Raw genomic sequence first — 144,179 nt, forward strand, 5'->3', positions numbered from 1 at the left:
GGGAGAGGGAGTTGGGTGGAGAGAGAGAGAGAGAGGACTATAGTTTGACCTATAGGTGCAGGCCCAGTCCCTCCAGACAAAAGGCCTGAATTGATGGGTCAGTGTTGTTATTGCTGGTTTGACACTGACTAGGCCTAACTCTATAATGCAGGCCCGATATGATTGGAATTAATTTATGAAAAGAATTGAATCATCACACACACATTGCTATTCATTATGTGGAAAGCATTGTATACACACAAACATACACTCTCTCCCATCCAAAACTTCAGTCTGGGACTGTGGTTGCAGACGTTAATCAGAACCCATCTCATAACTGACATTTTCAATTACATCACAAACAAACTAATTGATGGCCCATAGATTTCCCGACCAATAGCTCCACTAAAAAGAGTAGTCTGTCTCGGTGGAACGCCTGCCAGGGAGAAGACTAGATCAGACACGTCAAGGTCGGGATTTGGTTAATGAGGAACGCCTGGCTGCATAATTGAATGGGCTGAGGGCTATTGACTGCTGGAGCAAGTGGGCTTAAAGAGCAGCCCATCATTTTGAAAAATCCTCCCCCGGTACATCATCACATGGCGCTGCCACCGCTGTGCTTTCTGGGTAATTTATACATAGGCGTCTTACCCTTCACTTTCCAATGCAGCGCGCTAATCTAAAGCGTCAAAGGAGAGGATTTTATCTGTGTGCGCGTGCGTGTGTGTGTGTGTGTGTGTGTGTGTGTGTGTGTGTGTGTGTTTGTGTGTGTGCGAGCCTTTCAAACCTGCAGCCATGTGTGAAAATGATTTCTCTGGGTGAGATAATGACCCCACTCCTCCATATGCATTGAAGTCAAACATTTCCCCCAAACCTGCTTTTACACAGCGGTCACGGCTTCACGCTATATAGACGTTTCTTCAAGAAAATGCTTTTCTTCATGTCTGAATGTATCCAGGAATACCGTTTCTCTGTCTGTTTTATCTGTTTGCCTGGAGCAGCTCGACAGACCTGAAACAAGACTAACATGTCTGTGTTCATTTCACACATTACGCTGTCTTATCTAAGGCATGGAAACACATCATTCTGTTTCTCCAGTTGTTTTCATATAGCTGCACAGAGCGAGAGAGTGGATGAGATGGTCTACCAAGGGTTGTGCTCCTTAGATTCCTCGGCTGATGTCACTGTCTCATTTCAGCATCAAGGTGGGGGGGGGGGGGGGGGGGGGGGGGGGGCAAGTTAAGCGCGTGGAAATGGAACGTAATTCCCTTTTTTTCTGCACTTTTCTCTCTACCCGTATTCTGACCTTGAATTTAAGCACGTTTGGGGGCGGAGATTAAATAAATTAAAGTGTGGCGGAGGTGAGTCTACAGATACGCCCGATTCTGACCTTGACTTAATTCCCTCATAATTCCAGCACTTTTACTCGCTAGGACACTATGAATAAGGTCTAGCGAACCTGCCTGTTCCAAGTGGGGAAAAGCATCTACTTCATTTATTTCGATAGAGATAACACCATTCTCCATGCACTGTAATTTACAACTTGATAAGAACTATTGATAAGAGCTGGGTAAATGAGTAATCTATTTGGATAAGGGAATTGTACATATAAATGACAATTGTTTTAGATTTATTTTACATTATAATCGCTGGAGACAAATATGAAACCAGTCATATGGCCGCAAACTGAAGCATATCAACATATCAACTTTCCCACAAAGTTCATGAAATGCTGTGCCATTATGCAGCATTTAAATTGTACGGCCTTTTACCTTGCAGGGATGGGCACTCTCGAATGTCTTAATTATAGGCCACCCCGACTTTCTCTATTTCCTATTTCTATCATGTTAAATATTAGTCACTATCAGTATCGACCGTCAGTAGCCCTAGTAACCACACATATTAGTTCCCTTCACTTGGTATAGCCTACATTATCATTCCATTTAAATACATTGTTTTGCTTACCTTCATTTTCTTCCTCTGTAAACCCCGTCACGGCCGTGTGGTTGTTGCTGAGGATCATTAGTACCAGTTGATAATATATACTTTTTAATTACAGGTAGACTAATTCAATCGTTATGGAGCTGAGCGCAGACCAAGCTTTAACAGTTTGAACCCGATGCATGGCCTCATCACACAGTTCCATGGTTAGTGGAGGCAATAGATGAGAGTATAGCCTACTATTGTACACTGTTTTCCCTGTTATAAACCAGTGACAATTTTAGGATTTAAATCTTGGTGGGGCAAACTCCCCCAACATTTTTTTTGATGCATGCCAGAAAATTTACTACACAACACTCAACAATACATTAATTAGACTATAATGGTGACAAACAGTGCCCACAAACTGTTAGGCCTACCTAAAGCTGTCCTAACAGCAGTCCCACCTGTTACACCTGGCTATCAGCGGAGCCTTGTCTGGCAGCAAAACAGTTCATTCAGCCTCATTTACTGCCTTTTAAAAAAACATAGCTGATATGGCTGACTTATTTAAACAAATGTGGTTTCTACTGACAATTGAGATGTACAAACTATGGCATAAAGGGATGATGAGCGGATAAGAGGCATTTCGATTAAGACATTAATGAGCGAGCTAGGACGGACGTAGTAAATATAACTATTTGTTCAGCACTTTTGAAATGTACAGCGACAGAACTCAGAACATGGGCGGTTCTTACAGTATTCTCCCTGTACAAGTCAGAACCATAGGATAAATAAAGGGGGCGTATAAGCAGACAATGAAAGCTCTTAGAATATTCAATGATTACATTTCTCTAAAACAGGCTATAGGCTACATGTGCACCACTAAGTCAGAACAGTAGGCTAAATTATGAGGGGAAAAGGGACCAAATTATTATGGTGAGGCACATGGGCTACTAACAGCTTACTACACAACATACGCTTAGTATTACTTTCTTATCTACAGTATACAAATCTCCCTGGCATATTACATCATTTATCCAGCAGCATACAAGACATTTTTGGACTCATCCTGTTATGCTGTGCTCAATTTAACAGGAAGGTGGTGCAGGGGGCCTTCGTGGGCAAATTTTGTCATCAAAGTCTGTCATTCTCTGGATTTATGGTGCTTTCAAGACAACTGGGAACACGGAAAAAAAGAAGGTTGAATCGTGACGTTAGTGATCTTCAGGTCGGAGCTCTAGAAAGAGGCCCGAGTTCCCAATTTGGAATTCTGAGTTGGATGATAATTCAAAGTGTATTTTCCCAGTTGGAGCTTGTTTTTTTTCCAGAGTTCACAGTTGTCTTGAACTCACTGAAGTCTAAGATTTCCCAGTTCTGAGTTTCCAGTTGTTTTGAAAGTGACAGAAGTCATGCTGGATTGACAGCATGGCCAATATTGAATGTTTAGCTCTTTAAGTTTGGAAATGAGACCCTTAAACCCAGACTTGAACCACACATCCACTCCACTAAATAGCAGGCTAGTGATTGCTTTGCAATGCTTGCAGTTAGTCACCGATTCCTTCTAAACCACTCATTGTTGAATTTGCGATTTATGTTCAATGGCCACATTTCACCTTCAGAGGTGAATTTATCAAACCTATAGCTGTAAAAAAAAAGTGTTTGTTGTTAGGAGCTCTCCTCAAACAATAGCATGGCATTTTTTCACAGTAATAGCTACTGTAAATTGGACAGTGCAGTTATATTAACAAGAATGTAAGCTTTCAGCCGATATAAGACACTTATATGTACCGACAGTTGTTGTTTCTCTAAAATCTGTGATCGTGACACAAGGCGCTGCATGATTTACAACTGTCCCATTGACAGGACGCCTATCCCAAAGAAGATTTATTAATGCCAAAAAACCTTGCAAAACAGGCAAAAAATGTATTTATAATACATTCATTTTTTTTAGCTAAACAGGTGGGGCTCTTCTAACATTACCGTGGGTTGAAGAACTGAATACAGTAATTATCAGAATGAATCAAACTACCGTTTTCTTTATTTCTTGAGTAAAGGCTCTCCAAAACAGTTTTTAATTATTCATAAATACTTTCCTAACCCTCAATAATCTACAAGATCAAAGTATTTTAAAATCTACCAATTGGTGCTGAAATAGAGAGGAATATGCAAATATTTAGATGGCTTTCTTTTGATCCCTAATTTTCTCGACCATTTTGTTGATATATTCTAGTGTCTGTTGACAAAATTCGAAGTAAATGGTACACCGTATTTAATGGGATGTCTTGAGATAAATGTACAGGGTGGAGGTAGCCTAGCATTTAAGATAAACGAAAAGTCTCTGGTTAAAATAAACTAAAAGTCTCTGGTTCGAATCCCCGAGCCGACTAAGCGAACAATTGGTCAATGTGCCCTTGAGCAAGGCACTTAACCCTAATTTCTCCTGTCAGTTGCTCTGGATCAGAACATCTGCTAAATGACTAACATGAAGATGTACTGTAAACCCTATTGAATAAAATGTATTCAGAGCAGCAGGTAGCTACACCTGCAGAGCATATTATGCGACTGAATAAGGTACGTCTGAATACCAAATACTGAGAAGTGCTTATGAAAGTCTGAATTGGCCCCCAATTGATCAGGAGCAAAGACTATTTTTTTAGCTGCATCATCATCATCATAAGTTCCTCAAAAGGTTTTACAGCTGCACCATCGAGAGCATCCTGACGGGTTGCATCACTGCCTGGTATGGCAACTGCTCGGCCTACGACCGCAAGACACTACAGAGAGTAATGCGCACGGCCCAGTACATCACCGGGGCCAAGCTTTCTGCCATCCAGGACCTCTATACCAGGCGGTGTCAGAGGAAGGCCCTAAAAATAGTCAAAGACTCCAGCCACCCTAGTCAGAGACTGTTCTCTCTGCTACAGCATGGCAAGCGGTACCGGAGCGCCAATTCTAGGTCCAAGAGGCTTCTAAACAGCTTCTACCCCCAAGCCATAAGAATCCTGAACAGCTAATCAAATGGCTACCCAGACTATTTGCACCCCCCCCCCCTCCCCCCACGCTGCTGCTACTCTCTGTTATTATCTATGCATAGCCACTTTAATAACCCTACCTGCATGTACATAATATTACCTCAATGACTCTCTTCCGGTACACCCTGTATCTAGCCCCACTATTGTTATTTACTGCTGCTCCTTAATTTGTTTTTCTTATCTCTTACTTTTTGGGGGGTATTTTCTTAAAACTGCATTGTTGGTTAAGGGCTTCATAATAATGATAGCAATGACATGCTATCTGCACCTGGTGTTGAGAGTAGGATCATACTATTTGCTGTGAATAGAATATGTTTCAGTGTTTGTAATGTAATGTGGCGGTGAGTTTCTTGGGCAGCCATTAAAATGTATATAGGTCGAGAAAGATTTATGTCATCTTGGAGATGAAGGCTGTGTCAGGTGACCACGCATCATTAGGTGCAAGGTGAGACACTTGCTTGACAACTCCAAAATGGCCTCAATATGTCCTACTACTCTTGTTTCTCTTGCTCTACGCACCACGAGAGATTGTATCTCAACACGATCAACAATCTAGAAATATCCTTCCCAGCAAATGATGGAAACATTAGGACGGCACAGGACAGTACAGGATACCTGTCTAGAAACATAAGTACCACACAACTGAAAGGAAACAACAGGATAGCTATGTGCTAATTTACTGGTCGGTTTAGCAATTAGCTTTAGTGATATTGGTAGCACATAACATGAAGCCTCTTTCACAAGGCCTACATTGCATTATTCTTACTGGACTCTATGATCACTCGGCTACACATGCCTCTCTCTAATGTCAATATGCCTTGTCTATTGCTGTTTTGGTTAGTCAATTTTGTCTTTTTTCACTGTAGAGCCTCCAGCCCTGCTGAATATGCCTTAGCTTGCCCTTATGTTCCTCCCCCCACACATGCTGTGACCGCACCTGGCTTAAATGGTGCCTCTAGAGACAAACCTCTCTCATCGTAACTCAATGCCTAGGCTTACCTCCACTGTACTCACATCCTACCATACCCTTGTCTGTACATTATACCTTGAATCTATTCTTCCGCGCCCAGTAACCTGCTCCTTTTACTCCCTGTTCCAAACGCACTAGACAACCAGTTATTTTAGCCTTTAGCCGTACTCTTATCCTACTCCTCCTTTGTTCCTCTGGTGATGTAGAGGTTAACCCAGGCCCTGCAGCCCCCAGCATCACACCCATTCTCCAGGTGCTCTCATTTGTTGACTTCTGTAACCGTAAAAGCATTGGTTTCATGCATGTTAACATTAGAAGCCTCCTCCCTAAGTTTGTTTTATTCACTGCTTTAGCGCACTCCGCCAACCCAGATGTCCTAGCTGTGTCTGAATCCTGGCTTAGGAAGGCCACCAAATATCTTGAAATTTCCATCCCTAACTATAACATTTTCCGACAAGATAGAACTGCCAAAGGGGGCGGAGTTGCAATCTACTGCAGAGTTCTGTCATACTATCCAGGTCTGTGCCCAAACAATTTGAGCTTCTACTTTTAAAAATCCACCTTTCCCATGTGAATTGATTGCCCCCCATGTATTGATCGCTCCCCATCTTCAGAGTTCATACTGTTAGGTGACCTAAACTGGGACATGCTTAACACCCCGGCCATCCTACAATCTAAACAAGATGCCCTCAATCTCACACAAATCATCAAGGAACCTACCAGGTACAACCCTAAATCCGTAACCATGGGCACCCTCTTAGATATCATCCTGACCAACATGCCCTCTAAATACACCTCTGCTGTCTTCGACCAGGATCTCATTGCCTGTGTGCATACTGGGTCCACGGTCAAACGACCACCCCTCATCACTGTCAAACACTCCCTAAAACACTTCAGCGAGAGGCCTTTCTAATCGACCTGGCCCGGGTATCCTGGAAGGATATTGACCTCATCCCGTCAGTAGAGGATGCCTGGTTGCTCTTCAAAAGTGCTTTCCTCTCCATCTTAAATAAGCATGCCCCATTCAAAAAATGTAGAACTAAGAACAGACATAGCCCTTGGTTCACCCCAGACTTGACTGCCCTTGACCAGCACAAAAACATCCTGTGGCATTCTGCATTAGCATCGAATAGCCCCTGCAATATGCAACTTTTCACGGAAGTCAGGAAGCAATATACTCAGTCAGCAAACAGAAATTTGCTTCCTGTAGCACTAATTCCAAAAGGTTTTGGGACACTGTAAAGACCATGGAGAATAAGAGCACCTCCTCCCAGCTGCCCACTGCACTGAGGATAGGAAACACTGTCACCACCGATAAATCTACGATATTCGATCATTTCAATAAGCATTTTTCCATGGCTGGCCATGCTTTCCACCTGGTTACCCCTACCCTGTCCAACATCTCAGCACCCCCTGCAGCAACTTGCCCACCCCCCCGCAAATCCTTCACCCAAATCCAGATAGCTGATGTTCTGACTTCAAAATCTGGATCCCTACAAATCAGCTGGGCTAGACAATCTGGACCCTCTCTTTATGAAATTATCCGCCGAAATTGTTACAACCCCTATTACTAGCCTATTCAACCTCTCTTTCGTATCGTCTGAGATCCCCAAAGATTGAAAAGCTGCCGCGGTCATCCCCCTCTTCAAAGGGGGAGACACTCTAGACCCAAACTGTTATCGATCTATATCCATCCTGCCCTGCCTTTCTAAAATCTTCGAAAACCAAGTTAATAAACAGATCACCGACCATTTTGAATCCCACCATACCTTCTCCACTATCCAATCTGGTTTCCGAGCTGGTCATGGGTGCACCTCAGCCACGCTCAAGGTCCTAAACGATATCAGAACCGCCATCGATAAAAGACAGTACTGTGCAGCCGTCTTCATCACCCTGGCAAAGGCTTTCGAATCTGTCAATCACAGCATTCTTATCGGCAGACTCAATAGCCTTGGCTTCTCAAATGACTGCCTCGCCTGATTCACCAACTACTTCGCAGATAGAGTTCAGTGTGTCTAATCGGAGGGCCTGTTCTCCGGACCTCTGGCAGTCTCTATGGGGGTGTCACAGGGTTCAATTCTCGGGCTGACTCTTATCTTTGTATATATCAATGATGTCGCTCTTGCTGCTGGTGATTCTCTGATCCACCTCTACGCAGACAACACCATTCTGTATGCATCTGGCCCTTCTTTGGACACTGTGCTAACAAACCTCCAAACGAGCTTCAATGCCATACAGCTCTCCTTCAGTGGCCTCCAACTGCTTTTAAATGTTAGTAAATTAAGTGAATGCTCTTCAACCGATTGGTGCCCGCACCCTCCTGCCCGTCTAGCATCACTACTCTGGACGGTTCTGACCTAAAATATGTGGACAACTACAAATACCTAGGTGTCTGGTTAGACTGTAAACTCTCTTTCCAGACTCACATTAAGCATCTCCAATCCAAAATTAAATCTAGAATCGGCTTCCTATTTCACAACAAAGCCTCCTTCACTCATGCCGCCAAACATGCCCTCATAAAACTGACTTCCTACCAATCCTTGACTTCGGCGATGTCATTTACTAAATTGCCCCCAACACTCTACTCAGCAAATTGGATGTAGTCTATCACAGTGCCATCTGTTTTATCACCAAAGCCCCATATACTACCCACCACTGCGACCTGTATGCTCTCATTGGCTGGCCCTCACTACATATCCGTCGCCAAACCCACTGGCTCCAGGTCATCTATAAGTCTTTGCTAGGTAAAGCCCCGCCTTATCTCAGCTTACTGGTCACCATAGCAACAACCATCCGTAGCACGCGCTCCAGCAGGGATATGGCACTGGTCATCCCCTAAGCCAACACTTCCTTTGGCTGCCTTTCCTTCCAGTTCTCTGCTGCCAATGACTGGAACGAATTGCAAAAATCTCTGAAGCTGGAGTCTTATATCTCCCTCTCTAAATTTAAGCATCAGCTGTCTGAGCAGCTTACCGATCACTGTACCTGTACACAGCCAATCTGTAAATAGCACACCCAACTACCTCATCCCCATATTGTTACTTATCCTCTTGCTCTTTTGCACCCCAGTATCTCTACTTGCACATCATCATCTGCATATCTATCACTCCAGTATTAATGCTAAATTGTAATTATTTTCACCTCTAGGGCCTATTTATTGCCTACCTCCCTACATTTGCACATACTGTACATAGATTTTTCTATTTTTCTTTTCTTTTGTGTTATTGACTTTACGTTTGTTTATGTGTAACTCTGTGTTGTTGTTTTTGTCGCACTGCTTTGCTTTATCTTGGCCAGATCGCAGTTGTAAATGAGAACTTGTTCTCAACTGGCCTACCTGGTTAAATAAAGGTGAAATAAAAAAATAAGTATCATGAATCATAACTGTTGCTATCAGTGTATTGAGACTACACTGTAAAGACAACCTTTTGTTTAGTGTCATGGTAGTTCATGTCATATCTCATGTCGTTGTGATGTAGGCCTCATGACCAATATCTGCAATAATGCACCAACCCTTAGTCCCTTAGCAATAACTTTCAGATTACTGCCTCACAAAACCTCACAACACTTGCCATATTGATGTAGACACATAGAAAGTCTCTGAGCTGGTGTTGAAAGCTAGCTCTACCTTTCCTCACCTCTTCATCTCCTCAGCTAGCTAATCTAGGGGGCTAAGGCTCTCGCTCCACTCCGCCTGGCCCTTAATGCCCAGGGGGGAGAGAGAGAGGTGGCCCACCCCTGCTCCGACTGCTGCCCTCCCCACTTCTCAGACACAGCAAAGCAACTCCAAGTGGCCTGTAGCCCCCTAATCCTCCTATGTAATTACAGCTAGCTCCTTCAGACAGTGGGCAATCTCCTGTTGGGTGAGGGAAGGGAGGGATGGAGGGAGGAAGGGAGAGGGGAGGAATTAGATTAGAAGGCCTATCAGTTTTATGAAGTGTTTCCTTATCTGGGCTAAAGACGGCTAAACAGTGCGGGCGGGAGCGCGGAAAGGTGCATGCATGCACATGTACACACACAAGCATACACTACTACTACTACTACTACTGATAGTATTGGTAGTACTACTACTACTGGTACTACTATTGGTACTACTACTACTATTGGTACTACTACTACTAATCATACTACTACTACTGGTAATACTACTATTGGTACTACTACTACTAATCATACTACTACTATTGGTACTACTACAACTACGACCACTACTACTATTGGTACTACTACTACTATTGGTACTACTACTAATCATACTACTACTACTATTGGTACTACTACTACTATTGGTACTACTACTAATCATACTACTACTACTATTGATACTACTACTCCTACGATCACTACTACAACTACTACTACTACTACTACACACACACAACTACACAGACACCATAACTCAGACATAACTGCCACTTAGAAGAAAAAAAACTGATGAGAATAAAGATGAAAATCAATTAAATGACAGGAATGAAGCGCTTGGCCGCTAGTGGAAGGCAGAATGCTTTCAATGACTCTGATTGACCGATAACGGCTGTAAATCAGAACCTTTTCATCTCCCACCATTTATTCTTCCATTTATCTGCTTCACTCGTGGGGCGTCCCATTGGTCCCAATCACCCACCCATCCCTGAAGACTCCAGTGGGAATAGAAAAGGGCTTAAGTAAACAGAGGGAACAAATGAGGTCTGTGACGGCTCGACAGTCACTGCCTCCCTCCGCCTAATCAGCCAGGACCCACGGCTGCCCGTCTGAATGCCTGGCCTTTGTCACCGCCTGAATAGGGGCTAAATATCCCTTGAAATCAGAGCTCGGCGGCTCACTGAATGTATACACCGAAGCTAAGGGGCCTTTCACATGCAAATGGCGGTTGGTTTGGATTTTTTTCTCCCTCTATGGCCGCTGTCGAACAATGGCTCCACACCAAGGGTCAGCGGATGAAAAAAGGTGAAATGAGGCATTATTTGGGCTTCTCATCTCTTGGTCCTTTATTTGGCCTTAATTGTCAACAGGTTTTTAGTCCTCAAACCTTCCTGCTTGTTTCTTCTGCCTCTGTGTGTTTTTGAAGGGATGAGAACCAGATGGTGTCCCTTGAACTGGTGTGTAGCGCCACAGAGAGGGGCTTAGCCAGGGAGTAATGCTCCGTCGGTTGTTTGTTTCTGTTGACGAGGCCTGTGCTCCTCCGCTGCCGTCTCATTAGGCCTAAAGCACCAATTAATTTCCCTTTGTTCTAGTTAAATGGCTGACTCCTGAAACACAGCCTGGCTGACAGGGTGCCTGATGGTATACTCCCTGCCTCTGTAACCACAAGCCCCGTCCCCCCACCCCCCCCCCCCCACCCCCAACCCCCGCTCACTCCAGCGACATGGATTAAAGTGCCAATCGAGCAGCCCTTGAACAAAGAGCGAGAAAGTAAGGTAGGGAAAAATAGAGCGAAAGAGGGAGGGCTAGTGGGAAAGCGAAAAACAGAAAGAGAGGGAGGTAAAGTGGGAGAGTTCTTCAGAGAGAGAAAGAGAGAGAAAGAGAGCTCCCTGACAAAAGCCTCTATTAATTTGGAGCCGGCCCCTTTTCAGCAGGCATGGAAAGCAGCTCATTAACTACTCGCAAACTTGGAGGCCTCAAGGCCAGCAGGCCCCAGCGTCAAGGGCCCTTCAACCAGCAAAGGTTGCAATCACCCAGAGCAACAGACACAGGCAGACTGAAAGCACACCACTTCACCCCCTGATAATCATAATAAAAACAATGGAAGAAGAAATCAAATTGACAAATAAGACAGGGGAAAATAAGACTAGAAAAAAAACTCTATAAAAGACCAGGAACCGAAGACAGCAATTTTCTATTGAAGTGTGCTCAAAGAACGAAAAAACTAAAGAAGCCATTTTGCTCTGGCAGCACTCCATTATATGGGAGCAAACTGCCATTACAAGCAGGTTTGTATGGGAAGCTCATAATATCCTGAGATTGGTAGTTTGCTCGGGGAAAAGGAGGCTATACAATTTGCTGCAGCCTTGAAGAATCCTTGACTACCTCTTGACGATTTACAAGGGAATTGTCAGAACATTGGCTTTTGTCTGGCTGAGACACGGGGGCAATTACCTGGGCCTGCCGCAATGCTTCCCTTTGCTTTAGTCTCAGTGCTGAGAGGTTGAGAGCACAATGTCGAAGGTTATTCCATTCCTAGGCTCTATCAAGGCGGAATCTTTATTTTTGTTTCGTCAAAGCAATAGAGACTAGACCATGGTCTGACAGCTAGTTTCTTTCTCCCCAAGGCTCAGGCTGTCGGTAAAATGACAATTATGTCTTGTAATGTCGTTTTTATGAAAGAGATCCATTTGAGAGAACAGTTCTCTTTCACTGTCATCGGGGGCAGGTTTTTGTCGTCTTGACCTGAGGAAAGAAAGAAAATGTGATCGACTGACAGGCTTTTAAAGGACTTAGCTAGCTCTTTAGAAAAAGTCGTACAATTAGACAAAGTCTTGACTTGAGTTCAGCACTTTACAAGGCTTATCGCATGCACAACTCTCCGTAATAATAGCTCCATTGTAAATGAAAATACTTCTCAATCTCAGTGTATTATAGTAGATTATTGTCAACATATCCTTGAGGTATTGATACAGAAAGTATGTCTACTGTTGTCCATTGAGAAGAGGCATTTCATTCCTCTCTTCAATAGACTTCCTTTGCCAGTTGTAGAGCTGCACTATACACACGTTTACTGAGAGGGACAAACTCTTCAATAGCTGCTACTGAAAAGATACACATCATCATATATAGCTGCAAATAACGAAATAAGATAACACTTTATTAATAGGAATCTGACAGAATGTTTGTCTTGATGATGGTGGAAGATAACATGGATACCAGTAAGAACACAGCAAGATGATAAGGGTTTTCATCATGAAACAAACTGACAGCCATGACACTTCAAATCTCTTGGGGCCGGTTGCACCAGTTGGTCGTAAGTGGGTTGTAACTCTGTGCTGTGCGCGGGACCTGAAAAGAATACCTGTTGCATCACCAGGGAGTTATCCCTTCTATGAGCTACAACTGGGCCTAGATTCTAGCCAAGTAGGGAGCAGGCATACGGTGTTACATTTGCATGATATGCAGAGAAAATAACAGCAATCTATATTTTCAAAAGGATGCGACTCGTGTTCATATTTCACAACCTCCGTGGGCTTTTCGAGTTGCCTATGCGCGAGTCAATAGCTAAATAAAACACGTGATTTATGCTACATTATAGCATGCTAAATGTGTCTGATCGGATATTAGCATCTACATGAGAGCACTCTAAATGTGTCTGATCAGATATTAGCAGTTACATTATAGAATGCTAAATGTGTCTGATCAGATAATAGCAGCTACATGATAGCACGCTAAATGTGTCTGATCGGATAATATTAGCTACATGATAGCATGCTAAATGTGTCTGATCGGATATTAGCATCTACATGAGAGCACTCTAAATGTGTCTGATCGGATATTAGCATCTACATGAGAGCACTCTAAATGTGTCTGATCGGATATTAGCATCTACATGAGAGCACTCTAAATGTGTCTGATCGGATATTAGCAGCTACACTTCTAGCACGCTAAGCATCACATCTCATGACCACGCATTGCTTATGCCGGACTTTGCTATGACTAGTCTTATTTTTGGTTGGTGCCACAGGTATAAATTCTGACCCCAAAGTCGGACGTAGCTACACCCAACCTAGAATTTAAGACCAACTTTTTTACGCCCAACTGTTGCAACCGGCTCCTGGGTTGTTATGTTGTCTACAGGTTGTAACGATGTTCATTGTTTGTTACAGTATTGTTGCCAGCTCAAAGCACGGTTAGAGGGGGTGCTTGTGATGAAGACCCCGCTCTGTATCTTTCAATTGTTCAAGGACACAGCTCGGATAACACTTGGGAGAAAAGCACACCGACACATGCTCACACACACACACACACACACACACACACACACACACACACACACACACACACACACACACACACACACACACACACACACACACACACATTAGCCATCATCAGCACCTTCCCAGTCTACCCAGATTCTCCACCATCAGCACCTTCCCAGTCTACCCAGATTCTCCACCATCAGCACCTTCCCAGTCTACCCAGATTCTCCACCATCAGCACCTTCCCAGTCTACCCAGATTCTCCACCATCAGCATCTTCCCAGTCTACCCAGATTCTCCACCATCAGCACCTTCCCAGTCTACCCAGATTCTCCACCATCAGCACCTTCCCAGTCTACCCAGATTCTCCACCATCAGCACCTTCCCAGTCTACCCAGATTCTCCACCATCAGCACCTTCCCAGTCTAACCAGATTCTCCACAATCAGCACCTTCCCAGTCTAACCAGATTCTCCACCATCAGCATCTTCCCAGTCTACCCAGATTCTCCACCATCAGCACCTTCCCAGTCTACCCAGATTCTCCACCATCAGCACCTTCCCAGTCTAACCAGATTCTCCACCATCAGCATCTTCCCAGTCTAACCAGATTCTCCACCATCAGCACCTTCCCAGTCTAACCAGATTCTCCACAATCAGCACTTGTGTGCACACAGTAGTTTAATTGAGTGTGTAAATAGTGTTCTCTAATTCTCTCTAACGATCTAGGCAGTCCAAAGCAAGCGAACACAGAGGAGTATCTCCAGGGGACAGACTTGATCCATTGACAACGATCCAGAACCTTTACTATTGATTTGTAATGAGCCACTGGTTTTCACTCTACTCGCTCTACTTCAGTTTAAATGTGCTGAGTTTGAGTATGTGTGTGTGTGTGTGTGTACGCTTGTGTGTGTGTGCCTGCCGTTCTCTTATATCCAAATACTTAATTGCTGCACCAGGGGCAGGAAGTCATTAAAACATTTCGGGTTTGTTGCCATGGCTGACGGCTGACGCTTATGCCTAATTGGATGAGAGCTGAGTGGCACATTTGAATGTGTTTGCTCTCATTTGCATATTTAGCTAGGGAAATGGACTGGGAGAAAACCACAAGTTGTGGCAAGATGACAATCAACACATCCTTGTAGCCAATCAGACCCACAGTGCTTCCCTATACACGCATATATTTCCACATTATTCCGTGTCTAACTCATCACATAGTAAAATAAGTAGCAACTGAGAGCTCTATTTCCATACTATAGAAATTTATGGCAATGGCTGATATTGAAAAGGAACCTATTCAACGACAGAAATGGAAAACACAACAGAAAACTAATCTACCTATAGTAGAAGTTATAGTCTGTAAACCTAGTGTCTAAAGTTATAGTCTGTACAGCTAGGGTCTAGAGTTATAGTCTGTACAGCTAGGGTCTAGAGTTATAGTCTGTACAGCTAGGGTCTAGAGTTATAGTCTGTACAGCTAGGGTCTAGAGTTATAGTCTGTACAGCTAGGGTCTAGAGTTATAGTCTGTACAGCTAGGGTCTAGAGTTATAGTCTCTACAGCTAGGGTCTAGAGTTATAGTCTGTACAGCTGGGGCACAGAGTTTTTCCTGGTCAGGTCACATGACAGCTAACTCACTCCCTTCACTTATGGGTGACCTCTTATGAGCTGACTCCAGAGCAGTCTCACCCAGACTCAGGTCTCATTAGCATAGGGGGATTTTCCATTATTCGATTCTGATCCTAGATCAGCCTTCGCTGCCTCCCGAGCCACCCAGCATTAGAGTTAATCCAGCCTTATTTGTCCCTGCTTCAGAGTCACAATGTTGTCTTATTAGCCTTCCTATAGTGGATCTGTACACCAGCTGGGCTTGTGTACTGGGAGCAAATGGCTCATATGGATGAGCCACAGCTTGTATCCACAACAGCCTCCCGATCACACAATGACAATGGAGCATATTAGCTTTTAGCTGCTAGCTGGATCCTGTGGGGCATGTATTGAAGTTAGTCAATAGAAGAGGATTATTCCCTCTTGGTTGGAGGAGATGTAGAACACGGCCATGTATTACTGTGGCTGGATATTGGCTTTGAATAATAGATTGGATGTGAAGAAGGTTGATGTCCTGGATGGAAACCCAGTGACTAGGTCAGAAACTGAAGGCTGTGGGCGATGGTTAGGGGAATAGTGGCACTAAAGGTACGTCAACTGGTTCTATATGTACTGTATGGACATCTGAGTGTAACTGGTGACTGAAACATGCCACAGACACGAGTTCATGACGGGCGTATACACACCTTCCCTCTCGCCCACTTCCCTGGCGACAACAGATGAACAGTGAGGTAGTGAGAGGAAAGAAGTTATCCCAGTAGCACTGATGGTCCCCCTCCTCTCTTCTCTCTCCCTCTCTCTCTCTCTCTCTCTCTCTCCCTCTTCTGCCTCTCTCTCTCTCCCTCCCTCCCTCCCTCTTCTGCATCTCTCTCTCTCTCTCCTTCCCTCTTCTGCCTCTCTCTCTCTCCCTCTTCTGCATCTCTCTCTCTCTCTCTCTCCTTCCCTCTTCTGCCTCTCTCTCTCTCCCTCTTCTGCCTCTCTCTCTTCTGCCTCTCTCTCTCTCCCTCTTCTGCCCCTCTCTCTCTTCTGCCTCTCTCTCTCTTCTGCCTCTCTCTCTCTTCTGCCTCTCTCTCTCTTCTGCCTCTCTCTTTCTTCTGCCTCTCTCTCAAGCAGTTATCCCAATAGGTTAGCATTGATGGCTCCCCTCCTCTCTCCCTCTCAAGCAGTTATCCCAGTAGGTTAGCATTGATGTCTCTCTCTCTCTCTCTCTCTCCTAACAGAGGACTCTTTGTGTTTGGGTGGGGGTGGGGGACAGTGGTGGGCATAGCGCTGTCAGGCCACATACAGATGTCTCAGGACACAGGCTGTACTTTGGACATGTGTCCGGAGACATTACCCCTGATGGGCCCTCTACCCTTCCATCCCTCTACCCCCTCATCTATCCCTCCATCCCCTCGCCTATCCCTCCAACCCCTCATTTATCCCTCCACCCCTTTCTCCACGCATCACTCCACCCCCTCGTTCATCCCTCCCTCCACTCATCCCTCCACCCCCTCGTCCATCCCTCCATCTCTCTACCCCTCCCTTTACCCCCTCCTCCATCCATCCACCCCTCCCTCCACTCCTCCCTTCCTCCATCCCCTGCCTGGCGCTGTCTCCTCTCTTCACAGGGGTAATGATGTGTGAGACAGGTCGGGGGACCAGGGGGAGCGAGGCCAGATACTAGGCTTGGAACACACTGCTTTGTGTGAGACTCAATGCAAGGGAGATAGTGCCAGGAATAGACTGTGTGGGGGTTGTTAGTATAGGCTGTGGGGGGGTTGTTAGTGTAGACTGTGGGGGGGTTGTTAGTGTAGGCTGTGGGGGGGGGGGGGGTGTAGTGTGGGCTGTGTGGGGGTTGTTAGTATAGGCTGTGGGGGGGTTGTTAGTGTAGACTGTGGGGGGGTTGTTAGTATAGTCTGTGTGGGGGTTGTTAGTGTAGGCTGAGGGGGTGGTTGTTAGTGTAGGCTGTGGGGGTGGTTGTTAGTGTAGGCTGTGGGGGTGGTTGTTAGTGTAGACTGTGGGGGGGTTGTTACTGTAGGCTGTGGGGGGGTTGTTAGTGTAGACTGTGGGGGGGTTGTTAGTGTAGGCTGTGGGGGGGTTGTTAGTGTAAACTGTGGGGGGGTTGTTAGTGTAGTCTGTGGGGGGGTTGTTAGTGTAGGCTGTGGGGGGGGTTGTTAGTGTAAGCTGTGGGGGGGGGTTGTTAGTGTAGGTTGTGGGGGGGGTGTTAGTGTGGGCTGTGGGGGGTTGTTAGTGTGGGCTGTGGGGGGTTGTTAGTGTGGGCTGTGGGGGGAGGGTTGTTAGTGTAGGCTGGGGGGGTTGTTAGTGTAGGCTGTGGGGGGGAGTTGTTAGTGTAGGCTGTGGGGGGGAGTTGTTAGTGTAGGCTGTGGGGAGGGCTTGTTAGTGTGGGCTGTGGGGGGGTTGTTAGTGTAGGCTGTGGGGGGGTTGTTAGTGTAGGCTGTGGGGGGGTTGTTAGTGTAGGCTGTGGGGGGGGTTGTTAGTGTAGGCTGTGGGGGGTGTTGTTAGTGAAGTCTGTGGGGGGGGTTAGTAGTGTGGGCTGTGGGGGGGAGTTGTTAGTGTAGGCTGTGGGGGGGTTGTTAGTGTAGGCTGTGGGGGGAGGGTTGTTAGTGTAGGCTGGGGGGGGGAGTTAGTGTAGGCTGTGGGGAGGGCTTGTTAGTGTGGGCTGTGGGGGGGTTGTTAGTGTAGGCTGTGGGGGGGTTGTTAGTGTAGGCTGTGGGGGGCTTGTTAGTGTAGACTGTGGGGGGGTTGTTAGTGTAGGCTGTGGGGGGGGGTTGTTAGTGTAGGCTGTGGGGGGTGTTGTTAGAGAAGTCTGTGGGGGGGTTAGTAGTGTAGACTGTGGGTGGGGTTGTTAGTGTAGGCTGTGGGGGGGGTTGTTAGTGTGGGCTGTGGGGGGGAGTTGTTAGTGTAGGCTGTGGGGGGGCTGTTAGTGTAGGCTGTGGGGGGGTTGTTAGTGTAGGCTGTGGGGGGGTTGTTAGTGTAGGCTGTGGGGGGGGGGTGTTAGTGTGGGCTTTGGGGGGGAGTTGTTAGTGTAGTCTGTGGGGGGGGTTGTTAATGTAGGCTGTGGGGGGGGTTTGTTAGTGTAGGCTGTGGGGGGGTTGTTAGTGTGGGCTGTGGGGGAGTTGTTAGTGTAGGCTGTAGGGGGGTTGTTAGTGTAGGCTGTGGGGGGGTTGTTAGTGTAGGCTGTGGGGGGGTTGTTAGTGTAGGCTGTGGGGGGGTTGTTAGTGTAGGCTGTGGGGGGGTTGTTAGTGTAGGCTGTAGGGGGGTTGTTAGTGTAGGCTGTGGGGGGGTTGTTAGTGTAGCCTGTGGGGGGGTTGTTAGTGTAGGCTGTGGGGGAGGGTTGTTAGTGTAGTCTGTGGGGGGAGGGTTGTTAGTGTAGGCTGGGGGGGTTGTTAGTGTAGGCTGTGGGGGGGAGTTGTTAGTGTAGGCTGTGGGGAGGGCTTGTTAGTGTGGGCTGTGGGGGGGGTTGTTAGTGTAGGCTGTGGGGGGGGTTGTTAGTGTAGGCTGTGGGGGGCTTGTTAGTGTAGACTGTGGGGGGGTTGTTAGTGTAGGCTGTGGGGGGGGTTGTTAGTGTAGGCTGTGGGGGGTGTTGTTAGAGAAGTCTGTGGGGGGGTTAGTAGTGTAGACTGTGGGTGGGGTTGTTAGTGTAGGCTGTGGGGGGGGGTTGTTAGTGTGGGCTGTGGGGGGGAGTTGTTAGTGTAGGCTGTGGGGGGGCTGTTAGTGTAGGCCGTGGGGGGGTTGTTAGTGTAGGCCGTGGGGGGTTGTTAGTGTCGGCCGTGGGGGGGTTGTTAATGTAGGCCGTGGGGGGGAGTTGTTAGTGTAGGCCGTGGGGAGTTGTTAGTGTAGTCTGTGGGGGGGTTGTTAATGTAGGCTGTGGGGGGGGTTTGTTAGTGTAGGCTGTGGGGGAGTTGTTAGAGAAGTCTGTGGGGGAGTTGTTAGTGTAGGCTGTAGGGGGGTTGTTAGTGTAGGCTGTGGGGGGGTTGTTAGTGTAGGCTGTGGGGGGGGTTGTTAGTGTAGGCTGTGGGGGGGTTGTTAGTGTAGGCTGTGGGGGGGTTGTTAGTGTAGTCTGTGTGGGGGGGTTGTTAGTGTAGGCTGTGTGGGGGTTGTTAGTGTAGGCTGTGTGGGGGTTGTTAGTGTAGGCTGTGTGGGGGTTGTTAGTGTAGGCTGTGGGGGGGTTGTTAGTGTAGGCTGTGGGGGGGTTGTTAGTGTAGGCTGTGTGGGGGTTGTTAGTGTAGAATGTGGGGGGGTTGTTAGTGTAGGCTGTGGGGTGTGATTGTTAGTGTAGGTTGTGGTGGGGTTGTTAGTGTGGGCTGTGGGGGGGGGGGGTTGTTAGTGTAGGCTGTGGAGGGGTTGTTAGTTAGGCTGTGGGGGGTGTTAGTGTGGGCTGGGGGGGTTGTTAGTATAGGCTGTGGGGGGGTTGTTATGTAGGCTGTGGGGGGGTTGTTAGGAGCTGTGGGGGGGTTGTAGTGTGCTGTGGGGGGTTGTTAGTGTAGGCTGTGGGGGGGTTGTTAGTGTGGGCTGTGGGGGGGTTGTTAGTGTAGGCTGTGGGGGGGCTGTTAGTGTAGGCTGTGGGGGGGTTGTTAGTGTAGGCTGTGGGGGGTTGTTAGTGTAGGCTGTGGGGGGGGGTGTGTTAGTGTGGGCTGTGGGGGGGAGTTGTTAGTGTAGGCTGTGGGGGGTGTTGTTAGAGAAGTCTGTGGGGGGGTTAGTAGTGTAGACTGTGGGTGGGGTTGTTAGTGTAGGCTGTGGGGGGGGTTGTTAGTGTGGGCTGTGGGGGGGAGTTGTTAGTGTAGGCTGTGGGGGGGCTGTTAGTGTAGGCTGTGGGGGGGTTGTTAGTGTAGGCTGTGGGGGGTTGTTAGTGTAGGCTGTGGGGGGGTTGTTAGTGTAGGCTGTGGGGGGGAGTTGTTAGTGTAGGCTGTGGGGGGTGTTGTTAGAGAAGTCTGTGGGGGGGTTAGTAGTGTAGACTGTGGGTGGGGTTGTTAGTGTAGGCTGTGGGGGGGGTTGTTAGTGTGGGCTGTGGGGGGGAGTTGTTAGTGTAGGCTGTGGGGGGGCTGTTAGTGTAGGCCGTGGGGGGGTTGTTAGTGTAGGCCGTGGGGGTTGTTAGTGTCGGCCGTGGGGGGGTTGTTAATGTAGGCTGTGGGGGGGAGTTGTTAGTGTAGGCTGTAGGGGGGGCTGTTAGTGTAGGCCGTGGGGGGGTTGTTAGTGTAGGCCGTGGGGAGTTGTTAGTGTAGTCTGTGGGGGGGTTGTTAATGTAGGCTGTGGGGGGGGTTTGTTAGTGTAGGCTGTGGGGGAGTTGTTAGAGAAGTCTGTGGGGGGTTGTTAGTGTAGGCTGTGTGGGGGTTGTTAGTGTAGGCTGTGTGGGGGTTGTTAGTGTAGGCTGTGTGGGGGTTGTTAGTGTAGGCTGTGGGGGGGTTGTTAGTGTAGGCTGTGGGGGGGTTGTTAGTGTAGGCTGTGTGGGGGTTGTTAGTGTAGGCTGTGTGGGGGTTGTTAGTGTAGGCTGTGGGGTGTGATTGTTAGTGTAGGTTGTGGTGGGGTTGTTAGTGTGGGCTGTGGGGGGGGGGAGTTGTTAGTGTAGGCTGTGGGGGGGTTGTTAGTATAGGCTGTGGGGAGGTTGTTAGTGTGGGCTGTGGGGGGTTGTTAGTATAGGCTGTGGGGGTGTTGTTAGTGTAGGCTGTGGGGGGGTTGTTAGTGTAGGCTGTGGGGGGGTTGTTAGTGTAGGCTGTGGGGGGGTTGTTAGTGTAGCCTGTGTGGGGGTTGTTAGTGTAGGCTGTGGGGGGGTTGTTAGTGTAGGCTGTGGGGGGATTGTTAGTGTAGGTTGTGGTGGGGTTGTTAGTGTAGGCTGTGGGGGGGGGAGTTGTTAGTGTAGGCTGTGGGGGGGTTGTTAGTATAGGCTGTGGGGAGGTTGTTAGTGTGGGCTGTGGGGGGTTGTTAGTATAGGCTGTGGGGGGGTTGTTAGTGTAGGCTGTGGGGGGTGTTGTTAGAGAAGTCTGTGGGGGGGTTAGTAGTGTAGACTGTGGTTGGGGTTGTTAGTGTAGGCTGTGGGGGGGGGGTGTTAGTGTGGGCTTTGGGGGGGAGTTGTTAGTGTAGTCTGTGGGGGGGGTTGTTAATGTAGGCTGTGGGGGGGGTTTGTTAGTGTAGGCTGTGGGGGGGTTGTTAGTGTGGGCTGTGGGGGAGTTGTTAGTGTAGGCTGTAGGGGGGTTGTTAGTGTAGGCTGTGGGGGGGTTGTTAGTGTAGGCTGTGGGGGGGTTGTTAGTGTAGGCTGTGGGGGGGTTGTTAGTGTAGGCTGTAGGGGGGTTGTTAGTGTAGGCTGTGGGGGGGTTGTTAGTGTAGCCTGTGGGGGGAGGGTTGTTAGTGTAGGCTGTGGGGGGAGGGTTGTTAGTGTAGTCTGTGGGGGGAGGGTTGTTAGTGTAGGCTGGGGGGGTTGTTAGTGTAGGCTGTGGGGGGGAGTTGTTAGTGTAGGCTGTGGGGAGGGCTTGTTAGTGTGGGCTGTGGGGGGGTTGTTAGTGTAGGCTGTGGGGGGGGTTGTTAGTGTAGGCTGTGGGGGGCTTGTTAGTGTAGACTGTGGGGGGGTTGTTAGTGTAGGCTGTGGGGGGGGGGTTGTTAGTGTAGGCTGTGGGGGGTGTTGTTAGAGAAGTCTGTGGGGGGGTTAGTAGTGTAGACTGTGGGTGGGGTTGTTAGTGTAGGCTGTGGGGGGGGTTGTTAGTGTGGGCTGTGGGGGGGAGTTGTTAGTGTAGGCTGTGGGGGGGCTGTTAGTGTAGGCCGTGGGGGGGTTGTTAGTGTAGGCCGTGGGGGTTGTTAGTGTCGGCCGTGGGGGGGTTGTTAATGTAGGCCGTGGGGGGGAATTGTTAGTGTAGGCTGTGGGGGGGCTGTTAGTGTAGGCCGTGGGGGGGTTGTTAGTGTAGGCCGTGGGGAGTTGTTAGTGTAGTCTGTGGGGGGGTTGTTAATGTAGGCTGTGGGGGGGGTTTGTTAGTGTAGGCTGTGGGGGAGTTGTTAGAGAAGTCTGTGGGGGAGTTGTTAGTGTAGGCTGTAGGGGGGTTGTTAGTGTAGGCTGTGGGGGGGTTGTTAGTGTAGGCTGTGGGGGGGGTTGTTAGTGTAGGCTGTGGGGGGGGTTGTTAGTGTAGGCTGTGGGGGGGTTGTTAGTGTAGGCTGTGGGGGGGTTGTTAGTGTAGCTGTGGGGGGGTTGTTAGTGTAGGCTGTGTGGGGGTTGTTAGTGTAGGCTGTGTGGGGGTTGTTAGTGTAGGCTGTGTGGGGGTTGTTAGTGTAGGCTGTGGGGGGGTTGTTAGTGTAGGCTGTGGGGGGGTTGTTAGTGTAGGCTGTGGGGGGTTGTTAGTGTAGGCTGTGGGGGGTTGTTAGTGTAGGCTGTGGGGGGATTGTTAGTGTAGGTTGTGGTGGGGTTGTTAGTGTAGGCTGTGGGGGGGGGAGTTGTTAGTGTAGGCTGTGGGGGGGTTGTTAGTATAGGCTGTGGGGAGGTTGTTAGTGTGGGCTGTGGGGGGTTGTTAGTATAGGCTGTGGGGGGGTTGTTAGTGTAGGCTGTGGGGGGGTTGTTAGTATAGGCTGTGTGGGGGTTGTTAGTGTAGGCTGTGGGGGGGTTGTTAGTGTAGTCTGTGGGGGGGTTGTTAGTGTAGGCTGTGGGGGGATTGTTAGTGTAGGTTGTGGTGGGGTTGTTAGTGTAGGCTGTGGGGGGGGAGTTGTTAGTGTAGGCTGTGGGGGGGGTGTTAGTATAGGCTGTGGGGAGGTTGTTAGTGTGGGCTGTGGGGGGTTGTTAGTATAGGCTGTGGGGGGGTTGTTAGTGTAGGCTATGGGGGGGTTGTTAGTATAGGCTGTGGGGAGGTTGTTAGTGTGGGCTGTGGGGAGGTTGTTAGTGTGGGCTGTGGGGGGTTGTTAGTATAGGCTGTGGGGGGGTTGTTAGTGTAGGCTGTGGGGGGGGTTGTTAGTGTAGGCTGTGGGGGGGGGTTGTTAGTGTAGGCTGTGGGGGGGTTGTTAGTGTAGGCTGTGGGGGGGGTTGTTAGTGTAGGCTGTGGGGGGGGTTGTTAGTGTAGGCTGTGGGGGGGTTGTTAGTGTAGGCTGTGGGGGGGTTGTTAGTGTAGTCTGTGTGGGGGGTTGTTAGTGTAGGCTGTGTGGGTTTTTTTAGTGTAGGCTGTGTGGGGGTTGTTAGTGTAGGCTGTGGGGGGGTTGTTAGTGTAGGCTGTGGGTGGGGTTGTTAGTGTAGGCTGTGGGGGGGGTTGTTAGTGTGGGCTGTGGAGGGGAGTTGTTAGTGTAGGCTGTGGGGGGAGGGTTGTTAGTGTAGGCTGTGGGGGGAGGGCTTGTTAGTGTGGGCTGTGGGGGGGGGTTGTTAGTGTAGGCTGTGGGGGGGGTTGTTAGTGTAGGCTGTGGGGGGCTTGTTAGTGTAGACTGTGGGGGGGTTGTTAGTGTAGGCTGTGGGGGGGGTTGTTAGTGTAGGCTGTGGGGGTGTTGTTAGAGAAGTCTGTGGGGGGGTTAGTAGTGTAGACTGTGGGTGGGGTTGTTAGTGTAGGCTGTGGGGGGGGTTGTTAGTGTGGGCTGTGGGGGGGAGTTGTTAGTGTAGGCTGTGGGGGGGCTGTTAGTGTAGGCTGTGGGGGGGTTGTTAGTGTAGGCTGTGGGGGGGTTGTTAATGTAGGCTGTGGGGGGGGGTTGTTAGTGTAGGCCGTGGGGGGTTGTTAGTGTCGGCTGTGGGGGGGAGTTGTTAGTGTAGGCTGTGGGGGGGCTGTTAGTGTAGGCTGTGGGGGGGTTGTTAGTGTAGGCTGTGGGGGGGTTGTTAGTGTAGGCTGTGGGGGGGTTGTTAGTGTAGGCTGTGGGGGGGTTGTTAGTGTAGGCTGTGGGGGAGTTGTTAGTGTAGTCTGTGGGGGGGTTGTTAGTGTAGGCTGTGGGGGGGTTGTTAGTGTAGGCTGTGGGGGGGTTGTTAGAGAAGTCTGTGCGGGAGTTGTTAGTGTAGGCTGTAGGGGGTTGTTAGTGTAGGCTGTGGGGGGGGGGGTTGTTAGTGTAGGCTGTGGGGGGGGTTGTTAGTGTAGGCTGTGGGGGGGGTTGTTAGTGTAGGCTGTGGGGGGGGTTGTTAGTGTAGGCTGTGGGGGGGGTTGTTAGTGTAGGCTGTGGGGGGGTTGTTAGTGTAGGCTGTGGGGGGGTTGTTAGTGTAGTCTGTGTGGGGGGTTGTTAGTGTAGGCTGTGTGGGGGTTGTTAGTGTAGGGTGTGGGGGTTGTTAGTGTAGGGTGTGGGGGTTGTTAGTGTAGGCTGTGGGGGGGGGAGTTGTTAGTGTAGGCTGTGGGGGGGTGTTAGTATAGGCTGTGGGGAGGTTGTTAGTGTGGGCTGTGGGGGGTTGTTAGTATAGGCTGTGGGGGGGTTGTTAGTGTAGGCTATGGGGGGGTTGTTAGTATAGGCTGTGGGGAGGTTGTTAGTGTTGGCTGTGGGGAGGTTGTTAGTGTGGGCTGTGGGGGGTTGTTAGTATAGGCTGTGGGGGGGTTGTTAGTGTAGGCTGTGGGGGGGGTTGTTAGTGTAGGCTGTGGGGGGGGGTTGTTAGTGTAGGCTGTGGGGGGGTTGTTAGTGTAGGCTGTGGGGGGGTTGTTAGTGTAGTCTGTGTGGGGGGTTGTTAGTGTAGGCTGTGTGGGGTTTGTTAGTGTAGGCTGTGTGGGGGTTGTTAGTGTAGGCTGTGGGGGGGTTGTTAGTGTAGGCTGTGGGGGGGTTGTTAGTGTAGGCTGTGGGTGGGGTTGTTAGTGTAGGCTGTGGGGGGGGTTGTTAGTGTGGGCTGTGGAGGGGAGTTGTTAGTGTAGGCTGTGGGGGGAGGGTTGTTAGTGTAGGCTGTGGGGGGAGGGCTTGTTAGTGTGGGCTGTGGGGGGGGGTTGTTAGTGTAGGCTGTGGGGGGGGTTGTTAGTGTAGGCTGTGGGGGGCTTGTTAGTGTAGACTGTGGGGGGGTTGTTAGTGTAGGCTGTGGGGGGGGTTGTTAGTGTAGGCTGTGGGGGTGTTGTTAGAGAAGTCTGTGGGGGGGTTAGTAGTGTAGACTGTGGGTGGGGTTGTTAGTGTAGGCTGTGGGGGGGGTTGTTAGTGTGGGCTGTGGGGGGGAGTTGTTAGTGTAGGCTGTGGGGGGGCTGTTAGTGTTGGCTGTGGGGGGGTTGTTAGTGTAGGCTGTGGGGGGGTTGTTAATGTAGGCTGTGGGGGGGGGTTGTTAGTGTAGGCCGTGGGGGGTTGTTAGTGTCGGCTGTGGGGGGGAGTTGTTAGTGTAGGCTGTGGGGGGGCTGTTAGTGTAGGCTGTGGGGGGGCTGTTAGTGTAGGCTGTGGGGGGGTTGTTAGTGTAGGCTGTGGGGGGGTTGTTAGTGTAGGCTGTGGGGGAGTTGTTAGTGTAGGCTGTGGGGGAGTTGTTAGTGTAGTCTGTGGGGGGGTTGTTAGTGTAGGCTGTGGGGGGGGTGTTAGAGAAGTCTGTGCGGGAGTTGTTAGTGTAGGCTGTAGGGGGTTGTTAGTGTAGGCTGTGGGGGGGTTGTTAGTGTAGGCTGTGGGGGGGGGGTTGTTAGTGTAGGCTGTGGGGGGGGTTGTTAGTGTAGGCTGTGGGGGGGGTTGTTAGTGTAGGCTGTGGGGGGGTTGTTAGTGTAGGCTGTGGGGGGGTTGTTAGTGTAGGCCGTGGGGGGGTTGTTAGTGTAGTCTGTGTGGGGGGTTGTTAGTGTGGGCTGTGGGGGGTTGTTAGTATAGGCTGTGTGGGGGTTGTTAGTGTGGGCTGTGGGGGGGGTTGTTAGTGTAGGCTGTGGGGGGGGTTGTTAGTGTAGGCTGTGGGGGGGGTTGTTAGTGTGGGCTGTGGCGGGGTTGTTAGTATAGGCTGTGGGGGGGTTGTTAGTGTGGGCTGTGGGGGGGGGGGTTGTTAGTGTGGGCTGTGGAGGGGTTGTTAGTGTGGGCTGTGGGGGGGTTGTTAGTGTAGGCTGTGGGGGGGTTGTTAGTATAGGCTGTGGGGAGGTTGTTAGTGTGGGCTGTGGGGGGTTGTTAGTATAGGCTGTGTGGGGGTTGTTAGTGTGGGCTGTGGGGGGGGTTGTTAGTGTAGGGTGTGGGGGGGGTTGTTAGTGTAGGCCGTGGGGGGGTTGTTAGTATAGGCTGTGGGGAGGTTGTTAGTGTGGGCTGTGGGGGGTTGTTAGTATAGGCTGTGTGGGGGTTGTTAGTGTGGGCTGTGGGGGGGGTTGTTAGTGTAGGCTGTGGGGGGGGTTGTTAGTGTAGGCTGTGGGGGGGGTTGTTAGTGTGGGCTGTGGCGGGGTTGTTAGTATAGGCTGTGGGGGGGTTGTTAGTGTGGGCTGTGGGGGGGTGGGGTTGTTAGTGTGGGCTGTGGAGGGGTTGTTAGTGTGGGCTGTGGAGGGGTTGTTAGTGTAGGCTGTGGGGGGTTTGTTAATATAGGCTTTGTGTGGAGAACTGCCCAGATGATCTCATTCTCGGGGTAGGTACACTGTGTGATTTCAGGGTGCAGTCAAACGGAGAGCAAGTTTGCACAGATCCACATTGATGGGACTAATTATAAACATAATTGTGTTTGTGTGTGTGTCCCTGCATGCATGAAAGAGAGAGCGAGATTGAGTGTGTGTGTGTGTGTGTGTGTGTGTGTGTGTGTGTGTGTGTGTGTGTGTGTGTGTGTGTGTGTGTGTGTGTGTGTGTGTTCCAAGCCTCCAGTCATGCAGAAACTATGCTGCCTGGGTTTCTGTCACTGTGACTAATGGTGAACATGCATGTGAATAATGCAGTGTGTGTATGTGTGTGTGTGTGTGTGTGTATGGCTGCACCTGTATCAATGTGTGTGCGCATGAGCGTTTGCTTACTGGTGCAAATATGCCAATGTCTTGATGTGAGCTGTCAGGTCCTATAGCCTAGAATAGATCACTGTAGAGCAAACAGCAACAGCACAACATAACACAGTATCCCTGGACACACTCACAAACGCTATCAGGCCAGCTGATTCTTCAGATATCACTGCAACACGGTCTCATTAGAATGTCAAAATGGTGACGTCAAACCATTGTAGTTTTACATCACCTATGCTGACACATTATGTTAATGTCCATTTCATGATCCGATTCTAAACTCCGCTGTTATAAATTAGTAGGGGGAGTGTGTTCTGATGTAGATATACTGTATGTAACCAAGTGGTAAAGAGCGGTGGGTAACCAAAAGTTTGCTGGTTCGAATCCCTGAGCCGTCTAGGTAAAAAAAGAAATCTTTCAATGTGCCATTGAGCAAGGTACTTAACCCTAATTGCTCTGGACAACAGCGTCTGCTAAAATATATCTAAGATGACATTGTTCACGAGAGAGATGACATTACTTGTTGTCCATTTCATTATCTAGAACGTACCAGTCCAAAACACTGAAGTAGACTATATCAAAACACTAGAGTCGACTAACTCTGAAGTTAATTGTCAGCCAGTGGCATCAAGGCTTCTAAATTCTTGTTTTTTCTACAGTTTCCTGGTTGCCTCTTTGCATACGCTATTGAGGTGTCCAAAATGTAGTCACGCCGATTTGCCTGTCACATTAACAGTGGCACAGTGGCACCTCGCTTTTACCACCATGACCCTAGAAACAAATGAGCTGTTTTCACACAGAGAGATCCTTCCTCTTCGCTCCACCAGCCTCCGTTTCACCTCTCCTCCCCACTCTCTCAACCCCTCCATCCCTCCCTCTTTGTCTCTCTCTCCCCAGGGTAGTTGTTATTCAACCTCTCAAGATTTGAATGATGATGTGATATAAATATCAGTTATTTACGATCAGTTCCTTTAATGTGACATGGAGTGAACAAAGCATTAGGGCTCATCATCTTTATGTAAGAGTATAATCTATATCAATATCACTGTGATAAGAACATACAGAAAAACAGCTAGTTACTCTTCAGAACATGAGCACGCCAAAAAACCAACCTACAGTTTCACAGCTACATGAACTTCTCTACTCTAGTCTTAGTCAATGTTATGTTAGCATCCTGAGTATGACAACTCAATCAACAACGTGTCTCTGTACTTCAACACTGGAATCACTAGCATCCATATAGCACCGTAAGACCAGAGAAAAAAGACAAAAGAACAATAGAGTTATTTGAGATGTGAGAGGTATGTACTTGTTAGTATCAGTCTAAAGACGTGGGAGGTAGGATGGTGGTTCTAGGTTGATGTCTCGTCTGTTTACTCTTAGTAATCAGTGGCTGTGTAAGACGTGGGAGGTAGGATGGTGGTTCTAGGTGGATGTCTCGCCGGTTAGTCTTAGTAATCAGTGGCTGTGTAAGACGTGGGAGGTAGGATGGTGGTTCTAGGTGGATGTCTCGTCTGTTTACTCTTAGTAATCAGTACCTGTGTAAGACGTGGGAGGTAGGATGGTGGTTCTAGGTGGATGTATCGTCTTTTTACTCTTAGTAATCAGTGGCTGTGTAAGACGTGGGCGGTAGCAAACACAAGAGCTGGTGGTGGAAGGAGAGAAGTTGGGAATTGGCTTTACACTCCAAGACACACACACACACACACACACACACACACACCACGCCATCTGCTCCTGAGCAAAGAGCACCCATCGCGGGGGCAAGTTGAGCTCACAGGGGGAGTGTTCTGTTTACTGTGATGATGAGTGTGTGTGTTAAGAGAGGGGTTTCCAGCGGTGACATATCAACGATCACAAACAAAGGCCACGCAAACACACTAAAGAGCCCATCTCCCCTGTCAACACACACACACAACCCCTCGATGCTGTTCTGATTCCTTGGAGATATTATCAGAGAAAGAGACATGGGGGGAGGGAGGGAGGGGACAGGAGGAGACCATGGTGCTGTCTATCAAGCCACAGAGGCTTAATGTGATGTCATCAAGAGGAGTTTCAAAACAGCAGTGTGCCCCATCTGTTCCCTTCCCCCTTCTCTCTCACACACACACACACACACACACACACACACACACACACACACACAGTTTTTTTACTTTCATATAGAAATGTGACAGTTTATGCACCATATGTATTGTATGACATGTATATATAACATACAGTAAGAGATGCTTTATTAACCAAATCAGGCCCAAGGGGGTGTGGTACATGGCCAATATACCACGGCTAAGGGTGTTCTTACGCACGATGCAATGCGGAGTGTCTGGATACTGTCCTTAGCCGTGCTATATTGGCCATTTACCACAAACTCCCAAGGTGCCTTATTGCTATTAGAAACTGGTTACCAACGTAATTAGAATAGTAAAAACAAATTTTTATTTTAATTTTTTTTGTCTTAATTCTTGTTTGATTCACAATAAAAAAATATTTTGCATCTTCAAAGTGGTAGGCATGTTGTGTAAATCAAATGATACGAACCCCCCAAAAATCCATTTGAATTCCAGGTTGTAAGGCAACAAAGTAGGAAAAATGCCAAGGGGGTGAATACTTTCGCAAGCCACTGTACGTATGCTTGTACGCATATACACACACACATTTGACAATCTATTCGTTGAATCATTATCCAATCTACAGTGAAACCCTGTGACACTCAGAACCTTGCCAAACGCGCTACCATTACCCGCTGGTCCTAATTACCAATAAGGGCTTCCTCATTGCAGCTCAATTTGATGGAGTAGGAAAGAGAAAAGTTCATAATCATGTTAAATTAGCGCTCCTTCACATTCAATCTCAGCCCTTTTAATGTCCTTAATGACTTATTTGTACCAATTATTCGCTTTGCTGAACTCATTAAACCCCTATTCACCTCCTGAGTTAACTGATTGCTTCGACAAGTAGGCCTGCATCGAGTACCTCCTCCTATCCAGCTGCAGCGAGAACGTACAGTTACGTCAACTTTGGAGTGAGAGGATTGTTTTTTTGGTTTCTTAAATGGAAGGATGAGAGACTGGAGATGTGAGATGTTTATGGTAAGATAACGATAACGTCAAAAATCCTGTTTGTTATTAACATTCTTCTGGATGTAGGCAGTCAGACGTGGTCTCTTCTCAGACGTGGTCTCTTCTCAGACGTGGTCTCTCCTGGTCAGAGAGTAAATGAACGTCAGATCATTATAAGCAGTCAGTATCTGACAGATACGGCTCCTTAGTCACTGACTGATAATTATCTGACCTTCATTTTTCATGGGAATAAAATCGGTAGAATACTGGTAGTCCTGCATTTTAAATCTTCATGAAGAAAACATTTAGCAATAATATTAGATGAATGCTATATAATATGCTTCATTAGGTTTTGTCAATGAGGCACTCAGGCTAATTAAATCCATTTCAAATCCTGATTCATTTTTTTCTTCTGAAGGACATCATTATTTACTTGTTGTTGACACTGCAGCTGTCCACCATTAGCTTGCTGTGCTCAATGCTTCCTTGGCTAATTGCCTGGTTTCTATGAGTGGCAGAACAGTCCTACATATAAGCACACACACACTCACATCCAGACCACACACACACTCACATCCAGACCACACACACACACGCATCCAGACACACACGGACACACCGAGGTCATTGAGAGGGCTGTTGTGTGTGAGTGTGTGTGTGTCTGGATGTGTGTGTGTGTGTGTGTGTGCCTGTGTATGTGTGTCTGTATGAGCGTTCTTCTTCCATCTGTGGCTGCTAACAAGCTGTGCCCACAGACACACACACACACACACACACACACACACACACACACACACACACATACATACATACATACATACATACATACATACATACATACATACATACATACATACATACATACATACATACATACATACATACATACATACATACATACATACATACACTCTCTCTCGCTCTGTTGGAAAGAGACGGTGATTTCTGCCACAGGCTGTCTCCACACTGACTGTCCCAGGAAGTGAGTCATCATCTAGCTGTTCCTCTATGTGTCATTACTTGTCTTGGTGCACCGAAGCATAGATAATGTTACAACACACACTGCTTCTGCAATGAAAGCCTTCTCACAGGCACTGTAACCACTAAACCTCTGGTGACTACAACATCCCCTTTTGTAAATCTAGCTACTTACCGTAAACGATTTGTGACACTGTTGTGATGTACAGTTCAAATAAAGTGTTACAGATCAGTTGACAAATGTGGGGTCTTAAAAAAACTGTTCTAAATCTAATCAGGGACGTTTTTGACCTCCAGAGGAACGTGATAAGACTTGGTTGGATCAGGTTAATGGATGTGGACAATAAGACTTGGTTGGATCAGGTTAATGGATGTGGACAATAAGACTTGGTTGGATCAGGTTAATGGATGTGGACAATAAGCCTTGGTTGGATCAGGTTAATGGATGTGGACAATAAGCCTTGGTTGGATCAGGTTAATGGATGTGGATAATAAGACTTGGTTGGATCAGGTTAATGGATGTGGATAATAAGCCTTGGTTGGATCAGGTTAATAGATGTGGATAATAAGCCTTGGTTTGATCAGGTTAATGGATGTGGACAATAAGACTTGGTTGGATCAGGTTAATGGATGTGGATAATAAGCCTTGGTTGGATCAGGTTAATGGATGTGGATAATAAGCCTTGGTTGGATCAGGTTAATGGATGTGGATAATAAGCCTTGGTTGGATCAGGTTAATAGATGTGGATAATAAGCCTTGGTTGGATCAGGTTAATAGATGTGGACAATAAGCCTTGGTTGGATCAGATTAATGGATGTGGATAATAAGCCTTGGTTGGATCAGGTTAATGGATGTGGATAATAAGCCTTGGTTGGATCAGGTTAATGGATGTGGATAATAAGCCTTGGTTGGATCAGGTTAATAGATGTGGATAATAAGCCTTGGTTGGATCAGGTTAATGGATGTGGATAATAAGCCTTGGTTGGATCAGGTTAATAGATGTGGATAATAAGCCTTGGTTGGATCAGGTTAATGGATGTGGATAATAAGCCTTGGTTGGATCAGGTTAATAGATGTGGATAATAAGCCTTGGTTGGATCAGGTTAACGGATGTGGATAATAAGCCTTGGTTGGATCAGGTTAACGGATGTGGATAATAAGCCTTGGTTGGATCAGGTTAATGGATGTGGATAATAAGCCTTGGTTGGATCAGGATAATGGATGTGGATAATAAGCCTTGGTTGGATCAGGTTAATGGATGTGGATAATAAGCCGGCCTCAGTGATCCTGATACACTGGTGATGATATCTCAGATCAGATAAACCAACCCATGTCAGTTCTCCTCCCATTAAAAAAATCACTCAGATATGGGTTGGTGTGTTCAGACACACACAGTCTAACTCTCTCACACACACACACAGTCTAACTCTCTCTCACACACACACACACAAACACACACCTCTGCTCTGACTAAGGAAAGCAGTGTTTGCAGTCCTGTGAACTTCTATGACACCAGTATGCGATGACTATGCAGTTGAATCACTTAGTGGAATCCCAACAGAACCAGTCCTATGTTGTGAAATGACTTACATCGTCCCCCCCAACACACACACACACACACACACACACACACACACACACACACACACACACACACACACACACACACACACACACCCCCCCCCCCCCCCTCAGCATTCCATGGATAAGAAGTAAGGGTGCCACACTATTGGGTGAAGCTCACCACAGAAAAAGTCCAGACCCTCAAAGAACCTTCTATCCCTCCTACCTCCCTCTCTCTTCAATGCCCACTCCCATCAACCCTCAACGCCCCACAGCACCCTGTATTCCCCCACTCCCATCAACGCCCCACAGCACCCTGTATTCCCCCACTCCCATCAACGCCCCACAGCACCCTGTATTCCCCCACTCCCATCAACGCCCCACAGCACCCTGTATTCCCCCACTCCCATCAACGCCCCACAGCACCCTGTATTCCCCAACTCCCATCAACGCCCCACAGCACCCTGTATTCCCCCACTCCCATCAACGCCCCACAGCACCCTGTATTCCCCAACTCCCATCAACGCCCCACAGCACCCTGTATTCCCCCACTCCCATCAACACCCCACAGCACCCTGTATTCCCCCACTCCCATCAACGCCCCACAGCACCCTGTATTCCCCCACTCCCATCAACGCCCCACAGCACCCTGTATTCCCCAACTCCCATCAACGCCCCACAGCACCCTGTATTACCCCACTCCCATCAACTCCCCACAGCACCCTGTATTCCCCCACTCCCATCAACGCCCCACAGCACCCTGTATTCCCCCACTCCCATCAACGCCCCACAGCACCCTGTATTCCCCCACTCCCATCAACGCCCCACAGCACCCTGTATTCCCCCACTCCCATCAACGCCCCACAGCACCCTGTATTCCCCCACTCCCATCAACGCCCCACAGCACCCTGTATTCCCCCACTCCCATCAACGCCCCACAGCACCCTGTATTCCCCCACTCCCATCAACGCCCCACAACACCCTGTATTCCCCCACTCCCATCAACGCCCAACAGCACCCTGTATTCCCCCACTCCAAGTAACGCCCCACAGCACCCTGTATTCCCCCACTCCCATCAACGCCCCACAGCACCCTGTATTCCCCCACTCCCATCAACGCCCCACAACACCCTGTATTCCCCCACTCCCATCAACGCCCCACAGCACCCTGTATTCCCCCACTCCCATCAACGCCCCACAGCACCCTGTATTCCCCACTCCAAATCTGTTACGCAGGGTCGCATTGGCAGTCAGGTGGTATTAGTGTTAGCTGGCAGGCTATGCTGTGAACCCCCCTCCCTCATCTCCTTCTCCATGCTTTGTGATGACAGTGTTTGATCAGGGTAACAATGTCTTCACTGTGGAGGAGAGAGAGACTGGTCTGGACCGGCTGGGCATAGAAGAAGGCAGGGAAACTAATCCATAACACTGCATTCCTACTGCCCCAATCGCCTTACACAAGGACCACCCAGGACACACTATGTTCTCTCTCTCTCTTTCTCTATTTTCACTGCCCCTCTCCGTCTGTCTGTCTGTGTGTGTCTGTGTGTCGGGTGTGTGTGTGTGTGTGTGTGTGTGTGTGTGTGTGTGTGAGTGAGCTCATTGGTCATCAGAGAGAGAGCGGTGAGAGAGGGAATGTGAGAGCATGAGAGAGAGAAAAGATGGCGAGGGAACAAGAGACTGACTCACCATTTCATCACCCTTCCTCTCCACTCTTCTCTCCCAGCCTCCCTCTCTAATTTGGGACCCAGCTCTGAAGTGGCCACTTGTGTCCGTGTGTCCGATGGCCCTGTGATGAAAGCACTCTAGTCAAGGGTCAGAGCTAGAGGAAGCTACCAAAACCTCCCCGGCCACTCTCACACAGATGACCTCGCAGAACCCACCGTGGCCGTGCCACTCTCACACAGATGACCTCTCAGAACCCACCGTGGCCGTGCTGAAGGAGAACAGATGACCTCTCAGAACCCACCGTGGCCGTGCTGAAGGAGAACAGATGACCTCTCAGAACCCACCGTGGCCGTGCTGAAGGAGAACAGATGACCTCTCAGAACCCACCGTGGCCGTGCTGAAGGAGAACAGATGACCTCTCAGAACCCACCGTGGCCGTGCTGAAGGAGAACAGATGACCTCTCAGAACCCACCGTGGCCGTGCTGAAGGAGAACAGATGACCTCTCAGAACCCACCGTGGCCGTGCTGAAGGAGAACAGATGACCTCTCAGAACCCACCGTGGCCATGCTGAAGGAGAACAGATGACCTCTCAGAACCCACCGTGGCCGTGCTGAAGGAGAACAGATGACCTCTCAGAACCCACCGTGGCCGTGCTGAAGGAGAACAGCCCTCCGCTGTCTTCCTTTAATCTGCAGCTATTCTCCCAGACTACTGTATTAATAAAGTGAGGAAGACAGGGCCTTTCTCTCTCTCACACACACACACACACAAACGCAGGCACGTACATGCATGAAAGCACACACACACACTTACAAAGAAAAAAATGTACGCAAGCATACACACACTGAACTCAGCAACTCAGCCTGGGTACTCAAGAGCTGCCTACTTCAGCGGTACAAAGGGGAAAGAGAGAGAGAGAGAGAGTTTGAGAGGGATAGTATTGCTGAGGAGAGAGTGGGAGTGTGTGTGTGTTTCAAGTACAGTGAAATGCCTTTCTTGCAAATTCAGAACCCAACAACCGATGAATGTATAAAAAATGAATAAGAAGAATAAGAAATATAATATTAAGTAAGCGTACTGTTTACAGGAAAGATTTAAAAAGTCAGTTCCAATATCGTATTTACATGTGTAGGGATACTGGAGATGGAGGTAGATATGTACAGGGGTAAGGTGTATATATATATATATATATACATATACACTGCTCCAAAAAATAAAGGGAACACTTAAACAACACAATGTAACTCCAAGTCAATCACACTTCTGTGAAATCAAACTGTCCACTTAGGAAGCAACACTGATTGACAATAAATTTCACATGCTGTTGTGCAAATGGAATAGACAACAGGTGGAAATTATAGGCAATTAGCAAGACACCCCCAATAAAGGAGTGGTTCTACAGGTGGAGACCACAGACCACTTCTCAGTTCCTATGCTTCCTGGCTGATGTTTTGGTCACTTTTGAATGCTGGCGGTGCTTTCACTCTAGTGGTAGCATGAGACGGAGTCTACAACCCACACAAGTGGCTCAGGTAGTGCAGCTCATCCAGGATGGCACATCAATGTGAGCTGTGGCAAGAAGGTTTGCTGTGTCTGTCAGCGTAGTCTCCAGAGCATGGAGGCGCTACCAGGAGACAGGCCAGTACATCAGGAGACGTGGAGGAGGCCGTAGGAGGGCAACAACCCAGCAGCAGGACCGCTACCTCCGCCTTTGTGCAAGGAAGAGCAGGAGGAGCACTGCCAGAGCCCTGCAAAATGACCTCCAGCAGGCCACAAATGTGCATGTGTCTGCTCAAACGGTCAGAAACAGACTCCATGAGGGTGGTATGAGGGCCCGACATCCACAGGTGGGGGTTGTGCTTACAGCCCAAAACCATGCAGGACGTTTGGCATTTGACAGAGAACACCAAGATTGGCAAATTCGCCACTGGCACCCTGTGCTCTTCACAGATGAAAGCAGGTTCACACTGAGCACGTGACAGACGTGACAGAGTCTGGAGACGCCGTGGACAACGTTCTGCTGCCTGCAACATCCTCCAGCATGACCGGTTTGGCGGTGGGTCAGTCATGGTGTGGGGTGGCATTTCTTTGGGGGGCCGCACAGCCCTCCATGTGCTCGCCAGAGGTAACCTGACTGCCATTAGGTACCGAGATGAGATCCTCAGACCCCTTGTTAGACCATATGCTGGTGCGGTTGGCCCTGGCTTCCTCCTAATGCAAGACAATGCTAGACCTCATGTGGCTGGAGTGTGTCAGCAGTTCCTGCAAGAGGAAGGCATTGATGCTATGGACTGGCCCGCCCGTTCCCCAGACCTGAATCCAATTGAGCACATCTGGGACATCATGTCTCGCTCCATCCACTAACGCCACATTGCACCACAGACTGTCCAGGAGTTGGCGGATGCTTTAGTCCAGGTCTGGGAGGAGATCCCTCAGGAGACCATCCGCCACCTCATCAGGAGCATGCCCAGGCGTTGTAGGGAGGTCATACAGGCACGTGGAGGCCACACACAATACTGAGCCTCATTTTGACTTGTTTTAAGGACATTACATCAAAGTTGGATCAGCCTGTTGTGTGGTTTTCCACTTTAATTTTGAGTGTGACTCAAAATCCAGACCTCCATGGGTTGATAAATTGGATTTCCATTGATTATTTTTGTGTGATTTTGTTGTCAGCATATTCAACTATGTAAAGAAAAAACTATTTAATAAGATTATTTCTTTAATTCAGATCTAGGATGTGTTGTTTAAGTGTTCCCTTTATTTTTTTGAGCAGTGTATATAAGAGATAGAGAGAGAGCGTGTGTGTGTGTGCATGAGAGAGAGAGAGAGAGCGAGAGTGTGCAGGAGAGAGAAAAAGAGAGAGTGATGTTGCTGAAAGCATGGCACTCTCCCTTTCATTAACTCTCAGCCAGTGGTAATGTATAGTGAGGAGACAGTAGAATCATCTCTCAGCCAGTGGTAATGTATAGTGAGGAGACAGTAGAATCATCTCTCAGCCAGTGGTAATGTATAGTGAGGAGACAGTAGAATCATATCTCAGCCAGTGGTAATGTATAGTGAGGAGACAGTAGAATCATCTCTCAGCCAGTGGTAATGTATAGTGAGGAGACAGTAGAATCATCTCTCAGCCAGTGGTAATGTATAGTGAGGAGACAGTAGAATCATCTCTCAGCCAGTGGTAATGTATAGTGAGGAGACAGTAGAATCATCTCTCAGCCAGTGGTAATGTATAGTGAGGAGACAGTAGAATTATCTCCTCTCAGCCAGTGGTAACGTATAGTGAGGAGACAGTAGAATCCTCTCCTCTCAGCCAGTGGTAATGTATAGTGAGGAGACAGTAGAATCATCTCCTCTCAGCCAGTGGTAATGTATAGTGAGGAGACAGTAGAATCATCTCTCAGCCAGTGGTAATGTATAGTGAGGAGACAGTAGAATTATCTCCTCTCAGCCAGTGGTAATGTATAGTGAGGAGACAGTAGAATCATCTCTCAGCCAGTGGTAATGTATAGTGAGGAGACAGTAGAATTATCTCCTCTCAGCCAGTGGTAACGTATAGTGAGGAGACAGTAGAATCATATCTCAGCCAGTGGTAATGTATAGTGAGGAGACAGTAGAATTATCTCCTCTCAGCCAGTGGTAACGTATAGTGAGGAGACAGTAGAATCATATCTCAGCCAGTGGTAATGTATAGTGAGGAGACAGTAGAATCATCTCTCAGCCAGTGGTAATGTATAGTGAGGAGACAGTAGAGTCAGGAAGCTCTCAGCTCATAGGGAGAAGAAACCTGCATGCGCTCCTCTCTAGAAACAGAAGACAGAGGAGATGGAAGAGAAGAAACCTGCATGCGCTCCTCTCTAGAAACAGAAGACAGAGGAGATGGAAGAGAAGACACCTGCATGCGCTCCTCTCTAGAAACAGAAGACAGAGGAGATGGAAGAGAAGAAACCTGCATGCGCTCCTCTCTAGAAACAGAAGACAGAGGAGATGGAAGAGAAGAAACCTGCATGCGCTCCTCTCTAGAAACAGAAGACAGAGGAGATGGAAGAGAAGAAACCTGCATGCGCTCCTCTCTAGAAACAGAAGACAGAGGAGATGGAAGAGAAGAAACCTGCATGCGCTCCTCTCTAGAAACAGAAGACAGAGGAGATGGAAGAGAAGAAACCTGCATGCGCTCCTCTCTAGAAACAGAAGACAGAGGAGATGGAAGAGAAGAAACCTGCATGCGCTCCTCTCTAGAAACAGAAGACAGAGGAGATGGAAGAGAAGACACCTGCATGCGCTCCTCTCTAGAAACAGAAGACAGAGGAGATGGAAGAGAAGAAACAGAACCCTGATCTCTCTCTCCTCCCTTCCCCATCTATCCTCCAACACATAAGCACCGAGAGGCTCTTCAAACAGCAACGTCTGACGTCAGTCTCATCTACAGAACCCAAGGAAGATGAAAGCATTTAGGCTTTTTAAAACGCTACAAATAAACTGAGTTTCAGTTGAAAGGTCTGTCTATTCACCTGGGATCAGACAGTATGAAGAAAAACCAACCCAATGTTAATGGTCACCTCAGAAAATGACAAGTATCATTTCCTGTTTGAAGGTGAAATGGGAATCAGACGTTCTGCAGTGAGTTTGCAGCTCTCCCCGGGATATTCTAACAATGGGAACCAGTTGCTGAAGACAAGAGTGTCACTTTACCCCCAAAATTACTAATTCCTAAAATTTTCAGGATATCAAGGATTTTAAGTAACTGCGAGTTCCAGTACAAAACTCAAGTTAAGCAATAGCATTAAGTGCAATACAATGGGATATTCTAGGACCACTGCGAACACGCTCCAACTGCAGCTCAGACAGAGGCGTAGCGGCAACACATGAAGCAATGGGAAAAGCCCAATCATTCCTAAAGAGGTGAGACTGGCTCATTTGCTTCAGTTTCCTTCTACGGCTCCCCAGTGAGTCATCAGAGCTCAATGCAGCCTGGAACTCTTATCTCCACACATACTGCTCACTTAATGCTGCATTCAGTGGAGACAAAGAGCAGCAGCACGAGTTTTAGAGTGTCACCAATGACGCAAAGTAAAGGTCCTGTTGTGCCTACTATGACCCGGTCACTGTCCCACCTATGACCCGGTCACTGTCCCACCTATGACCCGGTCACTGTCCCACCTATGACCCGGTCACTGTCCCACCTATGACCCGGTCACTGTCCCACTTATGACCCGGTCACTGTCCCACCTATGACCCGGTCACTGTCCCACCTATGACCCGGTCACTGTCCCACCTATGACCCGGTCACTGTCCCACCTATGACCCGGTCACTGTCCCACCTATGACCCGGTCACTGTCTATACTATGACCCGGTCACTGTCCCACCTATGACCCGGTCACTGTCCCACCTATGACCCGGTCACTGTCCATACTATGACCCGGTCACTGTCCCACCAATGACCCGGTCACTGTCCCACCTATGATGGAGGAGGACATGTAGGCACACAGTACACACACCATATACCATTAATGCCTGGGTTCATATTTACACACACACACACACATGGCTTGGAATAGAATCGCTCTTTGTCCCGCTATAGTCACCATCACACACACCAGTATAACAACCTGACAGCTAGAACCCCCGTACACACACACTCCAGTATAACAACCTGACAGCTAGAACCCCCGTACACACACACTCCAGTATAACAACCTGACAGCTAGAACCCCCGTACACACACACTCCAGTATAACAACCTGACAGCCAGAACCCCCGTACACACACACTCCAGCATCACAACCTGACAGCTAGCACCCCCGTACACACACACTCCAGTATAACAACCTGACAGCTAGAACCCCCGTACACACACACTCCAGTATAACAACCTGACAGCCAGAACCCCCGTACACACACACTCCAGCATAACAACCTGACAGCTAGAACCCCCGTACACACACACTCCAGCATAACAACCTGACAGCTAGAACCCCCGTACACACACACTCCAGTATAACAACCTGACAGCTAGAACCCCCGTACACACACACTCCAGTATAACAACCTGACAGCTAGAACCCCCGTACACACACACTCCAGTATAACAACCTGACAGCCAGAACCCCCGTACACACACACTCCAGTATCACAACCTGACAGCAGCACCCCCGTACACACACACTCCAGTATCACGGCCTGACAGCTAGAACCCCCGCACACACACACTCCAGTATAACAACCTGACAGGCAGAACCCCCGTACACACACACACCAGTATCACAACCTGACAGCCAGAACCCCCATACACACACACTCACACACACACACACACACACACACACACCACACACACACACACACACACACACCGGTATCACAACCTGACAGCCAGAACCCCCGTACACACACACTCCAGTCTAACAACCTGACAGCTAGAACCCCCGTACACACACACTCCAGTATCACAACCTGACAGGCTAGAACCCCCGTACACACACACTCCAGTCTAACAACCTGACAGCTAGAACCCCCGTACACACACACTCCAGTATCACAACCTGACAGCCAGAACCCCCGCCCCCCCCCCCCCACACACACACACACACCAGTATCACAACCTGACAGCCAGAACCCCCATACACACACACACACCCACACACCAGTATCACAACCTGACAGGCTAGAACCCCCGTACTCACACACACACACACACACACACACACACACACGCACTCCAGTATCACAACCTGACAGCCAGAACCCCCGCTCAAGTGCAAATTAGTACTGTGGCCACTTGTGGTGGAAGCAGAGAAAGAGGGGAACCATTGACACTCTAGAGCGAGGAAGGAGAGAAAGAGAGGAAGAGGGAGAGAAAGACAAGAGGAAGTGAAAGAGAGATCAGTGAGATGGCAGATTGATCAGCTGGTTTCCTATTCAGGACAGGACAGAAGAGAGAGAGAGAGGGGCTTTAGGACCCAATAACTACATGTTGTTTCCTATCCAGGACAGAGACAGAGAGAGAGACAGAGAGACAGAGAGACAGAGAGAGAGGCTTTAGGACCCAATAACTACATGTTGTTTCCTATCCAGGACAGAGACAGAGAGAGAGACAGAGAGACAGAGAGAGAGAGGCTTTAGGACCCAATAACTACATGTTGTTTCCTATCCAGGACAGAGACAGAGAGAGAGACAGAGAGACAGAGAGACAGAGAGAGAGAGAGAGGTGCTTTAGGACCCAATAACTACATGTTGTTTCCTATCCAGGACAGAGACAGAGAGACAGAGAGAGAGAGAGAGAGAGAGAGAGAGAGAGGTGCTTTAGGACCCAATAACTACATGTTGTTTCCTATCCAGGACAGAGACAAAGAGAGAGACAGAGAGACAGAGAGAGAGAGGCTTTAGGACCCAATAACTACATGTTGTTTCCTATCCAGGACAGAGACAGAGAGACAGAGAGAGAGAGAGAGAGAGAGAGAGAGAGAGGCTTTAGGACCCAATAACTACATGTTGTTTCCTATCCAGGACAGAGAGAGAGAGAGAGGCTTTAGGACCCAATAACTACATGTTGTTTCCTATCCAGGACAGAGAGAGAGAGAGAGGCTTTAGGACCCAATAACTACATGTTGTTTCCTATCCAGGACAGAGAGAGAGAGGGGCTTTAGGACCCAATAACTACATGTTGTTTCCTATCCAGGACAGGAGAGAGAGAGAGAGAGGCTTAGGACCCAATAACTACATGTTGTTTCCTATCCAGGACAGAGAGAGAGAGGGGCTTTAGGACCCAATAACTACATGTTGTTTCCTATCCAGGACAGGAGAGAGAGAGAGAGAGAGGCTTTAGGACCCAATAACTACATGTTGTTTCCTATCCAGGACAGGAGAGAGAGAGAGAGAGGCTTTAGGACCCAATAACTACATGTTGTTTCCTATCCAGGACAGGAGAGAGAGAGAGAGAGAGGCTTTAGGACCCAATAACTACATGTTTCCTATCCAGGACGAGAGAGAGAGAGAGAGAGAGAGAGAGAGAGGCTTTAGGACCCAATAACTACATGATTTAAGAACATAACGTATCCATACGCCACTGCAGCTGATCAGGTGTGGATAGTCCTGTAATTTCGTCTTCGCTCTCTTTCAAGAAATTCACAGGAAACCATAAACAACTGGAGGGTCTCAACTAAGACAATGAAGTGAAAACGTTGGCTTGCCACACTGCCATCTTGAGTAGACTACAGTTTCATCCTCACCGCCGTTTGCACAGACACCATAATCCAGTAGTAAGTCTGTGGCAGCTACTATGACTGTGACTGTGTGTGTGTGTGTCGTGCCTGTGGTTTCAGCAAGGCGCTGAGGCAGCAGTGTGTGACACTAAGTCACACGGGTGGTTTGGCAACACACCCAGATCCTCAGCAATGTGTCTCCTCTCCCAGCATTAGTCTTTTGAACAGCCTGTGACCACAACGCCACGCCTGGACAGCAGCCTACTGATTCCTCCACTGCTATTCAACAGCCTCACACACACCTCATATACAGCCTCCAGTTAACTAGAAGGAATCACCAGGTATATGTCTGAGGTTAGGAATTCATTATGAAACAGTTCAAGTGTTTAAGTACCACATCAAGTGTGGGGTATAAGTGGCAGACTCCAGTGGTTTAGACACTCCACTCAAATGTATCTACTTTCAAACCTTTTAAGAGGAAGTTAATGTCAGGGCAGACAGAGACACCCACGGCTCTCGTAGAAGTACTCAAACGCTCTTCGATACAACGACTGTGCGCTTCCTCAACAATACTTTGCATTGAAATGAACTAGGAAGTCTTTCTACAAAAAAAAACACAGTTTATTGAATTATCATCAGCTGTACATTGTGTTCAGTGCTGACACAGTTTTGCTACATACTTTGGTTGTGAATTTCACCCCACACATTTCACCCCTCGTTATGACTGAAGGAAAGGCAGGTATTGGGGCGCAGTGGAGAATTTGAGTGTTCACCCCAATATCTGAACGGTGAAAGAAGAAATTCCACTTAGACACAGAGCATCTTACCCTCAGCACCATTTGGGGACAAAACAGATCAGTGTCTAGGGGCAACTTCATCCTACTCGGTACTGAACATTATGTAGATGCTGGTCACAATGCTAACTTCTGTTTTACATTATGAAAGATCCTAATAGCCAACCCTAGCACTTAACAGGCACTGTATATCATTAGAGTGGAATCCAATAGTTTGGTTGACTTCCATCCAAGTCCGGGTTAGTCCAAGATGATGTACTGATAAATGAGGATAGAGGATCAAATCAATGGATTCCATAGAAGCAGGTTCTCCTTAACCCCCAGTCTAGATGACCCTGTGGGTTGTTCTACATCGGCAAGATTCAGGTCCAGACTCAATGTTCAGATTGTGTCAGGCTAGCCAAAGCATGGTTTGTCACCCCGTATTAGTAATAATCCAGTAGATTTGAAGTCCATCGTTAGAATAAACATCAACCAGACCACCCAAAAAATAATCCAAGACATAAAAGAGACGGGTCAAAAAGAGCACAGAGAAAGTAGTACAGTTAGTTTCTTTAATATCGTTTTAATTTACATTGTTCTCCTCCTCTCACTGATCCCCCAGTCTCCTCTGATAGGCCGGTCCAAGCGGGGGTCCTGTGGTATTCCACGGATTTCCGTGGCTCTGCCTGAGCCGGCAGGCTCCACTTCTCAGACATTTTCGTAGCTCCAAAAAAAGGGCACCGTCCCAAAACTCACATTTGAATCTCCACAAAGTGTTCTGGTTGACCATTTAGTTTTTGGAGAGACATTTCCATTTGATTTAGAAAAAGGTCAGCCTGGAGAACACGCTTCAACACCCCCAAAACCAAAAATAAATCCTTAAAAAAAAAGAAAAAAGAATGCTTATTCTACTTTCTGTTCTCCCTTGAATATCAAGCAGAAGGGAGAGGCCGAAAGCAAAAACGTCACAAGTACACCAGGACATGAAAATAGATATATATATTTATAATATATATATATATATAAAATGTCTTTATTACTCCATTATGTACAATTTTCACAAGACGTCCAGGGAGCAACTGTTTTAAAGACAAAGCGCCGCTTCATCCAGTCACATTACAGAAACATTCATCACGTTAAAAAATAAACCTCCAAAAAAAACAAGCCCAGGAACAGATTAAAAAACAGCAAGACAATTTACATCTTCAGTGCCCATAGGGTTACAGTCTGCACCGATAGCCAATCATAGCCAGGTCAACTGCCAATCGCAGTTCATAGTGCCTTCTGAGCACCAATCCGGGAGTGGTATCGGCCGACATTGTCTGTAGTCCAATCCCTGGTGGTCTTTGAGGTTAGGGGGTGTGATGAGTGACGTAAGAGGAGGAGGAGGGGCTAGCAGCTCCCCTCGTCAGGACAGTAGGACGGGTCAAACTGGTGTTTCTAGTAGATCACCTCGTACACTGTGGCCTTCTTGTCTCCGGAGCCCGTCACAATGTACTTGTCGTCTGCAGAGATGTCGCAGCTCAGGACGGAAGAGGACTCCTTTGACTGTTGAAGGGTAAAAAAAACATGTTAGCGATCCTATTCAGAGCATGACATTTGTTTGCCTGAACTAACCTTGTCCAAAGTGACCAGCTGGTTTGGTTGGTCTGAAAGACAATTCTCTGAACAATACTGTTTCCTTCTGATTTACAGATTACAGTTGACAGTGGTAGCTGGGGTTTCCATGCTGTTGGTCATGTCACAGGACTGTGAGCATCTATGTATGTGTCAGAGTGTGTATATTGATGTGTGTTATTGATTGGCGTACCTGGAATATGCTGGCACCGTACGGAGTCCTCCAAGCATTCAAGAGGTTGTCCTTCCCCGTGCTCACAAACCATTTACCTTTAAACACAGGACATGATACATGAGCTCAGGGTCCAGGTTGTCCTTACCAAGCAGGACAGGGCTGCACAAGACTCTCCAAGCACCAAAATGCAAGTCCACGTGGTTTAAGATTTAGTAGCTAACCCAAAACAACTGATGTGGGGCAGTTGGTATTACTTGTTGGTACAGTAGAAGTACCAACTAAACAATGTGCTTCAATTCCTTGAGAAAAAAAGGTTTCTACACATGAACTACATAAATCCAGATTATAAATGACTTGTTGCAGCCTGGACATGTTTCTTACCACAGTAGGCGAACTTAAGCGAGAGGACACAGCTCTCATGCAGGTGGAGCTGGTACTTGTCAGGCTTGGTGTGATGGAGAACCTCCACATTGCTGCTCTCCATGCCCACTGCCAGCCACTCCCCTGTGGGGCAGTAGCCTAGAGAGAAGATCTGGGAGGAGACGGGGGGTGAACCAGGGCAAGAGATAGAGATAGAGATAGAGATAGAGAGAGAGAGAGAGAGAGTGTGTTAGGGATGCAACGGTACACAGTATGTTGTTGAACTGTTCGGTACGCCCCCTACGGTTCAATACGCACACGTGAACCGCGGAATTACGATACGCCTGTCATTTTCCTAGAATTTCCTAAACGTGCTTATTGCGCTGCAGACTACACGCACGTTGTACATGCAGATCCACAGAACCAGACACGCAGCTTGTGGCCGTAAAGGGGCTCCTGATGGCTGACAAACTTTACTCAACAGCAATGTCTCAAAATGTGGCAACTGCAGTGACAGCAACCCCCTCCCCCTTAAACAACCAATGGACGATTTGCAATGACATCTCAGTAGGAAACCTCCCTAAAGGGGCCCCATGAAGAGAGGGGAAACTAAAAACAAACATTCTCTCAGCTCCAACGTGACAAGAGCGCTAGTGAGACAGACAGAAGCACATTTGAAGAGGCACTGCCGTCTTTCAAATCCGCTATGTGGGAACATTCTGGATTCAGCGTTCAATATGATGACGAGGGTAAGAAGACCGTAAACAAGCATTGCTTTGCCACTGTCGGCTACTGGAGTGGAAACACTTCTAACATGTGTCATTTACGTGGCCGTCACTCAGCCATATCCCTTGCAGGTGGAGCAAGGAGTCCACTCGTTAGCCTTCAAACAACAATGTGACAAATTCAGAAAAACTAAGAAATAAGGAAAGCAGTGGGAGTATTCATAGCCAAAGATTTGCAGCCCTATTCGGTGGTTACTGACTCTGGATTTCGTCACCTGATTAAAACAATTGAACAGCGTTACAATGTCCCCTCCCACACACATTTCAGCAGCAAAGTAATTCCCAAACTCTATGAAGCATCACAGAGAGACATTGAAAAGGAATTGACAGAGACACCCTATCTAGCTCTCTCCACTGGTAGCTGGACCTCCAGAGCAACTCAAAGCTACCTCACTGTGACGGTTCACTATGTACTGGTCTGGGAGATGAAGAGCAATGTGTTGCAAAGTACGGCCCCTGTATGAGAGTCATACAAGCACACACTTAGCCCTAGAATTAATGAATGCTGTGACTGAGTAGAAGCTAGAGAGACCTAATATCACAATCCCAGCCACTACAGATAACGCACAAAACATAGTGAACGCCATCCGTGAAGCTGATGGGTTTGGGCCCCACATTGGGTGTTTTGCACACATCCTGAACCTCACAGCCAAGAGGGCAGTCTCTCTCAAGGCAGTGTCCCACCTCCTGGGGAAGGTCAGAAAAGTGGGGACTTTCTTTGCTCTCACAAAAGCACCACCGCCCACCAAGTTGACAGTTAAGCAAGAGATGCTGAATATACCAAAACACATATCAATCCATGATGTCACAACCCGTTGGAATACCATATAGAACATGCTGGAACGTTCCGTGGAACAGCAACCGGCCATCTGCTCTGCTGTATTGGACAAGGCTGTGAGGAAGTCGGTCAAAGACAGAGCCATGCTGACGGACAGTGAACTGAAGCTGGCAGAAGAACTCATTGAGCTACTCAACCCCCTGAAAACAATGACAACTCTCATGAGCAGTGAAACAAGTCCCACCTCATCAATGATTCTCCCTCTAAAAACAATGATTCTGAAATCCATGGCACCAGGTCCTGAGGACAGTCCAACCATCAGGGAGGCCAAGGCAGCCATCACTCAGGACTTGGAGAGAAGATTCACAGATCTACCTTTACAGAGTTACAGCCCTTGAGCCAAGGTTTAAATCCCTGCCAGCCTGCTGCAACAGCATAAACATCAGGGATTTCATCCATTTTTAAATACTTTTTCATTATATTGTTTTTATCATGTGTGTTAAAATGTGATGAGATATGTTTTTTTGATGAAATGTGTCACTTACACTTAATAAGTTTGCCATTTTTCTTGTAGTTTCAAGCAGTGCAAGCAGGGCCATCCACAGGGAACAAAATCCATCCTCCATTATCCCCTCCTCAAAAGACTCCCGTGTCAGAGTTATTTGGGGAGCTTTCCAGAGGAGCAGACCGAGCTCTTTTCCAAAATGACTGAGGAGGTGGTCCCCTCATACAAGACAGCAGATTGCCTTCATGTGGCTGCTGATCCTTTTGTGTGGTGGAAAACAAACCAGTCAAAGTTCCCCATGTTGCAAAACATGCACAGGGCCTCAGTGCCCAGGAACCTCTGTTGTAAGTCAGAGTTTTCTCCACCGCAGGGGACATGATCAGTGCAAGCCGTTCTCGTCTTGCTTCAGAGAATGTTGACATGCTTATCTTTTTACAGAAGAACCTCAACATAAAGGAATAGATATCTCATATAGGATACCAACTTGATGTTGCATTTTGTTATTTTTTTCATGTAATATTGCCTATAAAAGTATGTACCCCGTTTATTGAAAATAAACCTTCAGCTTGTCAAAGCTAAGAAGCACTTTTCATTTTATTCTCCCCTTGATGTCATACAGTAGAGACATGTTGCCATTTTTCTGAATGGAGAGTTTCATTTGTCTATAGGCAAAATAAAAGAGTTCATTGTTTAAAGGGTGATGTGTTTATTTTTTTTCTTAAATATAAAGATACCGAAACCGTACCGAACCGTGGGCCCACTGTACCGTTGCATCCTCTGTGTGTGTGTGTGTTCAAACATATATGTGCGTACCTGGGAGGTGAAGTCATGCTGCTGGAGCTGGCGTCCCTCCCTCAGGTCCCATGAGCGGACAGTGTTGTCCAGACCTCCGGTCCATAGCTTGGTCCCATCATGGGAGATGTCAATACAGCTGGCTCCGTCCGTGTGGCCCTGGAACTGCCTACAACACCCAACAAACACCGTGGACTTAGTCAAGTGATTCCACTCACATTTTGGACATTTCAATGTAAACCCACTCCAATCATTACTGCTAAAATCATATGGGTAGTAGAACATCCCTCCCAGCCTCCAAGCAGTCATCTACTCTATGAGGATGGATCAGTCACCTGACCAGGGTCTGGTTGTGCAGGTCCCAGACCGCGATGTTCCCATCACTGCAGCAGGAGAAGCAGACTTTGGCGTCGGGGGAGATGGCCAGTGCGTAGCAGGCGGGGGCGGAGGAGGTGAGCTCCGCCTTGATACGTGGCGTCGGAGAGGCCAGGTCCCAGATGGTCAGCGTGCTGGCCTCACCACCCACAATCAGGGTGCGGCCATCAGGGAGGAGCTTACAGGAGCGGATGTAGTTGTCCCTGTTCTGGAGACAGAGGGAGCCAGTTAAGATTTGGGCTTCAGACAGTTATCGTGATAATAGGAGGTATCGTGAGAGACACAAATGTATTGCTAAATATTGCTATACTGTTGGAGCTAGGAACACAACCATTTCACTACACCCGCATTAACATCTGCTAAATATTGTATGAGACCAATAAAATGTGATTTGATTTAAAAGCAGGTGTGGCGACAAAGGCAAGTATGGCGACTCCAACCCCATTGGATGAATTGAACGGATGTGGGTGGAGCAGTATCTTCATAGGGATGCTGGTTGTGGCCCCAGCGAGAGCCGTGGCCCCAGCGAGAGCCGTGGCCCCAGCGAGAGCCGTGGCCCCAGCGAGAGCCGTGGCCCAGCGAGAGCCGTGGCCCCAGCGAGGCCGTGGCCCCAGCGAGGGCCGTGGCCCCAGCGAGGGCAGTGTGCCGGTTTCTTCTTTTTTCTCATCTTATTCAGCTGTTAAAATGCACCTGCAACAAAGACAGCTCAGATGTGAGTGCCTTTTGAAGCAGGTATGACGATAAAAGCATCACAGAGTGTGTTTGAGTGTGGCTTCCCTCAGCTGTGGTGTGTGGAGCGAGACTCATTTTCAGCTTTAACAAGGGCAGAAGAGTGTTAGCTGGACTGGGTCCATGAGGCGGGTGATGTGAATGACAGATCAATAGAGGGCCGGGGCTCTCAGATGAATTAAACAGCTTGCTGATGACTATATAAGACCTGGTCACAAAGCCAGCACTCTCCCTCTTCCCTCTGCTCCTTCCCCCTCTCTCTAGAATCATGTAGTAACCAAAAAAGAAAAACCATTGAATGAGTAGGTGTCCCCAAACATTAGACTGGTATTGTATATCCAGATTTTCTAAAACAAAAATGGCTCCTTACCAGGCAGTCCAGTTGGGACACGGGGCTCTTGCTGCCCGGCTGGCTGATGTCCCAGATCTTGACGCAGCCCTTGCCGCCGGTGTAGACGTGGCGCGTGGGGTTGCTGATGGTGACGGCGCACACCACCTCGCCGTGGCTCAGCGTGTTGATCTGGCGGGCGTGGCGTGGGATGCCCGGGCCTATGAGAGCGTCCGGGGGAAAGGGCACCGGCTGCATCTGGCCGTCGGCGCTCACATGAAAGGAGTAGGCACTGCCGTGGGGAGAAAGGGCAGTTGTTTTGAGTCAAAATGAAACCTGGAACCAAAAGGTTGGACTTGACCTGTGATGTTCAGGCTCTCGTGATGAACAGTTCAAACAAAGAGTGGGTTTGGAGACTTACGGTTTTCCTCCAGAGATGGACGTGAGGCTGGCTTGCAGGCCTGGTCTCATGTGGGAGTGAGGGTCAAACCCCGCCTGGGGAAACAGCACAGACAGACAGTTAGCATGTTAACACCATAGCCTAACAAACAGTGGAAAGCCTATCCATGCAGCCAACTAGGCTAAGCTAAATGTTCAAACAGGAAACTTAGCATCACTGCTTCTGTAGCGTCAAATAAGGTAGCATCAAATAAGGCAGAGGTACTCAAGTATTATTTGAGAAGGTCCGATCACACAAATGTCCTATGTGGCAAACCCCCACCTCGCAACCCAACGCTACCCAAAACTATTCACACCATTCTTGCTGGCAGAGAGATAGTTTTGCAGTTTTAAGTAAAAATTTTCGCAATTCTATACATGTTGCATTGGGCAGAGATTTTTGTTGCTGTTTTAAAGCTAATTTCCTGCAATTGTAGGTGTTTTTCCAGGTCTTGTGTGCGTTTAGAAACTAGGTGGTTTGAGCCCTGGACGCTGACAGCCGTGGTATATCAGACCGTATACAACGGTTATGACAAAACATTTATTTTTACCGCTCCAATTACGTTGGTAACCAGTTTCTAATAGCAATAAGGCACCTCGGGGGTTTGTGATATATGGCCAATATACCACGGCTAAGGGCTGTATCCAGGCACTCCGCGTTGCGTCGTTCATAAGAACAGCCCTTAGCCGTGGTATATTGGCCACATACCACACCCTCTTGGGTCTTATTGCTTAATTATACGATACTAGGGGTCGAAGCCTGACCTAGTTCAGTAGTACTAGTAGAGACCCGCGGTCTGTATTGAACCAGTTATGAGTATGGGGGACATAAGGGGTATTCTTACTATCATTTCATTCAGTGCTGTGGATTCTACATTCCTTTAAAGGCAGAGCCTTTGCCCAGGTTTGTGGTAACGGTGTAAAGGGGAGCTTTACACAAAATCCCACTTGCTAATGCTATTGAGAGCCTGGGAGATTTCCACACACAGAGAAGTGTTTTGACAGAGTTGTTATTTTCCCCTCCCTTGTAGCACCAGACATCAAAGAAGTGGAGTTAGCTAACTCCAATGTTGCTATTACCTAACACTTTACACAGAGAGCAGAGAAAAAATGATACGCATTTCTAAAGAAATATTGAAAAAGTGAATTATTGAAATAGGAAGTTCATTGTAAATTGGCTGCTAGTCATATTAAGTCTTTTAGCTGACAGCCGTGTTGGCTAACTCAACGGTAGCGCTGCTGAGACATGTAATATATAGTGAGAAGTGAGTCTGATGTACATTTGCATGTGTGTGTGTGTTTGAGTGAACACCTTTTCTTTCCTCTTCCTGTGTTGTATTAGTAACTGTAGCCCGTGTAACCGTGTTGTATTAGTAACTGTAGCCCGTGTAACCGTGTTGTATTAGTAACTGTAGCCCGTGTAACCGTGTTGTATTAGTAACTGTAGCCCGTGTAACCGTGTTGTATTAGTAACTGTAGCCCGTGTAACCGTGTTGTATTAGTAACTGTAGCCCGTGTAACCGTGTTGTATTAGTAACTGTAGCCCGTGTAACCGTGTTGTATTAGTAACTGTAGCCCGTGTAACCGTGTTGTATTAGTAACTGTAGCCCGTGTAACCGTGTTGTATTAGTAACTGTAGCCCGTGTAACCGTGTTGTATTAGTAACTGTAGCCCGTGTAACCGTGTTGTATTAGTAACTGTAGCCCGTGTAACCGTGTTGTATTAGTAACTGTAGCCCGTGTAACCGTGTTGTATTAGTAACTGTAGCCCGTGTAACCGTGTTGTATTAGTAACTGTAGCCCGTGTAACTGTGTTGTATTAGTAACTGTAGCCCGTGTAACCGTGTTGTATTAGTAACTGTAGCCCGTGTAACCGTGTTGTATTAGTAACTGTAGCCCGTGTAACCGTGTTGTATTAGTAACTGTAGCCCGTGTAACCGTGTTGTATTAGTAACTGTAGCCCGTGTAACCGTGTTGTATTAGTAACTGTAGCCCGTGTAACCGTGTTGTATTAGTAACTGTAGCCCGTGTAACCGTGTTGTATTAGTAACTGTAGCCCGTGTAACCGTGTTGTATTAGTAACTGTAGCCCGTGTAACCGTGTTGTATTAGTAACTGTAGCCCGTGTAACCGTGTTGTATTAGTAACTGTAGCCCGTGTAACCGTGTTGTATTAGTAACTGTAGCCCGTGTAACTGTGTTGTATTAGTAACTGTAGCCTGTATATAGGGCTGAGGGGCTGAATGTGAGTATGTGGCTTCATGAGGTGGAGTTTTAGGGGAGCGTACCATGGGCGAGCGTCCGTACGCAGCAGCAGCCACACTCATCTGGGGGGAGATGTGGAGGCCGGCGTAGACCCCGGGGCTGGTCAGGGAGCCGTTCATCTCATGGTGGCCCATCATGGCGAAGGGCGTGGCGTAGGAGCCAGCTATGGACAAAGGGGTACGCAGGGCTGGAGCTGCTAGAGAGAGGGAGGAGAGAGAGACGGTAAGGACAACTGATTCTGTCATAGGCAAATGGGCAGACCTACAAGGAAGTTATTTTCGTGTTAATCCATTTGTGGTTAGAGGGCGAGTGTGTTTGTATACATGTGGGTATGAGTGTGTATGTGTGTGAGGACTTACCCAGTGCCTCCATGCCCGAGGGCTTGCCCATGATGGGCCGTAGACCAGGGGTGGTGCTGGTGCCTGGTGTGGGGGCATCGTTACGAGGTGTGGGGGTGTTAGACTTTAGGCCCGGCGTGGATGACTTATCATTCTGACAGAGAGAGACTAGATGTGATTAATGTTGCTTTATTCCAGCGTGTTCCATTGTTATTCTAAATGATGCCAATCACAAAGCAATAGAACCCGCCCAACCAGATCACTGGCAACCCGCCCAACCAGATCACTGGCAACCCGCCCAACCAGATCACTGGCAACCCGCCCAACCAGATCACTGGCAACCCGCCCAACCAGATCACTGGCAACCCGCCCAACCAGATCACTGGCAACCCGCCCAACCAGATCACTGGCAACCCGCCCAACCAGATCACTGGCAACCCGCCCAACCAGATCACTGGCAACCCGCCCAACCAGATCACTGGCAACCCGCCCAACCAGATCACTGGCAACCCGCCCAACCAGATCACTGGCAACCCGCCCAACCAGATCACTGGCAACCCGCCCAACTAGATCACTGGCAACCCGCCCAACTAGATCACTGGCAACCCTCTCATGTATGAGAGAGACGGGGAGAGAGAGGGACAAATAGAACATGTATGAGAGAGACGGAGAGAGAGAGGGACAAATAGAACATGTATGAGAGAGACAGGGAGAGAGAGGGACAAATAGAACATGTATGAGAGAGACGGGGAGAGAGAGGGACAAATAGAACATGTATGAGAGAGACAGGGAGAGAGAGGGACAAATAGAACATGTATGAGAGAGACGGAGAGAGAGAGGGACAAATAGAACATGTATGAGAGAGACGGAGAGAGAGAGGGACAAATAGAACATGTATGAGAGAGACAGGGAGAGAGAGGGACAAATAGAACATGTATGAGAGAGACAGGGAGAGAGAGGGACAAATAGAACATGTATGAGAGAGACGGGGAGAGAGAGGGACAAATAGAACATGTATGAGAGAGACGGGGAGAGAGAGGGACAAATAGAACATGTATGAGAGAGACGGGGAGAGAGAGGGACAAATAGAACATGTATGAGAGAGACGGAGAGAGAGAGGGACAAATAGAACATGTATGAGAGAGACGGGGAGAGAGAGGGACAAATAGAACATGTATGAGAGAGACGTAGAGAGAGAGGGACAAATAGAACATGTATGAGAGAGACGGGGAGAGAGAGGGACAAATAGAACATGTATGAGAGAGACGTAGAGAGAGAGGGACAAATAGAACATGTATGAGAGAGACGGGGAGAGAGAGGGACAAATAGAACATGTATGAGAGAGACGGGGAGAGAGAGGGACAAATAGAACATGTATGAGAGAGACGGGGAGAGAGAGGGACAAATAGAACATGTATGAGAGAGACGTAGAGAGAGAGGGACAAATAGAACATGTATGAGAGAGACGGAGAGAGAGAGACAAATAGAACATGTATGAGAGAGACGGGGAGAGAGAGGGACAAATAGAACATGTATGAGAGAGACGGGGAGAGAGAGGGACAAATAGAACATGTATGAGAGAGACGGGGAGAGAGAGGGACAAATAGAACATGTATGAGAGAGACGGGGAGAGAGAGGGACAAATAGAACATGTATGAGAGAGACGTAGAGAGAGAGGGACAAATAGAACATGTATGAGAGAGACGGGGAGAGAGAGGGACAAATAGAACATGTATGAGAGAGACGGGGAGAGAGAGGGACAAATAGAACATGTATGAGAGAGACGGGGAGAGAGAGGGACAAATAGAACATGTATGAGAGAGACGGGGAGAGAGAGGGACAAATAGAACATGTATGAGAGAGACGGGGAGAGAGAGGGACAAATAGAACATGTATGAGAGAGACGGGGAGAGAGAGGGACAAATAGAACATGTATGAGAGAGACGGAGAGAGAGAGGGACAAATAGAACATGTATGAGAGAGACAGGGAGAGAGAGGGACAAATAGAACATGTATGAGAGAGACGGGGAGAGAGAGGGACAAATAGAACATGTATGAGAGAGACGGGGAGAGAGAGGGACAAATAGAACATGTATGAGAGAGACCGGGAGAGAGAGGGACAAATAGAACATGTATGAGAGAGACCGGGAGAGAGAGGGACAAATAGAACATGTATGAGAGAGACCGGGAGAGAGAGGGACAAATAGAACATGTATGAGAGAGACGGGGAGAGAGAGGGACAAATAGAACATGTATGAGAGAGACGGGGAGAGAGAGGGACAAATAGAACATGTATGAGAGAGACGGGGAGAGAGAGGGACAAATAGAACATGTATGAGAGAGACGGGGAGAGAGAGGGACAAATAGAACATGTATGAGAGAGACGGGGAGAGAGAGGGACAAATAGAACATGTATGAGAGAGACGGGGAGAGAGAGGGACAAATAGAACATGTATGAGAGAGACCGGGAGAGAGAGGGACAAATAGAACATGTATGAGAGAGACGGGGAGAGAGAGGGACAAATAGAACATGTATGAGAGAGACGGGGAGAGAGAGGGACAAATAGAAACCAAAGACCAAATCCCAAAATAACAACCACTTTCCCCCAAAATCAAGTGACAATTTGAGTGGTGAGCTGAATATAATCCAATCTACTAGTGCCAGTTCATTAGAACCCTGTGGAGCCACATAAAACTCTATTAGAGACTGGCCTGTCAGAGCCTTAACACCCAAGATGGTGGTCCTTCTTTAGCCCTCATTTCCCTTTAATCTGCACCCCTCCACCCCACCCCCGGACAGAAACATGAGTCCTGACTAGTTAAGCACATTACCACAGCCAAGGAGATAGGACTGGTGAGGGAGGGAGATCTCTGTAGTTTGCTCCCTGACTAGACCAGTAATTAAGCACATTGACAAGGGGCCTGGTATGGGAAGGAGGGATGGGAGAGAGAGAGATGGAGGGTGGGACAGAGCAATCTCCCTGTCATTGCCCCGGTTTATTTACGATCCGGGGCTGGGAAAGCAATGAACATTTATTCTGCCTGCCATAAAGGATATTGAAAGGAGCAGAGCACTGCGTGTCTCCTGTGTGCCTCATCTCCAACCCCCAACCCTCCTTCAGCAGTTTAATAGCTACACTTCCTCCCATGGATGAGCCCCTCACACTCACCCCTTGTCTATTGTTTCCCCCTACCCCCTCCTTTCCCGTTTCTCACACACACACACTCACGTGGGCGTGGTCCTTGGCTTTGGAGGAGGGCGTGCTGCCGGAGGAGGCCACGGAGGCGGGGCTGTTGGGGGCGTCCTTCTTTAGGGCCCGTGATTTGTCCAGACCGTTTTCTGGAGGAGAATGGGCAGGGCTCGCCCTGGGAGTGGCTGGGTCCTAGAGAGAGAGATCAAGAGAAAAATGATGAGGGAGAGGAAGAGAGCGAGAGAATGAGTAAATGGAGGAGTGGAAACACGCTGGAACATGTACATGAAGGTCAAACAAACCCAGGCCACATGTGCACACACACACACACACACTTTGTTTGTCCTCTGTCTCCGTCACCCTAGGGGTTCCATCCAGGTTTCTTCGTATAAGCATGTCTCCGTACAAATAAAGCTTTTATTTGGTACACATACACATAAGTGGATGTTATACACAACCACACAGTTCTGTTTCCTTCTTTATTTTAGGGGCCGTTTCCCTGGTGACCTTAGTGAGGGTGTGACAGCTGTTAAGGTCTCTGTCAGCTCTGGTTCCTCAACAAAGACACCAGTGTTCAGTCACTAGCTACCAGAGAGACGGGGTGGAATGTGGCTCTGCAACTCAACCACACTAACATACCAACACACTCATACATGTGTCCACTCAAACACAAACATGCAAGCGACCAGCTGCTCTTACCTCATTGGACACATCCACGACGAGGTCGTCACTTTTGTCTCCATCGCTATCCTGTTGAGAGACAGTGTTAGACAGTGACCACACTTATATCAGTGTGTGAGAGCAGTACTTCTCCTGTTTAAAGGTGCTGACTGTATTATTTTTGTGTGTGTGTGTGTGTGTGCGTGCATGCGTGCGTGCGTGCGTGCGCTCCCACTCACGTATCTGCTCATAGTGTCCTTCTCCTCCACCTTGCGTTTCTTGGAGTCCATGCTGTAATCAGAGGAACTACGGTGTTTGTCGCTGGCTGCACGCAGGCTGTCCGACGGAGACACTGAGTTATTCTGGAACAACACGCAGACAGACGAGGAACCATGTCAGTCACAGGAGTCGTCCCACGTAACAAAACGTCTAGGAGAAATGTGCTCTGCTAGTTTAGGTCTTGAAGTGTGTCTTTGTGCTGTAGAGACAGACATCTTAGAGGGGAGAGCTGCCAGGCCACCGATGGGGCTTTACCAAAGTCCTTCAAACACACACCCCTTGACAGAGCTAAACCTCCCTCAGACTAGAGGATATTAGCTCAACACGCACCATAATGCATTAGTGAGGGACAGGGAGTGAGCCTGACTGAGTGAGCCCAGCAGACAAACTGCACAGACTCATCTTCTCCCAGGCCTTCCATTAACTGAGGCTGCTTACACACAACGCAAACAATGCAGAACTTGTTTTCCTGTCCTCCTCCTGCTATCCCTCCAAAACACACACACACACACACACCAGAAAGGAAAACACCAGGTGAACAGTGGTTCTTTCTCCAGAGCTGCTGGGCTGAACGGATGACTGCTGGAGAGTGGGCTGGTGTGGTGAGTTCTGACCTCACACAGGTCGGCACCTTGCCAGGACCACTCAGTGGTTATACAGTACATAAACAAGTAGCGAGGGAGGGACAGGAAACTGCCTAAACCACAGGGATTGAATGACAGGAGAGGCTCAATGAGTGAGTGAGTGAGTGAGTGAGTGAGTGAGTGAGTGAGTGAGTGAGTGAGTGAGTGAGTGAGTGAGTGAGTGAGTGAGTGAGTGAGTGAGTGAGTGAGTGAGTGAGTGAGTGAGTGAGTGAGAGCACAGAAGGAACATTGACAAAGAGCAAACGGAAACGGCGAGAAAAAGTAGAGCAGGAAAGTTGTCGAAAAAGAGGGAGTGAAAGAAATAGAAGGCGGCAGCTGGCATCCAATGAGAGGCCAGTAGTGAGGCAGCTGGCATCCAATGAGAGGCCAGTAGTGAGGCCCCCAGCCTCGCGCATCCAATGAGAGGCCAGTAGTGAGGCAGCTGGCATCCAATGAGAGGCCAGTAGTGAGGCAGCTGGCATCCAATGAGAGGCCAGTAGTGAGGCAGCTGGCATCCAATGAGAGGCCAGTAGTGAGGCACTGAGTTGAGCTCCCCACTTGTGGCCATGCTGGGCGGGGGGGGGGGGGGGGGGGCTGGCACTGCCAGGGTGGCACTGGGTACTCTGGGCCCTCCATGCCAAGCCCACACACTCATCCAGCCTTTCATTACCCACAGAGACAGAGAGACTAAAGAGAGGACAAGAGCTGCCCATTTTAACCCCTCACCCATGTCCACTGAGAAAGAAGAAAGGAACGACAGCGAGAGTAAAGAAATAAAAGGAGAGAGAAAAGACGGGGCCTTGTGGTTGACAGACAGAACGAGAGAGAGGAGGAGGATGTGGTTGGGCAGCGTTGGGGTGCCCCCTTCAGAAGGGCTTTCTAGGCAACATGCCCTCGTCTTGGCTGCTGCACAAAGTAATCTGACTCCTCGTGACTCTAAGCCAAACCCTCCATTCTCCCCCTCCCTTTCCCCCCATCCCGGCTCTAAATATGTACATGAATGTTGCCATTGTGGCTCCAAAATGCGCAGCTTCTCTTTTGGAGAGGATAAAAGGAGAGAGACAAATAGAGGTGGATTGGCCTGAGGGGTTGAAAGAGGAGGGGTGGTGGGGTGGGTAACTAGCTAGCTACCTCCCAGGCCCCCCCTCTCTCTGAGGTTGTGTGCGTTTTTGGTTTTATTATCCTTGTGGATATCAGCAGTCCTTAAGGTGTCAGCATGCTTCAGTTCGGCTGGTGGAGAGCTGAAGTCCTTAAGGTGTCAGCATGCTTCAGTTCGGCTGGTGGAGAGCTGAAGTCCTTAAGGTGTCAGCATGCTTCAGTTCGGCTGGTGGAGAGCTGAAGTCCTTAAGGTGTCAGCATGCTTCAGTTCGGCTGGTGGAGAGCTGAAGTCCTTAAGGTGTCAGCATGCTTCAGTTCGGCTGGTGGAGAGCTGAAGTCCTTAAGCTGTCAGCATGCTTCAGTTCGGCTGGTGGAGAGCTGAAGTCCTTAAGGTGTCAGCATGCTTCAGTTCGGCTGGTGGAGAGCTGAAGTCCTTAAGGTGTCAGCATGCTTCAGTTCGGCTGGTGGAGAGCTGAAGTCCTTAAGGTGTCAGCATGCTTCAGTTCGGCTGGTGGAGAGCTGAAGTCCTTAAGGTGTCAGCATGCTTCAGTTCGGCTGGTGGAGAGCTGAAGTCCTTAAGGTGTCAGCATGCTTCAGTTCGGCTGGTGGAGAGCTGAAGTCCTTAAGGTGTCAGCATGCTTCAGTTCGGCTGGTGGAGAGCTGAAGTCCTTAAGGTGTCAGCATGCTTCAGTTCGGCTGGTGGAGAGCTGAAGTCCTTAAGCTGTCAGCATGCTTCAGTTCGGCTGGTGGAGAGCTGAAGTCCTTAAGGTGTCAGCATGCTTCAGTTCGGCTGGTGGAGACCTGAAGTCCTTAAGGTGTCAGCATGCTTCAGTTCGGCTGGTGGAGAGCTGAAGTCGACTAGGTGAACCGGACAAGTGTGTTCGCATACTCCCTTAAAGACATTCCCTTAAAAAAAAAAACGGCAATAGTGCAGTTTGTCCATTTTGAGATGCCGTAGCCAGTATACACTTCCTCAAAAGTCAGAATTAAAAAAGTAATTACATTACATTTTGACTTTTCTGCCAAGGAGATCTTAGTCACGCAATTTTACATGAACTATGTTTGGTGCATTATTTCTCAATGAAGAAATGTGCTATTGAGTCGTCTCTCATTGAACAACAACAAAGACTATTGAAGAATCCCTACCGTTGACCAATCACGGGCGAAGACGTCGGCTCCCAACTTTCCTTCGGCTCCCAACTGGCCTCGAGAAAAAAAATGTGCCCGAAAAGCCCCAACATTTTGTCATAGTATATGTATAAACTTATGTATAAACTCTTCTGGACTGTTCCGTCTGGGAAGCATGCGGACACCTTTACAAGGATAGTAAAAACAAGAACAATTCTGATAATTGGGGACATTTCGCCGGCCCCCACAAGGGAAAAGGCTATTTTAGGCTTATGGGTTAAGTTTAAGGTTAGAATTAGGTTTAGAGTAAATATCATTTTGAATGGAAATACATTGCTTGGTCCCAACAAGGATAGTAAAACAAATGTGTGTGTGTCTGTCTAATACACAGTGGCCTTTTAAGGCATGACTAACAGACTGGATAACCTCAGACGCCCCCTATCAGGTGACCTGAGACAACAGGACAGGAAGGGAGGAAGCGACAGAGGGAGATGAGGGAGGGGAGTAGAGTTAGCATTAGCACTGCTAATCGCAGGGGCCCAGTTTCGTTCCCTTCAGACATGACTGCACCCATTCACGCTGCCCAGTCATTGGGAACCCAATCCCTGCGTTGTCGCAGCCGCCACCGCGTCGCTATCCCTGGCTATCAGAGAGATTTAATCCAGTCTAATAAACAGAGGCTTTAACAAGAGAAGAAGCCCGGGGGAAGGAGGGAGGAAACTATTCACTATCTGTGTTCAGAAATATTTACTGGAAGTAGGCAGAGAGAGAGAGAGAAAGACAGAGACAGACAAAACGATTGAGTATGAACAAAGAAAGGAGAGAGAGAATGATTACAACAAACAGACAAAACGAAAAGGAGCGCATTAGAAAACAAAGAGGCAAAATAAGGCTGAGAGAAAGATGGAAGGAGTAAAAGGCAGAGAGGAGGGAGGAGGGGTGGATAGATGGGCTACAGTAAATCCTCTTAGGCGGAGAGACGAGAGTCAAAGTCTCTTTTAATTGTGATGAAATTATAGAGCGGGCTAATCCTCGCCTGGTGACTGGAGTCATTTTCCACCTGGATTAGATAGTGTAGAGGGGGAAGCAGCACCAGCTCTATCAGGCAGACTCGGCTCCCCCCATTCATTATTTGATTGCAGAACAGCTTATACCAGACAAAACGTGTGTGTTCTACTGCAGGGATCAGGAATTTTAAATTTCTAACAAGGCGTGGTGTTTAAAGTCTATGCAAAGTGCCTTAGTCACCAAACAGACTGGCTCAAAGTCAATGTCAAGGGAGGGCAAGGTGGTTGAGAGAGGGTGAGAAGGTGAGAGAGGGTGAGAGAGGGTGAGGTGGAGATGGGGGGGACCTCAGAAGAATAAAGGACAACTTACCGTGCTCGACTCTCGTTCTTTTACCAGAGGGATCGCCAGGGGGGAGTGAAAGGATGACAGGCCAAGAGGGAGAAAGTGAAAAGAAAGTTAGTACGAATGGCAACATGTATTGTGACTTAATGGGTCTGCATTCACAAGAAAAATACATTTTTAAATACTTTGGTTTCACATTCAGACAAGTTCATTTAATAAGTGTTTACAGCCACTGTGGTCTGAGAGTACATGGACATCAGGCCACACAACTCCTACTCAAACAAAATCAGCACAGAACCAAAATGGCTGTAATTTAGAGCCACAAATGCCCACTGAGCAGGGACAAAATGGCCGCAATATCAAACCACAATGCCAATTGTATGGATCCAAAATGGCCGCAATGCAAAGTGACACTGCCCATTGAGCAGAACCACCTAACTATCCACACCCTCAAGCGCCTCACCTCTGTGCTCCAGGTCGTGGTTGTTCTTCTCGTCCTTAACGGAGGGCAGGTGGGCCTGGCTGCCCAGGGCTCCCAGCGCCAGCAGACCGGAGCCCGCCACACCCGGGATGGGGGGTATGCCGGGGGGCTGCAGGCCCGAGGGGTGCGGGGGCATCTGGATGGGTGGCCCACCGTGGGCAGCGTGGGACAGGTGCTGAGCCTGGAGCTGCTGTTGCTGTTGGGGAAAAAGACATACGACAAGTGGGTCGGCTGGGAAGAGACCGGGGGACTGGATATACAACACATGGAGGGGGCTTAGTTCAGGTGGGCACAACGTTACAGAAACTCTCAGATAGAAATATGTACTGTCAAGAGCTGATGTCAATGCCACATTTCTATCTGCAGCAGTCTAAATGTGGCACCCCATTGGATAACAAGCCCTGGTACTGTGGTTCTCAAATCTCTTCTCCAGGAACCCCCAGACATTTCACTATTGTGTTTTAGCACAGAACTAGTTCACCTGATTTACCTAATCAAGGGCCTGATGATTAGTTGACAAGATAAATCAGGTGTGCTAGTTCTGGAATAGATCAAATACATTAACCGGCTGGGGGTCCCCAGAGGAGAGGTTTGGACCGGCTGGGGGTCCCCAGAGGAGAGGTTTGGACCGGCTGGGGGTCCCCAGAGGAGAGGTTTGGACCGGCTGGGGGTCCCCAGAGGAGAGGTTTGGACCGGCTGGGGGTCCCCAGAGGAGAGGTTTGGACCGGCTGGGGGTCCCCAGAGGAGAGGTTTGGACCGGCTGGGGGTCCCCAGAGGAGAGGTTTGGACCGGCTGGGGGTCCCCGAGGAGAGGTTTGGACCGGCTGGGGTCCCCGAGGAGAGGTTTGGACCGGCTGGGGGTCCCCGAGGAGAGGTTTGGACCGGCTGGGGGTCCCCGAGGAGAGGTTTGGACCGGCTGGGGGTCCCCGAGGAGAGGTTTGGACCGGCTGGGGGTCCCCGAGGAGAGGTTTGGACCGGCTGGGGGTCCCCGAGGAGAGGTTTGGACCGGCTGGGGGTCCCCGAGGAGAGGTTTGGACCGGCTGGAGGTCCCCGAGGAGAGGTTTGGACCGGCTGGAGGTCCCCGAGGAGAGGTTTGGACCGGCTGGAGGTCCCCGAGGAGAGGTTTGGACCGGCTGGAGGTCCCCGAGGAGAGGTTTGGACCGGCTGGAGGTCCCCGAGGAGAGGTTTGGACCGGCTGGAGGTCCCCGAGGAGAGGTTTGGACCGGCTGGAGGTCCCCGAGGAGAGGTTTGGACCGGCTGGAGGTCCCCGAGGAGAGGTTTGGACCGGCTGGAGGTCCCCGAGGAGAGGTTTGGACCGGCTGGAGGTCCCCGAGGAGCGGTTTGGACCGGCTGGAGGTCCCCGAGGAGCGGTTTGGACCGGCTGGAGGTCCCCGAGGAGCGGTTTGGACCGGCTGGAGGTCCCCGAGGAGCGGTTTGGACCGGCTGGAGGTCCCCGAGGAGCGGTTTGGACCGGCTGGAGGTCCCCGAGGAGCGGTTTGGACCGGCTGGAGGTCCCCGAGGAGCGGTTTGGACCGGCTGGAGGTCCCCGAGGAGCGGTTTGGACCGGCTGGAGGTCCCCGAGGAGAGGTTTGGACCGGCTGGAGGTCCCCGAGGAGAGGTTTGGACCGGCTGGAGGTCCCCGAGGAGAGGTTTGGACCGGCTGGAGGTCCCCGAGGAGAGGTTTGGACCGGCTGGAGGTCCCCGAGGAGAGGTTTGGACCGGCTGGAGGTCCCCGAGGAGAGGTTTGGACCGGCTGGAGGTCCCCGAGGAGAGGTTTGGACCGGCTGGAGGTCCCCGAGGAGAGGTTTGGACCGGCTGGAGGTCCCCGAGGAGAGGTTTGGACCGGCTGGAGGTCCCCGAGGAGAGGTTTGGACCGGCTGGAGGTCCCCGAGGAGAGGTTTGGACCGGCTGGAGGTCCCCGAGGAGCGGTTTGGACCGGCTGGAGGTCCCCGAGGAGCGGTTTGGACCGGCTGGAGGTCCCCGAGGAGCGGTTTGGACCGGCTGGAGGTCCCCGAGGAGCGGTTTGGACCGGCTGGAGGTCCCCGAGGAGCGGTTTGGACCGGCTGGAGGTCCCCGAGGAGCGGTTTGGACCGGCTGGAGGTCCCCGAGGAGCGGTTTGGACCGGCTGGAGGTCCCCGAGGAGCGGTTTGGACCGGCTGGAGGTCCCCGAGGAGCGGTTTGGACCGGCTGGAGGTCCCCGAGGAGCGGTTTGGACCGGCTGGAGGTCCCCGAGGAGCGGTTTGGACCGGCTGGAGGTCCCCGAGGAGCGGTTTGGACCGGCTGGAGGTCCCCGAGGAGCGGTTTGGACCGGCTGGAGGTCCCCGAGGAGCGGTTTGGACCGGCTGGAGGTCCCCGAGGAGCGGTTTGGACCGGCTGGAGGTCCCCGAGGAGAGGTTTGGACCGGCTGGAGGTCCCCGAGGAGAGGTTTGGACCGGCTGGAGGTCCCCGAGGAGAGGTTTGGACCGGCTGGAGGTCCCCGAGGAGAGGTTTGGACCGGCTGGAGGTCCCCGAGGAGAGGTTTGGACCGGCTGGAGGTCCCCGAGGAGAGGTTTGGACCGGCTGGAGGTCCCCGAGGAGAGGTTTGGACCGGCTGGAGGTCCCCGAGGAGAGGTTTGGACCGGCTGGAGGTCCCCGAGGAGAGGTTTGGACCGGCTGGAGGTCCCCGAGGAGAGGTTTGGACCGGCTGGAGGTCCCCGAGGAGAGGTTTGGACCGGCTGGAGGTCCCCGAGGAGAGGTTTGGACCGGCTGGAGGTCCCCGAGGAGAGGTTTGGACCGGCTGGAGGTCCCCGAGGAGAGGTTTGGACCGGCTGGGGGTCCATGAGGAGAGGTTTGGACCGGCTGGAGGTCCATGAGGAGAGGTTTGGACCGGCTGGAGGTCCCCGAGGAGAGGTTTGAGAACCACTGTCCCAGTACATAAAGTTGTTAGTCTCCCTCCCCTCCCCAATAACAGTCCTAAACCATGGGAAGGAGGAAGGATTGGGGAGTTGAATTTAATTAGCAAATGTTTGTTAGAGGCCAGTAGGTAAGAACCATCCTTAGCAATAAGGCCCTCTTCCTCACAAATACCATTCTCAGACTTATGAGGGCCTGGGTATGAGGTCGGACACACACACCCTGTATCCTTCACACACACACACACACACATCCCGTATCCTTCACACACACACACACACACACACATCCCGTATCCTTCACACACACACACACACACACACACATCCCGTATCCTTCACACACACACACACACACACACATCCCGTATCCTTCACACACACACACACACACACACACACCCCGTATCCTTCACACACACACATCCCGTATCCTTCACACACACACATCCCGTATCCTTCACACACACACACACACATCCCGTATCCTTCACACACACACACACACACATCCCGTATCCTTCACACACACACACACATCCCGTATCCTTCACACACACACACACACACACATCCCGTATCCTTCACACACACACACACACACATCCCGTATCCTTCACACACACACACACACACATCCCGTATCCTTCACACACACACACACACACATCCCGTATCCTTCACACACACACACACACACACCCCGTATCCTTCACACACACACACACACACACCCCGTATCCTTCACACACACACACACACACATCCCGTATCCTTCACACACACACACACACACATCCCGTATCCTTCCACACACACACACACACACCCACACACACACACACATCCCGTATCCTTCACACACACACACACACACACACATCCCGTATCCTTCACACACACACACACACACACATCCCGTATCCTTCACACACACACACACACACACACATCCCGTATCCTTCACACACACACACACACACACACATCCCGTATCCTTCACACTCACACACACACACATCCCGTATCCTTCACACTCACACACACACACACATCCCGTATCCTTCACTCACACACACATCCCGTATCCTTCACTCACACACACATCCCGTATCCTTCACACACACACATCCCGTATCCTTCACACACACACATCCCGTATCCTTCACACACACACCATCCCGTATCCTTCACACACACATCCCGTATCCTTCACACACACATCCCGTATCCTTCACACACACACACATCCCGTATCCTTCACACACACACACATCCCGTATCCTTCACACACACACACATCCCGTATCCTTCACACACACACACATCCCGTATCCTTCACACACACACACATCCCGTATCCTTCACACACACACACATCCCGTATCCTTCACACACACACACATCCCGTATCCTTCACACACACACACATCCCGTATCCTTCACACACACACACATCCCGTATCCTTCACACACACACACATCCCGTATCCTTCACACACACACACATCCCGTATCCTTCCACACACACACACATCCCGTATCCTTCACACACACACACATCCCGTATCCTTCACACACACACACATCCCGTATCCTTCACACACACACACATCCCGTATCCTTCACACACACACACATCCCGTATCCTTCACACACACACACATCCCGTATCCTTCACACACACACACATCCCGTATCCTTCACACACACACACATCCCGTATCCTTCACACACACACACATCCCGTATCCTTCACACACACACACATCCCGTATCCTTCACACACACACATCCCGTATCCTTCACACACACACATCCCGTATCCTTCACACACACACATCCCGTATCCTTCACACACACACACATCCCGTATCCTTCACACACACACACATCCCGTATCCTTCACACACACACACATCCCGTATCCTTCACACACACATCCCGTATCCTTCACACACACATCCCGTATCCTTCACACACACACACACACACACACACACACACACACACACACACACACACACACACACATATATCCTACAAACACGTCGCACTAAAGAAAGTCCACCTCATTTTATGAACAGAATACACTTGATAAATACTGGATGAACTGTGCCCAAACACCAGCTGCCTGCAGCAATTAGTGAGAAGCAGCCGGCAACACAACAACTGCTAGTTATCCGTCCTTCAAAGCAGGCTTCCTACTCGAAGATCTCTATTCTATGTGGACTGTTTTAGCAGACACTACAGACAAGAACATGGCTGGGGATGTATTCCCAGAGGGTTGCACATAGGGTTAATTTCACACACGGCATGACCGCAGGTGAAAATAAAAACTGCAAACCTTTCAACACCCAACAAGCAAAGCCAGCCGCCCACCTCCTGGCCCTCTGGCAAAGCCTGTTAACAGGCAGAGAGGGCGGGACACAGACACTTAGCCCTCCCAAGAGCCTGTCAACGTCAGAGAAAGAGCGAGAGAAAGAGCGTGAGAGAAAGAGAGGCCGAGAGAGAGACAGTGAGAGACAGAGAGAGGAAGAGGGAGAGCGAGAGAGACAGACGAGATCGACTCAGGGATCCAGACTAACAGACGGGAGCTAAATAGCCACTCAGCTGAAAAGGGGAAGCGAGTGCTTTAAAACGAGGTTAAATAACACTTAGCACATCCATCAACTGTCAGTCCCAAACCAATCTATTGACCTTCCTGATAGCTAGCTGGGAGTATTATAGCCCTGACCCATACTACTCATTAGGAGAAGAGGGGGAAACACATACACAGAGCTTGTAAGCCTTTTAACAGTAAAGGTTGATCAAGTCTGGTCTCTTAACAATAGGCCTATTATCCAGTAGGCTCATTATCTGGAGCTGAGGGGCTGGCGGTATAGAATGGATGGAACCCACTTAGACAGGCAGAATTGTTAATCAATATTGTGCTGGTGGTGTGTGGAGCAGGGGCCTATGTGTGTTAGGGAGGGAGGGGAGGGAGGGAAGGATAGAGCAGAGAAGTCCCTGTTGAGGGTGCCTAATGAGGGAAGCATGCAGAGAAGCATCATCAAGAAGACTCATTAAGGGGCCACCGAGGCAGACGAGGAGAGGAGTGAGGGATGGGGGAAATAAACTGCCTCCGATTCAATATTCCTGGATAAAGAGGTGACCGACTTCCTTTCACACTTATCTGTTTTCATCTGTGTAAATGACTCCAAATCTTAGCTGGGTTTTGTCAGGAGGGGATGAGCAGAGAAGAGACTATTAAAGCTAACGGGGCAAATCACAGCTCCCACAGACAGACTGTTAGTCAGCTGGAACCAACATCAACACTATGAAAGAATAACTGACTGGCAGACTGGCTGGCTGGCAGACAACCTGACTAAAGAGCATAGAAACAAACGAGGCTGGATTCCAATACTTTAAAGTAATTCCTTTCCTGCACTGACCTTTTTTTGGATCAAGGAAAGCAAACAAAGGGAAGGAAGCCAATTTTCAGTATCGAGACACCCAATGCATGCTTTAGTTCCCGACTTCCTACCACACAGTGGTTATCTGTCGTTACAAAACCATTTGACATGCTAACAGTGGCAGCAATTCAAACAAACGTCAACCACAACATCTCTTCTCATTCCCTCCATCCATCCCTCTCCCAAACACTGACCATGAAGGCTGGGTAGACAGCATGTTGCTGTTGCTGTAGGAGTCAAAGAAAAAGGGTGGTAAGAGGGGGTAGCTAATGCTAGCTATAGCTCCATGCTTGCTAATGCTAGCTATAGCTCCATGCTTGCTAATGCTAGCTATAGCTCCATGCTTGCTAATGCTAGCTATAGCTCCATGCTTGCTAATGCTAGGTATAGCGTCATGCTTGCTAATGCTAGCAATAGCTCCATGCTTGCTAATGCTAGCAATAGCGCCATGCTTGCTAATGCTAGCTATAGCTCCATGCTTGCTAATGCTAGCTATAGCTCCATGCTTGCTAATGCTAGCTATAGCTCCATGCTTGCTAATGCTAGCTATAGCTCCATGCTTGCTAATGCTAGCTATAGCTCCATGCTTGCTAATGCTAGCTATAGCTCCATGCTTGCTAATGCTAGCTATAGCTCCATGCTTGCTAATGCTAGCTATAGCTCCATGCTTGCTAATGCTAGCTATAGCTCCATGCTTGCTAATGCTAGCTATAGCTCCATGCTTGCCAATGCTAGCTATAGCTCAATGCTTGCTAATGCTAGGAGGCTAACCACAGGTGCATGCAATGCAGTACAGTTTGAGTGGTAAGGCTACGATAACACAATGTCCAAAGTGAAATTAACTGTGAGAACACATTGTTGGTCATCAGTATGAGAGTCCTTCAAGGGGGGCTGAGGTACCTGCAATGGCTGAGGTTCTTATGTCAGAATTGCAGTGGCGTGTATTAATTCGTTTTCAGGTGTTGAGTAGAAAAATACATTTAAAAAATATATATTTTTAAATACTCATTAAATAGAGGGATAGGCCTACACATACTGACGTATAGGGCAATATAAAAGTCTGGTCTTAAAATCAGTCTAATTCCTGTATTCTTTACAGACTGTGTAGTGTCCATTTAGCCAGTTTGCTACGCTCCACCTAGATGAAAACCAAAGCCATATCTACGAGACATCTAATATGTAAATAATGAGGTACTAAAACGTACATAGAGGTTTGAGCCAGTGTGACTGCAGACAAATGCCCTCTGTGTGAAAAAAGGGACACACTCAAACCAAATGGAAATGTGAATTTGACACTCAAATCTGCAGCAAATAAAAACATGCAAAGTGAGCGAGTGGGTCCTCCAAATAGCAAATGTTTGGCCCAGAACAACAACAACACGGGTGCTGTAATACATGTTTTACATGAATCGTGTTTCCGGTGTCCAACAGATGGCCATTTACGTAGGGTTTACTAGATCAGATATGCAAAACACCAACAGTAACCCATCTGTTAACCATTGATGTTGCCCTTAGGTACAAATCTAGGATCAGCTTTCCCTGCCCAAATCCCAACTTTAACCATTGGGGTGGAAACTTTCTAAACTGGTCTTAGATCAGTGTCTGGGGGCAACTTCATCCTGTCCTGTTAACCATTATCTAAGAACAAGGTGGTGCTAAAAAGCTAGTAGCTTCACACACTACCTAAAATAATGGGCACCTAGTTTGTCTACTTGGTAAGATTAACAATGAACAGATCCGTGATTACTTTGGAATGGGTTAACGTTCTGGAACATCATGTGCGAACTGTTTGTACACCAACTGTGCTGGTTGTCTGGAGAGCTAGATTAGTGCACCTGTGTTATGGGAAGCAATGGGAAACAGTGTGTAAACTGTTGTCTGTGCAGAGCTATATTACTGTATGAAACCATATAAACAGTTTGTATACAAACTGGCAGGTATGCAGTGTTGTATTGGGGGTTGTAAACCCTGTTGGAATATGTTGCTTATTGGAGCGCCCTCTCTCTCTCAGGTCACTCTGTGCCTGGGGAAGAGGACAGGTTAGCAGGTAGTATATCTCCTGAGATAACACTGGCCTGGGGAGGGGAGACTGACTGACTAACTACTGGGAAAAAAATTCTGCCCCGGACGGGTCAGGGTGATTCGGTCAGGGTGCTCTCTGTGTGTGTGTGTGTGTGTGTGTGTGTGTGTGTGTGTGTGTGTGTGTCGCTCCCTTTCTGGAGGACTGGGTGTGAGTGTGTGTCGCTCAAGTTATTCCACACCAATCTCAACAAACCATTTCTGCATGGACCTCGCTTTGTGCATGGGGGTATTGTCATGCTGAAACAGGAAAGGGACTTCCCCAAAGTGCTGCCAAAAAGTTGGAAGCACAGAATCGTCTAGAATGTCATTGTATGCTGTAGCAATTTGATTTCCCGTCACTGCAACTAAGGTGCCTAGCCTGAACCATGAAAAACAGACCCAGACCATTATACCTCCTCCACCGAACTTTACAGTTGGCACTATGCATTTGGGCAGGTAGCGTTCTTCTGGAATCTGCAAAATCCAGATTCGTCCATCAGACTGCCAGATGCTCCAGAGTCCAATGGCGGCAAGCTTTACACCACTCCAGCTGATGCTTGGCACTGCGAATGTTGACCTTAGGCTTGTGTGCGGCTGCTCGGCCATGGAAACCCATTTCATGAAGCTCCCAACAAACAGTTATTGTGCCCAAGTTGCTTCCAGAGGCAGTTTGGAACTCTGTAGTGAGTGTTGCAACCAAGTACAGACGAGTTTTGCGCTCTTCAGCACTTGGCGGTCCCATTCTGTGAGCTTGTGTGGCCTACCCCTTTGCGGCTGTGACTTTGTTGCTCCTAGACCTTTCCACTTCACAATAACAGCACTTACAGTTGAACGGGGCAGCTCTAGCAGGGCAGAAATATGACAAACTGTCTTGTTGGAAAGGTGGCATCCTATGACAGTGCCACATTGAAAGTCGCTGAGCTCTTTAGAAAGACCATTATACTGCCAATGTTTGTCTATGGAGACTGCATGGCTGCATGCTCGATTTTATACACCTGTCAGTAACAGATGTGGCTGAAATAGCCGAATCCATTGATTTGAAGGGGTGTCCACATATATATATATATATACACATATATATACACACACACACGTCTCTCTTCATCAGGGCTGAATTAAGTCTATGGATCTTCTTTCTCAGACAAACTACTCTGCATGTCTGTCCCTCAATGTAAAGATGACATAGTTGAATCCCTTAGGTTTAAAGAAAACAGGGTTAAGTGTACACTTCTGTCCCTCTCCCTGTCAATTTAGTTTCTCCCTCTGATAGAAGTGTGTGTGTGATTGTGTGTATGTACCTCCGTTTGACATCGTTTAGTCAGACACACACATCAACTAGCCAAACCCTGCTGGCTTCTGATTACCGTCAGATATTTAATGACCTCCCTTCTTCCATCCCTCTATCCCTTGCTCTCTCCCCCACACAGTGGAAGCATGGAGATTGATTTCCTGCCATCTCTTCCTCCAACAAATAAAAGCCTGTTTTCATAGTGTGTGTGCGCGTGTGTGTATGTGTGCCAAGTTGCCGAGCTCAACAGCCCTGCCCCTGCTTAATGGAAAAGGCGTGTGTGTCTGTCTGTCCACTGGACAGTAAAATTAAACCGCCTGGTGGCTGGGAGGAGAGGAGGAAGTAATTACCTTGGAAAAGGGGTCACAGTCTTGACTCATTTGCCTTAATTGAATTCCAATATCTGCCTCCGGCCGGCTTGACCCCACCTATGGGGCTGGCTAACTGCTAGCTAAGCGCTAAGGGCTTCAGGATAGCTACGGACAGCTAAGGGGTCATCTAGCTCAAACTGGTAAAAACAGCTAGCATGTTAGCTTTATATAATAGGGCGGGAGGAACATTAGATGTTCTAGGAACTTAGGAAGACGAGGTGTTATCATTACAGAGTGTTCAGATTCCCAGATGGATGTGACTGCTCCTAGAAACACACAACATACTGTGCATCTGGTCAACTCATCAGCAAGCCCTTGGTTAACTGGATCAGGTGTGCCACGACTGGAATAGATCAAATAAGTGGAATGAGGAGAGCTTTGACTTTCAGAGTTAAGGAAGGGATTACCAGGTAAAGTCTTATTACGATTCAGCCACAACATGCTTAAGTTCTATAGCCTAGTTTCCATAGAGCTCTAAGATGGTGTGTGTGGGGGGGTGGGGAGAGGCTATAACAGTAAGTGTAATCTCAGCTTCAGGACACTACTGGTGAGCCTGTAGAGGAATAAGAAGGCTGAGAGGTAGCGATGAAGACTGCACTGGCTGGAGCCCATTATCCAATTAAAAACATCCTTACTGGCAAAGTGGAATCAGAGCAAAGCCCCATGATCTGATCAGTGTTACCGCTCTAATCTCAGCCACGTTACCCTCTCTGTGAACATCTTAGTTCACAACCAACACCAGCCACTCTCTCTCAGTTCACAACCAACACCTGCCACTCTCTCTCAGTTCACAACCAACACCAGCCACTCTCTCTCAGTTCACAACCAACACCAGTCACTCTCTCTCAGTTCACAACCAACACCAGCCACTCTCTCTCAGTTCACAACCAACACCAGTCACTCTCTCTCAGTTCACAACCAACACCAGCCACTCTGTCTCAGTTCACAACCAACACCAGCCACTCTCTCTCAGTTCACAACCAACACCAGTCACTCTCTCTCAGTTCACAACCAACACCAGTCACTCTCTCTCAGTTCACAACCAACACCAGCCACTCTCTCTCAGTTCACAACCAACACCAGTCACTCTCTCTCAGTTCACAACCAACACCAGTCACTCTCTCTCAGTTCACAACCAACACCAGCCACTCTCTCTCAGTTCACAACCAACACCAGCCACTCTCTCTCAGTTCACAACCAACACCAGCCACTCTCTCTCAGTTCACAACCAACACCAGCCACTCTCTCTCAGTTCACAACCAACACCAGCCACTCTCTCTCAGTTCACAACCAACACCAGCCACTCTCTCTCAGTTCACAACCAACACCAGCCACTCTCTCTCAGTTCACAACCAACACCAGCCACTCTCTCTCAGTTCACAACCAACACCAGCCACTCTCTCTCAGTTCACAACCAACACCAGCCACTCTCTCTCAGTTCACAACCAACACCAGCCACTCTCTCTCAGTTCACAACCAACACCAGCCACTCTCTCTCAGTTCACAACCAACACCAGTCACTCTCTCTCAGTTCACAACCAACACCAGTCACTCTCTCTCAGTTCACAACCAACACCTGCCACTCTCTCTCAGGTCACAACCAACACCTGCCACTCTCTCTCAGTTCACAACCAACACCTGCCACTCTCTCTCAGTTCACAACCAACACCAGCCACTCTCTCTCAGTTCACAACCAACACCAGCCACTCTCTCTCAGTTCACAACCAACACCAGCCACTCTCTCTCAGTTCACAACCAACACCTGCCACTCTCTCTCAGTTCACAACCAACACCTGCCACCCTCTCTCAGTTCACAACCAACACCAGCCACTCTCTATCAGATCACAACCAACACCAGCCACTCTCTCTCAGTTCACAACCAACACCAGCCACTCTCTCTCAGATCACAACCAACACCAGCCACTCTCAGCCATTGCAGGAGGGGGCCCCTTGAAGGACTGATTGCTGACTGACCGACAAGCTGCTGACCAGTGGGAAAGTATGTATAACTGTCAGACGTATGTAGAATTGAAGATAAATTAATCAAAACCACCATGGTAACTGGTAAATCAAATAGACAGTGCATCACATAAGGTACATCAACTCATAATGAAAAACCAGTGGTGACAGAGGTAACGCTGCACGTGGGAGGGGTATGGTGGTGACAGTGTGGCAAGCTAGTGCTCCCCTCCAAAGACCCTCTACCAGGACCCTACAGTAACCATCCCCTACCAGGACCCTACAGTAACCATCCCCTACAGTAACCATCCCCTACCAGGACACTACAGTAACCATCCCCTACCAGGACCCTACAGTAACCATCCCCTACAGTAACCATCCCCTACCAGGACCCTACAGTAACCATCCTCTACCAGGACCCTACAGTAACCATCCTCTACCAGGACCCTACAGTAACCATCCCCTACCAGGACCCTACAGTAACCATCCCCTACCAGGACCCTACAGTAACCATCCTCTACCAGGACCCTACAGTAACCATCCCCTACCAGGACCCTACAGTAACCATCCCCTACAAGGACCCTACAGTAACCATCCTCTACCAGGACCCTACAGTAACCATCCCCTACCAGGACCCTACAGTAACCATCCCCTACCAGGACCCTACAGTAACCATCCCCTACCAGGACCCTACAGTAACCATCCCCTACCAGGACACCACAGTAACCATCCCCTACCAGGACCCTACAGTAACCATCCCCTACCAGGACCCTACAGTAACTATCCCCTACCAGGACCCTACAGTAACCATCCTCTACCAGGACCCTACAGTAACCATCCCCTACAGTAACCATCCCCTACCAGGACCCTACAGTAACCATCCCCTACCAGGACCCTACAGTAACCATCCCCTACCAGGACCCTACAGTAACCATCCCCTACCAGGACCCTACAGTAACCATCCCCTACCAGGACCCTACAGTAACCATCCTCTACCAGGACCCTACAGTAACCATCCCCTACCAGGACCCTACAGTAACCATCCCCTACCAGGACCCTACAGTAACCATCCCCTACCAGGACCCTACAGTAACCATCCCCTACCAGGACCCTACAGTAACCATCCCCTACCAGGACCCTACAGTAACCATCCCCTACCAGGACCCTACAGTAACCATCCCCTACCAGGACCCTACAGTAACCATCCCCTACCAGTACCCTACAGTAACCATCCCCTACCAGGACCCTACAGTAACCATCCCCTACCAGGACACTACAGTAACCATCCCCTACCAGGACCCTACAGTAACCATCCCCTACCAGGACCCTACAGTAACCATCCCCTACCAGGACCCTACAGTAACCATCCCCTACCAGGACCCTACAGTAACCATCCCCTACCAGGACCCTACAGTAACCATCCTCTACCAGGACCCTACAGTAACCATCATCTACCACGACCCTACAGTAACCATCCCCTACCAGGACCCTACAGTAACCATCCCCTACCAGGACCCTACAGTAACCATCCCCTACAGTAACCATCCCCTACCAGGACCCTACAGTAACCATCCTCTACCAGGACCCTACAGTAACCATCCTCTACCAGGACCCTACAGTAACCATCCTCTACCAGGACCCTACAGTAACCATCCTCTACCAGGACCCTACAGTAACCATCCTCTACCAGGACCCTACAGTAACCATCCCCTACCAGGACCCTACAGTAACCATCCCCTACCAGGACCCTACAGTAACCATCCCCTACCAGGACCCTACAGTAACCATCCCCTACCAGGACCCTACAGTAACCATCCCCTACCAGGACCCTACAGTAACCATCCCCTACCAGGACCCTACAGTAACCATCCCCTACCAGGACCCTACAGTAACCATCCCCTACCAGGACCCTACAGTAACCATCCCCTACGAGGACCCTACAGTAACCATCCCCTACGAGGACCCTACAGTAACCATCCCCTACCAGGACCCTACAGTAACCATCCCCTACGAGGACCCTACAGTAACCATCCCCTACAGTAACCATCCCCTACGAGGACCCTACAGTAACCATCCCCTACGAGGACCCTACAGTAACCATCCCCTACCAGGACACTACAGTAACCATCCACTACCAGGACCCTACAGTAACCATCCCCTACCAGGACCCTACAGTAACCATCCCCTACCAGGACCCTACAGTAACCATCCCCTACAGTAACCATCCCCTACCAGGACCCTACAGTAACCATCCTCTACCAGGACACCACGGTAACCATCCCCTACAGTAACCATCCCCTACAGTAACCATCCCCTACAGTAACCATCCCCTACAGTAACCATCCCCTACAGTAACCATCCCCTACAGTAACCATCCCCTACAGTAACCATCCCTACAGTAACCATTCCCTACCAGGACCCTACAGTAACCATCCCCTACCAGGACCCTACAGTAACCATCCCCTACAGTAACCATCCCCTACCAGGACCCTACAGTAACCATCCTCGACAACGACCCTACAGTAACCATCCCCTACCAGGACCCTACAGTAACCATCCCCTACCAGGACCCTACAGTAACCATCCCCTACCAGGACACTACAGTAACCATCCCCTACCAGGACCCTACAGTAACCATCCCCTACCAGGACCCTACAGTAACCATCCCCTACCAGGACCCTACAGTAACCATCCTCTACCAGGACCCTACAGTAACCATCCCCTACCAGGACCCTACAGTAACCATCCCCTACCAGGACCCTACAGTAACCATCCCCTACCAGGACCCTACAGTAACCATCCCCTACCAGGACCCTACAGTAACCATCCCCTACCAGGACCCTACAGTAACCATCCCCTACCAGGACCCTACAGTAACCATCCCCTACCAGGACCCTACAGTAACCATCCCCTACCAGGACCCTACAGTAACCATCCCCTACCAGGACCCTACAGTAACCATCCCCTACCAGGACCCTACAGTAACCATCCCCTACCAGGACCCTACAGTAACCATCCCCTACCAGGACCCTACAGTAACCATCCCCTACCAGGACCCTACAGTAACCATCCCCTACCAGGACCCTACAGTAACCATCCCCTACCAGGACCCTACAGTAACCATCCCCTACCAGGACCCTACAGTAACCATCCCCTACCAGGACCCTACAGTAACCATCCCCTACCAGGACCCTACAGTAACCATCCCCTACCAGGACCCTACAGTAACCATCCTCTACCAGGACCCTACAGTAACCATCCCCTACAGTAACCATCCCCTACAGTAACCATCCCCTACAGTAACCATCCCCTACAGTAACCATCCCCTACAGTAACCATCCCCTACCAGGACACTACAGTAACCATCCTCTACCAGGACCCTACAGTAACCATCCACTACCACGACCCTACAGTAACCATCTCCTACCAGGACCCTACAGTAACCATCCCCTACCAGGACCCTACAGTAACCATCCCCTACCAGGACCCTACAGTAACCATCCCCTACAGTAACCATCCCCTACCAGAACACTACAGTAACCATCCCCTACCAGGACCCTACAGTAACCATCCACTACCAGGACCCTACAGTAACCATCCCCTACCAGGACCCTACAGTAACCATCCCCTACCAGGACCCTACAGTAACCATCCCCTACCAGGACCCTACAGTAACCATCCCCTACCAGGACCCTACAGTAACCATCCCCTACCAGGACACTACAGTAACCATCCCCTACCAGGACCCTACAGTAACCATCCCCTACCAGGACCCTACAGTAACCATCCCCTACCAGGACCCTACAGTAACCATCCCCTACCAGGACCCTACAGTAACCATCCTCTACCAGGACCCTACAGTAACCATCCTCGACCACGACCCTACTGTAACCATCCCCTACCAGGACCCTACAGTAAGCATCCCCTACCAGGACACTACAGTAAGCATCCCCTACAGTAACCATCCCCTACAGTAACCATCCGCTACCAGGACACTACAGTAACCATCCTCTACCAGGACCCTACAGTAACCATCCCCTACCAGGACCCTACAGTAACCATCCCCTACCAGGACCCTACAGTAACCATCCCCTACCAGGACACCACAGTAACCATCCCCTACAGTAACCATCCCCTACCAGGACCCTACAGTAACCATCCCCTACCAGGACCCTACAGTAAACATCCCCTACCAGGACCCTACAGTAACCATCCCCTACCAGGACCCTACAGTAACCATCCCCTACCAGGACCCTACAGTAACCATCCCCTACCAGGACCCTACAGTAACCATCATCTACCACGACCCTACAGTAACCATCCCCTACCAGGACCCTACAGTAACCTTCCCCTACAGTAACCATCCCATACCAGGACACTACGGTAACCATCCTCTACCAGGACCCTACGGTAACCATCCCCTACCAGGACCCTACGGTAACCATCCCCTACCAGGACCCTACGGTAACCATCCCCTACCAGGACCCTACGGTAACCATCCCCTACCAGGACCCTACGGTAACCATCCCCTACCAGGACCCTACGGTAACCATCCCCTACCAGGACCCTACGGTAACCATCCCCTACCAGGACCCTACGGTAACCATCCCCTACCAGGACCCTACGGTAACCATCCCCTACCAGGACCCTACGGTAACCATCCCCTACCAGGACCCTACGGTTACCATCCCCTACGGTAACCATCCTCTACCAGGACCCTACGGTTACCATCCCCTACGGTAACCATCCCCTACCAGGACCCTACAGTAACCATCCCCTACCAGGACCCTACAGTAACCATCCCCTACCAGGACCCTACAGTAACCATCCCCTACCAGGACCCTACAGTAACCACCCCCTACCAGGACCCTACAGTAACCACCCCCTACCAGGACCCTACAGTAACCACCCCCTACCAGGACCCTACAGTAACCACCCCCTACCAGGACCCTACAGTAACCACCCCCTACCAGGACCCTACAGTAACCATCCCCTACCAGGACCCTACAGTAACCATCCCCTACCAGGGCCCTACAGTAACCATCCCCTACCAGGGCCCTACAGTAACCATCCCCTACCAGGGCCCTACAGTAACCATCCCCTACCAGGACCCTACAGTAACCATCCCCTACCAGGACCCTACAGTAACCATCCCCTACCAGGACCCTACAGTAACCATCCCCTACCAGGACCCTACAGTAACCATCCCCTACCAGGACCCTACAGTAACCATCCCCTACCAGGACCCTACAGTAACCATCCCCTACCAGGACCCTACAGTAACCATCCCCTACCAGGACCCTACAGTAACCATCCCCTACCAGGACCCTACAGTAACCATCCCCTACCAGGACCCTACAGTAACCATCCCCTACCAGGACCCTACAGTAACCATCCCCTACCAGGACCCTACAGTAACCATCCCCTACCAGGACCCTACAGTAACCATCCCCTACCAGGACCCTACAGTAACCATCCCCTACCAGGACCCTACAGTAACCATCCCCTACCAGGACCCTACAGTAACCATCCCCTACAGTAACCATCCCCTACCAGGACCCTACAGTAACCATCCCCTACCAGGACCCTACAGTAACCATCCCCTACAGTAACCATCCCCTACCAGGACCCTACAGTAACCATCCTCTACCAGGACACCACGGTAACCATCCCCTACAGTAACCATCCCCTACAGTAACCATCCCCTACAGTAACCATCCCCTACAGTAACCATCCCCTACAGTAACCATCCCCTACAGTAACCATCCCCTACAGTAACCATCCCCTACAGTAACCATCCCCTACAGTAACCATCCCCTACCAGGACCCTACAGTAACCATCCCCTACCAGGACCCTACAGTAACCATCCCCTACCAGGACCCTACAGTAACCATCCCCTACCAGGACCCTACAGTAACCACCCTCCCCCTACAGTAACCATCCCCTACCAGGACCCTACAGTAACCATCCTCTACCAGGACCCTACAGTAACCATCCCCTACCAGGACCCTACAGTAACCATCCTCTACCAGGACCCTAGAGTAACCATCCCCTACCAGGACCCTACAGTAACCATCCCCTACAGTAACCATCCCCTACCAGGACACTACAGTAACCATCCCCTACCAGGACCCTACAGTAACCATCCCCTACAGTAACCATCCCCTACCAGGACCCTACAGTAACCATCCCCTACCAGGACCCTACAGTAACCATCCCCTACCAGGACCCTACAGTAACCATCCCCTACCAGGACCCTACAGTAACCATCCCCTACCAGGACCCTACAGTAACCATCCCCTACCAGGACCCTACAGTAACCATCCCCTACCAGGACCCTACAGTAACCATCCCCTACCAGGACCCTACAGTAACCATCCCCTACCAGGACCCTACAGTAACCATCCCCTACCAGGACCCTACAGTAACCATCCCCTACCAGGACCCTACAGTAACCATCCCCTACCAGGACCCTACAGCAACCATACACTACCAGGACCCTACAGTAAGCATCCCCTACAGTAACCATCCCCTACCAGGACACTACAGTAACCATCCCCTACCAGGACCCTACAGTAACCATACACTACCAGGACCCTACAGTAACCATCCCCTACAGTAACCATCCCCTACCAGGACACTACAGTAACCATCCCCTACCAGGACACTACAGTAACCATCCCCTACAGTAACCATCCGCTACAGTAACCATCCCCTACCAGGACCCTACAGTAACCATCCCCTACCAGGACACTACAGTAACCATCCCCTACCAGGACACTACAGTAACCATCCCCTACAGTAACCATCCGCTACAGTAACCATCCGCTACCAGGACACTACAGTAACCATCCCCTACCAGGACACTACAGTAACCATCCCCTACCAGGACCCTACAGTAAGCATCCCCTACCAGGACCCTACAGTAACCATCCCCTACCAGGACCCTACAGTAACCATCCTCTACCAGGAACCTACAGTAACCATCCTCTACCAGGACCCTACAGTAACCATCCCCTACCAGGACCCTACAGTAACCATCCCCTACCAGGACCCTACAGTAACCATCCCCTACCAGGACCCTACAGTAACCATCCCCTACCAGGACCCTACAGTAACCATCCTCTACCAGGACCCTACAGTAACCATCCCCTACCAGGACCCTACAGTAACCATCCCCTACAGTAACCATCCCCTACAGTAACCATCCCCTACCAGGACACTACAGTAACCATCCCCTACCAGGACACTACAGTAACCATCCTCTACCAGGACCCTACAGTAACCATCCCCTACCAGGACCCTACAGTAACCATCCCCTACCAGGACCCTACAGTAACCATCCTCTACCAGGACCCTACAGTAACCATCCCCTACAGTAACCATCCCCTACCAGGACCCTACAGTAACCATCCCCTACCAGGACCCTACAGTAACCATCCCCTACAGTAACCATCCTCTACCAGGACCCTACAGTAACCATCCCCTACCAGGACCCTACGAGTAACCATCCCCTACCAGGACACTACAGTAACCATCCCCTACCAGGACACTACAGTAACCATCCTCTACCAGGACCCTACAGTAACCATCCCCTACCAGGACCCTACAGTAACCATCCCCTACCAGGACCCTACAGTAACCATCCTCTACCAGGACCCTACAGTAACCATCCCCTACAGTAACCATCCCCTACCAGGACCCTACAGTAACCATCCCCTACCAGGACCCTACAGTAACCATCCTCTACCAGGACCCTACAGTAACCATCCCCTACCAGGACCCTACAGTAACCATCCCCTACCAGGACCCTACAGTAACCATCCCCTACCAGGACCCTACAGTAACCATCCCCTACCAGGACCCTACAGTAACCATCCCCTACCAGGACCCTACAGTAACCATCCCCTACCAGGACCCTACAGTAACCATCCCCTACCAGGACCCTACAGTAACCATCCCCTACCAGGACCCTACAGTAACCATCCCCTACCAGGACCCTACAGTAACCATCCCCTACCAGGACCCTACAGTAACCATCCCCTACCAGGACCCTACAGTAACCATCCCCTACCAGGACACTACAGTAACCATCCCCTACCAGGACCCTACAGTAACCATCCCCTACCAGGACCCTACAGTAACCATCCCCTACCAGGACCCTACAGTAACCATCCCCTACCAGGACCCTACAGTAACCATCCTCTACCAGGACACTACAGTAACCATCCCCTACCAGGACCCTACAGTAACCACCCCCTACCAGGACCCTACAGTAACCACCCCCTACCAGGACCCTAAAGTAACCATCCTCTACCAGGACCCTACAGTAACCATCCCCTACCAGGACCCTACAGTAACCATCCACTACCAGGACCCTACAGTAACCATCCACTACCAGGACCCTACAGTAACCATCCTCTACCAGGACACCACAGTAACATCCTCTACCTAGCTACCAACTCCACACATACATATATATACATATATACATACACATATACATATATATACACATATACATATATACATATATATACATATACATATACATATTTAAAAACAACATGTAGTGTACTTTGAACAAGAGAGATATCTATGAGATAGAGGGGCCTAAATCTTTGTGAAATGAGAGTTGAGACAGTATATTGCTAGTGGACTACCGGTCCCCCCCCCGTACATGCAGGTTTACCCCCGTCTCTGGCTGAATGAAGTAAAGTAAGAGGGGTACACACGGTGAGAGGCAGATTGGGAAGTCCACGTACCCCGATGATGGCATTGAGCTCAGTCATCGTGACCTGCTTGGCACGCTCAACAGCCTGAGCGACCTGCTGCTGGTGCTGTTGGGGAGAAACAGAGACAAGGTTTAGCCAACTTCAGCTAGGCTACAGCAAGTCTCCATGGTTATAGAGCCTGTTTCATAGACACATCTATTAAGACAGAATTAGGCTCATCTTGGGTTAAACTAATCAAAACCTTGTGAACAGGGATTAAGAATAATATAGGGCCTGAAACGAGTCTCTATACAACAGGCCTACACAACCATGGGAACACCAGAAGTTTTTTAATGTTAAGACAATGTTAGGATGGATGTGTGGGGCACTCACCTCTTGTGACAGGAAAGGCATGATCTGTGCGAGAATTGCATTGAGCCGTTTAGCAATCTCAGTCTGGAAGAGAGAGGAGGAAGGAACATGGTGAGGACTACATCAACAGCCAGCTTGGATTACTAAAAGAGAGAGAGGGGACTACATCAGCAGCCAGCTTGGATTACTAAAAGAGAGAGAGGGGACTACATCAGCAGCCAGCTTGGATTACTAACAGAGAGAGAGGGGACTACATCAGCAGCCAGCTTGGATTACTAAAAGAGAGAGGGGGGACTACATCAGCAGCCAGCTTGGATTACTAAAAGAGAGAGAGGGGACTACATCAGCAGCCAGCTTGGATTACTAACAGAGAGAGAGGGGACTACATCAGCAGCCAGCTTGGATTACTAACAGAGAGAGAGGGGACTACATCAGCAGCCAGCTTGGATTACTAAAAGAGAGAGGGGGGACTACATCAGCAGCCAGCTTGGATTACTAAAAGAGAGAGAGGGGACTACATCAGCAGCCAGCTTGGATTACTAACAGAGAGAGAGGGGACTACATCAGCAGCCAGCTTGGATTACTAACAGAGAGAGAGGGGACTACATCAACAGCCAGCTTGGATTACTAACAGAGAGAGAGGGGACTACATCAGCAGCCAGCTTGGATTACTAACAGAGAGAGAGGGGACTACATCAACAGCCAGCTTGGATTACTAACAGACACAGAGTGAGAGAGAGGGGACTACATCAGCAGCCAGCTTGGATTACTGACACAGAGCGAGAGAGAGGGGACTACATCAGCAGCCAGCTTGGATTACTAACAGAGAGAGAGGGGAACACATCAGCAGCCAGCTTGGATTACTAACAGACACAGAGAAGATGACAATGTCAATGTTTACACCTCCACCGCACCTTCCAAGAAACCATTTCAGTTTTGGTTGAACACAGACAGACACACACACCACTGTGTTTGATAACACAGCAAGGGCCTCACACACACCTAAATCCCTCAGTCCACTCCAGAGTCCATCTAGACCCCGGATGTCCCATTACTCTTAACTGAAATGAATGGGAGAGAAGCTCTCCTTAAAACAAACCAGCTCTGGTCTCCCTCTATCCCACATCCATTAGACCGCTGGCCTTATTTCATTAGCAGTTTGAAATATGATAATATCATTTGGGAGGAGGAAGACAAACCAGGGTAATACTTCACAATTACTACACAGCCATTTCACAGAAGACAGGAAGAGAAAGGAGAGGGGAGGCTGGCTGACTAGCAATATCTATCACCAACATTATTGGTATAGAGCGGGGGGGACAATACACCGGGCCTGATTCAGACAGAGCACTTTAGAGCCCCACATTTGGAGGGCTGGATACAGTTCTGCTGCTCTTGGATATCCACAGACATAGTCGCCAAAACACAACCCTTTTCCTCCTAACTTATTTCCAGAAAGCAACAGAGGGAGAGACTTGACACTAAGCTAATCTAATTTGACTGTGTTGGGGAGAGAAGAACTAATGGATTGTGGGGCAGATGGCCCAGCAGGTGTATGTGAGCGTGGGACAGAGAGACGGGGGCTTTCTCCTTTGTTTCGTCACGCATTCCTCTCATTTTACCTCGTTTAATAGTAAAGAGGGGATGGAAGAAACTTCTGTTTGACTCGGGGGGGGGGGAAGGAAGGAAGGAAGGAAGGAAGGAAGGAGAATGAGAGGGTGTGGGGGGAGAGAGACCTATTCTGACCTGTCAGGAACTCACAACCCCCTTAACCCCAGGCAGACTCCCCTCACATCTCATTCCCCTCCTCCAATCCCTCCATCTACATCCTCCCCCTTCCATTCCTGTCCCCTCTCTCTCCTGTTGCCAGGGCAACGGCGGCCCAGCAGGCCCTGTCTGGCGGTGGTGATCATTATGTAAATTGGGCCTGGGCTTGACCATAGCAGGCTGTAAAATCATATTACGCGCACAGAGGCAGGTCATTAAATAGAATTTTTCTGGGCTGTCGATCAGATCAGAGGGAGAAATGAATGGGGGATAAGAGGGAGGAGGAGGGGAGCGCGGGGGGTGACTTGTCTTCATCCCTGGAAACAAGAAGAGACACACAACTAGATCTGTAGAGGCTGGACTCAACCTAACAACCAAATATCCTCTGTTTCAACCACACTACACATAACATGCACAATAGACAAAACAGCCACCATTTTCTACTGTTCATTCACTACTCCTCATATAAAGGGACTTGCATGGATTGGAATTGGAACGCGCTCTGAGTTGAGTAAACACGCTGTTCTTTCTGGATGACCGGCTCGCTGGCACAAGCCGAGCTGGAACACCAGGTGCTCAGACAGCCGTGACCTCACCAACGGCGTGTTGCCTTTAGGGTTCGTTCAGGTTACAACATTCCTGGAATCTTCTCCCGACCTTAACGTCGACTCTGGAGTACCTGTTCCTGTTCTGGTCAGCTGGTGAGGTACTCCTGGCTCCGACCAGAATGTAGAAAAAGTATAAAAAAAGTATGAACAGAATGTATGGAAAGTGCTCTAAAACACAAACCAGGGGTAAGAAATCCTTGAGCAGCAACTGTCACTAATCTTGTCTTTTCTCCACAGAGGCAGGCATCCTCTCTCCTTTGAAAAGGCCTAAGATACCGACTGACCAAAAGCATCCAGGGAACGCCATTCAAAAGAGACACAGAAAGAAACACTTATATCGGCTGTCAAAAGGCCAAAACTACTCAGATGTCAGGAGAGAATCACTACCCAGTAAACACAGAGGGACAAGTAGCAGAGATTCAGTAGAATACTAGTCAGATGTCATTTTATGGACACTTGTCGAAGATCTACTTATGGTTTCACAACACTCGTTCAGTAAATAATTCTACCTCATAACACCAGGGGCTGGGAATTGCCAGGGACCTTCTAATACAATATTATCCCAATACATAACTGTATAGAACCCCCCCCCCATCACATTCATATGTTGGAGACCAGAGAAACAAAATGGTGCCAACGAGTGTTGACGACGTGGGAAGACTTGGACTGCCGAGCACCTAATGGGTCCAATTTCCAGAGTGTACACACGCACGGCGTCGACTCAACGCCAACAACTTTTAGGCCAGGAGGCGGATAAAATAGGGTATTGTCACTTTAAGCCAATGAAAACCAAGCCCTTGAGCGGCGTGGCGGTAAAGGCTGTTCACTCCGGCTCCACAATTACAGGTACTCAGTGGCTCAGAGCTGTCTGGTGCTGCTAGTATAGAGGCCTCTCAGAGGATGGCCTTGTCAATAGCTCTGTGTTGAAAACCATTTGCCTGTTTGTCGCTGGAAGCCGCTAGCCGAGTGGAGAGAGGACGAGACTGATGAGGTTTCAATTGGCAGGAAAACAACTGGTGACAGGGAGTCAGTGTCACACGCTGAACGAGAGAGCCACAGTGGTTTATGATCCACACAGACATTTCCCTATCCGTCTCAAAGACGTCACGCTACTCGGCCATCATTGCAATCCTCTGCCTCAGTAGCAGCCCCTCATTGTTCATATGCAGCAGATCCCTCCTCCCGGGCCCCTCATTGTTCATGTGCAGCAGATCCCTCCTCCCGGCCCCTCATTGTTCATGTGCAGCAGATCCCTCCTCCCGGCCCCTCAATGTTCATGTGCAGCAGATCCCTCCTCCCGGCCCCTCACTGTTCATGTGCAGCAGATCCCTCCTCCCGGCCCCTCATTGTTCATGTGCAGCAGATCCCTCCTCCCGGCCCCTCAATGTTCATGTGCAGCAGATCCCTCCTCCCGGCCCCTCACTGTTCATGTGCAGCAGATCCCTCCTCCCGGCCCCTCACTGTTCATGTGCAGCAGATCCCTCCTCCCGGCCCCTCAATGTTCATGTGCAGCAGATCCCTCCTCCCGGCCCCTCAATGTTCATGTGCAGCAGATCCCTCCTCCCGGCCCCCTCAATGTACATGTGCAGCAGATCCCTCCTCCCGGCCCCTCAATGTACATGTGCAGCAGATCCCTCCTCCCGGCCCCTCACTGTTCATGTGCAGCAGATCCCTCCTCCCAGCCCCCTCACTGTACATGTGCAGCAGATCCCTCCTCCCGGCCCCTCAATGTACATGTGCAGCAGATCGGGGTCTAACAGTTTATTGATGTACCTTAAATTCCAGACTATAAGCCTCTACTTTTTTCCCAGGCTTTGAACCTCGCTGCTTAAACAATGACGCGGCTAATATGGGTTTTCCCGCTTTCACATTTTTTTTCTCCAGAAAAAAAACACATTCTGTGACGTGCTCAGTTTTTTGGCGGCATGAAGCTTTCATTAGACCAATGAAATTGCCGAACGGGTTAAGGTCAAATAACTTTGTTTACTGTTTAGATTCAATCGAGCGCTCTCAAACTTCCCATCATTCTGATTACGTAGTCATTTTGTCACCCTCATCATGGCAAAGACATGGAGAAATGCATATGATGCAGCTTTCAAGTTGAAGGCGATTGATCTGGCTGTTAAAAAGGAGATTACGGTTGTTGGCGTCAACGAAAGAATTATACTGTTGCATGGTGCTCTTCGGAGAGGCGAATTTCTTTACCGAATGTGGTTATTTATAACCACTAAAACGTCTTCCCACTAAAGTATCGAATTTAAGTTAAAGGTATAACGATGAACGGTAAATCGGCGAACGGCACAGCGGGCGGAACACTGGCCTTCATTGAGGGTCTACCCCCACTGCCGAAGAGCCTAAGCGGCTTGCTGAATTCAAGCGGCGGGTCTTGGAGAGAGATGGAAAGGATGTATGCTAAGAAAACCATGATCCAAGACGACCTTAGTCGTGGGCGAAACAATTCCGACAATCTGCTTGCGAATAAACCGGCCAACCTTGATGCGGCTTTAGCACTCCTCCAAAAAGAAATGGTGGGGTTGCGTCAGCAGGATATGTCTTTGCTGTGTCAGCTCTGGTCCCTCCACGAGTCAATCCAGGAGTACAAGGGCAGCTGCCACGACCTCAGCGCCGGGCACGGGATAGAGAATGGCTACTTTGATGAAGATGATGAATACTACCAGGAGACGAGCACAACACCAACTGACCAACCGGAGGGAAGTGAGGCGACATCTCCCAAAAACGGGACTAGCAAGGACTCCTGGCTAGGAGACTCTTTCCACATCACCATCTGAGAGACTCAAGAGCTGAGCTCCTCGACTCCACACGTTTGAGGCAATATGCTTTTTTTAATAAAAGAGCTGTGCCATGCATTGTTTTGCTGGCTTATAGTACTTTTTCAGCAGACCTTTTCATACAAATATATAAACAAAAGGTTCATTATTTATTATAAATTATATGGTCTTTTCTCTTACTATGGACATTTTGAGTTCAGTTTTTTTTAAATGATTTGTTGTGAGTACTTCCAAGCTCTGTCAACACCATGTTTACAGGGTTGAAATCCCAGAGACTGGGAAGGTCTTAATTAGCAAAAGGGATGGGATACCTGTCCCTGCAATCAGTGAGTGAGGAAATCAACTTTTAGATGGCATGTAGTGGCAATGTTGACTGTTATGGATTTGTGGTCTGGGGAATAGGCTAGAGAAATGTGAAAAAGTATTAAAATGCTGGAAACGCTTGCTTCTGGAATGGTTTTATACTGGGGTAAGTAAGCATGTGCTTCTTTGAAGCCCTATGGTGTGCTTAATTTCATATTGTGCTGTGGCTCTTCATACCTTTTCAGTTAACAGTTCTTCAATGACACTAGATTGTCGACTTAAGTACAGTTATCACCATTGTTTTCATTTAACAAAGCAAGACAGGGAACTCATGAATTCATATATTGACCCCACTAGGACATGCATTTAGTGCACGTATGGCAATTGTGTCCATTACGGTGTTCTGTAGCCAACTGACACCAAGTCTGCACTCGCAACATTTAGCTGCATAGACTGCTCATCAAAATAATATAGGCTAGGAAGTTAATTCTAGAAGTGAAATTTTGCTTTTGTATCCAGACTTTTTTTGTTGTGTAAACTGGTCCACAATTCATGTGTTTGTGGTACACAAACCAAAGAGTATAATTGACGCACCTGGGCTGAATTGTAATAGTTTTAGGAATGATACTGTGCAATGTTCTTCTAGATGCTGCTAGTCAGTTTTATTTTTCTCCAATGTTACACAACATAATGAATGTTTTGTAGTACAGGAGGTTGATCTGTTTAGACATGATTTCTTGACTATGATTAATGCCATTTGACAATATACACACCAGAGGATGACTGGAGGTAAGCTACAGCAAGTTTTCAAAAGGGGGAGTTAAAAGAAAATGTCCTCGGTAACTCCTATGCCTCAATGTGTTATGTACTGAATTTTCTACCTCCAGCTTCACCGTAAATGTATATATTGCTGCCACCAGCCCCACATTGAAAGTCAGTATTACAGGATAGAAGTCTCTTATTTTTCTGCAGCACACTAAACAGAAATCTCCACCAGTGCCTTTAGGTCTCCAACCTTGGCTATTGCCGTTATCTGTCCCTTCATCTCACAGCACTTTTCTCACTCTGGTCATGTCTTTCGGACAGTCTGATGGCACATGTGGTGCATAGTATACTGTAACTACAGCACAGTTACTTGTTCAATTCCCACCTTAAAGGGAAACAGAAGAGGTTTCTTCACCAGAGTCAATAATCCAGAGTAATAGAGATATGAAATGTATACAACGGCATCCCGATGAGATTCGGTTTCATGTGGCGATATCCAGATAAATGTCTTTGTGCATCTGCATTGCTTGCCGTTAGTTTTTTGGGGGCTGGGCTTCTGTATAGCACTTTGACATCTGCTGATGTAAAAAGGGCTTTATAAACACATTTGATTGATTGATTGACTGTTGGAAAAGGAAATAGAGCTGCTGCACGGGAGCTTGGTCTTAATGAGTTGATGATAAGACGTTGGAAACAGCAGCGTGAGGAATTGACTCAGTGCAAAAAGACAACTAAAGCTTACTGCTCATTTTTTATTACAAGCCGTGTTTCGTTAAAGCCTATTTATTTTTGTTACAAGCCGTGTTTCGTTAAAGCCTATTTATTTTTGTTACAAGCCGTGGTTCGTTAAAGCCTATTTATTTTTGTTACAAGCCGTGTTTCGTTAAAGCCTATTTATTTTTGTTACAAGCCGTGTTTCGTTAAAGCCTATTTATTTTTGTTACAAGCCGTGTTTCGTTAAAGCCTATTTATTTTTGTTACAAGCCGTGTTTCGTTAAAGCCTATTTATTTTTGTTACAAGCCGTGTTTCGTTAAAGCCTATTTATTTTTTGTTACAAGCCGTGTTTCGTTAAAGCCTATTTATTTTTGTTACAAGCCGTGTTTCGTTAAAGCCTGTGTAAAGTTGATTTGTTTCAATGTACCGGTAGGAACCTGCGGCTTATAAACATGTGCGGCTTATTTATGTTAAAAAATAATTCAGTGGGTGCGGCTTATATTCAGGTGCGCTTAATAGTCTGGAAATTACGGTATGCATTTACCTCCCTGTTGATTGGCTGGGAGCAGGGCCAGGGGCCACTCCTAACAGGCAGGGACACACTACTGAGACCTGACAGACAGATGCTACTGGAACCTGACACACCCACCCACCCACCCACCCAGGAGGGAGGGCTAACGCACACAATCCTCCACCCTGTAACAAGGAGCAAAGAAAATTGTTGCTATTTTTCTACAAATCACCAAGTTCTTTAGGGGCCTGGAGAACAAACAGACACAATATTTCCTTTAATTATCCCTGCAACCAGGTACTTGTCCATTCCACTGGATCAGCATTCTGACTGACACATAAAACCCAGTGGGGTGGTTGTAACACAAAACGGCTTCAACGAGACCTTCATGGTCATGTGGGAGTGTAGCAGCAGATCCAGGCTGACCAGAATGATGAAGCACGTTTCACAGACACTAGTAACCTCCATCCATGTGTGTTCTCCCAGGCCGTTTGTTTTGGCTCACAGACAAGTCGACTATCATCACCTTGGCAAACAATTCCTAGAATCCTGTGGAAATTATTCATTTGAACAAGCTCTCCCTTACACACACACACACACACCTCTCTCCCTCCCACTCAGGCCACAAACAGGACTTCCCTAAATAAAGCTCCCTCTCTGTGAAGCCTCGTTAATCGACAAGCAGGGGAGGAATTGAGCAAACACAGTGGAAAAACTGAGCGCCTGAGGAAGAAAGCCCAGGTTCTCAATCAGAGCAACAGAGAGAAAATATGAGAGAAAGAAATATGAGAGAGAGAAAATATGAGAGAGAGAAATATGAGAGAGAGACTAAGCAGCGAATAAGATGGAGTAACCTCTGAACTCCTCACACTGACAGAGACACAGCGGGCCTCGTTGCCGTGGCAGCCTAATGAGCTGCACTAATTAAAATCACTTATTGACAGCGAAGCGAGGGTGATTATCTCTGCCCCGCACCACCCTTGACACCCCACGCCGCCACATCATAAGAGCTCTGTCAAAACAAAATCACCCCCATGGCTGCCAAAGAGCCCTGCGCTGCCTACCCACCCGGGGCGCCGCCTACCCACCCGGGGCGCCGCCTACCCACCCGGGGCGCCGCCTACCCACCCGGGGCGCCGCCTACCCACCCGGGGCGCCGCCTACCCACCCGGGGCGCCGCCAGGATGTGTTAGACTATAAGTATGTTTATATTATGTACATGCAGCTTTGTATATACACATATCCATGTGTGTTTGAAGGGAGCACACAACACACACACACACACACACACACACACACAAACTAGCGCCACTGAAAAAGGGGGCAAAGACAGATAGCCATGTTTCCTCCATTACCAAGTAAATCCTACTCAGAGCAGGGGGAATAATATGCTGCCTGCCTAAAGCCCATCCCCTCCTCCTCGACCACCAGCCTGCCTAAAGCCCATCCCCTCCTCCTCGACCACCAGCCTGCCTAAAGCCCATCCCCTCCTCCTCGACCACCAGCCTGCCTAAAGCCCATCCCCTCCTCCTCGACCACCAGCCTGCCTAAAGCCCATCCCCTCCTCCTCGACCACCAGCCTGCCTAAAGCCCATCCCCTCCTCCTCGACCACCAGCCTGCCTAAAGCCCATCCCCTCCTCCTCGACCACCAGCCTGCCTAAAGCCCATCCCCTCCTCCTCGACCACCAGCCTGCCTAAAGCCCATCCCCTCCTCCTCGACCACCAGCCTGCCTAAAGCCCATCCCCTCCTCCTCGACCACCAGCCTGCCTAAAGCCCATCCCCTCCTCCTCGACCACCAGCCTGCCTAAAGCCCAGCCCCTCCTCCTCCTCTCCTCCTCCGACCACCAGCCTGCCTAAAGCCCATCCCCTCCTCCTCGACCACCAGCCTGCCTAAAGCCCATCCCCTCCTCCTCGACCACCAGCCTGCCTAAAGCCCATCCCCTCCTCCTCGACCACCAGCCTGCCTAAAGCCCATCCCCTCCTCCTCGACCACCAGCCTGCCTAAAGCCCATCCCCTCCTCCTCGACCACCAGCCTGCCTAAAGCCCATCCCCTCCTCCTCGACCACCAGCCTGCCTAAAGCCCATCCCCTCCTCCTCGACCACCAGCCTGCCTAAAGCCCATCCCCTCCTCCTCGACCACCAGCCTGCCTAAAGCCCATCCCCTCCTCCTCGACCACCAGCCTGCCTAAAGCCCATCCCCTCCTCCTCGACCACCAGCCTGCCTAAAGCCCATCCCCTCCTCCTCGACCACCAGCCTGCCTAAAGCCCATCCCCTCCTCCTCGACCACCAGCCTGCCTAAAGCCCATCCCCTCCTCCTCGACCACCAGCCTGCCTAAAGCCCATCCCCTCCTCCTCGACCACCAGCCTGCCTAAAGCCCATCCCCTCCTCCTCGACCACCAGCCTGCCTAAAGCCCATCCCCTCCTCCTCGACCACCAGCCTGCCTAAAGCCCAGCCCCTCCTCCTCGACCACCAGCCTGCCTAAAGCCCAGCCCCTCCTCCTCGACCAGCCTGCCTAAAGCCCAGCCCCTCCTCCTCCTCCTCCTCGACCAGCCTGCCTAAAGCCCAGCCCCTCCTCCTCCTCCTCCTCCACCAGCCTGCCTAAAGCCCAGCCCCTCCTCCTCTCCTCCTCCTCGACCAGCCTGCCTAAAGCCCAGCCCCTCCTCCTCCACCAGCCTGCCTAAAGCCCAGCCCCTCCTCCTCCACCAGCCTGCCTAAAGCCCATCCCCTCCTCCTCCACCAGCCTGCCTAAAGCCCATCCCCTCCTCCTCCACCAGCCTGCCTAAAGCCAAGCCCCTCCTCCTCCACCAGCCTGCCTAAAGCCAAGCCCCTCCTCCTCCACCAGCCTGCCTAAAGCCAAGCCCCTCCTCCTCAACCAGCCTGCCTAAAGCCCATCCCCTCCTCCTCAACCAGCCTGCCTAAAGCCAAGCCCCTCCTCCTCCACCAGCCTGCCTAAAGCCCAGCCCCTCCTCCTCAACCAGCCTGCCTAAAGGCCATGTTCATACATCATATTACAGTGCTAATGACACACTGGCACAGCCCATCTCTCAAGTCACATCACACTGAGAAGGGGGTGGGGGGGGGGGGGGGTAAAGAGGAGGAAAATAAACGACAAGGAAAGAGCGAGAAACCAGGAAAGACAGAAGAGATGAAAGGAACCAGAGGGAGACTAGAGAAGACTGTGATAGATGCCACAAATCCCCTCGCCACTAAAAAGCCCGCTTCACGGCCCGGTGGATATTGACAGACTGTTTGACTGAGCACTGTTCCCCCTTCCTCGCTCTAAGGCGGCCATTTTGGCTGTTTCTCCAGTGGTGAGGCAGGTCTAATGTCTCCTCCATTCACAGCCAGGCTGAGGGAGGCAGCCCTCTGGTTGGCTTCTACTGCTGATTAATACTTTCTGCTGAGAGGCAGCTGACCTAATGAGGTTTTAGACTGGCTGGCTGGCTCTGCATGCTGCCTTTAGTGGAGTCAGACTCGTCACTGGGAGAAACACACACACACACAAACACACACACACACACACACAGTCCTTGCCAGACTTCACTTTAATCTTATCAAAGCAGCCCCATCAGGCCGCCTGCCCCGCTCGCTGTTTAGCCCGTCAGCGTTTTCACAGACAGGAAGGGAGTCAGTGGTGTGTGTGTGTGTGTGCGCATGTGTTACTTTGAGGAGTGTATATGACTGAGGGCATAGACTAAGGTCTTGTATGTGTGCGTGTGTTTTTCAGGAGGCAATGAGAACGTGAGGTGTCTGTCTGTGACTGAGAAGCATTTAAGACTGAGGGGATCGACTAAGGTTGTGTGTCTGTGTCATTGAACAGTCAAAGCTCTTGCTTTCCAATCCCCTACAGACAGACAGACCACAATGTGTCAGACATAATGACTACATTACATGCACACTGTGATTATTTGGGAATAATCAGATTAATATAATAGTTTGATTAAAACATTTACATGCTTTGCAAGAAAAACTAATTTCCCTAATAATAATAATAATAATCCTGTTTCCATGGAGCCATCTGAAATCAGGCTACCTGATGGCACTCTGATAAATGCAGAAAATCACCAATCAAAATAAACCTTCTACCACAGCGACCATGTTATTTTTGGGAAGCAGATTTGATTCGGAGTTTGGACATAAAGTTTGTATAGGAAAACTACTTCTAAGACACATGCATTCAGTTGTTCAGAACTCACTTGTCCAGCGCTAAAGAGGGAGGCTCTCGGCTGGTGCCAGCACAGGCGCAGATCAAATACACCACTGGAACACCGGTGTTTACATGTCCTAATAAGTCTAAAGATTGCTCAGAAAACCATGTGCCTACTGGCATAATCAGTTTAATATCACATTATTACTGTGCATGTAAACATACCCAATGACTCACAAGCTGATGTCGCCATCTTCCTTCATTTAACTGACAGACACCAGGACTGATAGAGGCCCCATACGCTGGACTGATAGAGGCCCCATACGCTGGACTGATAGAGGCCCCATACGCTGGACTAATAGAGGCCCCATACGCTGGACTGATAGAGGCCCCATACGCTGGACTGATAGAGGCCCCATACGCTAACAACCACTCTTTCAAAGTAGACAGATGAGGATAATGCTACATACCTGTTTGTGCATCTCAATGTTCAGCCCATAGGACATCTCATAGTACTGGAAAAGACAAGAGTCACATATAGAAACATTCATATCCCATTCATTTACTAGTTAGAATATCAAAAAAGGTCAATAGTGGACAAATGAAAACAAGCTGAGTTTTCCATGGGAGCCAGTGTGCATGTCAGAATGCTGGACTCCTGAGCAGGGCTAGGGGAGAGAACTAGCTGTCCTAGCCGTTACTGATTAACACTTCAAATCCTCCACCCAGGCCGGCTCAAAGGCTGTAGTGATCCCTCTATTTCTATCCCTCTCTTTGTTCTTCCAGCTCTTTTTGGGAGTCTAGGGTGTGAGCAAGGTGAACCGTGTCTGAGAGGATAGGGTAAATGCTAAGCTACAGGACTCCAATCCACTTCTTTTGAGCACAGTCTGATTTGAAAATGCTAAGTTGCTAACTCAATCAGTCTGGTGAAATACGAGTCTTTCAAAACAAATAGATTGTTGTCAATCGTAGATTAGACATCTGTAGCGATACGCACTATGAGGGCGTGAACCAGCGGCTGCCAGATGAGGCCTAGTTAGTCCATCCTGTTTATCTAACAACCCCCCTCTCACACACTACCGCTAAACCGGTGCATTCGTTTCCTCAGAATAAAGAAATAATGTTTAACTAAAGTACCAGTGCGTTTGGTTAAAGTCAATCCTGGCGTGGACAAATAAGATAAGAGGAGTTTATATGCACGGGGCTTCAGCTCAGAGTTTGGCCTCTCTGTTACATCATGTCTAGGGACTGACTGGTTATTTTCCATTCATTCACCAGCCCTTCTTGTGTTACCCAGAACATCAGCTAGGCTCTGAGTTGGATCAATGTTGTAGCTTGACAGTAAATACTCAGGCACAAATAACTTTGTACTATCTACACTTACAATTTCTATTTGATCATGGGGGGCTTTGAAAATGAAAAAATGGTTTAAAAAAAGGAATGTTTGAACGTGGATCAGCTGGAGCTGTTGTTTTAGAGTTAAGTCACGTTCTAAAATGGCAACAATGTAAAGGTTAATACTGCTATTTGTTTTTTTAATGGTAATACTATACTTTACTATGTCCTCTACTTGATGAGGTCATTCAGCCATAGGCCACAGTATTGTCTGCAAGTCATCCCAGATAAGAGGCCACCGCTAAACAGCTAGGCTAAAATATAAATGTCATACTCCACCTTGACTAACTAGTTGTCTACTTTGCCAGGGGGTCCATTCTACCCCCCCTCTCTCCATCCTTAATGAGAGCCCTGGGTGTCTTAGAAGGCCCTGGATGTGTCAGAAAGGCCCTGGGTATGTGAAGGCCCATTGGCCATAGCTCACCCTGGGACAATACTGCCCTAAATAATCAGCTTCACACACAAAGCCAGAAGGCCAGTCATTAACCCTTAGGGGGTCAGGGGCATAAGAGGCCATGGAGCCATTATGACCCGCCCCAATCACGCCCTGTTATCAACGGCCGGACATTTGACCTCGGGTGGAGATTCACAACAAACCCCATAGGCGCACACACATTTCCTCCAATCACAGGAGGCCCAATGTCCCTTTCTGGCCAATCACCACACAGGGATGATCAACAATCTCAAATGCACCCAAAAAGAATCACTCAAATTGCCTCTGCAAACAAACACGGTTGCTACCGTTTCATCCGAGGGAAAATAACACATCTTACTAACCATGACATGCAGGGTTTTAGTTCCAGGAAGTGATTGTACATGTATGTAGTGTGATATTCTTACCATGACATAGTGACGCTGCATCTCTGTCTTCTCATTGGCCAGTTTGTCGTACTCCACTTTGAGACTGAAAGCGGAGAAATATTGTCCATTATTATTAGCCAATATTTATGCTTTATTACATAATTAATACATGCTTGTCCAATTCACAGAAATCTATGGTTAAAAACATAATACACCATAATCACTCAATATAGTTGTACCATGTGAAAAATCTAAATTCTACATACCCAAAATCAACTTGATAGTACCAACAGCACCTTCACATTTCCCATAACAAACATGCCATGTAAAACCCAGTGTTAGCAGATATCTAACTAGATTGATCATGAGTAGCCTAGCTCAGTTCTTTCAGTTGAAGTACATCCTCTAAAAGTGGATGTCATTACCTGTGGTACTGGGCCTGCAGGAACTGAAACTCGTCTTTGATCCTGTCGCAGGACTCGGCCACGGTGAACTTGAAGCCAGGCTGCCCTGGTTGGTGTGGTGCCTAGAGAAAAGCAGTGTTGATATCAATAACCCCAATGAAGTGGTGGTGCAGCCACACCCATTACATAACGCCTAGAGCTCAGCCCATTTCTATAACATACCAGACAATAACACACAACGCCTAGATCTCAGCCCATTTCTATAGCATAACAGTCCATTTATAATCAATAGCAACAGAAAGATGGCAAAATAGTATCATCATCCTTCATCATGCTTTCTTAGCCTCCCTCTCCTATAGGCCTCTCTCTTCCGTGTAAAATTATTTTTGCTGCTGCTGAATGGTGGTTTGTCAGTGTGGTACCCAAACGTTCCCTTGAGCCCTGCCTGGTGGCCGCTTTTATAATGGTGGGAAGAACCACTATCACTCAAGAGTGCGATGACAGAGGCGGGTCAGTGCGCCCGTCCTCAAAGAGCACGGGAAGGGGGGTGAGCGGAGAGCGAGAGGAAATCACAACCTGATTTGTGAGGAATTCAATGCATGCCAATGATGCCGTGCAGTAAGCTTGATAATTACAGCATATCCGCTACTGCTTCAATGCAGCAGCTTGGAGGAATTTAGAGGGTAACAAAAAAAATATTCGCTCAGAAAATATTTTTTTCCCCTCTTACATATTTGCCCGTCTTTCGTTATTAAAACTGCTCATAATAATCATCTTATACGTGAATCGATTGTTTATTTGGCAGTTTCCTGTCGAAACGTGTTGTCGAGTGCCATAAACAGAGGGACTAGGCTACTCGACGGTGCAGACCATAAATAGTAAGGTGCGGATCACGAGCTCGTGTCTGACAAGATCATTATTTTGAAGGCGGTACATTTGCATTAATTCGCAGAATAATCTCAAGAGCTGGGATACTTACCGGATGCCGGCCCTGTGGATACATCTTGAATGTATCCTTTTTTGAGGGAAATCGGGGGATACTTCAGTAATCCGAGTAGATGTGCGATAGTCCGCCACCCCTCCCTGTGCGCACAAGCGGTCGGACAATGCCAATCCTCCGCGGCGGAGAAAACACTTCGACCCTCCGATCTCTCGATCTTTAATGTTGATTTTAAGCCCCTTTCCCTTCATCACAAACAAACATAACAAAAAAGCACAACAGAATGGATATTAGCCAAATTAATGGAGTAGGCAATAGGAACACGCACATAGCTTCAAAATATGTTCGTGACGACAGCAAGGAAATACTTGCTGAATTTAGTCAATGGCATATGCAGATTATAGCCTCTATAATTAAACTCAATATCATCGCCTGGTCCGTCTCTCAAAAATACATGTCATAATAAGCCGCTATTCTCGATTTGCAAATATTTCTCCGGCATGTTGGGAAATGGTGATATCTAAATGGGTTTGCTTGACAGGTTTGTTGGCGTGTCAAGCCTTCACGCTAGAGTGATAATAGGCTACACTAGCAGACGAAAAAAATACAATAGCCGCGTAGCACGGGTAACAATTTATCCCAAACCAAAAAGACCAGCCTCGCTACAATCAAAGTTGATACATTGTATCATGTTTTGTATTATCTGCAACAAATGTAACAATTTGCAGTTCGCCGAGTTGCAGTGTTCGAGCGCAACTGGAAAACTGAATATTTGACAAAGCGGGCTGCGGGATTATGACATTCAGTCCACCAAGCTTGGTTATAAAACACACTGCTGTTTTCAAAGTAGCCCAGCCATGAAAGCTACACCACCCGTCTTGTTAGCGGGCTCTTCTCGGGTCTTCTTTACCTTTGTCTCGATTGATTCCCCTCCCCTACGACGGCAATAATCCCTCTGTTGAACGAATTTTCACAATCCTCGGCTGGTAACCTTCCTTATGAGAATGAAAAAATGATCCAAAAGTAATCGCTGGTTACATGGAATCCTTGTCCCAGCCGAGCCCTTTGGAACTTCGGTGATCTCGTGGCGCCGCACGACCTGCCTCGACAATGCCTTTCCGATCCGACGTCGGAGAGCCGTCGATTAGAACGCGTTGTTGACCGCATAAAACTTCCAAGAAATCCTTTCTTGGCTTAATGCAATTATTGACGAGTCTTCTAGTAAATCCAAATACAATTTCGGAAGTTAAAAGATGTTAAATCGTAGAAAAGTTGGATGTTGTAACGAAGCAATTGCTTGCATTCGATTTACCCAGTTTCTCCAACGCTTGCTGTACCACACACAGACTGTGCACTGACACGAGGACTCAACTGCCGCGAGAGGGCCTCTCACAAGCCAATCGGATTCTCCGAAGGAGTTTATCTGCATTGGCCTATCAGAGAGGGATGTCCCACGTGGGGAACATAGTACCCTTGTGTTCCCATTGGACTGTGATATATGACATCATATATTCGCCATTTTGGATCTAAACTGGTATTCAACTGACGAACTTGTAATAAACAAAGGTAATTATAAATGTTTCTGCCACAAATGTCAGAATATACTGTTTGACTTTTAATCATTGATATATTAAATCCCTCATGTGATGCAGACATGGGCATGTGCAGCATGCCACACATGGTTAAATCTCCTATAATGTTAGATACAATGTAACAATCAAATTGAATGCCTAGCATGCCGTTTCTGGACTAGCAATTAAGCAAATATTTTTCTATATCAGCTAATTACTTTTCTCATTTAAACGTTTAGAATAGGCTATACTGCAGTTTATGAAATCTGAAACTCACAAGCACATTAAATGTGCTCTGAAGAGTATGTGTATGTGTTCTATAATTTATCTTAGAAGATCCAGCCTACAAATAGCTTAATCATTTAGGACTGTAGTGTTTAATGAATGATTTGCTCCATCACATAGTTTTGAAAGCCTATAATTAAGAACGATTGAATTTAATAAGTCTAATATGAATACTAGAAAATGGGATTAAATGTATTCATTGATCAGACTGATTTGATCGACCTACATTTTTAATAAGACCTCAACCATCAACAAGCTTTTTTATCGGCAACGCTGAAAGGTACAACATGTCTGCCCCCGAGGAAGTCAGCCTATCACGTGTTGCTCGCTACACTCAGCTCCACGTGGGGCTCCCCTTCCCCGTCACTGCTCGTTATCCAATGGATGTGCAGCTGTCTTACCTCCTCGCTTACAATTGGCCAGAGGCAGCAAAGGCTGTCAGTCAGGATCCCATGCTGTCAATCAATACCACGCGGGGCTCAGCGCTGACAAATGCCTGTGCTTCTCTCCCTCCTGCCTGCAAATAGTCCCTGGAATGGCTGCTTAATTAGCTTCGAATGGCTTTTCCTTCCAGCTCAAACAATCTGTCACTACCATGTGGTAAAAAGAGCCTTGCATAAAACAAAAGAGGGGGGGAGGTGGAGTTAGTAGGGGCTAAATATCAGTTTGATTCCCCCCCCTCCTCCACCGAATACATTTGTATTACCGCAAAACAAAGCATTTACCTCGCTCTAACATTGGCTCATTGCAGCCAACAGTTTCTGTCTTCATTGGGGTTTGTTTTTTTTCCTCCGTAGAACAAAAATGTGAGATTATATGCATTTTAATCCCTTGTTTTTGGAAAGCTAGCCTATAAGCAAGCAGGATGAGGCCGTGATAGTATTCTTCATGGCCTTATAGAAATGTAAATATAGGGTATAAGTATGTTTGCTAAATAACGGTAATGATTTATTACCAAAGTCGACATCATGTCTGTGAACCTAATTATTGCTCCTGTTTACTCAACATCACTAAATTATTCATCGTGCTAGAGAGTAGTGCGAATTATGCTAGAAGTCAAATATGGAATGGGCCTATATTTTTCATCACTAAAACGACCTAGTTTTATACATGGTTAACAAACTAATATTTCATTCTGACTTTTCCACTATGTGAAAAATCCATCTTTTTTATTTTTTTTTTTTTTATCACAACATCTGTGCAGACCTGAAAGCAGGAAAAATAAACATGGTATACATTTTAAAGTGTAAGCTATGTGTAAATTATAAGTTAAAGACATTTGCTTCAGATGAACCTTCAAACGCCTGAAGATATCACTTTAATTGGATGCCTCAGATGTTTACGCTCAGGGAGGCTAGCAGGGTCATTCGCTCAAAGGAGGGAGAAAATGACCACTCCTCATTGGCTACCTCATTGTAAACTTTGGACTGGCCCACGTGGGCTAGTTGAGGGCTGGAACAAAGACTCTGGGATGAGGTCGAATGCATAACAAAAGGCCCCAAATAGTAAAACTGGGCCAAAGGGCTGCTAGTCTACCAATTTTACTAAAGTATGGGAAAGAAACTATGTAAATAACCCAGATCAGTTTCCATTAAAAAAAAAGCACGATCAACGAAAACCATTACCTGGCCATAAGTGCGCTGTGGTTGGAGTTCAAAACATGGAGAAGACCTGAAAGTCTTGATCTCTCTCTCTCTCTCTCACACACACACACACAAGTACATGGTGGACCTTGCATTCTAATATCACACACAGAGACCCACTTTTCCCTCATCCTCAATAAAGAGTGGCCTGAATTAGGAGGCAACAAAGGCCAGGGCTTCACCTCTGGGAGAAGAGGCCCTCCACCCTCGCAGACCTCTGCACTGTTTATTTACACTGGAACCATGGACGCTGTGAAACTCCCACCCCGGGGCTCTACACACACTGGGGCTATTTGCAGAGGTGGTTTTAATTCTTTGCAGAGCGATGATCGGCCTCCCTCTTTCACTCCATCTCCAGGCTTACAATCGGATTCCCACAGCCCTACCTGGCCCCCGCAAACCAGCCCCCAAATTAATAGAACAGATGTCTGTTTTCAGTGGTTTTAGTGGCCGCTAAAGACCAGAATCCCATTTGTTCTGCCTGCAGAATTACGCTCTCTACTCAAACAAACCTCCGGTGCCGAAAGCACAGTCTCACGGCCAAGCCTACTGCTGGTTCCTTCCTTCCAGCCACTACTACCATCATCTCAGAACTGATACATCCTGAAATGAGGCCCAAAACGTTTTTTTAACATTTTTTTTATTGAGACCTCAGTTGTGAAGTGTAGGAGGGGCTACGTTAACTCATGCAACATTTCTCGCAACTTTTATTACGTAACCAAATGGTGACTTTGGATTCATTTTTACGAGAGCACACACAATACACTCTCGCTCTGTGGATCATGCACATATTCATTTAGCTAAATGCTAGCATTATGCCATTTTAGCTAGGCTATCGTCCCCACCCAGAAGCAGGGATGGTGAGCTGGGGGTTTGATGTTTCGCGTCCATCCGTCTGCTCTCTCCTATCCAGCCAGCACTCTCCCCTTAGTGGAGCGGAAAATGAGGGCCTTATTTCCATGGCGAGTCGGGGTATTGTGGAGCACCGCTGTCTCAGGATTATTGACATGCTTTCATAGGCGGGCTCAGGCCCTGAAAGGAGACACATTCCTGGCCACAATGGGCCCAGTGTGCAGCGAGGCCGGCCTGAATAGTGCCCCGAGTGTATCAGGGTGACTCGTCAGCCAGTAATCAATGCAAACAGGATGAAAGAGCCTTATCAAAAGGGACAAATGCAGACATGAGCAGTGTCGCCAAACAAAAAAAAAGTGAGCGAGGGAGGGAGGGGGAAAAAATAAAGACGGAGGCTTTTGGCAGAAGCCCCAGGCCCGCATTGGTTCGAATGCTGCTGTCGAGCGAACTAGGGGAACGGAGCCAATTACCATTCTGCAATTCTCATTCTCTGACATCAACAGCCACTTAGCCATATCTTAAAAACACAAGGAGTAGCATTATCAAAGCCCTCGCTGCCAAAAATGTTTTACAAAGGCTGTGCACTGTGCGGATTGTATCAAATCCCTATATAAAATAAAAAAACAACAACCAGAGAGACTCTATTTGTTAATCTTACACTGCCAGATTTCACAAACAGACGCTGCAAAAAGTGAAGCCAGTTCTTGAGGAATTTCCCTTCAGAGAATCCTATCTGGGGCTGATGGGTTTGCCTCTAATCCTGCCATGAAAGAGGCCGTCCTCTCCAAAGAAACCTGTGGCGTGTAAGCCTTTTGAAAACACAGCTGCCTATCAGGCCAATTCGTTAAGGCACTAAAGGTAAACGGGGACAAGAGGCTCCTGGAAAAACTCTGTCACAATGAGCTCTTTCCCACATCGTTAGAGGAATCAATAGCTGCCCTCGGATCAGATGGGGCCTGCTGCTTCAGGAGACACAGAGCAAGAGAAGACTCTTGATTCTAGCTGGTATGAATAGCTGCCCTGGGATCAGATGGGGCCTGCTGCTTCAGGAGACACAGAGCAAGAGAAGACTCTCGATTCTAGCTGGTATGAATAGCTGCCCTGGGATCAGATGGGGCCTGCTGCTTCAGGAGACACAGAGCAAGAGAAGACTCTCGATTCTAGCTGGTATGAATAGCTGCCCTGGGATCAGATGGGGCCTGCTGCTTCAGGAGACACAGAGCAAGAGAAGACTCTCCATTCTAGCTGGTATGAATAGCTGCCCTGGGATCAGATGGGGCCTGCTGCTTCAGGAGACACAGAGCAAGAGAAGACTCTCCATTCTAGCTGGTATGAATAGCTGCCCTGGGATCAGATGGGGCCTGCTGCTTCAGGAGACACAGAGCAAGAGAAGACTCTCCATTCTAGCTGGTATGAATAGCTGCCCTGGGATCAGATGGGGCCTGCTGCTTCAGGAGACACAGAGCAAGAGAAGACTCTCCATTCTAGCTGGTATGAATAGCTGCCCTGGGATCAGATGGGGCCTGCTGCTTCAGGAGACACAGAGCAAGAGAAGACTCTCCATTCTAGCTGGTATGGGGGGTCGGCTCACTCGGATGTTCATTTTTCTCTCAGCGAGACACTTTTTTTCAGATTGCAATAACATTCTCCAATGAGAGGTCGAAGTGCAAAGTCTCACACGTTCAAGATGCCCAGATTCAATTGACTAGTTTTTTGTTTTACTAATGAATCCCTTAGTCAGTTATTTTTTTATAAACTGTCAAATTGTATAATAGAGTAGAATTGGGGTCTATCATGGTGTTTAACACTTCAACACAATGTCATTTATATGGGGATGAGTTTTATATTCCAATAATTCTATTGGCACTGCAGAGGCTTGGGCGGCCATATTTGATTTATTTGCACACTATTGTTTACCCCCTCCCCTGGTTTGATATCGAAACACACAGGGCCCCGGCGCCAGGTCGTTCAATGACTTTTTAGCATAATGCAGTTGAATATGTATGCTTTCAAAAGGGTCCACCTCTGTTGTTGCTGGTGATTAATACAGTCATTCTGGGAGTGCTCGTTGTGTGACTCCATTCACAGGCCAATGGGCGTTAGGCTCTTTAGAGCGCCGGTGTTATTTTTGGTGATTACTGTCCAAGTGGTGGGGCTTTAAAAGCAGGTCAACAAAGTGACCCTCCTGTCCTCCAGCTGGAGTGTGAAAGGGAGCTGGTGTGTGATGGTGGTGGAGCACCTCACCCACTTGCCAGGGACGATACCGGAGTGCCAACCCCTGCTATCGCCGTCGGCAACGCAGAGAGCGAGGGGGCGGGGGTACGGGTGCTGGAGAGCCGAACACATTCTCACTCGACACCCACACATCCACTTTAGAATGCGGCCGCTTTTGCAACGCTTGGTGCACCGTTGTTTCAAAACGTCTTTACATTGAAAGCTTCAGGCGTTCAATAGCTTTGGCTTTAATTTTTATGGATCCTACTCAAAGGTATGCTAATCACGGGGAGGTTGAGCAGAACTGAGGGTGTGTTTGGGACATGTCTGTCACCACCCCCTCTCCTCTCAGCACACAGCTCTCTCGCTTTCTTTCCCTTTCTGCACTTCCTTGGCTCACCTGATCTCTTCCTGTTTTTCCAGCATGTCCCCCTGGGTCCCATCCAGCCTGGCAGGCAGTTCAATAGCCCCTGCGGTGAACGCGTAACAATCCCCACACCTGTGGAACAAGGCCCATTGTAAAGACTCCCCTCTTTCTCCCTTTCCCAATCCCCTTAAGGCACGGACACACCGCTAGTGTTTGTCGGCCGAGAATACTTAGCACTTCTGAACAGAGTGCTGTCTGTAATTTGCAAACCGATTTCTACATGTAGAATCTCGTGAAAATTTCAGCAGTCAGACGACCGCACCGAACCAACAGCAGACGACCGCACCGAACCAACAGCAGACGACCGCACCGAACCAACAGCAGACGACCGCACCGAACCAACAGCAGACGACCGCACCGAACCAACAGCAGACGACCGCACCGAACCAACAGCAGACGACCGCACCGAACCAACAGCAGACGACCGCACCGAACCAACAGCAGACGACCGCACCGAACCAACAGCAGACGACCGCACCGAACCAACAGCAGACGACCGCACCGAACCAACAGCAGACGACCGCACCGAACCAACAGCAGACGACCGCACCGAACCAACAGCAGACGACCGCACCGAACCAACAGCAGACGACCGCACCGAACCAACAGCAGACGACCGCACCGAACCAACAGCAGACGAGCGACAGATGAACGGCAGACCAACATTCAGTATGTTGTCCCTTATATCTGTATGTGAAAGACAGATGAGGCCTCCTTTTACTGTCCTCACCCCCCCTGTCTGTATGTGAAAGACAGATGGGCCTCCTACTGTCCTTACAACCCCCCCCCCCCCCCCCTCTGTCTGTATGTGAAAGACAGATGAGGCCTCCTTTTACTGTCCTTACACCCCCCCACACCTCTGTCTTGCCTGTCATTGGAACACCCTGGTGTGAGCCAGCAGGTGTTGTCTCCCTCCCAGACGAGTCATTGTGGAGTCAAGCAATGTTGAGAAGAGCTTAACTCCACGGCCTCAGGGATCAATTAGGCCTCAATGCAGCGCAAACAGGTTATCTCACCCCCCATTTGACAGCCCCCGGTGACACGGTAGGGGGCACAGCTAAAAAGAGGAGGCAGAAGTTCCATAGACACACAAAGCCAAAGGCAGTCTATATGCTGAAGGATTGATGGAGCTAATCTGTGTGAGAGAGAGAGAGAGAGAGAGAGAGAGAGAGAGAGGGTGTAGAAACATATACCCAAACAAATACTCCCACTCAGACACACATACATAAAATGATTATGCTCACAAACATACACACAGATACACAAATGGATACATACACACGTACACACACCCTGTTGTTTACCATCCCATATTTTGGCGATCATATTATCTCTGTTTATCCAGCTTTGTCACTACAAAACATGACTAATACATCTGGATCGGTCAAATGGTATTAGATATTGAGTGATCTTCTCAGTATGTGAGTACAGCTTGACATATCACTGGTATCTCTGTCTCTTTCCCTGGTCTCATCTTCAGATTACTCTCTCTCCACAGGTCACCAGACTGGTGAGGTCATTACAGCCCTGAAAGGGGTTTCCAAGGGAACAAGCCCCAGCACCAATTCCCCTAAGGCCTGGGGCTAGAGAATGGAGATGTGTGTGTGAGTGAGTTTTGCAGGGGAGAGATAAATGAGAAGGGAACTTCACCTGGGGTAAAAACAACTGGTCCGGCAGTTCACGGGTCATCAGTTAACGTTGAGACTTGCCAGGCACATGCCCCCCGGCCCAACGAGAAGGCTATCATTTGTGCCGATCAATAGCGACTAATGACCAACTATTCCATGGCAGTAATCTCAGACCGCCCAAGCATCCCCATGGAGTTGGGATCACAAATGAGGAAGATCTGTAATACACAAGGATAATGACTGTAGCTATTGTTATCTCCACTAATATCTGGTGAGGCAATCAAAGACCTAGTATTTATCATGTAGACCACCCACAAGCATAGTGCAGTCACACACACACACACACACACTAGTGTTGTTGATATGGATCAATCAGAGCAGTGCCCCACTCCCTCAATAGCCTGTTAGTTAGAGGAAGCTTCCTCTACATCCATTCCTCTTGTCCCATTATTGACACCTCAAGCCCGCTGCCCCCCCCCCCCCCCCACACACACACACACACACACACACACACACACACACACACACACACACACACACACACAGCCAACGGCCTCCAGCGTTGATCATTTCAAGCTGCCCTCTTAAAAGCAATGCTGTTGTCAGGGGTTTATTTTTGTTGTTGCATGTTGACTTCATTGAGTGCTTCCATCCTGCTATCAGGTTGTTTTCACGCCCCTCCTAACTTCATGGTCCACTTATCGCTGGTCTGGAGAGCTGCACCAAGGCCCACCTCTCTCTCTCTCTCTCTCTCTCTCTCTCCTCACACATCTCTCTCTCTCACACATCTCTCTCCTATCTCTCTCTCTCACACATCTCTCTCCTATCTCTTCCACATGGTTGGTGCCCAGCTCAAACAGCAGACCAGCCGCCAACCTCTTAAGCCCCTCTCCTGTGTGGTGGCAGCCCACTTAGCGCATTCGACAGCAAGGCCTAATCAGAAGACAGAAGGGTCTCTACTGCGTGTGTGTGTGTAACAGTGCTGCCGGAGAGTATCGTGTAGGACACTTGGACAGACCGACACTCCAAAGTGTCGTCACTCCGCAGTCCATCATGTCATAAAAGCCCAGATGAGGTTAAACACTCCTTAATTAACTCTCAGAGTTGGGGTCGTCTCGTCACAGGGACGGGAAGTGTGTGTGGAGTGTCTCCCTCCATGCGCCGCTGAAGGTCTTTGGCTATGCTGCCACCATGCTGATACCCGGCGCTAATGCAAGGGCGAAACGTGTTTGCACATGCTTATCAACTGGCCATGGGCCAGTTCAGCTGTTCAGCTCACAGTGGTGACTGATTAGAAGTAGGGTGGCCGAGAACTGACCCTCAATCAGTTGTTGACAACGGAGAGTTAACGGAGTGGAGTGTGGAGGCTGTCAGGATTTGATGATGTCACAGGGGTGGAATGCATTGGCCCCGGCAGCACTTCTCTTTAGCTCCCCCCTGGAGAGGCAGCTGATAACCTCATCCAGGGCTTAGTGGGGGTTAGTGGGGGTTACACAGTTTCATCACACAGCCCGCTGAGAGGAAACTGAAACCATGCAAACATCCAGCAGCACCACCACCAAACAAGCTCTGAGAGTCAGGGGGGATACTGTCTGTCCAGTTCCAGGGGGAGAAACAATGTTCCCATACTGTAAACTGGTTTCCTTGTTCTGATCCTTGTCTCCTTTCCTTCATGATCTTGGAGATGACTGGCTCTGCATCCAGCATCCACCATGTACACTGCATCTATCTGGCTCTGCATCCAGCATCCATTATGTACACAGCATCTATCTGGCTCTGCATCCACCATGTACACTGCATCTATCTGGCTCTGCATCCATTATGTACACTGCATCTATCTGGCTCTGCATCCATTATGTACACTGCATCTATCTGGCTCTGCATCCACCATGTACACTGCATCTATCTGGCTCTGCATCCACCATGTACACTGCATCTATCTGGCTCTGCATCCAGCATATACAGTGGGGGAAAAAAGTATTTGATCCCCTGCTGATTTTGTACGTTTGCCCACTTACAAAGAAATGATCAGTCTATAATTTTAATAGTAGGTTTATTTGAACAGTGAGAGACAGAACCAAAAAATCCAGAAAAACGCATGACTTAGTACTTGGTGGCAAAACCCTTGTTGGCAATCACAGAGGTCAGACGTTTCTTGTAGTTGGTCACCAGGTTTGCACACATCTCAGGAGGGATTTTGACCCACTCCTCTTTGCAGATCTTCTCCAAGTCATTAAGGTTTCGAGGCTGACGTTTGGCAACTCGAACCTTCAGCTCCCTCCACAGATTTTCTATGGGATTAAGGTCTGGAGACTGGCTAGGCCACTCCAGGACCTTAATGTGCTTCTTCTTGAGCCACTCCTTTGTTGCCTTGGCCATGTGTTTTGGGTCATTGTCATGCTGGAATACCCATCCACGACCCATTTTCAATGCCCTGGCTGAGGGAAGGAGGTTCTCACCCAAGATTTGACGGTACATGGCCCCGTCCATCATCCCTTTGATGCGGTGAAGTTGTCCTGTCCCCTTAGCAGAAAAACACCCCCAAAACATAATGTTTCCACCTCCATGTTTGACGGTGGAGATGGTGTTCTTGGGGTCATAGGCAGCATTCCTCCTCCTCCAAACACGGCGAGTTGAGTTGACGTCAAAGAGCTCCATTTTGGTCTCATCTGACCACAACACTTTCACCCAGTTGTCCTTTGAGTCATTCAGATGTTCATTGGCAAACTTCAGACTGGCATGTATATGTATTCTTGAGCAGGGGGACCTTGCGGGCGCTGCAGGATTTCAGTCCTTCACGGCGTAGTGTGTTACCAATTGTTTTCTTGGTGACTATGGTCCCAGCTGCCTTGAGATCATTGACAAGATCCTCCCATGTAGTTCTGGGCTGATTCCTCACCGTTCTCATGATCATTGCAACTCCACGAGGTGAGATCTTTCATGGAGCCCCAGGCCGAGGGATATTGACAGTTCTTTTGTGTTTCTTCCATTTGCGAATAATCACACCAAATGTTGTCACCTTCTCACCAAGCTGCTTGGCGATGGTCTTGTAGCCCATTCCAGCCTTGTGTAGGTCTACAATCTTGTCCCTGACATCCTTGGAGAGCGCTTTGGTCTTGGCCATGGTGGAGAGTTTGGAATCTGATTGATTGCTTCTGTGGACAGGTGTCTTTTTTACAGGTAACAAGCAGCGGTGGAGCCCCCATTAGGAGGGCTCCTAATCTCAGCTCGTTACCTGTATAAAAGACACCTGGGAGCCAGAAATGTTTCTGAATGAGAGGGGGTCAAATACTTATTTCCCTCGTTAAAATGCAAATCAATTTATAACATCTTTGACATGCGTTTCGATTTTTTTGTTGTTATTCTGTCTCTCACTGTTCAAATAAACCTACCATTAAAATTATAGACTGATCCTTTCTTTGTCAGTGGGCAAACGTACAAAATCAGCAGGGGATCAAATACTATTTTCCCCCACTGTACACTGCATCTATCTGGCTCTGCATCCACCATGTACACTGCATCTATCTGGCTCTGCATCCACCATGTACACTGCATCTATCTGGCTCTGCATCCACCATGTACACTGCATCTATCTGGCTCTGCATCCACCATGTACACTGCATCTATCTGGCTCTGCATCCACCATGTACACTGCATCTATCTGGCTCTGCATCCACCATGTACACTGCATCTATCTGGCTCTGCATCCACCATGTACACTGCATCTATCTGGCTCTGCATCCACCATGTACACTGCATCTATCTGGCTTTGCATCCACCATGTACACTGCATCTATCTGGCTTTGCATCCACTATGTGTCTCTGTATCCACCATGTACACGGCATCTATCAAGTTTCCTTCATGATCTATCTGGCTCTGTGGCTCAGTTGGTAGAGCATGGTGTTTGCAACTCCAGCATGGTGTGGGCAACGCCAGGGTTGTGGGTTCGATTCCCACGGGGGCCAGTACAAAAAAAAAAAGAAATAATGCATGAAATGAAATGTATGCATTTACTACTGTAAGTCGCTCTGGATAAGAGCATCTGCTAAATTACTCAAATGTAAATGTAAGTTCCTCAATGCGGAAGGCATTCAGTTGTATAACTGACTAGGTATATCCCTTTCAGTTAGCGGTCTTGATGAAAAGGAAGAAAGACAGGTAATAAGCTATTCTGTTTTCTGTGGGAGAATCAGGAATAGAAAGAGCAAACATGCTTGTAAGTGTCCCACCACTGGAGGGAAGCACTGAGCACCTGGTGAGACCTGCCATGTCGAGTGCTTTTTGCCACTTCTCAAATAACCCCGGAGATTTCGCCCCTGCTTCTTGATTGCTTTTCCCCGGCTGACCAAGTCCCCTCTCCCAACAATGAGTAGAGGCCCAATGCAGCCATTTTTATATCGATATCAAATCATTTCTGGGTAACAATTAAGTACCTTACTGTAATAGATTTCCATTAAAATGGGCAAAAGTAGCTATTTAGGGGAAAACACTATTTCTCAAGCAGGAATTTTGCTCAGTCTGTCTAGGAGGGGTCTGAGTGGGCAGGAGAAAACTGGAAACTAGCTGACATTGGTCTAGCAACCAATTTACCACATGGTGATGTCACCATGTAAAGCCGAAATTCCCGCCCATGTAAACCTGCTGATTAGAAGGTTCTGTGTAGATTGTATTTTCAACCAGCAACTATCAGGAAATAAAACTGATTTATGTTTTTTTTCTCACACTTTTACAGTGTTAGTTTTATCAGCTGTTGAAACAAAATGATATATAACACAGGAAAAATAGAATTGTGACTGCACCTAATAGTTTTCTCATCATTCATCTTTTCTACAAAAGGTCCTCTGTTCCGCTCTGCCATCCATACACTCTCAGGAGAGGCTTTTAGGAACCTCATGTATATGAGGGGGAAAGGCTGCAAGGCTTTGAATAGAAATGAGCAGAACCCTAACCTGTTGCAAAATGTATTTCTCCCATTTGCATTATTTATGCAGGAGAAATGCTTTCAGCCCCTCTTTTCTTTTAAGGCGGCATTATGTTAACAAGATGAGAATTCTTGAATGGTCACCTTTTCATCCTCATTCACTTTGAAAAGCCTCCCTTTAATGCGTCTTGCTTCTACCATGGCCGCCCTGTCTTAATTTCTTTACCCAGCATGCCCTGCGATTAATAATGGCCCATACTGTCAGGTCCGGAACGCAAAGTCCCGGGAGCGTTGCATCGGCGCCGACCCACAATCAGCGTGAAATCCACCACAAGCTCCACTCTGAGACACCAATGCGGAGAACGGGATGAACAAAGCAATCAGGCTAGAGATAAGAGCTTTGGTCTGAGTTCAGATGGCACCTCTGTGAACTGCACATGAGGAGGGACTGGGGCATCATCCACATCCATCATCTCAGCCGCCACTGTAGCAGACTAGGCTAGGCTAGGCTAGCTCCTTGACTACAACACATCAGCCACCACTGTAGCATGCCAGGCTAGGCTATCTCCTTGACTACAACACATCATGCACTCTACCTCAGCCAGCACTGTGCTAGGCTAGCTCCTCGATTACAACACGTGGGCTGACTCTGGCGTTCATCCATGGCCTTTTGATATGCTACTTTAAGATGGTGTGCATGATCTACTGCTGGAGATGGGGATGTTGAAATTTGTTTTTTTCCCCCCCAAGTGTCCCGGAGACAATTTCCTCACACACTGCTGAATCTGCAAAAGTCAGACAGAGAGCCAGCAGGAAGAACAGCAGCCCACTGTACAGATATCGCAGGCCTTAATAAAGGTCATATTTGATCGCAGTCCTTAGAAATGACTGTGGAAGAGAGGGAGGGGAAATTACACAGACACGTAATTCATTAGACATGGAAACGTGCATGCATCTCTTCTCAGAATTGCCACAACTGCACAAAACCACATTAATCCCGCTCCAGATGTCCTACACTATGCATAGACATAGTAATGATATGCAGTATGATAACTATAATGGTTGCAATGCATGATGGTTTCTACTGAATACAGAGACACTAATGAGCGTTGTACATGGTATGTAGCAGGGTACCTCCACATAGGATGTGCCTCCGCCTGTCACACCGTCACATTAACATGGCCCAGTGGTCACAACAGGCTTAAATGAAGACGAGGGTCCCTGTAGGATAGCTCTCTACTGGGAGTGACAAGATAAAGTATAGAGACATACATGACATGAAGCACTGCTGTTCCTCTCTGTGCAATAATGGACCTAGAGAGTATTAACCCCGAGGTCACATCCCTCAAGAGTAAATACAGATTTCTATAACAGATGTGTATTAAATCCTCTACCAGCGGTTCTCCTCCCGCGGTTCTAACTGTCCATTCGAGCAGTAGCTTCTATACAGTCACATCAAGGCCTCTTTATCCTCGCTACCTGACAATGTACAGAGGCTCGGAACAGAACACATGTTCTGCTATACCTCATACGTGAGAGGTACATTTAATATGCCAAACACCTTTCAGTTCAATCAGAAGTGCAGGGGGCCGTTGAACGGGGAAGGTTGTTGCCAGGGGGCTTGTGGGCGATTACAATTAAGCCGTCACAGGCAGAGTCAAGGGCACCCTCTTCAAACCTTTCCCTCATTAATTGAGATTTTTTTCTGTTGGGGGGACCTCTGTCTACGCGGCAGCCTTAGGTTCAAGTGTTGTCAGTGAATGACAGAGGTACTCCACGGCCTCTCCAGCGCCCCGGCTGAGAAGATGAGTTTGTGACAAAACGTGATCAACAGTCCAGGGGTCACGACAAAGAGGCTACTCACTCACATACTCCTCTCCAACCCCATCCAACCACACACACACACACAGAAACACACTACACAGCGCACACACACACACACACAGAAACACACACACTCTTCTCCAACCCCATCCAACCACACACACTACCCAGCGCACACACACACACACACACACATCGAAACACATCCCACATAGTCTCTTATTCAGAGAGCACACACAAAACACCCCATCCATTCTGATTCCGTATTAATCAGTAGAGAGGGGCATTAGCAGCCACTGCTGTATTCATGTGCAGGGGGAAATTCTGGCGCACATTGAAATGAGGGTCTGTGATGTGGTGTTCTGGATGAAGACAGAGACGTGGAAAAGGATGAGTTTCAAATGGATAAAAATTGATTTAAAAAGAACATGAGGCAGACAACTCCGTTTGTTGGAGTATATCACTGTATGTTCAATGCCAAGTTCAGTAGTGATTTTGGCATGTAAATCTTGGTGGGGCAAACCTAAATAATGTTGAGGGGATGCATGCCAGCAAAGCCACTACACAACACAACACTAAACAATACATTAATTGTACTATAATGGTGACAAGCTGTGCCCACAAACTACATAAAGCTGTCGCTACAGCAGAGTCCCAGCAGCTTTCCTCTGCTACACCTGGCTATCAGCGGAGCCTTGTCTGGCAGCGAAACAGTTAATTCAGCCTCATTTACTGACTTTAAAAAAACAGCTGATATGGCTGACTTGTTTAAACAAATGTGGTTTCTACTGACAATTGAGATGTACAAACTATGGCATAAGTAGACGACAAGCGGATAATCCGTAATTTCGATAAAGACATTAATGAGCGAGCTAGGACGGACGTAGTCAATATAACTATTTGTTCAGCACTTTTGAAATGTACATCAATAGAATTCAGAACATGGGCCGTTCTTACGGTGTTCTCCCTGTACACCAAGTCAGAACCGTAGGATAAATAAAGGGGGCATATTGCACACAATGAAAGCTCTTACAATATTAGATGATTACATATCCCTAAAACAGGTTATAGGCTACATGTGCACCACCAAGTAAGATCAGTAGGCGAAATTAAGAGGTGAAAATAGACCAAATTATTAGGGCGAGGCACATGGGCTACTAACAGCTACAGTATACATATCTCCCTAGCATTTTACATAATTTATGCAGCAGCATACAAGACATTTTTGGACTCACCTTGTTGTGCTGTGCTCACTTGAACAGGAAGGTGGCAAATTGTCATCAAAGTCTGGCATTCTCTGGATTTATGGTGCTTTCAAGACAACTGGGAACTCGGAAAAAAACAAGGTTGAATCATGATGACGTCAGTGATCTTTAGGTCATAGCTCTAGAAAGAGGACTGAGATCACGACTTATAATTCCGAGTTGGATGACGTTCAAAACGTATTTTCCCATTTGGAGCTAGTTTTTTCCTGATTTCCCAGTTGTCTTGAACTCACTGTCAGATTTCCCAGTTCTGACTGAACAGTTGTTTTGAGCGCAGCATGATTGTGATACAATGAAGAAGAAACAAATCACAGGGAATCATTGCATGTGAAATGATTTATTGAAGATGAATGTGGACAACTGAAACTGAATGTCAAATTATGCAAACCCCCCAGGTCGGGAGGGGGGGGGGGGGGGGATTTAAATTCTTCAATGAGAGCCAACTGGAGTCCTGACAAGTATATTAGAGAGAGAGAGAGAGAGAGAACATTGACTACTTCCACATGTTAAAATAGAGGACCAATAGACTTCACCTTAAGGTCGTCTCCTGGAATCCGATACGGCTTGAAGAAATGTAGTCAGCCTTTAGTGATGACATACAGATTGAGCTTCACCTTTTTAGGGTATCAAATGTGTATTTTCTTACCTCCAGAGAGTGTACACATGGCCCTCTGGAACACAATCCTACGTTCCTCGGAAGAAACAAAAGTCTTTAAGGTATTACACTTTAACCAATCAGATTCTAGTTCTCACAGCTTTTTGTCTCACAATGATACTGTTTCCAGCTGTGAACATTTAAAATTAGATTGTTATTTTCCTCCCACTTTCTCTAGACCGTTTTGGTACGTCCGCACCCTCAACTGAACCCTACAGCGAAGACAAGAGGAGAGGCAGTAATACAGGCCATTCTAATCCATCATATTTCCACCTACAGCAACCAACAACAAAAGCTATATGTCGATCTAGGCACTCCTATGATTCATTTTGATTCATTTCTGAATGTTAATTCCATGCCCTCCTCCTGACATAAAGACAACTTATTTTTCTCCTCTGCTGCTACAGAGATACAGAAGCACTGGCCCTCCAGGCACAAATTGACTTCACACAAGCACTTCCAGGCTCGGTGACTGACATGGGGCCTGTTGAAAATAACCCTCTCTAGCAACGATGGATGGCTTTAGAGCAGAAGCGTCCTGTCAGCGAGCGTTCCCAGGCACAGAGGGAAGGAGTGAAAGGAGGAACGAGAGAAAACAGCTACACACTGAAGAACATGGAGATATCAAACAGACGAGGGTTGGGTTTCAACGGCCCAACATGAAGAGCCAGAGGCGGCTTTCCCAGAAGGCTGTGCTTCTCGCCCACAGATCTCTTTCTCTCCCCATCACTGGTCAGAAGGCAAAGCAGGGGTGTCCGTCTCTTTGCCCGCTCGATAAATATTGACGTGTGTGGACCCCGCTCGGCCGGATCATTCCCAGATGTGCATTCTGCCAATTCCTGATTGATGACTCATTGATTGCAGCGCTGCCCCATTCCTTATTTAACCTCATTAAGCATCCGGGCGCTCCGGCTATGATTATCCGGCTTCGGAATTACAATAACATCTCTGTTTGCCAAGCACGGAGGCCATAAACATCTCCCTATAATCTGGGCTTGACAGAGACCGACGATGATTAACCGAATCAACACAAATGAATGGAACTAATACATCTCTGTGTGCGAAAGGAAAATAGTCTCATTTGTCTATGCCAATGACGATTTCAAATGGACTCTCTTTTTAATGCTCTAATTATGAGCTTTTCGCCTTGCAAATGGGCCTCAAACAAGCCTTTAGCTCCCCATACCCAATTACCATAAACAGCCCTGATGGCAAGCTTGAAACAAATTGTTATATTTAGTTCCCTACTAATAGGATTAAGTCATTGTGAAATTCTCTTGAAGAAGTTCACAGCTCCAGAACTCCGTTTCTGATATCATCTTCCATTCCCAGGCAGTTTGTTTTCTTCTTCCTCATCCACTACTTTCCCTGACTGAATTCAGATCCAAACTTCTGGACAATCCTAAATGGTTAAAAAATTGACACCAATCTTTTAGAAGAGCTCTGGAACCTGGCCAGGACCAATAAACACACGCAGAAATAATGATTGGCCATCTGTGCTCCACATTTTCAGTAAAGGTTGAGAAAGCCAAGAGTATTCCTGGAGATGTTCCTTGTGTTCTTCGAGGCAGATGGGAGACATGAAAGGATTGGGTGAAAAGGTGCAGGCGCAATCTGGACGCTTTTTCACGAGATAGTTTCCATTAAAAGAGGCAGTCAACAAAACGAACAAGCCAAGAGAATCAGCGTCATGCTTCAGATCTCGGCCCGGCGATAGACGACCGACTTTGAGTATAATTGCACATGCAACTGATTACATTCACAGCTGAGAGACAGCGCGCCAGAAAAGGAAATGATGTCATGAAAGTTTACGCTGTGCGGTTTCATAAATCATTACTCCAAAACGGCGAGATCAGATTTTCTGGAAACGGCGCTGATCGGGGAAGGCCAAACATCACGTTTGGGATCCATAAACTCCATCCACAACCAGGTATTCATATTAGACGGAGCTGGATCTTGTTAAGTCATTGTGCAGTTTATGGGCAGTTTGTGAGGTAGTAAGGAGTAAAGAGAGAGAACAGACCTCCATGATGAGAAAACAATCATGACGTGGAAGAACTCAGGCATTAGGCTCCTGAGGGTTGGAGCGGTGTGGGTTGCTAGCTTCCACTCGGGTGTCCTTAGACAAAGCTATAATTTGGTCTCCTTGGAGGACCACTTAGCCCCGTTGCCAAGGCTCAGCGAGCTACTCCCCTGTCGAAGATCTTAATAAGATCCATGCAGGTGTCGCCACGGTTACACAGCTGCCTAGAGAGGCTAGGACAAATGAGCAGGGGAGTGTCATACACATCTCCAGACAGAGAGAGAGACTGGCAGAGAGAGGGAGAGAGACTGGCAGAGAGAGAGAGAGACTGGCAGAGAGAGACTGGCAGAGAGAGAGAGAGAGAGAGAGAGACTGGCAGAGAGAGACTGGCAGAGAGAGAGAGAGACTGGCAGAGAGAGACTGGCAGAGAGAGAGAGAGAGACTGGCAGAGAGACTGGCAGAGAGAGAGAGACAGGGAGAGAGAGAGAGACTGGCGAGAGAGAGAGAGAGAGAGAGACTAGCAGAGAGACTGGCAGAGAGAGAGAGACAGACAGACAGACAGACAGACAGACAGACAGACAGACAGACAATGATAGGGAGAGAGTGAGAGAGAGAGACTGAGAGAGAGTTTTTGCTCAGTTAACATGTACAGTAATAGAAAACAGGAGCACAAAATTATTGCTGTAAGTAGTGTCTTTCACTAAGCTGTAAGTAGTGTCTTTCACTAAGCTGTAAGTAGTGTCTTTCACTAAGCTGTAAGTAGTGTCTTTCACTAAGCTGTAAGTAGTGTCTTTCACTAAGCTGTAAGTAGTGTCTTTCACTAAGCTGTAAATAGTGTCTTTCACTAAGCTGTAAGTAGTGTCTTTCACTAAGCTGTAAGTAGTGTCTTTTACTAAGCTGTAAATAGTGTCTTTCACTAAGCTGTAAGTAGTGTCTTTCACTAAGCTGTAAGTAGTGTCTTTTACTAAGCTGTAAGAGATATACGAGATAGCATAAGAAGATATAAATCTAGATCTGATCTGAGATATTCAGAATAATGTAGAAAATCAATTTCTCTATTCTCATAAACACTGTTTCAAATGACAGCCTTTCCAGCTCCCTCTCAAACCAAAGTCATGTAAGTCATGAGTAGGCCTATACAAGAAAGTAATGTAAGTCCTGAGTAGGCCTATACAAGAAAGTCATGTAAGTCCTGAGTAGGCCTATACAAGAAAGTCATGTAAGTCCTGAGTAGGCCTATACAAGAAAGTCATGTAAGTCCTGAGTAGGCCTATACAAGAAAGTCATGTAAGTCCTGAGTAGGCCTATACAAGAAAGTCATGTAAGTCCTGAGTAGGCCTATACAAGAAAGTCATGTAAGTCCTGAGTAGGCCTATACAAGAAAGTCATGTAAGTCCTGAGTAGGTCTATACAAGAAAGTCATGTAAGTCCTGAGTAGGCCTATACAAGAAAGTCATGTAAGTCCTGAGTAGGCCTATACAAGAAAAATAAAAATAATTATTTTCAAGGCACATATTCAAGGCCGAATTTGAGTAAAGTGGTTTTAAAAGATGAACAGCATTATTAACTTTGACACTCAAAATAACATGTCCTTTGAAAATAGCAGATTCATCTCAATGTCAAGCTCAGCAGTAGTGTTTGGAATAGAGTAGTAGCACCCAGCGAAGTCATACGGAGCAATACACCTCTGTTCCATGTGAAGGCTTGAGCCTTCACACTTAATGACCCACCACAGGAGTTTTCTTATTCCCCGTTTTATGTATGGCTGTGGTTAAATCTCAATGTCAACTATTGATATTTTTTTTATCAAGATCCCTCATGGAACCTCATTTTCCCTTATCTCCAGCATTTTTCTCTCCTTTCCCGATGTGAGACTGGGAATGGCCAAACGCCGATAGGGTAAAATGTATATGGATTTGTTTATGCCCACTTTCCATTTATTGAGTCTATTGCGGGGGTGCATTCTGTTAAACACAAAAAACATGTGTCCACTATGAACAGGGTGGATCAGTTTGTTGTGATTTTTGCTCCGGCAGTAGAGAGGCACCTATACAATGAGGAAACAGTGTAACACAACCATAGAGAAGGATAGAGGCCTCTAGTGGCCAAAAGGATACATTAAGGCATCCCAGACGAAACAGTTCGGTAGAGTTTGTGCATATATTATGACGACATTTGATGACGTTTTTGTTCGGCTGTTCGGGCACACAACATTTTTTCTGGATACAAGCCGAAGTTCGGAGCCGAAGCCAACGCCCCTTCGTCGGTGATTGGTCAACGGTAGGGAATCTTCAATAAAGAGAGACGATTCATTTTCATAAAAAAATACTGCACCAAACATCTTAGTTAGATGTCAAATTGCGTGACTAAGTTCTCTTCAGCAAAAACGTCAAAATTAATGATAGATTTCTTGAGTTATCTTAGATTAATTCTGACTATTTTGAGGAAGTGTATACTGTCTCAAAATGGACAAACAGTACTATTGCCGCTTTTTTCTTGTTTTTCAAGAGAAGGACATTTAAGGGAATATGCTAGCACACTCGTTCGGGTAGCCGAATTCGGCTAGGCACCAGCCAAACTGAAGCATGCTGACACCTTTAGCATGGTCAACGCCACTGAGTGCTTCCACCATTTTAATGTCGTCAACTCGGTGGGACTTCCAACTTCATTGGCTGATCCTTCCTAGTGACCCTGTGGGAGTCATGTCCAACCAGGTCATCAGGAGGAATCAGCCAATCGTGAAGTAGAAACTGACTCCATGCTGTCACAGATGTTATAATGGCACAGAAACAAAGATAAGTCCCACCCTGTTCTAACGTTGGTGTTGTGGTTCTGATGGTCTGTATAGATGAGTCCTCTATCTATCTCTATGGATACCACCCTGTTCTAACGTTGGTGTTGTGGTACCGTGGTCCTGATGGTCTGTATAGATGAGTCCTCTATCTATCTCTATGGATACCACCCTGTTCTAACGTTGGTGTTGTGGTACCGTGGTCCTGATGATCTGTATAGATGAGTCCTCTATCTATCTCTATGGATACCACCCTGTTCTAACGTTGGTGTTGTGGTACCGTGGTCCTGATGATCTGTATAGATGAGTCCTCTATCTATCTCTATGGATACCACCCTGTTCTAACGTTGGTGTTGTGGTCCTGATGGTCTGTATAGATGAGTCCTCTATCTATCTCTATGGATACCATCCTGTTCTAACGTTGGTGTTGTGGTACCGTGGTCCTGATGATCTGTATAGATGAGTCCTCTATCTATCTCTATGGATACCACCCTGTTCTAACGTTGGTGTTGTGGTCCTGATGGTCTGTATAGATGAGTCCTCTATCTATCTCTATGGATACCACCCTGTTCTAACGTTGATGTTGTGGTCCTGATGGTCTGTATAGATGAGTCCTCTATCTATCTCTATGGATACCACCCTGTTCTAACGTTGGTGTTGTGGTCCTGATGGTCTGTATAGATGAGTCCTCTATCTATCTCTATGGATACCACCCTGTTCTAACGTTGGTGTTGTGGTACCGTGGTCCTGATGGTCTGTATAGATGAGTCCTCTATCTATCTCTATGGATACCACCCTGTTCTAACGTTGGTGTTGTGGTCCTGATGGTCTGTATAGATGAGTCCTCTATCTATCTCTATGGATACCATCCTGTTCTAACGTTGGTGTTGTGGTCCTGATGGTCTGTATAGATGAGTCCTCTATCTATCTCTATGGATACCATCCTGTTCTAACGTTGGTGTTGTGGTACCGTGGTCCTGATGATCTGTATAGATGAGTCCTCTATCTATCTCTATGAGCACAACAGAGATGTTTGTGTTTCAGATGCGGAGTTAAAAACCTGTTAGTATCAGTTTATCCTCTGTTTGTTCTTAACACTACTACACAGATTATTGTGTACTTTATAAGAAACTACCAGATAAAAAGTGTATTGTAGTCAACGACAGGTTTTCAATACCTGTCATAGTGAGCACGTTTACGTTGTCGTCAGACATCAGCCATTAACAGCAATAAAAGCACTGCTAGTCTCATGTCTGTCTGTTGAGATGAGGGTTGACAGATAACATCTGACATATCCCCAGGGGGTAGCTACAGTCAGCTAAACAAAGCACGGTGACAAATAAATCATTGGTGAACTGCATTAAAGTAAACGTGTTATCATGTAACATTCTAACTGTTCTCGAAGACGATTCAAACCAGAATGTCTTTCACTGTAGATACCTTTGGTATCATTTTTATATATTTTTTTCCACTTGCCTCCTCCATTTTTGTGGTAGTGCTGTAATCAGTTGATTATAAGTTTGGATTGAGCAGACATTCCCATATATTTTCAATAACTGCGTATGTGACATAACTCCTCCATTCCTATTCATAATATCATTAATAAATATAATACCATTTTTAAAGAAAATTTCCGTAAAGAATGTTTTTTAATTAATCAATATATTTGAGTTTAACCATAACATTTGTTGTAATATTTGTTCTATTTTTTCTGGAGGATAAAACTGAAATTGTAACCAGCTCTTGTTTAAGAAAGGGCGATACTTTAAACAAAATGTCATTTTTAATTAGTCGTAAATGAGAAGTTGTAATCTGTATGAAGGCAAAAAAGCCATTTTTGAACAAAGGATGAGCCTTTCTTAATATTCTACTGGAGAATCATTTTGGGTTTAAGTAACTTATGTACGAGTGAAGCTTTTAGTGAGAGGTTTAAAGCTTTAATATTTAATAATGTTATCACCCAAACTCATATTCATTATATAAATAGGCATCTTGTTAGTTCTCTCCTAACAGGAATGTGCTGGTTTCATCATGTAACATTCTCACTGTTCTCAAAGAAGATTCAAACCAGAATGTCTTTCACTGTAGATACCTTTGGTATCTTGTTAGTTTTCTCTAAACAGGAATGTTCTGGTTTCATCATGTGCACATTGAGTACATGTCGAGTCAATATCGCTCACAGCGTGAACCTTGGAGGTACTAGAAAAGCAGTGCGCTGTTTACCTTAGCTGAAAAATACATGGAAGAGTTCCAATTAAGGAAATCCAGCAAGATCAGGGGAAGTTGTTTTGGTTTGGCTTGTTCATCCTCTGTCCGGCGCCCTCATCCTATCCCCAGCAGAACAGCGTGTCACAGCACTTTTCCTGATGAGTCCGATGTGATCTGTCGTTCTCTTGTTCCCTCTCTCCCTCTGGAGTCACTCCATCACTGTTCTGACTGGCCCGGGGCTGTGACAGTGATGTGATGGGTCTCACGGACTGTCAACATGGATCTCTGCCCTGGGACTGGGACACACACACACACACACACACACACACACACACACACACACACACACACACACACACACACACACACACACACACACACACACACACACACACACACATTTTGACTGATCTGGGTCCAGTGAACTCCCAGGCCTGTCTGCCTAAGGTCACTCATTTCTAACATTGTGTTCCAGAAGGGGAAGCAGGCCAGCAAGGGCATCCACTGTAGAGCACGTTGAAACACCTGGCTCAGCCAAAAAAACACTCAGAGTACACCTGGAAATTCACAGATGAAAATAACCCACACACACACACACACACACACACACACACACACACACACACACACACACACACACACACACACACACACACACACACACACACACACACACACACACACAAAATCTCCATATAATATGTCACACACACCCTGCCTGTCTATCCCCCACTATCATATCTAGTTGGCCCCTGGACGATGATGGTGAATCCCTGCCACTCAGCTCCTCTCCTCCCCCATAGGACAGCATGTCAGCCAGAGATCTGAAAACACATTTTCAGCTCCACTGAACAATCGACTGGCCCGGCCGCCTGGCTGCTTGTCCCCGCTCTCGTCTCCCCCCGGCTACAGCCCTGCAAGGTCGGAGAGACAGGGACATAAATCCATACTCTTCTGGCACGGCAGCCTCTAAGACTCAACTCCTGTTTTTCTATCTTCACTTCTTTCTTTATTTCTCTGCCTCTCAGCCTCTTTAGCAGGGTGACTATGGCTAGACGTGTTGTAGGACAGGCAGATGGATTGTGGACACAGAGAGATTGTGTAGACCCCTATGTGTTGTAAGGATCATTGTACAAAGACAGTCTACACAGCTAGCGCACAACAAACGAGAAGCAACCAACCCAAAGACATAAAACAGTCATAAAACAGTCATTAAACCAGGGGCGCAACTTTCACTGGGTTCGGAGGGGACATGTCCCCCGGCCCCACATTCTGGAATTAAATTTTTGTCCCCCCCCCAGTTTTATCATTGGAATGTGATACAAAAAGTGGCAACGGTGAGCTTTAGGACCACGAGGACGCCTCCGAGCGGTCGGGTAGGCTGTTTGGAGTGTTTATCCCACTGGATATATATATTTTTTTTATAATAAAATTGTGTCCCCCCCCACCACTTCTAAAACCGAAGTTGCGCCCCTGCATAAAACAATCATTAAACAGTCATTAAACAGTCATTAAACAGTCATAAAACAGTCAAAACATTGAGATGACTGGATGTAAAGGAGAAATAGTTGCCGGAGATAGCTATCGGGGGTCATTGTCACTCCAAACCGGCGGTGTCATTAATGATGTATTAGCACAAGTGGTGTGTAACTAGGTTCAACACTACAGCTGATCAATTCATCGCTAGAGTGAAGCATTTGGAGCATTAAGCCCTGAAGAGGCTGTATAGGCTGATACATTTAACTGTTTCTGTATTGTTTACATGGTTTATTAATATAATATCAATCATTAAAACCACATCAGTAGAAATAAAAGAATAGCATCCTTCATTAAGCCTCGGAGCGCAGATATGATCCAATGTTACTGTTACGCTTTAGAACGGTTCATTTCAACATTTACAACTCGTCTGTTCATCATTAATAACACGTTAGCGTTGACTAAGCCCTCGGAGTGCAGACCTTTGTCACTAGCTCATGGATCTCACTTGTTCCGTTGTGTGTCTCACTATAATTGTACATGTCCCTCACGTTTGGGGACAGGTGTCCTCGCTGCCGTTGTTTGTGTGCCTCAGTCAGCCTCTTCTCTCTGAAGACGTCCTCATCAGCTCCTCTGTGCTCCGCTTAGCCTCAAAGCCACAGGGAGAAGAGACTCAGACGAGACCTATAGCAGACACAGGAAGTGGTGGGGGAAGGTCAACAACGCGACACACAAACAGTTTATGGTACAACCCTGAGTGAGTAGAGTGCGTCACAGACAAGGCCGTGTCAAAACAGAGCCTCGGAATATCTGTGACCGCACGGTCGGCAGAATGTGTGCAAACTAAACCTGTGTGTGTCTGCAGTTAGTTAGTGTGGGAGAGGTACACTGTGCTTACAGTTACCTGTGTCAATCTAACCAGAGTTGTGTCTGTTAAATGAAAGTCTTGTGTTGGGTTTGTTTTTTAAATGGTTTCCATCCAATATATTTTGGGAGGAAATATTTATTGTGATAATTACTGAGCTATTTCAGATGTAAAGGGCCTTGACTAACTACACCTATGATGAATTGCAACAATGTTTACGATCTTGCTGCTTCAGTGTGTGTGGGGATGAGTGTGTATGTGTGTCTCACAGCGAGAGTGAGAGGAAGAGCACACAGCCTGTTAATGAGCTCTCTCTCTCTCTGTGTGTGTGTGTGTGTGTGTGTGTGTGTGTGTGGGTGTGTGTGTGTGTGTGTGTGTGTGTGTGTGTGTGTGTGTGTGTGTGTGTGTGTGTGTGTGTGTGTGTGTGTGTGTGTGTGTGTGTGTGTGTGTGTGTGTGTGTGTGTGTTATCTGTGCTGACAGCAGCTAAAATCCCCCACACCACCCACACCATATCAGGGGAGAGAGCAGTGAGTCCCAGTGTGAGAACAGTAATTAGGCTCCCATTCATTAACACAGCAGCAGGTGTGTGTGTGTGTGTGTGTGTGTGTGTGTGTGTGTGTGTGTGTGTGTGTGTGCATGTGTATGAGGGCACATGCGTTATATGCAAGTGTTTGTACACAGTACCCGTATGAGAGAATGCGCGTGTGTGTGTGTGTGTGTGTGTGCACGTTGACCCTGCAGCAGGGGAAACGTGCACCCAGCTGCTACAGGATATTCTCAAAGCAGCAGGTGTGAATGCAGCATCACGCATCACAAACAAAGACAAGGCTGTGTTCAGAGTGTTTACACATTCAGAGCCAATCATGCATTAAAGCATCCCTCCTCCAACTGGATATCTCTACTCTCAGTGTATGGTCAACACACACACACACACACACACACACACACACACACACACACACACTCTGGGGGTAGTAGAATGTTCTGGATTACAACCAGGTCCTTTGATGTCATGACAGTAGAGTTTCTCTGAATTTATGAGTAACCTTTCAGAGGGCAAAACTGGGCAACCCCATACCTCATACACCATACCCCATACCTCATACTCCATACCTCATTCACCATACCCCATACCCCATACTTCATACCCCATACCTCATACCCCATACTTCATACCCCATACCCCATACCTCATACCCCATACCTCATACCCCATACTTCATACCCCATACCTCATACCCCATACCCCACACCTCATACCCAATACCCCATACCTCATACCCCGTACCTCGTACCCCGTACCTCGTACCCCATACCCTATACCCCATACCCCTGGACTTATTCAACATTTTGTTGTGTTACCGCCTGAATTCAAAATTAAATATTTTTTCTCACACATCTACACACAATACCCCATAATGACAAAGTGAAAACATGTTTTTAGACATTTTTGCAGATGTATTGAAAATGAAATACAGAAATATCTATATTTATAGAAGTATTCACACCCCTGAGTCAATACTTTGTAGAAGCACCTTGGACATCAATTATAGCTTAGAGTCTTTCTGTGTAAGTCTCTAAGAGCTTTCCACACCTGGATTGTGCAACACTTGCCCGTTATTATTTTCAAAATTCTTCAAGCTCTGTCAGATTGGTTGTAGATCATTGTAGACAACCATTTTCAGATCTTGCTATAGATTTTCAAGTAGATTTACACTACCGTTCAAAGGATTGGGGTCCTCAACAACCATCACTCCTGCATTCTAATGGCACGTTGGGTTAGCTAATCCAAGTTTATCATTTTAAAAGGCTAATTGATCATTAGAAAACCCTTTTGCAATTGTGTTAGCACAGCTGAAAACATGTCCTCAACTGGCAGCTTCATTAAGTAGTACCCGCAAAACACCAGTCTCAACGTCAACAGTGAAGAGGCAACTCCGGGATGATGGCCTTCTAGGCAGGGTTCCTCTGTCCAGTGTCTGTGTTCTTTTGCCCATCTTAATCTTTTATTTTTATTGGCCAGCCTGAGATATAGCCTTTTCTTTGCATCTCTGCCTAGAAGGCCAGCATCCCGGAGTCCCCTCTTCACTGTTGACGTTGAGACTGGTGTTTTGTGGGTACTATTTAATGAAGCTGCCAGTTGAGGACTTGTGAATCGTCTGTTTCTCAAACTAGACACTCTAATGTACAGCGTTATACAAGATCTTCAGTTTCTTGGCAATTTCTTGCATGGAATAGCCTTCATTTCTCAGAACAAGAATAGACTGATGAGTTTCAGAAGAAAGGTCTTTGTTTCTGGCCATTTTGAGCCTGTAATCGAATCCACAAATGCTGATGCTACAGATACTCAACTAGTCTAAAGGCCAGTTTTATTGCTTCTTTAATGAGAACAACAGTTTTTAGCTGTGCTAACATAATTGCAAAAGGGCTTTCTAATGATCAATTAGCCTTAGCTAACACAACGTGCCATTAGAACACAGGAGTGCTGATAATGGGCCTCTGTACGCCTATGTAGATATTCAATATAAAATCTGCCGTAAAATCTGTTATTTTAATGGACAGAAAATGTGCTTTCTTTCAAAAACAAGAACATTTCTAAGTGACCCCAAACTTTTGAATGGTAAATCAAAACTGTAACTCGGCCACTCATGAACGTTCAGTCTTCTTGGTGAGCAAGTCCAGTGTGGATACATTTTAGCATCTACAGTATTGCAATTGAATTGACCATATTGCAGCACCACCTAACCCCCTAATCAATATTCAGCATGTGACACATCACTACTGAAAGGATTTCAGCTCTGACATCACAAACCTACTTTATGATATGTCGTTTGGTTAGTGATGTCATAATATGAGGTCCTCAGGCCTCAGAAAAGGGTGAGAAGGCATGGTGATGTAACATGTCAATGGGCCCCAATGGGAGTTTATTTTTTAGGATGAGAGTAATGAGATCCCATTGGCTTAGGTCACTCACATAGGGTTTAGACCAATTGCCTGCACTGTTACTAGCATCTTGTTTGAGGTCACTGGGCTTATGTATATGGCAGTAGTGTTGTTGGTAGGAGGACAACTTTAGAGGTACACCTGTGGTAAGAGCCCACCCAAGTGACTGTGTGTGTGCGTGCGTCCACAAGGAATGGCACTGTGTGGTGCATTATGGGTTATTGTGAGGACAAGAACCCTACATATAAATGAGAGGGAGAGCTGATCAACTGAACCGCCACGAGTCGGCAGTTTAGTTTCCTCTCTGTGTCTGTCTGTGTGTCTGTGCATACATGTGTGTGTACGCACCATCCTCAAAACCACAGCTCTGCTCCACGCTGTAATTCACCTCGCCACCAAAACCACCGCTGCTGCTGCTGCCTAGCACCGCTGGCTGGCTTTCTCATTGGCTGAAGCTGGCTGGCTGGCTCATTGTCTGAGGCTGGCTAGGCTTACAGACGAGGTTACACCAACCCCATGACTGTTTGTTTATGTAGCACACGGAACCGGCCATTAAAAATGGGCCCTCAGTCAAAGCACAAAAACAGACACTTGTCATGTTCGAGGGCTGTAATTGTAGCTTTCGTGTGATGTTTTTCTTCTCCCTCTGACCTCGCTGGATAAACTTGAGAAGCCACTTAACATCAGGCTTGGGTTGCCAGACCCAGGGAGAATTAGGCAACACCAATTCAAAAGAGCTATGTCTTTTTTTTCTCCCTCCCTGGCCTCTCTTTTATATTTCATTGCTGGAAGTGGTGCCTTTGACTTTTAGCCTTGGCATTAGCGGTGTGGTTGAGCGCTACGCTAGCTTAGCTAGCGACGTCTCCAGCCCTATAAATGACTCGTTACTGGATTACAACGTCTCTATAAGCTCTGAGAGGGCTCCTTTTTAATTTCCCTCGTTATTACTGGCGTCGGGAACTATTGTTGCCTTGCTCTGAATGCTACCACAACACTCACACTGTAATAGCTGTGTTTACTGTGAAGCGAGTTAGCTTTAAATTAGCCTCCTGCAGATTGATGTGTGTATAAAACAGTATGGGATATGGGTCAGAGTGGATAGAGACATATACTGCATAGCCTATACTTTCAAGTCATGTTTTTCATATGATTCCAGTTCTTGCTTCTGTTCTTCCCTTGAAACCTTGACAACCAGTGTACAGGGGACTACACCTAGCTATATGGCTCACTTGTGACTGTCATCAATTAGGTTCGAAACATGGGTACCTTGGGGACACTATTTCTCATTTTTCTCGCTCTGTCTCTCTCTCTCTTACTCTCTCTCTCTCAATGTCTTTGTCTGCCTGATGTCATTATGAAATATGCAATTATAGTCAGACAAAAGCATCCATCCTTCCCTGACATTCCAGTTAGCCACTAGAACAGCGAGCGAGAGAGAAAAGAGATCGTTGAAGAAAAAAAGTCAGTGAAAGAAATAGAGGGATAAAATTGGTCCCTATTTTCCGTATGAAAGACGTAAATGGCAAGTTTGAGACGGGCCAGGGGCTGGTTGTCTGACGAGGCAGTGTAATTTGTGAGACTAAAGGTTAAACCTGGCTAATTATATCAATGAGACATTCAGAGATGCTCGGGGCCAATTGTTAGATGGCCTCCAGACACTGCTGACGAGCCGTGTGGGAGAGAGAGAGAAGCTGGCTGCTGTCTGATTCCAGTCAGGTTCACCTCCCTATATCTACAGCGTATGGGTTATTACTAAGTCTTTATCGGCAGGAATCATTTTTCACCTGTTTTGGAAGACCGATGACGTTTCAGGGTTTTTTTTTTACGGACAGATGTTGGACTTTTAATGGTCGTTGACAAAGCCGAAGTCAGTAGCCAATTCCCAGACTAGAATATTTATACTGCTCTGCTGTGTCCTGAAGCTGTTTTTCTTAATCCCTGAAATGATGGGTTGGTTTAACAACCCTTTATTAGGGTTTATTAACAATCCTTTTTTAAACCCTTTATGTATTTTTGAGTGTCGCTGTGAAGACGTAGACCTTATATGAGGTACAGGTGTGTCCTGAGATTCCCTTAAAGGCTTAAATGCTTAGACCATATATGAGGTACAGGTGTGTCCTGAGAGGCGTAACACCGTACACTGACTGAACCAAGTTCTCTCCCAAAGGCTTTGCACCCAGGTGGCCCCCGATTTCCATTAATGGTTGCACCCTTAACTTTTTACCTTAATTTAAGGGTGAAATTGCCTTAAAAATGTTTGTCTTAAAGTTAAAGAAACTAGAACGGAATAGATAAGGGAAACAAGGCCCTGACTTCAAATAATAAGCCTGAATCGTCTCCCTGCTGCGGTGTGCCATGGAGCTGACAGGAGGACAGACAGGGAGTGCCTCTGCTCTGCAGACATCCAGTTCGCCACAGTGGTAGAAACGATGAGCTGTCAAAGCTCAGGGGTAATTGCTGAAGGATAAATATACGTTCTGGCATGGCGCTGGGTGAGCCAGGTCACTGTGGTGGGTGTATTGTGTGCCAGGGAGACGCTGGGCTGCGGCGCGGTGGTGTGTCGGTGGTGAGCCAAACTGAATAGAAGCACTCCACACCCCTTGAAGAATCTCCAATCATCTCGGAGTTATAGCCTCGAAGCCCATCTGTTGTTTTTTATGGTTTTGGGTAAACAAGGAGATGACAGCGTTGCGATGACTACAGAGACGATGTCAGGTCTCACCATGTCTTGTCTGTGGCAAAGAACATGGTCAGCGAGAGAGTGGACCAGAAAAAGCAACAATGGCTGACTGTGCCCTTGGTAGGCCAGAAAAGTGACCGCTTATTCCCCTGCATTCACGGCCATCCCACAGTGACCACATCTGGACCTAGTTCTCCAAACAACCTCCAGCCTCCTTCCTCTGGTCCCAGTCGCCCCGACCATCCCACCCAGGGACCGAGCACCACAGCCTGGGTTGCTGGCTCAGGTGAGGTGGATGTCTGGGTGGGCACCGCAGGCCTGGCTGGTTGGCTGCTCCAGCCTCCCTGTTAGATCTACAGGCCTTATTACAGGCTGACCGAGCCAGAGGTCGGACCACACTGGGGACAAGAAGAAAAGAACTCCTACAGTTGGTTTATAGAGTTCCACACAAGTGAGGAGGAGACTTGCCTCTCTCTTTTAGTCCAATCAGAGTAGAAAATAGAACAGTCTTCCTTAAATAAAACAATCAGAGTAGAAAATAGAACAGTCTTCCTTAAATAAAACAACCAGAGAGAGACAACTCTAATCTACTGTCTTAGCTCAGAGTGAGTGACTGGCAGTTTTGGGCTACACTGTAGTTCAGGAACGTTCATGTTGCATCACTATGGCTTCTCCCGGTCTAGTCTCAAATATTATAGAGTGAATATTGTAGACCTTTCAGCAACAGCACTAGAAGAGTTATGTATGGCTCAGTTGGTAGAGCATCCATGTAAATCCCTTTCCACAGAGGGTTCTACATGAAACTCACAAGGGTTCTTCGACTTCCCCATCCAAGAACCCTTTTTGGTTCCAGGTAGAACCCTTTTGAGTTTCATGTAGAACCCTCTGTGGAAAGGGTTTTACATGGAACCAAAAAGGGTTCTTCAAAGGGTTCTCCTACTTATGAGGACAGCTGAAGAACCCTTTTAGGTTCTAGATAGCACCTTTATTTCTAAGAATGTAAGTCACTTTGGATAAAAGTGTCTGGTAAATGGCATATTTCTATTTCTAAGGGTTGAAGACTCTATTTGGATATTCAACTGAATCGAATGATGAAACACTGTAATTTTAGCAACAATTGAAGAAGACAGAAGGTGGCTGTGGGGTTAAATGAACAGTTCACCCAAATTACAAAATTACATATTGGTTTCTTTACCCTGTACATGGTCTATGGACAAGGTATGCCAGCAAGCTATGCTTTGATTTAGTTTTCCTGGCAGTGTCTGGCACTGTTTCCAAATGCTAACGTTTTAGCATTTGTTGCATTTAGCATTTGTGGCACAAATATCATTAAAGTCATGGGACCGATTTTAGCATTTTTCAGGCATTATGTCCAAATGATCCAAAAGTATCTAAAATTGATTGTGAAGCTAACCAAAGTCACATATAGATTATTTGAACATAATGTGCGAAAAATGCTAATATTGGTCCCATGATTTTAATGGGATTTGTGCCAGAATTGCTAAAACGTTAGCATTTGGAAACAGTGCCAACCAAAGCATGGATTGCTGGCATACCTTGTCCATACACTGCTTACAGGGTAAGGAAACCAATTTTGCAATTTGGGCAAACAATCCCTTTAACTGAACCAGGTGTGTGGTCTGTGAAGACTAGACGCGGTGGTCCCTTGTGTGTGTGTGTGTGTGTGTGTGTGTGTGTGTGTGTGTGTGTGTGTGTGTGTGTGTGTGTGTGTGTGTGTGTGTGTGTGTGTGTGTGTGTGTGTGTGTGTGTGTGTGTGTGTGTGTGTGTGTGTGTGTGTTTTGCATGTGCGCTCCTGTGTGTGTGTGTGTGTGGGGGGGGGGGGGGGCACCACCACCACCAACCCATCATCTGGAGTTGTCAGTCAGTGTAAGTGAATAGGGGAGGCCTGCGGCGGGCCAATGATGTCAGCGCTCCCTCACTAGAGCTGTCCCTGGATCGCTGTGATTTATGAGCTCATCTAAGCCTATCTGCAGGCCTTTCAGACGCCTACACCTCTCTCTACCTCTATCCTCTCTCTCTTTCTCTCTCCTCTTTCTATCTCATTGTCTTGCTCTCTCTCTTACCTCAGCCTCAATTATTTTCTCAATTCTCAATTCTCTCTCTATAGTACATTCCTTTATCTGCTGTCTCTTCCCCCCTCTTCCCTCCTCTTTCCCCCTCTTCCCTCCCTTTTCCCCCTTTCCCCCTCCCCTTTCCCTCACTTCCCTCTCCTTACCACCTCTTCCCTCCCCTTTCCCCCTCTTCCCTCCCCTTCCCTCCCCTTTCCCCCTCCCCTTTCCCCCTCTTCCCTCCACTTTCCCCCTCCCCTTTCCCCCTCTTCCCTCCACTTTCCTCCTCCCCTTTCCCTCACTTCCCTCTCCTTACCACCTCTTCCCTCCCCTTTCCCCCTCTTCCCTCCCCTTCCCTCCCCTTCCCTCCTCCCCTTTCCACCTCTTCTTTCCCCCTCTTCCCTCCACTTTCCCCCTCCCCTTTCCCCCTCTTCCCTCCACTTTCCCCCTCCCCTTTCCCCCTCTTCCCTCCACTTTCCTCCTCCCCTTTCCACCTCTACCCTCCCCTTTCTTTAGTACATTATTTGATCTGCTCTCTCTATCTACCCCTTCCTCCATCTTCTTCCCCATCTCTCCTCTTTCTCTCTCTCTCCATCTCTCTCCCTCTGTCTGAGGAGCTGTAATGGGATGATAGAGGGGAAGTGTGTGGGCAGCAGTCAGGAGGCTGCAGTGCAATAGAGGGCCTCTCACCTCCCCAACCCCTCCTCAACACCTCCCCAACCCCCAGCCATCCATCTCCATAAGCACAGATTGACTAGAAAGCAATAGCAGACCCCAACTCCTTATGACTACTCCCCCCCCCCCCCACCACACACACACACACACACCACACACACACACACACACACACACACACACACACACACACACACACACACACACACACACACACACACACACACACACAAAGAAACACAAAGAAACACAGAGATAGACAACACATACAACATAACAACACACTTAAAGGTACAGTACATTCTTCCAAGCCTACTATTATCTGTGAAAGCTCCTGTATTTAACATCTAGATATCTCTTTAACACACAAGAATACACACATTAATATACATCCACATATCTCTCCCCATCACCTCATCTCTCAAACCTGGAAGACAACCCACAGCACATCCACTGACCCACATTCCTTCTCCAAAACCCCAAAAGCAATTTGTCCCACCAAAGCAGAGGCAAGGCAGCAAAGCTAATCGGAGCCAAGATGAATGGATAAAAGACGAAGGACCCGAGCTAAACCCGAGAGTCGCACAGAGCTGCAAGGCACTAAATCACCAGATTATTGGTTTTATGAGCGAAGCCCATGTGAAAATAATTGCTAATGTTCCAAGAGTAACCAGTGGAAACGAAGGTAATGGAGCAATTTATACATTCTGATTGCACTACATGGAAAACATCCATCCCATCTCCTCTCTGTTATTCTACTGCATGCCCATAAAAAGAGTCCAAGCAACATAGACGCTGCGGCCACCTATTAAAATCAATACCGTCACAAACATCTCCACGGGTTGTTGTTTCTTAGCCTTTGTTATTGTTAGCCAAGGGGCCGAGGCTGTGAGGCTGTGAGGCTGGCTCATAGTTATACATCAGCTTGCTAGAAACTAGGTTCATTTAGATAGACTGACAGGCTATCAGCTACTGTTGTTTGGAGATGATTAGACAATTAGACAGAATAAGATTGGGTTGCAGTGTGTGTGTGTGTGTGTGTGTGTGTGTGTGTGTGTGTGTGTGTGTGTGTGTGTGTATTTGCACAAGAACACATGTACACACACACACACACACACACACACACACACACACACACACACACACACACACACACACACACACTAACATTGGTACTCTTCTAATGGTGAGGCTGTATACACCCCATGTGATTGGAGGGAAGTGTATAGCTCTTATGCTGGGCCTGTAATGAAGAGTGGTGTAGCTGCTGTGGTTCTCCACCAGGCCATAGACAGGCCTTTAGCACCAGCCTTAATCACACAGCGCTCCTCTCTTTGAAGCCTAGCCACAGGTCTGGAGGAAACAAAACAGCCATTTTCAACAGCCCACAAATAACCCATTCCATTTCCATCGAGAGCGCCACACAAAACCAGCCGTGCATGGCCCTGCCAGTAATTTTCCACTATCGGGCACGGTGTGTGTGTGTGGGCCTGAAATGTGGTTTCACCCAAGCCGCTGTCACACAACAGTCCAGATCGGTTTCAGCCCCTGTGGTTTGACCTTTCCCACCAGACAGGGAGCTGAGCCATAGGCAAACTGTGCTTTTAGTGGTGTGTGTGTGTGTGTACACTATTTTACATATGCACACACTAACCCACAAACCCAACTGCCTCCACATTGTAACCTAATGGCAGCCATATGACAGTACCCACACTCCCTATAACATCATAGCTCCCACATCTATGAACACACAACCCCTTTCTCCCTCTAATAAACCCACTCTTAATCTACAGTTTGAAACCAACTTCCGTGATATTGAAAGCATATACGTTTTATAGAGTCAAAAGAAGAAGTCAAAACACTGGTTAATAAAACCCCAATCTAACGCTTCCAAGGCTCCGTCTAATCCAGTCCACATTCGGTTAGAGAGGACCCACAGAACAACCTGGGTGGTCTGGCCCGGTCTCCTCCTCCTCCATTTTGTAATCAGGTCAGGTCACCAACAGCTATTTTAGATACAGATCTGATCGAAGGTCAGTTTTGCATGTTAAGCTCTAATGGTTAAGGTTAGGGTATGGGGAGAGTTAGCTGATCCTAGATCTGTGCCTGAGGGAAAATGTTAAAAGGAGCTGAACATAGAGATGTGCAGGGAGTTGTTGAAAAGATTTTTCTTCTTCTCTTTTTTAAAATTAGTCAGGGAACATCAATATGGCAGGAGTATCAGTCAAGAATCTCCCAGCCCACTTCATCTAAAAGGCATCAAAATGATTTGATATTTAAAAGTGGCCCCATGTTGTCGACAACCGATCAACTACTGTATTTCTCAAACATCATAAACGATAGCCGTAGCTAATGTCGACAACTGATCAACTACTGTATTTCTCAAACATCATAAATGATAGCCGTAGCTAATGTCGACAACTGATCAACTACTGTATTTCTCAAACATCATAAACGATAGCCGTAGCTAATGTCGACAACTGATCAACTACTGTATTTCTCAAACATCATAAATGATAGCCGTAGCTAATGTCGACAACTGATCAACTACTGTATTTCTCAAACATCATAAATGATAGCCGTAGCTAATGTCGACAACTGATCAACTACTGTATTTCTCAAACATCATAAACGATAGCCGTAGCTAATGTCGACAACTGATCAACTATTGTATTTCTCAAACATCATTTTTTTAATGTTTATTTTACCTTTATTTAACTAGGTCAGTTAAGAACAAATTCTTATTTTCAATGACAGCCTAGGAACAGTGGATTAAGTGCCTTGTTCAGGGTCAGAATGACAGATTTCGGTTACTAGCCCAACGTTCTAACCACTAGGCTACCCTGCCGCCCCATCATAAACGATAGCCGTAGCTTGTTAGACAAGTCATTTAACAATTCCCAACAACTGCCTAATATACACAAATCTAACAAGTAATCTAACAATTCCCCAACAACTACCTAATACACACAAATTTAAAGGGGTGAATGAGAATATGTACATTTAAGTATATGGATGAGCGATGGCTGATTACTTGTTAGATTTGTGTATATTAAGCAGTTGTTGGGAATAGTTAAATTACTTGTCTAACAAGCTACGGCTATCGTTTATGATGTTTTAGAAATACAGTAGTTGATCAGTTGTCGACATTAGCTACGGCTATCGTAGATAGTATAAAATACAGTACATACATGTGATATGGGTAATGTAAAATATGTAAACATTGTTAAAGTGGCATTATTTAAAGTGGCATTGTTTAAAGTGATGAGTGATCCATTTATTAAAGTGTCCATTGATTAGGTCTCAATGTAGGCAGCAGCCTCTCTGAGTTAGTGATGGCTGTTTAGCAGTCTGATGGCCTTGAGATAGAAGCTGTTTTTCAGTCTCTCGGTCCCAGCTTTGATGCACCTGTACTGACCTCGCCTTCTGGATGATAGCGGGGTGAACAGGCAGTGGCTCGGGTGGTTGATGTCCTTGATGATCTTTTTGGCCTTCCTGTGACATCGGGTGCTGTAGGTGTCATGGAGGGCAGGTAGTTTGCCCCTCGGTGATGCGTTGTGCAGACCTCACGGGTTTCCTGTTTGCGGTCACAACTTGCAGACTTGTTTACGCTGCTGTGCGTTTTGTTGCCGATCTTACTTTGCTACCTGACGTTTTTTTACTTTTTCATTACCGTATATTTTTACTTTTTCCCTCACTCAACTTTTTTCATTCAACTTTTTCACCCCGGAGGTTTTATCTGGACATGGTTCGTCAGGACTTCAAACAGCCGAAGCTAAGTAACATTAACATGATGCCTTCTAATTGCAGTCGTTGTACTTATAATATACAGGAGAACGATCGCCTTACGGCAAGGATAGCTGTGCTGCAAGCCCAGCTTCAGACGCGATCGTTAGGCAAGGGTAATTTCAGTGTAGGAAAGGATGAAACAGCGTCTGTGCCACCAGTAAGTACAGATAGTAACGTTAGTATAAACCCCCTCGCACGGTCCCCGCAGCCGGACTACTTTCTCATGGCTTCTGGAGGGAAACGCTGTAGGAATGCTCAACCGGTGTCGCTTATTCAGCCGACAGAAACTTTCAACCGCTTCTCCCCATTAAGCGAGTCGGAGTCGGAGGCCGAGACTTCTCTGGTCTCTACTCCTCCCGTTGTGGGGTCTGAGACGCCGACGGCTCCCACCATTAGCTCTGACAAATTGAAAACCCTAGTCATTGGCGACTCCATTACCCGCAGTATTAGACTTAAAACTAATCATCCAGCGATCATACACTGTTTACCAGGGGGCAGGGCTACCGACGTTAAGGCTAATCTAAAGACGGTGCTGGCTAAAGCTAAAACTGGCGAGTGTAGAGAGTATAGAGATATTGTTATCCACGTCGGCACCAACGATGTTAGGATGAAACAGTCAGAGGTCACCAAGCGCAACATAGCTTCAGCGTGTAAATCAGCTAGAAAGATGTGTCGGCATCGATTAATTGTTTCTGGCCCCCTCCCAGTTAGGGGGAGTGATGAGCTCTACAGCAGAGTCTCACAACTCAATCGCTGGTTGAAAACTGTTTTCTGCCCCTCCCAAAAGATAGAATTTGTAGATAATTGGCCCTCTTTCTGGGACTCACCCACAAACAGGACCAAGCCTGGCCTGTTGAGGAGTGACGGACTCCATCCTAGCTGGAGGGGTGCTCTCATCTTATCTATGAACATAGACAGGGCTCTAACTCCTCTAGGAGTGACCCTGCGTGACCCTGGACAACACCCTGTCGTTCTCCACCAACATCAAGGCGGTGACCCGATCCTGTAGGTTCATGCTCTACAACATTCGCAGAGTACGACCCTGCCTCACACAGGAAGCGGCGCAGGTCCTAATCCAGGCACTTGTCATCTCCCGTCTGGATTACTGCAACTCGCTGTTGGCTGGGCTCCCTGCCTGTGCCATTAAACCCCTACAACTCATCCAGAACGCCGCAGCCCGTCTGGTGTTCAACCTTCCCAAGTTCTCTCACGTCACCCCGCTCCTCCGCTCTCTCCACTGGCTTCCAGTCGAAGCTCGCATCCGCTACAAGACCATGGTGCTTGCCTACGGAGCTGTGAGGGGAACGGCACCTCCGTACCTTCAGGCTCTGATCAGGCCCTACACCCAAACAAGGGCACTCCGTTCATCCACCTCTGGCCTGCTCGCCTCCCTACCTCTGAGGAAGCACAGTTCCCGCTCAGCCCAGTCAAAACTGTTCGCTGCTCTGGCACCCCAATGGTGGAACAAGCTCCCTCACGACGCCAGGACAGCGGAGTCAATCACCACCTTCCGGAGACACCTGAAACCCCACCTCTTCAAGGAATACCTGGGATAGGATAAAGTAATCCTTCTAACCCCCCCCTTAAAAGATTTAGATGCACTATTGTAAAGTGGCTGTTCCACTGGATATTATAGGTGAATGCACCAATTTGTAAGTCGCTCTGGATAAGAGCGTCTGCTAAATGACTAAAATGTAAATGTAAAAATGTAGCTCCACAATGAAATAGGGTGCAGGCCAGGCAGCAGGCTGTTAGCCAGCCTGCCAGCTTAGTGGAGTCTGCCACTAGCACAGTCAGCGTAGTCAGCTCAGCTTTCCCCATTGAGACTGTGTCTGTGCCTCGATCTAGGTTGGGCAAAATTAAAAATGGCGGTGTTCGCTTTAGCAATCTCACTAGTATAAAGACCTCCTCCATTCCTGCCATTATTGAAAGAGATTGTGATACCTCACATCTCAAAATTGGGTTACTTAATGTTAGATCCCTCACTTCCAAGGCAGTTTTAGTCAATGAACTAATCACTGATAATAATCTTGATGTGATTGGCCTGACTGAAACATGGCTTAAGCCTGATAAATTTACTGTGTTAAATGAGGCCTCACCCCCTGGTTACACTAGTGACCATACCCCCCGTGCATCCGGCAAAGGCGGAGGTGTTGCTAACATTTACGATAGCAAATTTCAATTTACAAAAAAAAAACAATGACGTTTTCGTCTTTTGAGCTTCTAGTCATGAAATCTATGCAGCCTACTCACTCACTTTTTATAGCTACTGTTTACAGGCCTCCTGGGCCATATGCAGTGTTCCTCACTGAGTTCCCTGAATTCCTATCGGATCTTGTAGTCATAGCAGATAATATTCTAATTTTTGGTGACTTTAACATTCACATGGAAAAGTCCACAGACCCACTCCAAAAGGCTTTTGGAGCCATCATCGACTCAGTGGGTTTTGTCCAACATGTCTCTGGACCTACTCACTGCCACAGTCATACTCTGGACCTAGTTTTGTCCCATGGAATAAATGTTGTGGATCTTAATGTTTTTCCTCATAATCCTGGACTATCGGACCACCATTTTATTACGTTTGCAATTGCAACAAATAATCTGCTCAGACCCCAACCAAGGAGCATTAAAAGTCGTGCTATAAATTCTCAGACAACCCAAAGATTCCTTGATGCCCTTCCAGACTGCCTCTGCCTACCCAAGGACGTCAGAGGACAAAAATCAGTTAACCACCTAACCGAGGAACTCAATTTAACCTTGCGCAATACCCTAGATGCAGTTGCACCCCTAAAAACTAAAAACATCTGTCATAAGAAACTAGCTCCCTGGTATACAGAAAATACACGAGCTCTGAAGCAAGCTTCCAGAAAATTGGAACGGAAATGGCGCCACACCAAACTGGAAGTCTTCCGACTAGCTTGGAAAGACAGTACCGTGCAGTATCGAAGAGCCCTTACTGCTGCTCGATCATCCTATTTTTCCAACTTAATTGAGGAAAATAAGAACAATCCGAAATTTCTTTTTGATACTGTCGCAAAGCTAACTAAAAAGCAGCCTTCGCAAATGGAGGATGGCTTTCACTTCAGCAGTAATAAATTTATGAACTTCTTTGAGGAAAAGATTATGATCATTAGAAAGCAAATTACAGACTCCTCTTTAAATCTGGGTATTCCTCCAAAGCTCCATTGTCCTGAGTCTACACAACTCTGACCTTTTAATGACGTCAGACCGAGGCTCTGCATCTGTCCTCGTGCTCCTAGATCTTAGTGCCGCTTTTGATACCATCGATCACCACATTCTTTTGGAGAGATTGGAAACCCAAATTGGTCTACATGGACAAGTTCTGGCCTGGTTTAGATCTTATCTGTCGGAAAGATATCAGTTTGTCTCTGTGAATGGTTTGTCCTCTGATAAATCAATTGTAAATTTCGGTGTTCCTCAAGGTTCCGTTTTAGGACCACTATTGTTTTCACTATATATTTGACCTCTTGGGGATGTCATTCGAAAACATAATGTTCAATTTCACTGCTATGCGGACGACACACAGCTGTACATTTCAATGAAACATGGTGAAGCCCCAAAATTGCCCTCGCTAGAAGCCTGTGTTTCAGACATAAAGAAGTGGATGGCTGCAAACTTTCTACTTTTAAACTCGGACAAAACAGAGATGCTTGTTCTAGGTCCCAAGAAACAAAGAGATCTTCTGTTGAATCTGACAATTAATCTGGATGGTTGTACAGTCGTCTCAAATAAAACTGTGAAGGACCTCGGCGTTACTCTGGACCCTGATCTCTCTTTTGAGAACATATCAAGACTGTTTCAAGGACAGCTTTTTTCCATCTACGTAACATTGCAAAAATCAGAAACTTTCTGTCCAAAAATGACGCAGAAAAATTATTCCATGCTTTTGTTAGTTCTAGGCTGGACTACTGCAATGCTCTACTTTCCGGCTACCCGGATAAAGCACTAAATAAACTTCAGTTAGTGCTAAATACGGCTGCTAGAATCCTGACTAGAACCAAAAAATGTGATCATATTACTCCAGTGCTAGCCTCCCTACACTGGCTTCCTGTTAAGGCAAGGGCTGATTTCAAGGTTTTACTGCTAACCTACAAAGCATTACATGGGCTTGCTCCTACCTATCTTTCCGATTTGGTCCTGCCGTACATACCTACACGTACGCTACGGTCACAAGACGCAGGCCTCCTAATTGTCCCTAGAATTTCTAAGCAAACGGCTGGAGGTAGGGCTTTCTCCTATAGAGCTCCATTTTTATGGAATGGTCTGCCTACCAATGTGAGAGACGCAGACTCAGTCTCAACCTTTAAGTCTTTACTGAAGACTTATCTCTTCAGTAGGTCCTATGATTAAGTATAGTCTGGCCCAGGAGTGTGAAGGTGAACGGAAAGGCTGGAGCAACGAACCGCCCTTGCTGTCTCTGCCTTGCCGGTTCCCCTCTTTCCACTGGGATTCTCTGCCTCTAACCCTTTTACAGGGGCTGAGTCACTGGCTTACTGGTGTTCTTCCATGCCGTCCATGGGAGGGGTGCGTCACTTGAGTGGGTTGAGTCACTGACGTGGTCTTCCTGTCTGGGTTGGCGCCCCCCCTTGGGTTGTGCCATGGCGGAGATCGTTGTGGGCTATACTCGGCCTTGTCTTAGGACGGTAAGTTGGTGGTTGGAGACATCCCTCTAGTGGTGTGGGGGCTGTGCTTTGGCAAAGTGGGTGGGGTTATATCCTGCCTGTTTGGCCCTGTCCGGGGGTATCATCGGATGGGGCCACAGTGTCTTCTGATCCCTCCTGTCTCAGCCTCCAGTATTTATGCTGCAGTAGTTTATGTGTCGGGGGGCTAGGGTCAGTCTGTTACATCTGGAGTATTTCTCTTGTCTTATCCGGTGTCCTGTGTGAATTTAAATATGCTCTCTCTAATTCTCTCTTTCTCTCTTTCTGTCTTTCTCTCGGAGGACCTGAGCCCTAGGACCATGCCTCAGGACTACCTGGTATGATGACTCCTTGCTGTCCCCAGTCCACCTGGCCGTGCTGCTGCTCCAGTTTCAACTGTTCTGCCTGCGACCATGGAACCCTGACCTGTTCACCGGACGTGCTTGTTGCACCCTCGACAACTACTATGATTATTATTATTTGACCATGCTGGTCATTTATGAACATTTTAACATTTTAACATCTTGACCATGTTCTGTTATAATATCCACCCTGCACAGCCAGAAGAGGACTGGCCACCCCTCATAGCCTGGTTCCTCTCTAGGTTTCTTCCTAGGTTTTTGGCCTTTCTAGGGAGTTTTTCCTAGGGAGTTTTTCCTAGCCACCGTGCTTCTTTCACATGCTTTGCTTGCTGTTTGGGGTTTTAGGCTGGGTTTCTGTACAGCACTTTGAGATATCAGCTGATGTACGAAGGGCTATATAAAAATAAATTTGATTGATTTGATTGACCTCACTACCCTCTGGAGAGCCTTGTGGTTGAGGGTGGAACAGCTGCCGTACCAGGCTGTGATACAGCCCAACAGGATGCTCGCGATTGTGCATCTGTAAAAGTTTGTCAGGGTTTTGGGTGACAAGCCAAAAAGGAAGGCGCTGTTGCGCCTTCTTCACCACACTGTCTGTGTGGGTGGACCATTTCAGTTTGTCTGTGATGTGTATGCCCAGGAACTTAAAACTTTCCACCTTCTCCACTGCTGACCATTCAATGTGGATAGGGGGGTGCTCCCTCTGCTGTTTCCTGAAGTCCACGATCATCTCCTTTGTTTTGTTGACGTTGAGTGAGAGGTTGTTTTCCTGACACCACACTCTGAGTGCCCTCACCACCTCCCTGTAGGTCGTTGTTGGTAACCACTACTGTTGTGTCGTCTGCAATTTTTATGATTGAGTTAGAGATGTGCATGGCCACACAGTTGTGGGTGAACAGGGATTACAGGAGAGGGCTGAGCACACACTCTTGTGGGGCCCCAGTGTTTAGGGTCAGCGAAGTGGAGATGTTGTTTCCTACCTTCACCACCTGGGGGCGGCCCGTCAGAAAGTCCAGGACCCAATTGCACAGGGAGGGGTTGAGACCCAGGGCCTCCAGCTTGATGATGACCTTGGAGGGTACTATGATGTTGAATGCTGAGTTGTAATTAATGAACAGCATTCTTACATAGGTATTATTTTTGTCGAGATGGGATAGGGCAGTGTGCAGTGTGATGGCGATTGCGTCATCTGTGGACCTGTTGGGGCGGTATGCACACTGAAGTGGGTCCACGGTGGCAGGTAAGGTGGTCGGTGATATGATCCTTGACTAGCCTCTCAAAGCACTTCATGATGGCAGAAGTGAGTGCTACAGGGCGGTAGTCATTTAGTTCAGTTAGTTCAGTTACCTTTGCCTTCTTGGGTATTTGTCTAACATCATAAACGATAGCTGTAGCTAATGTCGACAACTGATCAACTATTGTATTTCTTTCCATGTGGGTGTAGTAGCCATGTGTTATCGCCACATTCAGAGGGTGCTGCGTGCTGCTTGCAAAATAATGGAAAATGGTTACTTGTAAACTTTGCAGTTGCAGAGCATGCTTTACAGAGACACGCATAATGCTTCTACACCGCATAAGTTCAAACAGGACAAGTAACGCCCCTCATCTCCCACAGAGTCTCAAAGAAGACACTTTCCATTCTGCTTTTCTTTTCGCTTCTTCAGTCTGGTGCATAGAGGGTGACGCTTGTGCAAATGTGTCGTGGTAGACCCATTTCTACACTTCTCTTCCCTCCTTCCATCCCTGAATCCTCAAGAGCATGGTGTGTATGAGAGAGTACCTCGGCTCAGCCCCAGACACGTCGTCGGCTTCAGCTACATCCTGTCATAGCTGATTGACCCCTGTCACGTGACTCAAGTATGTGGTTAGCAGGAGCTACAAACCAGGGCAAACAACACCTTGTGCACTGTGTGTACATGTTCAGTTTCCAAGTGTCGGAACACAATAGCAACCACAGACACACATACAACATTACAGATATTTGTGTGTGTGTGTATGTGTGTGTGTGTGCGTGTGGCATGAAACTCATCCGACACCTACACAGCCAGCCAGCCATCCAGACAGCCAGCCAGCCAAACGGCTGTACTTAGAGGATAGAGATAAGGACAGCTCTTCTTCCTGTTATCACACACCTTGACACTTTGACAGTGTTGCACAGACACAGAAATGAGATAGAGGGATAAGATATCTACACAGGTCATGGCAGGCCAAGTGGACATAGTTCAGGTTAGGGGAGGGAAGGATGGAAAATGGGAGGGAGAGAGAAACTTTTCCAACTGTTTCAATGGTCATACCTTTTTTATATTTACTATGTGATTATTTATTTGTCCACGTTTACTTCCCATGGTGTTAAAGTAATAT

At 47.9% G+C, this 144,179-nt stretch overlaps 1 protein-coding gene, 1 non-coding gene and 1 pseudogene across 8 annotated transcripts; 2 read left to right on the plus strand and 1 right to left on the minus strand.

The window, feature by feature from the left end:
* Window positions 1-43,993: 43,993 nt before the first annotated feature.
* Window positions 43,994-99,353, minus strand: LOC123730778 (transducin-like enhancer protein 3-B). 7 transcript variants are annotated; one of them, XM_045708705.2, is made up of 21 exons: window positions 98,900-99,353; window positions 98,029-98,234; window positions 97,071-97,171; window positions 96,685-96,748; window positions 94,920-94,964; window positions 82,860-82,922; window positions 82,518-82,592; window positions 61,710-61,923; window positions 61,274-61,290; window positions 57,008-57,130; window positions 56,808-56,858; window positions 56,148-56,300; window positions 52,939-53,071; window positions 52,603-52,772; window positions 50,301-50,374; window positions 49,922-50,171; window positions 48,783-49,030; window positions 48,469-48,616; window positions 45,609-45,759; window positions 45,246-45,322; window positions 43,994-44,983 (listed from the first exon to the last, which is right to left on the minus strand). In XM_045708705.2, the coding sequence occupies exons 2-21, from the start codon at window positions 98,050-98,052 to the stop codon at window positions 44,876-44,878; spliced, it is 2,289 nt and encodes a 762-aa protein (XP_045564661.1). In that variant the 5' UTR covers window positions 98,053-98,234; window positions 98,900-99,353; the 3' UTR covers window positions 43,994-44,875. The 7 variants fall into 7 exon arrangements, with proteins under 7 accessions (XP_045564661.1, XP_045564660.1, XP_082825868.1 ...); XM_045708704.2 differs by having other exon boundaries at window positions 52,603-52,775; XM_082969742.1 differs by having other exon boundaries at window positions 52,603-52,775; window positions 61,274-61,334; window positions 61,709-61,923.
* LOC123730779 (protein FAM89A pseudogene) lies at window positions 87,371-88,215 on the plus strand (annotated as a pseudogene).
* Window positions 99,354-110,482: 11,129 nt separating the features above from the next.
* On the plus strand, window positions 110,483-110,575 carry trnaa-ugc (transfer RNA alanine (anticodon UGC)). Its single transcript has 2 exons — window positions 110,483-110,519; window positions 110,540-110,575. It is a non-coding gene; the product is annotated as a tRNA-Ala (tRNA).
* The last annotated feature ends 33,604 nt before the right edge of the window (window positions 110,576-144,179 follow it).

Source organism: Salmo salar, chromosome 26, assembly GCF_965601325.2.
Source record: "Salmo salar chromosome 26, fSalSal1, whole genome shotgun sequence".
Lineage (NCBI taxonomy): Eukaryota > Metazoa > Chordata > Actinopteri > Salmoniformes > Salmonidae > Salmo > Salmo salar.

Coding starts and splice junctions, on each gene's coding strand:
- LOC123730778 (XM_082969740.1), bottom strand. CDS start 98,052: ATGTATCCACAGGGCCGGCATCCG. Junction 96,749..97,070: donor CTGCAGGCCCAGTACCACAG/GTAATGACATCC, acceptor CTCCGCTTTCAG/TCTCAAAGTGGAGTACGACA. Junction 56,859..57,007: donor AGGACACTATGAGCAGATAC/GTGAGTGGGAGC, acceptor GTCTCTCAACAG/GATAGCGATGGAGACAAAAG.